Genomic DNA, 144,179 nt, shown 5'->3' with positions numbered 1-144,179 from the left:
AAATTAAGCGGATTGCAGGAAACCGCTGGATGCTGGCGGCTCGAGACCGTTATACTTGGAGGTCCGTGCAAAAGGCCTATACAGTGTATATCAGCAGTGGCTGATAATAATGAATGTTATACGTACGTGAATCCGATCGCCCATTCAAAGCTATCCATTAGGCTCCAAACGCTGTAAGATCTCACGTCAGAGCCTTCGTCCATGGCGTCCAACATGGCGGACAAGTACTCTGTTAAGTAAGTAATGCGCACGTCGTCGTCCAAGCCGCCGTGGGTCGGAAAACCATTTTCAGTGATGAAAACAGGTGGGTTTCCGTACTCCTCCCTTATATTTGTTAACAACTTGTAAAACCCCCATGGCACAAACTGCAATGACGAGTCACACGGATATATTTTATACCTACTAAGATATAACTACTTTAAAAAGCAATGGCAAATGTGTTAAGGGGATAATGTATTAGAAAGTGTTTAAAATCCGTTTAAAACGTTCGCTTATTGGCTAGAGTGACGTAACAATCCACGTTAACAAGTTTAGTATAGCCGGGGATATGCATTTGTGCACCACTATTGATGAGAAAAAATACACATAATCGACCAATAGCGGTCGATCGTAAATATAGCTTTCTCTATCATCCCATCGTAATCGAAAGAGAGCGACATTTTCGGTTCCATCATTGTTTTAACTTTAAAGGTAGGCGTCCACAGTTCCGTATTGTACTCGAAAAAAAAAAAAAAAAACATGTATGTATCGGACGCATCGCATCAAACGGATTTTTTAAATTAACGGTAGAAAAAATCCGTTCGATGCGATCCCTATACGATTCGGATCTGTGGACTCATGCCATCACACTAATCACACTAATATTATAAAGGCGAAAGTTTGTGTGTAAGTGTGTAAGTATGTTTGTTCCTCTTTTACGCTGCGGCTACTGAAGCGATTTGGCTGAAATTTGGAATGGAAATAGATTTTACTCTGTATTAACTCATAGGCTACTTTTCATCCCGGAAATATTCATGGTTCCCGCGAGATTTGTAAAGAACTGAATTCCACGCGAACGAAGTCGCGAGAGTCCGCTAGTAATTGTATATTTTTTTCTTCACGAGATATTATGAATATTATTTAAATGGGTACAAACCACGATAAAACGACGAAATTTTCAATGTCGATATTTCGACCCAGTTGCGTAGATGTCGAAATATCGACATTAAAAATTTCGTCGTTTTATATACGACGTAGTGTCGTGGTCACGACGCGACTGAAGTTGCGAGATGCGAAGTTGACATCAGCTGTTAGGGGCAGAATCGATCTACCCTCTTTCTAGTTCTTTTTTTCAACAAACTCGCGTTTTCGGCTGTTTAGGCAAACCACACTCACGACATTGCTTTTGTTATTAGGCGTTTCGCGGCGCCCTCTTGGTTTGCACAATTCTACCATCGACATTAAAAATCGACATTAAGAATCTCGTCGTTTTAAAATCTCGTGGTATGGTACCCGTTTAAATAATATTCATAATTAAAATCCACGAAATAAGTTTAAAATCACGAGATGTTATGTCATTGACGCATATACTAGGCAGCATATACATATTATTTATTACCCTACCTTCATATATTCTGAATCGCCAAGGTTCCACTCTTGTAACAAGGTGTAAAACACCGATAGGTCATCATGGAATGAAGGAGATTCATAGTATCCATTAACAGAATCATTTCTATTAACATAATAGCTAAAATAATGATTCAATCCGAAAATGTCTGAACTTCCACGAATGAATTCAATTTCGTCTTGTGTGAATTTAGGCAGTCTAGATCTGATGTACCCTTGTTCGTCGCTCTTTGCTTGTATTCGTCTTTTCATCGCCGGTGGAAAGTCTCCAGTTTTTGAAAATATTGGGTGAGTATATTGCTTCCACTGAAACCAAGATATATAATACATAATGCCACATATTTTAAGCTGACACCAAATACAAGTTTATTATAGGGGGATGATGACTATGTTTCAATGTATTGATTTTTATGAGACATTCGCGTAAATAAGGTTTTCTGAGCGGTACAGGTGAGTACACGAGTAAACAGATGGTATGATATTTCTCTGGTACAAATGATGAATTCCGACTAAGTGTTAATGTACGCTTTTGTTACAGTGTTAAAGATGATTAAAAATAAATGTCGAAATACCTAGTGCCGTACTAAAGTAGTGGTACCGGAAGTCAGTACAAATTTTTAATTCGACGACAGTTGCAGACTCAATATATTACTGTACGGCATTTGTGTAATTCCTTTTGACAAAATCCTTTCATCATTTGTACCTGAGAAATTCCGTTTACTCGTGTACTCACCTGCACCGCTCAGAAAAGACGGGTCAGAGATATTTTATATAGTAACAGACTTCTAAGCGTTATTCACGTTGGTTCATTTCACAGGTAAATTTTGTTCAAAGGCTTGTAGTCTATAATATCTATTCGGTTTTCTACATACCTCAAATTGATTTGCTTCATCGGCAGCTTCGGCGTCACTTTCTGTCAATGGTTCATACCAATGAGCGCTAAACGAAATAAATATTTTTCCATTTTGCTCTGGTCTAAAAGCTTGGTCGTATATGTGATAAGCGGTCGCGTGTGCTAAAAGCAAATTTTTAGCACAGATATATTCAGGTACTCCCTCGATATTCAATGCAGGAGCTAAGGCCCCGTTTCCGTACGAATAATGGCACACCTGATGCGGTTCGTTTATAGTGATCCAATATTTGACTCGATCTCCAAATAATTTGAACACTGTTCGTGCATAATCTGCATACCATTCTACAATTAAAGGGTTCGCCCACCCGCCGAGTTCTTGAAGTTTCTGGGGCAAGTCCCAATGGAACACTGTGACCACGGGTTGGATGTTGTACTGAAGTAATTCATTTATCAAGTTGTTGTAATATGCTACTCCGGCTTCGTTTATTTTGTCTGGGAAACTGCTGGGCAGTATTCTTGTCCACGAGAGAGAGAACCTGTAGATGTCAACACCAAGCTCTCTTAGCATCTCCACATCTCTTTTGTATAAGTAGTATGAGTTGTCAGCGATGTCCCCGGTCGAGGAGTCTTTAATCATGTATGGCTTCGTATGAGTCAAGTGATCCCAAATGTTTTCAGTTTTTCCTATGGATGGTTAAAAGAAACATCTTACTAATATTATAAAGGCGAAAGTTTGTGTGTAAGTGTGAAAGTGTGTAAGTATGTTTGTCCCTCTTTTACGCTGCGGCTACTGAAGCGATTTGGCTGAAATTTGTAATGAAAATAAATTTTACTTTGGACTATTGAACCGCTGAAATTTGGTATTGACATATACTATATCGTGGATTAACACATAGGCTACTTTTTATCCCGGAAAAATCCATGGTTGTCCATCCGTGGGATTTGTGAAAAACTTTTTATAATATTAGTAGGATGTCGATGATGATGTTAATAATGATATATTACCGTCAGCATCCCAAGCTCCTTCTATTTGATAGGATGCTGAAGCGGTCCCAAAAGTAAATCCATCGGGAAATTGTCGCACCTGACATTGAGGTTCAATATTGACTTGTGAAATTGAAACTTTGAAACAAAAACTGTAACAAACCAAAAAAATTATAAATATTTTTCAAATATAATTGACTGAATTTATAATTTTTACTTACGTCATAAGCACTAAACGAAATAATGGCATTTTGTTTGATTTTTATTATTCAAATTGAATTTTAGTAAAGTAGGTTTTGTGCATTGGTGTAATTGTATATGGATGTAGAATGCAGAATGTGGAAAACATCTTGCTGTGCTGTTATATTTCCGTTCTCCTGATTACAAAGCGACCGTAACTTTGTTCATAACATAAAACACCTTTTCGCTCAATTTACATATGAGCGTTGAAAATTTGCAAAGGTTTAACCCGTGACCATCGATATAAATTGTTAGATGGCCCCCTCCATGGTACTAAAGAACGCACAATTTTATGCCATTACCTAAAGACGTGCACGCACATCTTAGCACGTAACAAGCGCATGCTGTGAGTGGACGTGGACTTGAAAAAATATTTCCTTCCCTTAATTAGAGCCTCAATAGCTCAACGGTAAGAGCGGTCGGACTCATCACCGATTGGTGGTTCGATCCCCGCCCGTTGGTCTATTGTCGTACCTACTCCTAGCACAGTCTTTCCCGACTAGTTGGAGGGTAATGGGAATATTGGTCATATTTAAATTTAAAAGATATGGCAAATATTCTTTTTATAAAAAAAATAAAATTATGCCTTCGTGTTCATTTTGGAAGTGTAAAAACACAAGCCACAACATGAATAAAGAGAAATGTGTTACGAGTGATGACGTACTCAATGTGCGAAACCAATGACAATTCCGCGACGCTTTAAGGCCCATCTAACGATTTACGATCGATGCCCGTGACTGCATCTAATGTTTATGTATATTTAGAAATCAAATAAATGGTAACAGCTCGGAAAATTGGAATCAAATGTTGTTTTTGATAAGGGTTTGATTTTTATCGAGGAAATCGTCGTGAATCATGATCATCAGGCGCTGTAGGGTATTGAGTGTTCATAATTCGATTTGATTGTTTACAATTTTGAATTCAGCAAAGCAAGCAGATTACTATTCAGCATGTTTTATATTATTAAATCCATATACTTACCGTAAGCCGTCCTGGTTATTATCATTAACATCTGATAGTGTTTGTTGAAGGATCTATTAGTACCAATGATAATTTAATACTATAGATCGGTTACGTCCCTGCAAATGCATATTCATTGTTGTACCGTATCTAGATAATTATATGAGAAGCCGTAGTTTGTATCACGCTGTATGAATTTCCTTTTCCTTGCGACGGCTTACCTTCATCTAGATTCCATCCTTCGCCACTGGTATATACAGTTCTTACACTTCCTGAACATACAACTCGCCATTGTAGACGATATTTAGGTATTATTTGTTTAAATAACGTTCGTTGTTTACCACAACTAACATTGAGTTGACTATAAATTTCCTCTTTTGAGCGCCTCATTTTTCATGCGCTATGCATATTTGGCTGGTGGGAGGCTTCGGCCGTGGCTAGTTACCACCCTACCGGCAAAGACGTACCACCAAGCGATTTAGCGTTCCGGTACGATGCCGTGTAGAAACCGAAAGGGGTGTGGATTTTCATCCTCCTCCTTACAAGTTAGCCCGCTTCCATCTAAGACTACATCATCACTTACCATCAGGTGAGATTGTAGTCAAGGACTAACTTGTAAACAATAATAAAAAAAATTGTAACAGTATTTAGTATCATTGATCAGTAAAATGCCGCATGACTCAGTCTTCCGCTGTACCTGACAAAATAGGTAGTTACCGCCTTCCTACTGGATTTTTTCTTTCTAGAAAAATTTCTCAATTACTTTTTCAATTACCCAGCTAGAATACCTCTGGCTTGGCTTATTGAGCCCTGCTTTTCAATCAATTAAACTTAATTGATTAAGTGAAGCCATGAATGCGGGCTTTGGTCGTGAGTACTAGGTTCCGCCACAGAATACGTAATAGTATAGACCCGTCAAGTAACTTGAACCAATTAACAACAGTTGTCTGCACAGGTATACAATGAGCCATTTTCCTTTAAAGGTGTTTCTAAAATCCGCTAGGTACAGCGCTGGGGGAGGTACAAATAGATGTAATGATCGTGAAATTATAGTAAGCGACACTTTTATTATATTTGTTATCCTAAGTGTCAATTTTAGTATAAGTAACATTTCGTCGTCATCAACCCATATTCGGCTCACTGCTGAGCTCGAGTCTCCTCTCAGAATGAGAGGGATAAGGCCAATAGTCCACCACGCTGGCCCAATGCGGATTGGCAGGCTTCACACACGCAGAGAATTAAGATAATTCTCTAGTATGCAGGTTTCCTCACGATGTTTTCCTTCACCGATTGAGACACGTGATATTTAATTTCTTAAAATGCACACAACTGAAAAGTTGGAAGTGCATGCCCCGGTCCGGATTCGAACCCACACCCTCCGGAATCGGAGGCAGAGGTCATATCCACTGGGCTATCGCGGCTCTCAAGTAACATTTACAAAGAGTAAAATTTTATAATTAGTATTACTGCCGATAAATTTTTAATGTAACCGACATTAACATCTTTTTTACTTGAAGGATTTTATATTTTTTAACGCAAGCAGTTAAAAAATATAAAATCCTTAGAAATTAAATTAGTTCAAATGGGATTAGTCAGTACGAAAATGGCGTGTTATGTTTCAAATATTTTAAAAACTGTTCACAAAAACTAAAGAAATAAGATAGAGTATTTTTTTATTGGTGATTATTGATTATTATATTAATTTAGGTAATTGTTGTTAGTGTTGAATTTAGAAATACAAATTACAAAAAAGTTTGTATATGCGGATGTCAAGAGAGGCGTGACGTTGGGGTTTTTATGGGTTTCGCCGACTTCACCACGCTGCTTGTAAAGACTCATTATGTATGATCTTTATTCTGTGGCTAAAATCTGCAATTATCATTATTTATCGTAAGCAAAAAAAACGGGTAAATGTAATAAAATTCCTTGAAGTAAGAGCAAAATGTTGCAATAAAATTGTCACCCCGGTCAAATAATAATTACCAAAATCCAAATTCAACGTAAATACCACAAAAAAATCTGTATAATTTCGTTGTTGTCGGTTACCATAGTATGTGGTATAGCGGTTACGATCGATTTGTTTATCTCCATGGACAACAACGTCAAACGTAATAAAACGTATAAAATTGTAATTGAATTTACGGAAGATTATGTTGATAGGTGATTTTAATAAAAAAATCAATACATCTGTCCCCTCCCCCCCGCGTGTTGCCCCTAGCGGATTTTTTAATACCTTTAGAGGAAAATGGCTCATTGGGTATTTGAATTATCTTTGAATATATTGATTTTCAATTAATTCATTCGGGAAATTTAATTACATGAAAAACAAACATTCTTGAGATATTTGTTAAGTAAATCAGATTCGAAAATTTAATAAAAAATCAAACATTTTTAAATAGGTCAAATAAACATATATAAATGAAATAAATACATATTGTATAGACAAAAACCTTATTATTTTAGATTCCTTTCATTCGCCGCTGGATGCTGGCGAATCGAGCGTCTATTTCTTGAATTATGTACACTCAATACCTCACTGCGCCTGGTCTATTTATATATATATACACTAGATGAAAACCCGGTTTCGCTCGGGTGAAATGTGACTCCATAATACACACATAGATAGGTATATTTCTGTAGTTATCAGTTCTCAAGGAATATTTAAAGACAAAGCAAGGCATAGATTTTTAAAGCACGTTAGTTGTGTTTAGTAAATATAAAGTACTTTAAAAATAAACTAACTTTAAGGTTTATTTTCTGTCAACCTCTCTGTTTTGAGCATCCAATATCTGTACGTACGAAAGTGTTACTTTTGAAGATAAAAAAATATAATTTTGAAAATATGTCGAAATAGTAGATTGTTATACAAGGGACTAAAAAGACCCATTATATACGAGGTATTTTTAGGGCCCGAGACGTAAGACGAGGGCCGCCTAAATAGAAACCGAGTTTATAATGGGTCTTTTTAGTCCCTTGTATAACAATCTACTATAGAAAATAAAATAGTTTAGTTCAATATTCAATGATTTATTTTTATTGAAAATTAAATGTACAAAGTCTACAATTTTTGATATTAAGGGGGATGCTTTTACCCGGTAACGTATGGTCACAACCGTACTTTTTATAATTTTCCGGACAATAAACGCAAAATAAAAAAATTAGCAAATTTGGCCAAGCCGTTCGAGCGTCCAATGCGTGAAAAATATTTAAACTTTTTTTGATTCCCCCCAACGCTTACAGAAAGACGTTTCGTTTTACAGAGTTACAGCCCTTCGTAACGCACAGTTAGTTTTTAAAATGAATGGTGCCACGTGTTGAGTCATGGGTGCTAAGCTAGTATGAAACGGAACGTTTATAAAATACCTCAGACTAATTACATAGGGACCCGTATCGCTAGACGTTACCCTTTAGTCAAAGATCAAGAAATAATCAACCATCTAACGCGTTTATAAAAACTGTTTCTATAGAATCGATGTTTTATAGTTGTAATTGTAATCGTTTTTGTCGTGTAAAAAACTCAATAAAAATGCCAGTTTGTGTAATTAAATGGCATAAAAAATGGTCTTTAACTTCTAGTTTAATAAAAGATGAAGTTTCATTTTTAAGTATTTCTAAATTAATCATATTAAACCACACTAATCACACTAATATTATAAAGGCGAAAGTTTCTGTGTAAGTGTGAAAGTGTGTAAGTATGTTTGTTCCTCTTTTTAGCTGCGGCTACTGAAGCGATTTGGCTGAAATTTGGAATGGAAATGGATTTTACTCTGGATTAACACATATTCCCGTGGGATTTGTGAAAAACTGAATTCCACGCGGACGAGGTCGCGGGCATCCGCTATTTTGTAATAAAAACAATATCTAAAAAAATATTCTTAAGCCGGAACAGCAAAATATCGATCAAGTAATCGAATATTCTGTGTAACAAATCTAAGCAATGTGTTTTTTAATCTGTGTAAAAATTACTCGCGTGTGTATTGCGAATCAAATTTATAGTGTAAGGGCACAATATATTTATTGGTGTTAAATAATTTCCATGTGTGAGTTCACCACGTCTCCCTCAAAAATGAACAGAAAATTTTGTTGGTGAATATGGGCGCTATAGGTCTACCTATATGTAATTGGTCTAAGTTAAATACTCAAGACGTCATCGTCGTTATCAACCCATATACGGCTCACTGCTGAGCTCGAGTCTCCTCTCAGAATGAGAGGGGTTAGGCCACTAGTCCACCACGCTGGCCCAATGCGGATTGGCAGACTTCACACACGCAGAGAATTAAGAAATTCTCTGGCGTGCAGATTTCCTCACGATGTTTTCCTTTACCGTTTGAGACACGTGATATTTAATTTTTTAAAATGCACACAACTGAAAAGTTGGAGGTGCATGCCCCGGACCGGATTCGAACCCACACCCTCCGGAATTGGAGGAAGAGGTCATATCCACTGGGCTATCACGTCGTGGCCCACTGGGCTATCACGTCGTGGCCCACTGGGCTATCACGTCGTGGCCCACTGGGCTATCACGTCGTGGCAGTCAGCGAAATATTATGGAAACTGCAATTTGAGTGTCAGCGCTATTAGAATTATTTAACAAAATCTATACTAATATAATAAAGCTGAAGAGTTTGTTTGTTTGTTTGTTTGTTTGTTTGATTGAACGCGCTAATCTCAGGAACTACTGGTCCGATTTAAAAAATTCTTTCAGTGTTAGATAGCCCATTTATCGAGGAAGGCTATAGGGTATATATTATCCCGATATTCCCACGGGAACGGGAACCACGCGGGTGAAACCGCGCGGCATCAGCTAGTACTCGATAATCCGATTGTCGATTCGAAATCTTTATTTATTCATGTTTTATGATTCAGGTAAATTTTCGATCGAGTCTACTGTAATCCTTGATGAAATTATTAATATAGAAAATGTAGGGCACTTCAAGAGCCTGTTAATTTAATTTTTGTTTAAAATGCTAGTTTAATTTACGGAGCCCTACTACTCGTGGCTGGACTCGCACTTGGTCGTTTTCCCTTTGTCAATTTTTTCCATTTTTCAGCTTACCACTTGTTAAGTTAAATTAAATTAATAATTAATTTAATATTATCAATTTTCCTTTTCCGTGCCACAGAGTCAATGTGCCGAGCCTGCAAAGCGCGAGTAATGTCCAGTTGAAGGAAACCAGTACGGATTCATCAGTGACGGGCGGCGGCGGTGGTGGTGGCGGTGGCTGGCGGTGAGTACTATAATTTTTGAATACTCTAAGACCCGGCATAAGAAATATATACCCTCATCTTAATATATAAATGCGAAAGGTCATTCATTACGAAATCTCGAAAAGCGCTTGACGTACAGTTAACGCCAAAATATGGCTTATTGATAGTGCGGTCGAGGCCTATATTATGATAGTTCGGACTTTACCTAATTATCAATTTATTATCTGTGACCATTACTTGTTTGTATAACTTATTTATATTGTCTATGACAAATCTGTATATATAGACTAAAATTAAAATTAACGAACACTCCGCTGCAAAATTCAAAATAGTCGTTTTTCTTCTCACCTTTTGTGATCCTGCAAATATTAAAAGAGATCCTGTAGTCAGGATCTCATTGTGTAGATTCCCATAATTTACATGTATAAAGATGACATTTGGCAGGGAGGTAGTACATAGTACGTATCCGTTAAGAACGGATTTCGCGATAGGGCCGGAAGTTTCGCAAGTTTGTATGAAATTAATTTTTTATGCCACAAACTTGAAATTTGGCAGAGAGCAGGTTTATAGTTGGACGTCCGTTACGAACGAATTTTGCGACAGCAAATTTGACTGAAAGTCTTGCATTTTTTATGCTACAAACTTGAAATTTAGCTGGGATATAGTTAACAGTTAACTTTTGCTATGAATAGATTTTGTGACAGGGCAGAATTAAGGAGGTTTAAAGGCTCTCGCAAATTTACGGACTCCTTTTTAAGTAGCGGGCGTCCGCTAGACTGTTATATATTAGTTACTAGCGAAAGCCTGCAACTTCGGACGTATGAGATTTTGTTTTTCACAAATCCCACGGGAACCATGTATTTATCGGAATATTTTGTGTTGCTTCATAGCCTCCTCTATCTAACAGTGACAGTCCCGTTTAAATCGGCTCTATCATCAGATCGATTTCAAACCTTCATGAAAATGAAGTGGTTTAAAAAAATCTTAATGGAAAGTTTAGGAACACACTAGGCACCTATGTAATTTTTGAAAATTCCCCTCGATTTCTCCAGGGTCCCATCATTAGATCCTGACATGATAACTATAGGACCAAATGGGGAGAAATCATATAGCCTTTAAAAAAAGAACTTTTCGAATCGGTCCAGGCGTCTTCGACTAATCGATGTACATACATAAAAATAATAAAAAAAATATATACCGATCAACTTGAGAACCTCTTCCTTTTTGAAGTCGGTTAAAAAGGAACAAAAATGCGGTGGAGGAACGGTGAATCCCCGTTATTAAAACACGAACACGTGCAAGTTGGAAAAACAATGAAAAATATCTGCGAAAATATCAATAGAGACCTATTGCGAAAAATAAAGCGTGAAGGGGGAAACAAAGGCTTCATTCGAGCAGCCTTAAAGCACCGCGAAACGTGATTGTTTCACAACGGGGAGCTTAAACAATAAACAAGTCGTAGCTTACATAAGCAAAGTACCAACAAGTATGTACGATAATAATTGTTTATGCAATTTTGTTTGAAACACTGTCCGAGAAAATGTTAAAGTTGCATATTTCTTGTATGCAAGGGTAAGGTCACAGTCATCTTTTCGTCTGAAATTCCTCAGTGCCTGAAGACAGTGCGTGTTTCCATTGATGACCTACGGATCCGAAACTGGGTCGCTAACTATGGGCGTTATTAGAGGGCTCAAAGTCACTCAGCGGGCGATGGACCGAGCTATGCTTGGAGTTTCTCGAATTTGCGATTCTATGTAAAAATGTCATCCGTTGCCTACTGGTGGATATCACACAGTAACATTGCACTTTTCTTGATTAATTGCTTCTTAAGAACTGTGAGCGCTGCCAGACGTACCGATTTTGGCGGGACGTCCCGATTTTTTTTATCAAAATTATATGTCCCGCTTTTCGAGAATAGTTCGACCGTGTGATTTCTGTTTATTTATTTATTTTTACACGCTATATAATTTTTATTCAGAAGACGAATAACAATCAACAATTTAACGATATTAGCAAAAAAGTCTGGCTACGTAACCTGTTATTTTGCTGGTAGAGGGCTTAACTCAGACGTAATACTTTAACGTAATCCTAATCTTTGCGAAAGAAATATTTATTCATAATCATACCTACCTGAGAGCCGTGATAGCCCAATAGATATGACCTCTGCCTCCGATTCCGGAGGGTGTGGGTTCGTATTCGGTCCGGGGCATGCACCTCCAACTTTTTAGTTGTGTGCATTTTAAGAAATTAGATATCACGTGTCTCAAACGGTGAAGGAAAACATCGTGAGGAAACCTGCACACCAGAGAATTTCTTAATTCTCTGCGTGTGTGAAGTCTGCCAATTTCCGCATTGGGCCAACGTGGTGGACTTTTGGCCTAACCCCTCTCATTCTGAGAGGAGACTCGAGCTCAGCAGTGAGCCGTATATGGGTTGATAACGACAATACCTACCTACTTCTCAAACATTTGTGTATATTACAATAATGAATAACGAGATATAAGGATTTTTAAAAGTTTACTCGATAGGAATCGGCCTGTGTAGAATCTTATTTTTTTATTTTTTTTATTCTTTACTAGTTAGCCCTTGACCACAATCTCACCTGATGGTAAGATGATCTATCTAAGATGGTAGCAGGCTAACTTGTTAGGAGTAGGAAGACAATTCACACCCCTTTCGGTTTCTACACGGCATGGTACCGGAAGGCTAAATCGCTTGGGGGTACGTCTTTGCCGGTAGGGTGGTAACTAGCCACGGCCGAAGCCAGCCAGCCTGACCTAGACCAATTAAGAAAACCTCAATTGGCCCAGCCGGGGATCGAACCCAGGACCTCCGACTTGACCCCCGCGTTTACCACTGCGCCAGGGAGACCGACATCTTCGTCGCCGCTGAGTGACTAATCGCTTGTCCGTGAACTTAAACCATAAAAGTATTTTTAATGGCTTCATTCTCGTACCTTCTGGAGCTTTCTATATTCTGAGTGACCCTGTTAGGATCTATTTTATTTAAGGCATGTTGTCCTTTATGTGGACAACGGAGCCTTTTTGGATTTGTATCTTGTTTTATCATGTCGAAGTTCTAGCGGTAGTTTTTGTTTTTGTTTTTAAGGGGTTCCGAATTCTAAGTATGACGGCGTTGACAGCCTTTGTGTTTGTAACAAAACGCCGCTGCGCGCGGGTCTTTTATGATTTTCGACAGAGGAAGTGTTGGCACATCTCTTTTAATCGATACGCCGATAGCCTGATATTTTGAATACGAAGAAAGCCCGTGTGGTGTGGGTTGTATCCGGTCCGGGCATGCACCTCCAACTTTTCAGTTGTTTGCATATTAAGAAATTAAATAAAACGTGTCTCAAACGGTGAAGGAAAACATCGTGAGGAAACCTGCATAGAGATTTTTTTTAATTCTCTGCGTGTGTTAAGTCTGCCAATCCGCATTGGGCCAGCGTGGTCGGCCTAACCCCTCTCATTCTGAGAAGAGAATCGAGCTCAGCAGTGAAACGAATGTGGGTTGATAACGACGATGTAGTACATTAAAAATGTGAAATATAATAAAATCTTGAAAAATATTTTCTTGTACTTTGAGTGTACTAATTTTACAAAAATATAAATCTCTCCTCTTCATAATATTATTGTAGATAAATCCCCTGCTTTAAATCTTCGCTATAAGAATATTATCGTTTAAGTGGGAAGCTTCGATCGTCTTACTAAGAAGCTTTCGTTTGCCTGTTTGCTACTGGAGTCTGTAATCCTTTACAAGGGGCGATACTTGAAAAGGTTTCTCAGTTTAATAGACTACAAGCCCTTGAACAAAAATTACCTGCGAAATGACCCAACGTGAATAACGCTTAGAAGGCTGTGTACTATATCAGAAAATAACTCTGAACACTATGCTGTCATTTCTGAGCGGTACAGGTGAGTACGCGAGTGAATGGAATTTCTCAGGTACAAATGGTGAATTACGACTAATTATAATTGTACGGCTTTGTTATAGTGTTAAAGTGTCGTACTAAAATGGTGGTGCCGGAAGTCAGAAGAAACTTTTAATTCTCGACAAGTGCAGAAGCAAAATAGGTCATTTATTACTGTACGGCATTTGTGCAATTCGTTTTGTACACATATACAGATACTTTACCCGAAAACGCAGGATTTTTCCAACGCAGGAGTCGAAATATAAGGGTCGCAAGTCTTACTCTTCACTCGCGTACTCACCTGTACCGCTCAGAAATGACGGCATGGTGCTCAGAGTTATTTTCTGATATAGTAACAGCCTTCTAAGCGTTATTCGCGTTGGGTCATTTCACATGTAATTTTTGTTCAAGGGCTTGTAGTCTATAAAGTCATCGGAAGCTATTTCTCGGTGTTTCTCAGAAGCTAACTTCAGTTGAAGCCTTTTTGATATTATTAGTACAGACATTTCATATTGCAACTTGCGAGTGTTACAATAATCTTTTGTTATAATTTTTTCTAACGAAAACCGTATTATATTTTAACATAATTGTAGCTACAGAAAATAATGAACTAAGGTTCGAGGATTTGGAATAAAACACCTGGTGACTCGTATAAGACTTTATTGCACTCCTTAATCCCAGTATCAATACAATCGTAGCCGAATTCGCAATGGTTCACTTGTATCGCTCGTGTCACTTGATGTTCACTTCAATTCTCGTAGTAAACTGCCCCGAGCGTTTTTTTTTTTTTCCTGTTGAGTAAATGCCGTTTAGCTCCATGTGGAACCACTACGACGTCACCGGTAGGGGGGTGGGCCAGCGCGGAAGCATCGCCTGTGCACGAAGGCTGAAATAAAAACAGAGGACGGAACGGCTCTCCAAGGGCGTCTCCTATGAGACTCGGGCCTCGGCTTAGAGGGCCATTCGGGAGGGTTTAACCGTGACCTGAGTGAATCAGTCCGGACGCCCCCGAGATCGTGGGTTAGAAAACCCACGTCCGGGTGACGTTAGATATCGGGGACCTCGTCTTCGCCGGCGAAGACGCTGTGTAGCTTGTGATTGTGTTGCCTGGGGAGCATTGTCAGTTGTCATGTCATCGTCAGGATCGTAAAGGACGTTTTTGGGACGTCTCTGCTTGGAGTTAGCGTTAAGGTTGGGAGTATAGTTGCAAGCCTCAACCACTAGTGGGTTGGGATGGATGGCAGCTCTTTCAAAATAGTTTTGAGAGAGCTGTTTCATGTGATTAGCTATTGAAGGTAGTTCTAAGTCTCTATGGAGGTCGTTATTTCGTACAAACCACGGCGCGCCCGTGATTTGCCGTAGGAATCGATTTTGTAGAGTTTGAAGCGGCTTAAGGGTCGCTTTGGGACGGTGGGCGAACACTACACTAGCGTATGTTATGATCGGACGGACCCCGAGCGTCCGATTTGTCGTGTATTTATACCCGCCGAACGATTTCCAGATAATTCTGGGACCGCCTACATGCGTGTTGTTTATTCCACGGAGTTCACCAAATCATAACAATAACAATAGATATGCGATCACAAGATCTCGACGTGTAAACAACTTGAAGAGGCGAACGATTATGAACCCTATGTCTGTAGTAATAGGGTTCTCCGTAACAATAAGATAATCCTGATGTTTTTTTTATGAGATTTGACCTTGAATAACTTGAGGTAGACACGAAATTTTATGAGACTTTCGAGATAACTTATGGAATACTAAAATTAAGGTAAATAATACGATTTGAACAGTTTATTAGCTTTCATTCCGAGGTTTACCTATTAATTCCCTTTTTAACTTTTTAGCTGACACCCTGCATTTGTTGTATTGCATTGCAGTTGAATTGCGATGATATCAAATCAAATTTAATTTCATAGTTTTTCAAGTATCAGTTAAATATAATAATATTATAGTTCGTGTTATATAATCCAATAAACATTTTTAAAACATGCAAGTGGAAGGACATAAGAGGAGAGGAAGGCCAAAGAAGAGATGGTTGGATTGTGTGAAAGAGGACATGTGTGTAAAAGGAGTGGATGATGAGTTGACGAGTAATAGAGACGAATGGAAAAGATTGACGTATTTTTTCGCCCCACTTAAGTGGAATAAGGGTAAGGTGATGATGAAGAAACATTTTTAAAATATCTTCAATGTACAGAATTTATTTGACCTGTTTCAGTTTTATTAGCGACTTCGTCCCGTCCACGTGGAATTAATTTTTTGCAAGTCTCGCAAAAAATCATGGATTACGAACTTTCACATTTATAATATTGAGCTTTAATTGAGGATTAATGTTGAGCTTTTCTTCTAAAATGTTTATGGAAAAATTTTCACCCTCCGGATTGTTACACCCTGCTTGTGTAGGGTTGCTAACCATTCTGTAATAAAGAGTATTGTACTATATTTTCGGTCTGCGTACTTATATACTGTTGAAAAAATACGTAGTTTACAAAAAATACTATATTTCGACAGATGCAAGGCTTCGAGCCCATCCGATCTTGTCTATCGTAGGTACTGAATTACAAACATTAAACAAGCAAATTAAAATAAAAATCGCAATTGACACACTTATTCAAGACAAACAAATCTTCGAAAATGTAACATGAGTACCTAGTAAATTAATATTGTTTTTTTTTATTTTTTTTTTAATTTATGTTGATTTTTTGCTTATTTCATAAAATACTATATATTTTTCAAGTGTACTATATTTTTTATAGCTAAATCTGAAAAATACTACATTTTTCTGAAAATATGTTGGCAACCCTACCTGCTTGTGCCGTGACTCGGAGAGCACGTTATTCGTTAACCGTTACACGGGTCCGAAGGCTTAGGGTTCATTTACACGAGCGGCAACTCTACTGACGACCGCAGTCGACTGCAGTCGGCGACGTCTCGGCGGCAGCCAACAGCAGTCGACTGCAGTCGGCGACAGCCAACGGCAGGCGACTGCAGTCGGCGACAGCCAACGGCAGGCGACTGCAGTCGTCGGTAGCAGCTGCCGCTCGTGTAAATGAACCGTAAGCCGTCAATCCCGGTCATTATCACTTTTTTTTTTATTCTTTACAAGTTAGCCCTTGACTGCAATCTCATCTGATAGTAAGTGATGATGTAATCTAAGATGGAAGCGGGCTAACTTGTTAGGAGGACTATGAAAATCCAGACTCCTTTCGGTTTCTACACGACATCGTACCGGAACGCTAAATCGCTTGGCGGTACGTCTTTGTCGGATATGTTTTAAAGAACATCTTACTACATCTGATAGATCCCTAAGCCCGTCAACGCTTATAGAAGCAGCGTGGTGGGTCTAAGTCCCATATCTCCTGTCCTATTAGAAGAGTTACAAACTTTCAGATTGTATAAATAAATTATGTATTACATCTTCACTGGGCGATCTTTCTCCAAATTTCACTCTTAAACTTTTCAAAACTTTCGAACGTCTGCGTTTGCTGAATCGCCTCAAAATTATGTCCTAAAAAGATATTTCTTTCATATTTTCTTTAAAACATATCCATTTTATACTTAATACTAGCTGACGGCGCGCGGTTTTACCCGCGTGATTCCCGTTCCCGTAGGAATATGGGGATAATATATAGCCTATAGCCTTCCTCGATAAATGGGCTATCTAACACAGAAAGAATTTTTCAAATCGGACCAGTATCCCTGAGATTAGCGCGTTCAATCAAACAAACAAACAAACTCTTCAGCTTTATTATATTAGTATAAATAAAGACCTTCCCGTGGCGTTATTATAAAAGCAAAATGAAAAAAGAAGCAAAACGCAAAAGGGCAATTTCTGAATGGCGTATTTTATATTGTTTTTCGGAGTATTGTTAGACACGGACAGTCTCGTTTCATGTTGCAACTAGTATATAGTCTTTCTACATTCAAAAGACTTCTTAGTATGTACTCGTAGTAGTAATGTCAGCCACTGACGATCAAGTAATCTCACATGCCTGCAACGCTAACGGCTTGACGTCCGATAAAACTGATAGTGTTGGTCACGATCGGCATGATGTCATGCACATCGCGACCGCACCAACACATGATCAATTTTATAGGCAAAGTGATCAGAAGGTAGCACATACAATGTTATTTTTCACTTTTTAGTTTAGTGGAAACATTTATGTGATTTTGAAGTCAGTTAAATTTTTTTTTTAATTTTTTTACGCATTGAGAATGAAATTTGACACTGTTAAATTATATTTGTATCCGCTCCGAACATCAGAATAACGATCTATTAAAATATTTAAAGAAGAAAATGTATGTATGGAAATCATTTACATATTTTAGTAAATGAAAACTGAATCTTTTATGCATCGCCAATAAATTTATTTTTACTCTATTTGTATTAAAAGGCTATTATTTAGTTATTGTATTAATTAAATGTCACAAGGACCGACCAAGAATGCAAAATTAAAGTCCCAAGTTCAGAAGAAGTATGTTGTTATATTACATTACAGAAGCGGCCGGCAAGAGAGGCATTGATGGACAAACGTGTAATGTGGGCCGAGGCGAAGCCGAGGCACAGATACGTAAATCCATCAAAGCCTAGTTGCGGTCAAGGCTTGTATAGTACTTTTAAACTACTTACTAGTACGTTTAAACTACTCGTAAGTAGTATTCAGAACTTTTATTTGAAAATACAATTATTTGAAAATAAAATTCATAAAATTTAATGTGGATTTTCCGGGAAATATGTTACCTTACCTTACCTTACCTTATCAGCCGATAGACGTCCACTGCTGGACATAAGGCCTCTTGCATGGGCCTTTTTTTTTTTATTCTTTACAAGTTAGCCCTTGACTGCAATCTCACCTGATGGTAAGTGATGATGCAATCTAAGATGGAAACGGGCTAACTTGTTAGGAGGAGGATGAAACTACTTTCGGTTTCTACACGACATCGTACCGGTACGCTAAATCGCTTGGCGGTACGTCTTTATCGGTAGGGTGGTAACTAGCCAAGGCCGAAGCCTCCCACCAGACAGACCTGGACTAATTAAGAAAATCTTAATCTGCCCAGCCGGGAATCGAACCCAGGGTCTCCGTCTAGTAAATCCACCGGGTATACCACTGCGCCACGGAGGTCGTCAAATACCTACAAGCATAACGGTCTCGAGCCGCCAGCATCCAGCGGCTCCTACTTGCAACCCGCTTGATATCCTCGGGAAATATGTTGGTTTGAGATAATTCTAATGAGATTGAAGTTTGTTGTATACTAGTGTCTTAGGTAGGTAGGTTCTTTGACAGGAATTCGATGGTCGAGATAATATGCTTTTGTTAATTTTACGTGTAATACTATTTTAAAACCAGTGACGAAGTTGATGAACATGTAATAACGCGTTTAACAATAGGATTTTACGCGCCAAAGAATTTTTTTTCACTAAACAGCTCTCTATGTGCAAGCGAGTTCGAAATTTAAATTAAACCTTTGACAACTTTTCTCTTTGATCGCCGTGTTGCGGAGTTGAATCGTTCCATTTTTAAATTACACGACAGATATGATTTTGCATGTTTGAGAAAAATACATTTGAATCACTTTGTGCCAGATTTTAACTATTCCTATATAGGTACCTACCTATATAGGAATAGTTACCTACCTACCTATATAGGTACTAATAAGCTTTTGGACTAATAATACTCGTATATCTATGATAACAACAAGGCAAGTTAAATTAAAACTTGTAATAATAATACCACCGGTTGGTTAGGTACTGTTTCCCGCAGCGGGAGGTTAGATTTTTTTTATAATTTTTAAGTGTTTTTTATATTTACATTGTTAAAAATTAAAAAGACAAATATGTAACAGAGAAAAAAAATTGCAGTAGGTATTATTTTATTAACAACTAGCGGATCCCGCAAATCGATAAAGTAGTCTATGTTCTGCTCCAAGGTGCACGGAGGTCCTGGGTTTGATCCTCGGCTGGGCAGATTGAGATTTTCTTAATTGGTCCAGGTCTGGCTGGTGAGAGGCTCCGGTCGTGGCTAGTTACCCTACTGGCAAAGACGTACCGCCAAGCGATTTAGCGCTCCGGTACGATGTCGTGTAGAAACCGAAAGGAGTGTGGATTTGCATCTTCCTCCTAACAAGTTAGCCCGCTATCATCTTAGAGTGCGTCATCACTTACGATCAGGTGAGATTGTAGTCAAACTTGTAAAGAATAAAAGCTCTATACCAAATTTCGTACAAATTGGTTCAGCGGTTTAGCCGTGAAAAGGTAACAGACCGACAGAGTTACTTTCGCATTATAATGTTAGTATAGATGTATAAAATGTAGGACCGGTATATCGTACGAGCCGCGAGAACGATTAACTGCACCGGCGCTCTTGAAAGCCCGAGCACGTGAATACGCGGCGTCTCTTTGAGCCACTGTCAAGAGCGAGGCAACAAGTTTGTATAGAGTTGTTTGCCAATCTACACGTGTTCACCCCGGTGTTAAGTATTCGCAGATGTGAGAGCTCGGCCGGTAATGTGTATATACGTTGAACGCCCTTTTCCGCTGCTCCCCGGTAACGTGTGTAGCATCGCGATTCACGAATCGCCACCCCACAGGGAGGGGAACTCTTTTGTCATCTTCCAACTGAATTTAATTTGAAAGCTATTAGGGCCGTTGCGGTGCGTTGTCTGATTTCTCTTGTGCCCATTGTGACGGGTGCCCTTATCTAACGGTTTAACGTATTCGGCATCTTTGGGCGCTTTTGGTATTGGCATCTATCGTCTGGAGCTTGTTTAAATGTCTAACGCTCTCACGTTCGTTTCGCGAGGGGAGCCGGCTGTTACTATTTTTGTTTGGCTGCAGTGCAGCCGCTGCGGTATTAGAAATTCAAAACGATGTAGCGAGCGCGCCCCGTATCCGCTTGTACCGGATGTTATGTATCGGCCCCGTATCGGTTTGTACTGGGATGTTAGCACGGTTGAGCTAGCCAAGGTCAGTTATGCTTGGGATAGGTGGTGTCAAAGAAGCGATGCTAATGAGGCTTAAAGGGGTCGAGATTTTGGTTTTTCGTTTGGAGATCGGCGCTTGTGTTTTTTTTTTTAATTTATTTATTTTATTTATTTATAACAACATAGAAATATTTGTAACAACATAGAAAACAGATTGTAGCCAATTACAAGTTTTCACAAATAAATTTTACATATTAGCAAGCTCGCAAGGAAAACATACTTCAATAAAACATAATCCAATATAAAAAAAAGGAGATAATGATAATAATAACAGAGATAAAATAATAGAAAAGGCGAAAGAGAAAACTAAAACAACAAAACTAAATTGATAAGTAAACAAGCTAGCTTAATTAATGTTACTGGAAATCGTCTCTGTTTTTGCGAAGTTATTTAGCGGACGTTCTAAGTGGCGGATTTACAAATTTGCCGCCAGTGGGCTATTGGATTTTTCCAGCATGAACTCTGAAATTTTACCTATAGGTATCCTAGTTTGCAATAAATAAAATTACAAGTTTTAATATTTGTGTCAATAAAATTACAAGTTTTAATATTTTAGTAGGACTTTACAGGGCGTACGGGATTAAAATATTAGAATTATGGTTACATTTTTTTATTTCCTTAGAACAGAAAGTTTTTTGTGTCAAATTTGCCGCCCTATTTATTAGGCTACAGCTTACTTAGCCTACTGGTAAATCCACCACTGGTTCTATCTTGTTCGAGGAGAGGAGAATCGTCCATAGTAATAAACCGACTATCGGTTTGGTGGACGACAGTAATGATATTGGTATCAATTTTTTTTGATCGTCATATACATATATGAACGCAGCTACGAAGTTGACGATTCTGTATTCCAGCACAGCCACGCTGGAATACAGAATCGTCAACTACGTGTTGCCGGCACGGTAATGATAAAACTGCACAAAATGTGCAGTTATTTTGTGCAATTTTATCGAAAGTGTGTACGAAAATTTGCGCTTGGTTTTTTTACACTCTGTACGTCGCCAGAGGCGTGCACATGGTGTTAACTAGGGTACACTATAGGTACAAATTGTACAAAATGATAAATTCTTCAAATCAGGTACTAGGTATTGCGTTTATGCATCTATTAAGTGCACGCCAGTCCGTTTGTGAAGTTTTACAGTTGCCGCGTGGACCGGGCACAGCTAAGGAGACTAATGAAAGTACTAGATGCGAGTAGTAGTGAATAGGATGGGCGTTACGGTATTGCAGCGTAGTCGTAGTAAAACGCCATGATGTGGCTCGTATCGAGTATGAAAGACCGCGGAGGGGGTGGAGGCTACGGCGCGGCGCGGGGCGCGGGGGCGGCGGGCGAGCTTCTTGCGACCACGTGGCCCGATCGATTCGAGAACGCTGCACCCAGGGTTGCCAACCGTACTGTAATAGTAAAAGATCATTATTCGCGGGGGATATGTTGTCTAAATGTGTCGCAGAAACCGTGAATATGGAATGGTGTTTTAAATGGGATTATAAGGGATACGTTCTTGGGTGAAAAAATAAAAAACAAATATATCAAGAAAAAACAATTAATTGAAGTTATTATCTTCAGTCTTGGACAATGGTTTGAAGAATTTTGAAATTTTATCTTGCTTGACATTTTTTAAATGCTTCTATTCAGAGTGATTTTAAGCAGTGGCATTCTTAAACCATCCATTCGCAGTTTCGGCAGTCAGATCCGCGAATAACGAAATATTTAGCCGCGAATATAGGAATTGGGTTGCAATTCTTTAATCCGCGAATTGTGAAAACGTGAATAAAGGAAGCGTGAATAAGGAGCTTTACTGTATACTATATTTCGGTTCTATGCACTATATCATCATCATCATTATCAATAACATTACATCCCATATTCGGCTCACTGCTGAGCACGAGTCTCCTCTCAGAATGAGAGGGGTTAGGCCAATAGTCCACCACACTGGCCACTTGCAGAGAATTACTAAAATTCTCTGGTATGCAGGTTTCCTCACGATGGATTTTTCCTTCACTGTTTGAGACACGTGATATTTAATTTCTTACAATGCACACAACTGAAAAGTTGGAAGTGCATGTCCTGGACCGGATTCGAACGCACGTCCTCAAAATCGGAGGCAACGGTCATACTGAGATATCCACCGGGCTATCACGGCTCATTCTGAGAGGAGATTCGAGCTCGAGCGAGGGTTGATAATGATAAAAAATACTGTTTTAACAAAAAAATCTTTAATTTTAGGTTCAACTTTGTGAACATGTGTTTTGGATAGATGGATGCAATAGCGTCTAGCGTACCCGACCTTGTCTATCTTATCGAGTTTCAAACTTTTAACGAACGATTTACAAGAAAGTTAACTTTTGGTTTTCAATAATTTAAAACTGAAATTAATGCAAATCACACTAATATTATGACGGCAAAAGTTTGTGTGTGTGTAATTGTATGTTTGTTCCTCTTTTACGCTTCGGCTACTGAAGCGATTTGGCTGAAATTTGGAAAGGAAATAGATTTTACTCTAGATTAACACATTGGCTACTTTTCATCCCGGAAAAATCCACGGTTCCCGCGGGATTTGTGAAAAACTGAAGTCATGGGCGTCCGGCGAAGTATTACATAAAAAAATCTTGAAAATGCAATAAGTGCAACTAGATATACTTTTTATACAAATAAACTTCGTTTTTTCGACTATTCTGTAAAATACTATATTTTTTTAAGCCTACGTACTATTTTTTTAACACTAGTTATGAAAAATATTATATTTTTCTAAAGGAATGTTGGCAACCCTAGCTGCACCTTTCTCTCCCACCCTAATATGCAACCCACCACCCTGAGTCGACAACACCGAACTGCGCTCTGCTTGAAAATTCTATTAGATTTCAATTTGTGGAAAATTTATCCTGCATCTTGGTACTACTAGCTACCACTGGCCGGGTCACGGAAAAATCGTCTCGACTTCGTTTATGAATTTTACCTTGTAAGCAAAGTAACAAGCTTGATCTATTAGCACAAATATTAAAAAAATATATATACATATATATTTGCAATCCTCTAACCAAGCTTGTTAGTTTGATGTGTTGTGACACGATGTAGTTATAAAAAGCTTTTTTAAATTTTCCATCTTCCCCCTAAAAGTGACCTCCATATTCAAAAATTTCAAAATTTAAAATTTTCCTATAAAGCCTAACTTTCCTGATTTTTTTTTTAATTTTAGATACCTACAGTAGTTTCGGAGGAAAAGGGCATGGTCATTTATCGTCTATTTGTTTTATATTTTGAAAGCCATTTTTTTTTTAATTCCAAAAAAATATTTTTGAAATCCTCTTTCATTTGATGTGCCACACAATGAGGTTTGTAATAGTTTTTTTTTCAACTTTCCACCTTTTCCCCCATTAGTGCCCCATAAGTGCCATATTCAAATTATACCTATTCACGATACATCCCTATATTTGGGTCCAAAGAATTGACATGAGTACCAAATTTCAACTGGATTGGTGGCAGTACATTAGGAGAAAACAGACAGACATTAAAATGTGCGCGAGTGATATTATAAGGGTTTCGTTTTTGTACTAGGTACGTTCGGAACCCTAAAAAAATCAAATTCTTATCAATCCTACTTACCTTAACTACTTCCGCGTTGCTAATTTGTTAGAATTTTATTATTGGACGTGTAGAATGAGACACAAGTACTACACACACTATATATTATTATTTAATTAATAATAATATATAGTGTGTGTGTGTGTAATTTATTGCACTACCTACTTATACCAACGATTTTATACCTATCTATATCTAGGTAGTAGCTAATTTATAAAGGACCACGGCTCTACCGTGACCATTTAGGTATGTCCTATTGATTTCGCTTTTTCGATCTGAAATACAATACCAACGATTTTATATCTATAGATATAAGCTAATTTATAAATTACCACGGCTCTACCGTGACCATATTTTGTCCTATTCATTTCGCTTTTTCGATCTGAAATACATATGTTCTTGTTTCGTCCTTTTTAGACCCCTTTTTACGTAGTCCTGGTCACAGTTTTTAAACATTGTTATTTATCAATCAGAAACAACTTTAAGGTCGCCATTGACGGTCAATTATTCTCACGTTTCTGAAAAGCGAACGGCAGTACCCACGCGGCATACTATAGAAGTCATGTTCGCAGTGACCCACACACGATCAATTATAGTCGTGGGTGCTATAGAAACGTGAGAATAATTGACCGTTTGTGGCTAGCACAACACAAATAAACTGTCTCGGCAAACTTACTAAATACCTACCCTTTGCAAATAAGCGTTAAAAATTTGTAAATAACGAAACGATTACGCAAATCGTCCACTCGAATTATGCTAACCAGTGTGATAGAATGATCACATCGATCGTCGTAAAAGCGGGGGCACAAGATGCGTTGCGGCTGCGGTGCGGCGCCGGAGCGGTGTCGCTGCGTAGTATAGAAATATCTGTGGTATGTCACACGATGCGCTCCGGCGCCGCACCGGACTTGCAACCACCGAGACGAGGCGGGGAGGGGTGAATGCGTTGCGACGTCGGAGCGGCACCGCTAAGTTGCTTATGCGTTCATCTTTACAAGGATTTACAAACTGTCCAACGCTGCTACGACGCCGCTAAAACATAACACACGATGCGTTGCGGCGCCGCACCGCTCGTGTGCCCGCTGGTACGGTGAAATCTTTGCGATGCGGCGCCGCAACGCATCGTGTGTTCCGCTCTCAGGGTGCGTGTACACCGCGTCGCACTTCCACCGCACTCGCACCGCACCCGCAACGCACTCGCACCGCTCCCGATGCCGCAATTTTTTGACGTCAAATTCTAAGCACAGTTACACAGCATTATCGAGCATAGTGTGCTATACATACGTCTGTTTTGTCACATTCACTCCCACACATCGGCCACCGGCCACAACCACAAAACGCAAAACAGTAGCAAGAATAAAATCGAACAAGTTAAAATTTCCCATTAAAATAGAATAATCACTTTTTCATACGCAGAGAATTAAGAAAATTCTCTGAGACACGTGTCATGTTACATATTATATTTTTTTAAATGCACATATTTGAAAACTTGGAAGATGCGTGTCTTGCATCGGATTCAAACCGACACCTTCCGAATCCAAGGCAGAGGTCACATCCACTAGCCGAGTAGTTATGATAGCCCTGGACCGGGGACGGGCATTCCCTTTTAGACATTATAGCAATATACCCACTAATACAAAGTGGTGCCAGGAATACGACCTTAAATTAACACACAATCGCTAACAGTCAATCAAAAAACGATTAGGTGATTAAATTAATTATTGTATAATAAATAAAAAAACTAAATTTTCAAACAAAATAAATTCGGAAATAAACTAAAAAATTCACAACATCCTTTATAATAATATAAAACTAACCTCAAGTGACCTATAGGTAAAAGCGGCAACATCGCGTCTCCTAGTTTTTGGTTATTTGGCGGTCCGTTTGTAGTGCGTAAAGTTCTTTCATGCACTCGTAGGTACTTATCTACATAAGAATAATCGCGTCGCGCCGGCGGGGGGGAGCGCCAAAATGTATTTTGTACGCCGCACGAGACGAGTAGATATTGTTGTTAAATGTTACTAATCAAAACTCACACATTTTAAACATGATAGGTATAGGTAGGTACTCGTACGTATTTACAGTACTTAGCTTAAATTTTTAAATGCTGGAAATGTCCACCATTGATTAAAATACACATGTTACAACGTCGCGAGATATCGGTATACTCAGTAGCAGTATTACCGAAACGTGGCATTATGTTTCAATACCAAAACACACTTCACAATAAAAAAAACTACACAAATCACAAGAAATGTTTGATTTGTATAAAACAATGCGCAAGGGCAGCAACTGGCTATCACACACTGAGTCACTATTCAAAAGACGCCGCCCGCGCCGGGAACCAAATCTAGCAAAAACACTAAATGTATTTCTATCCTATTCCCACTTAGTAAATCTTCCAAACACCTACAGTTAGCTAAAAACAAATGATATTGAATGAAAGCCCTTATAGGCCAGGATCCGGTGAATATTTTAACAGTTGATGACTGTCAAGTTAATTTTCCGTGAGTAGCTTCGTCTTGATGAGGCGCCCAACTTGTAAATTTTCGAAAATTATTTATTTTGGTAGCTAACAGTGTTACTAGATAACATAAATGTCTGAGCATAGGAACGAAATAACTGACCACCCTATTTGTAAGACAATATGGCTGATAAGTTGTATAACTATTAATTTATACAACTTTTCAGCCATATTGTCCTACAAATTCAATGTTATTTATGCCTCATCAAGACTCTAAGCTACTCACATAAAATTAACTTGGTAGTGATCAACTGTAAAAATGTTCCCCGGATCCTGGACTATTAGTGTCCAATTGACAACGTCGCAATTTTCGTTTGTTTACATTAAAAATAGGTACAAAATTTGTGGTGCCGAATAATTATTGTAGGTAAGTATGGTAAAGATAATAAGAATTTTTATTCTTATGTACATTAGGTCTAAATTTCAATAGGATTTTTGTTTTTTGTAAGTTACCAATATTTTTTAAAACGCACATTTTAAATTGTTATTTTGGTTTATCAAGGTGAATGACCTAGTGAATTTTCGTGAGGTATTTGTAATACATTTACAGCGTGTTCAAAAATTGTTTAAGTGAAAAAATTATCCTGTGGCTAAACCACTGCATAGAAATTAATAAAAATTGGCGTGCAGACTACTTACACGATACCCCATATGTGGTTGAAATTAAGGTCGTAATCGTTTCACCACTTTGTATAGTGTTAAGTATTATAAAAACGGCTGGGTTTTGAACTGCACTATACGATTGTGTACTTAGTTCTAGATAAGTAAGTTTGTAAAATGGTGGTAAACAAAAAAATAAACCTTGGCTGAGTTTGTTGTGGGCTCTTCTCGAACCGTGGCGTATTTGGAACCCTTGTAACTTTATCTTTGATTTTAAGTTTTCGACTTTAATCGCTTGTAAACTAAGCCTAGTTGAAATAAATTTAATTTTGAATTTATAACTAAACGTATGCTTAGTTCCGTGCGCGATAGTCGCTGTGTAAACGGTGCTTAGAATTTGCTCGTCATAAAATTGCGTCATAAAAGACGGAGCGGGTGCGGTGCGGCGCCGGTGCGATTTTTGTCTGTGTACACGAATTGCGGTGCGAATGCGGTGTGGGTACGGCGTCGTGTACACGCAGCTAACGCTTTTCCTCGCAACGGGAAATTTTAAATCACCGTGATGCAATAAAGTGCTCAATGAGCCATTTTCCTCTAAAGGTTTAAAAACCGCTAGGGACAATTTTGTCTGCAATTTCTTGAATTTTTTTAGGTACTTCGTCCTCCGTAAATTCAATTATAATTAAATACGTTTTGACGTTGCTGTCATGGAGATTTCAAAACAAATCGACCGCTTACGTAAAACTTTTGTAAAAATTTTACAGGAAAAGGTTTTTGTGGTATTTACGTTTACGTATTGTGTGGTATTACGCTACGTTTTTTAATTCAAGAAATGATGGATGAAATTTGTTTTATTGATGCTGTGATGTGACGGAGTATTTTGAGCATATTTCGAACCTTCTTCAATATCATCATCATTAACAACCCATATTTGGCTCACTGTTGAGCACGAGTCTCCTCTCAGAATGAGAGAGGTTAGGCCTTAGTCCACCACGCTGGCCCAATGCGGATTGGCAGACTTCACACACGTAGAGAATTTACAAAATCTCAGGTATGCAGGTGTCCTCACGAAGATTTTCCTTCATAGTGATATTTAATTTCTCAAAATGCTCATAACTGAAACGTTGGAGGTGCATGCCCTGGGCCGGATTCGAAACTACGCCCTCCGAATCGAAGGCAGAGTTCATATCCACTGGGCTATCACGTCTCTTCTTCAATATATCCGACCAATATTATAAAGGCGAAAGTTTGTGTGTGTGTATGTTTCTTACTCTCTCACACTGCACACCATTCCAATTTTTACCCAAATTAACATTTGGGTAAAAATTGGAATGGATAGATTCAGGATTAATACATGGGTTTTATCCTGGAAAAATCTTTTGTTCCCGCGGGATTTCTGAAAACCCGAATTTCACGCGAACGTAGTCGCTGCCATCCTCTAGTGCATAATTAAAATTGAAGCGTCTGTGATTTTATAGCCGTTTTATCAAGTGCTTATTCATTTATATCACTATAATAAAACACAAAAAAAAAAACATTTTTTTTTATTATTTGTCTGTCTGTGTTTAGTATTATTTGTCCTGGCCTGTCATTGTTCTTTTATTTCTTGGAACAGTTGATTTTAAGGCAAAATTGTAGGTATAGTTTTTTCTAATGTTTTTAATTGAAAATGAAATATTGAATAGATAAAACTGCGCAGTTAGCTAACTTATATCTAATCCTTATTTGCTTCAATGCACCAACGTCCTCGTTATTAGTTCAACGGAAATGTACCTATGTGCTGTATACGTGTAAATGTTCGATTTTCTTCGCTTTCTTTGAAAAACTTTAAAAACTTTGCATACTTAACTACATACTTACTCATCGACAAGAATTTATAAGTATTGCAGTTTGTTATTACTTAGTCGGAGCTGCTTTTCTCAAGTTTCATTTTATTTACCGTGCAATCTTTAAGAACTCGTCTCAGGTAGAAATTATTGTGATGCAGGAAAAATTTTCCACGATAAGATATTTACTGAGGAAAATTTTTCTTGTGTCACTGTGTTTGTTTGTCGTGACAGTGTACTTACATATACAAATTGTTGTAATTATATAGGCACCTTAGATTACAGAAAACTCCAGAAGGTGTGATCGCGTACAGGAATGAAGCCGTTGAAATTACTCTTTTGTTTTGGTGTAATTTTACGAACAAGCGATTTGTTACTTGTGTAAGCCGTGATGTGTGACATGCTATACCGGTCGGTGATAGGATGTGTTACTATTGCATGAAAAATGAGGCGTTCAAAGAGGAAAATTGTTGACTATAAATTTCCTCAACTCAATGTTAGTTGTGGTGAACAACGAACGTTATTTGAACAAGTAATACCTAAATATCGTCTACAATGTTGAGTTGTGTGTTCAGGAAGAGTAAAAAGTATTAGTCCATTGAAATGTTACTTTTTTTAGGCCTTACCTTGCGTTTTTTAGAGGATGCAATTTTATTTTTTTGTTGTGTAGGGGGGGGGGGTCAGTGTAGGTTTTTTGACCTAATACTAAAACTTTGTGGTGTAGTACGAGGTCCCATCGACCTCGTAACTCTTGAAGACGCTAGACGTACGGGGTCAATTGACCTCGTACCGCAGCGAACGTGTTAAAAAAAATAACACGTTAAATTGTAAACAATATGTTGCGGTTCACAATCTTTCAACAGTTTACAATCTAGATAGATTTACGGTATTTACAATATCACAGTGACATGTATATTAGGGAGGTGCACTACATAGTATTATGTGAAGCAATAATGCACCGGGTGATGCATTCAATCTCAGATGTTATGTACTTGTTAAACTTTTATAGCTTCCACGATTCGCGACAATGCAGGCGCGCCGCTGGGAGAGGGTAAGACGGGGTGGCGATTCGAGACCTACGCAGGTGGCCTAGGCATTTGCTATTAGTGCGTTACCTCCCCTTCGCGTGGTTATATACCTACACGTACCTCCTTTAGTGCGACGCTTTATTGCTGACTATATAAGCTGTATGGAGTGTGAATCTGATTCGCGTTGTAGCATATGAAGGTGCTGATCAGGGGCGTATCTGCCGCCGTATCAGCTGTATAGCCCCCGGACCCCTTACGTGTGAAAGCAAAAATTAGTAAAATTTAATTTACAATCTCACTCAATCTGGTGCTGCTACCCGGAAAAAACGTAAAAAATCTGTTTCCACTTCAGAAATTACAATAGTAATAAAATGGCCAATCTTCATCTGGCATGTCGGGCCACGCGCAGTGTATGGTTCCGTAGATTAAGTTAGCTCTTTAATCACTTATGTAATGCACAAAAATACCGATAACGATACCCCACATAGACTATAAAAAATTCATCCTCACTTTGCATGTAGGGAAGGAATTTTAGTTTTTATTACTTTATAGACGTAAATAATATACATACCCTTACCAAGTCTTATCTTTCTAGTTTTTACAGACTCTGAATTATCGTACTGACAACTATCTTTTTAATTAACAACGGAATTAGTAGGTATGCAATTTTCGATTTTCAATTACATTTTTTAAGTTGGTTGACTATTACTCTTTAAATAGCAATAGCTAATTAGTCGTTATAGTTTTCCTACTTTCTAAAATTTTATCCCGTATCCTTAAACAACCGTTTAGCCGCTAGAGGGTGGGGAGGGGGGCACTTGACTCTAACAAAAATTAGCTCTTAAAAGCTTAGCTTTTTTTTTACAACAAAAAAACAAAATCTAAATATATTGGTAAAAGACCCCTCACAATTTTCAAAGACCTATCCAAAACTATGAAATAAAAAAAATTCATCTCCACTTTACGTGTAGGGGAGGTAGTTACCCTAAAAAAAAAATTTTTTAATTTACATGTTCATGCTAATTTACAGCTTTCTAACAGTAAAAGTCGCGGGCGGACTGACGGACATGACGAAACTATAAGGGTTCCTTGTGGACTACGGAACCCTAAACACGGGTTTCTCGGGTTAAGCGAGGGTCCAATTCAATGTTGGAAACCTCCTACATAATAGTCACTGTCATATTTATTTTAAGCGAGTGTTTTTGTTTCTTAGTGAGAAGTCTTCGCCCTTAATTGGGCCCCCAACCCCTCCAAGGCACGCTACGCCACTGGTGCTGAAAGACTTGAGCATTCACTTGTAACAGAACATCGGGCATTCGCCGTTTTTTATTTGTCGAACTGAACAACGAGCCGTGTCAAGCAATAGAGCTAAATATTGCTACGAACATCTTGAGAATTCAAGCGATGTTTCCATTCCAAGCAAATCTGCTCGCTAGAATGCTCGCTTAAAATGTTCTCATATTTTTCTGTGATGCAACATTCGCATGAATGGTCTTTACAAGTGAATGCTCAAGCCTTAATAGTACAAGAGTCGAATCTATTCTGGTAAGTACGCTTAAGCTAAGAGTACCTACCCTAAACCGCGTTTGTGTCTATAAAATAAAGGTTCGTTTCGCTTATTACCCTTCCTCAAATATACAAGTTATCGCGCCATATCCCATTGGATAGTATGGCCAATATTTTAAAGGTCATGCATGTCCCTTTGGGCAAATGGGCCTTTATTATTTATAATTTATAAGCAGGTCGATAGATTTTTTTACGGATAGAAGACACAAATTTCTGAAAATAATTCTCAGAATTTTTGGAACCCGCATTAATTAGATAAATATTTTTTCTGTTTCGTACCCTTGTCTACAAATTAGACATAGACAATACAGTGAAAGTGTTCAGACACTTATTTTTATTGGGTGTCAAAAACACCCAATAAAAATAAGTGGAATTGAATTCATATCCGGTGTAAGCGGTCAATGCCATGTAATATTGTGAAATGTCATTATGACACAAGTTAAAAAGAAACATTAAATCGTAGACAGCGAAGCATGAAACAAAACAATTCCATAAATTGCTTTAAAAAGCCTTAAACTAACGTGACTACGCGAAGATCACTGAAAATCTGCCAGAGTGTGTGAGTTACGAGCATGTTGCCATGATAAAAAGTCTTAAATAATGTTGTCAGCTAACGAAAAAATTTCATTTTATATAATTAATTTAAAAAAATGCGGGTTCCTGATTTTTTTTAATGTAGGTAATTTGGGTATAATATTGGAGAAGGAGAACTGGAAAGCGATATATATAAAAAATAAAACGAGATCGAAGAGAAAGATAAAAGGGCCAGAGTAGGGTGAGGGCTGGTATTTTGCTAGCGGCTCGAGACCGTTTTGTTTGGAAGTCCATGCAAGAGGCCCATTGCAGCAGTGGACGTCCATCGGCTGATAATGGTGAGGGTAAGCGTGGCGGGTAGTCAGAGAAGTTGGTGGTAAGCCACTACCTTGAACGCACTGCGAAATTTTGGCGAATAGAATTCCGGGAGGAATGCTCATGGGGTTGAGGAATATCATGACGATCCTCATAAAAAAAGCATCATTAATCATTGCTCACGGTCCGGTCGCGATCCTAACACATACGGCTAAAGTTGTCAGTCTACGTGTAATACCTACTGAAGAATCGAACGTCCAAGAGATGCTCAAGACCGAATTATAATCGAATAGTTTGTCGGTAATCGGACCCCACGTGATAGCCGATAGGACAATGCTAAGTTACCAGACGATAACATATAAACTGACCTAAGCGAAATCATGATATTTGAAACAGGATCCCAGTGGGATAATGCTAAGTCTGAAAGACTACATCTATGAATAAACCTACCTAAAGGGATAGTGCTAAGTCTGAAGGTAGCACTTAGGGATATAATATTACCTACACGTGTACTAAAGAGCCGTGATAGCCCAGTGGATAAGACCTCTGCCTCCGATTCCAGAAGGTGTGGGTTTTCGAATCTCACCTCCAACTTTTCAGTTGTGTGCAATTAAATATCACTTGTTTCTAACGGTGAAGGAATAACATCGTGAGGAAACCTGCATACCAGAGAATTTTCTCAATTCTCTGCGTGTGTGATGTCTGCCAATCCGCATTGGGCCAGCCTGGTGGACTATTGGCCTAACCCCTCTCATTCTAAGAGGAAACTCGAGCTCAGCAGTGAGCCGAATGTGGGTTAATAATGATGATGACACGTGTATTAGTTTTGAATGGTTGCAATCGGAATTACAATAGACAACTAACTGAATAATAAAATATTACAATAGGTGACCTTTTTTATCTCTGAGAGTTATATTTTCAAAGTTGCACAAAGACGTATCTACGTAGGTTGATGTACTAACACGGGAAATCGCTATATTCAGATACATACATACATAATTATTTATGATGTGCGTTTATGTCATGTCTAAATATCTGGTACGGAGATCGTGCATAATGTTTAGGGGGCTCACAAGCGTGGCGTAAATTTAACTATCAACGAACAAACTTTAGTTGCTATCTTGGGCGTCCAATATTTTCACCAGTCAGCAGGGTTGTTATGTAGCTTGGCTGTACCATTCAAATAATCAGTCACTACATCGTTTTTCCATCGTATTTTCGTTTTTGCAATCATCTAACATTGTGTTTTCAACGAAATGACACAATAATCGTAATTTTACGTAAAGTAACATTAGTCTAGCAGTGGTAGTAGCAGGTAGTGACGTTATTTTAATGAAAAACTGATATTTTACATTATTTTGTTGAAATATCTAGACGAAAATCGATGTAGTGACTCATTGTTTGAATAGTATACACTGAGATACATAATAAGATGTTGAGTAGTGCCGATATAGATTTGCTTTTGCGGTCGTCGTTTTGATAGTAGTAAAAGTTTTGCGATAGAATTTAATTTAAAATTGAATAGAGTTCATCCGTGGATGAACTAACCCCATGTTTCAATTTCCGACATAAACTAGGTCATTTTGCGTCTGATTGTTTCGACAGTCAGGACAGCGATGTTGAGGCATTTATTACCGAATATAGCTTTGCGTCGTTCCAATAGAAGAAGAGAACTTTATACGGTCGTCCGGGGAAGTACCTACTGGTCGTTATCAACCCATATTCAGCTCACTGCTGAGAGGGGTTAGGCCAATAGTCCACCACGCTGACCCAATGCGGATTGGCAGACTTCACACACGCAGAGAATTAAGAAAATTCTCTGGTATGTAGGTTTCCTCTCGATGTTTTCCTTCGCCGTTTGATACACGTAATATTTCATTTTTAAAATGCACACAACTAAAAAGTTGGAGGTGCATGCCCCGGACCGGATTTGAACCCACACCCTCCAGAATCGGAATCAGAGGTCGTATCCATTGGGCTATCACGGCACCTAGTACCTATAAACGCGATGTATTTTTTCCACAATGGAAGGGCCAATGGGTGGTCAGTTGGTCAAATCAAAAATCATTTCTTTCATATCGGCTTAATATACACATCAACACGTTCGAGGTCAATTAACCCCGTATCACACCACAAAAAGTTTTAGTACGAGGTCAAAAAAACCTCGTATTGTATTGGTAAAGTACTGAAAAATCAGTGCCGTAAGGATCGTATTAAAACGTCAAGTTTGTCTATTTGTAAAGACTCTACCACCAGCTCGGAAGGCAGGTTCTGCTAAGAAGAATCTACAAGAATCTCAAATAGTTGTACTTTAAAAAAAAAATCATCCGGTTTCACTCAATGGTTAATACTTTCGCTGCGGCACTGATTTTTCTGCACTTTCCTCTGGTGCGTACTGCATACGAGGTTCTTTGAACTCATACTAAATAAAACTTTATGTAGTACGGTACGAGGTCTATCGACCTGGTAACTTTTGAACACGCCAGACATACGAGGTCAATTGACCTCGTACCGAAGCGAACGTGTTAACCGAGTGGTCCACACGCCGTGCGAACTCAGCCCGCGGGCGCGTAATTCCGCAGTTGATGTACAAGTAGGATCTACATCCTACGCCACACAAAATATAAATAAGTAAAGTGAACTTTGAGTAGTACTTGATTAGGTTGACTTTGCTTTGAAGAAAATTGGGGCTGAAAATCTCAATTCATGTTTATGGAGGTTAGTGTTTAATCCCTTTACTCATAATAATTAGATGTCAGGGGAGCACTCAGTACGAACCTGTATTGGAGAACGAATTTTTAAACGGCTAAACCGATTTTCATCAAACATGTCTAAGAACACTCGCACGTACATCACCTGTCACACAAAACAAACTAAATTTAAATCGCTGAACCCGTTCGGGAGCTATGGTGCTACAGACAGACCGACAGACAGACACGTCAAACTTATAACACCCCTCTTTTTGCATCGGGGGTTAAAAATACTGTCCATAAGTCTACTAAGCAAAATTTATTGGGTCACGAAAATTATAAGCAAGAAATCGTTCGATCCTGAAAACTGTGGCAGACAATAATAATCCTCTCCTACTCCCAAATTTATAATTTATACTAATATTATAATGCTGAAGGATTTGTTTGTTTGTTTGTTTGCTTAAACGCGCTAATCTAAGGAACTACAGGTCGATTTGAAAAATTCTTTTATTGTTAGATAGCCCATTTATCGAGGAAGGAAATTTACTTTTGAGTTTCTTGCCGGTTTCTTTTCAGCAGAATCTGCCTTCCGAACCTGTGGTAGAATGTTTACAAATAGTCAACTGACGTATCAAAAGTGCTTGTATACTGAGCCTACTTGAAATAAATGAATTATTGATTTTTAATTTTTTTGAAGGCTATATAGGCTATATAGGAGGATATAGGAGGATAACTCCTATTCCTACAAGAACGGGAACCACGCAGATGAAACCGCGCGGCGTCAGCTAGTAATTTATATTTTCCGAGAAAGGTAAAAGTAAGAAATAAAAGCAGTTCCTTATTTCACTACAATTGGCGATTGAACAAAGGTCCACGGGGCATTGAGTTTACTTAACCGATGAGCTATCACGAGTAGGTATAACTTGAATCAATGTTTATTTTATTACGAAATCATAACGTTACCTTTATTACTAGCCGCCGTCCACCCTCAATTTCGTCACCCTCTTACATTTGCCGCTCTGGGCATTTGCCCTGTTTCCCCCACATGTAGGGGGTTGTTTTTCGTTGTATTCTTTTAACACCGGAGTGAAATTGCGAAATGTCTTTGAAGGTTGTCCAGAGAGTTTGCCCAATTTAAACGTGATCACGTGTTAGTCGAGGGTAAGTAAATACTGGTAACACGAGAAGCATATAAAACAAGCCAATGTAAAGTGCCCCATTGATAAAAGCGAGTTGTTATGGAGCTGTGCGCGGGATGTATCGGGTTACCCATCAATATAAACAAAGACTGCAGACATAGAGCGCCAGTTAGGGAATTTCGCAATCGCGGCGCCTGGCAACCGCTGTAAGGGCGGGGGCACACGATGCGTTGCGGCGCCGCATCGCATAGATTGCAACCGTATCAGCGGGCGCACAAACGGTGCGGCGCCGCAACGTTTTTATGTCGCAGCGGCGCCGTAGCAGCGTTGGACAGTCTGTTAATAAAGTAATCTTGTGACGCACAGACAACTGAGCGGTGCCGCTCAGTCGCAACGCATTCACTCCTCCCCGCCGCGTCTCGGTGGTTGCAAGTCCGGTGCTCTAAGATATTTCTACGCATCGTGTGCCCGCGTCCTAATAGACTACAAACCGTTGAACAAAAATTACATGTGAAATGAACCAAAATGAATAACGTTTAGAAGGCTGTTACTATATCAGAAAATAACTCTGAACACTATGCCGTCATTTCTGAGCGGTACAGGTGAGTTCGCGAGTGAAGAGTAAGGCTTGCGACTCTTATTTTCCTGAGCTAGAAAAATGTTCGGCGTTTATGGGTAAAGTATCTGTATATGTGTACAAAACGAATTGCACAAATGCCGTACAGTAATAAATGACCTATTTTGCTTCTGCAAAAGTTTTTTCAAATTTTGTTGACAGACGTTTGTTCTGACTTCCGGCACCACCATTTTAGTACGGCACTAGGATTTTCGACATTTATTTTACAATTATAATTAGTCGTAATTTATCATTTGTACCTGAGAAATTCCATTCACTCGCGTACTCACCAGTGGTACCGCTCAGAAATGACGGCATAGTGTTCAGAGTTATTTTCTGATATAGTAACAGCCTTCTAAGCGTTATTCACGTTGGTTAGTCTATAAGAGCGGTGTCACTGCGTCGTCTTACATAGAATGGCATGGCATGTCACATGGCAATCTGTGGCATGTCACACGATGCACTCCGACGCCGCAACAGATGCGTCACAAAAATTTACAAACTGTCCAACGCTGCTACGCCGCCACTGCGATTTATAACGTTGCGGCGCCGCACCCCTCGTGAGCCCGCTGATATGGTAAAATCATTGCGATGCGGCGCAACGTATCGTGTGTCTTCAGCCTTAGGGGCTCTAGCGATCGACTCGTGTCTCGCCCAATTCCACTAACCCATTTTAGTTCAGCTTTTTGTTTTATTTTACCCATGTTGTTAGGGTTATTACAAACCAACTAGCTATGTCTAGGTTTTTACGACCTTCGTGGCGCAGTCAACGATATTTTATACTAGAGATAGGGCACTCTAGAAAACTGTGGCGGACAAATGTGCATAATTGTCTTAATTTCATTTAATCGCTTATTTAACAACGAAAGCTGTTATTTAAACATATAATATCTAAATAGTCGAGGTCGAGTTGAGTTGTGTGTTTAGGAAATGAAACAACTTTACATACATACATACATACATACATAAATAATGTAAGTAAACACAAAATTGTGCATGTGTGCGCGTCGAATCACTTTTTGCGAACACGTAACATATCTATTCTATAGTATATAACTATCATTGGGAGCAGTGGTATGCGCGGTAGATTTACAAGACAGAGGTCCTGGTTTCGATCCTCAGCTAGGCTAATTGAGATTTTCTTAATGAGTCCAGGTCTGGCTGGTGGCTGGTTGCCACCTTACCGGCAAAGATGTACCGCCAAGCGATTTAGCGTTTCAGTACGATATCGTGTACAATCCGAAAGGGATTGTGTAGATTTTCTTCCTCTTCCTAACAAATTACCCGCTTCCATCAATATTCCATCTTAGAAGATTACAGTCAATGGCTTACTTGTAAATAATAAAATAAAAGATCGAGAGGGCCCTTAGACAAACCTCTCATCGGTACCGTTTTTAATAGAGATTTAAGAAAAATTTAATTTCACGTGGACGAATTCGTGACTCGTGAGGGGGTGAGGGAGTTAGAAATTGTATTGTATGATGCAATAGGGTAGTTGACTCACATCAATACAACTTTAACATAAACAATATTAATTTCGTGTATTAGTACATGGAATAAGGGTCCGAAATGTATCGATATTAATTAATATGAGTTGAGAATTTCTTAAAAAACTTAATTTAAAAATCATGTATAATAGGTACATATTTTTTTTCAAATTTTTCTAACGTCAAAAACGCTTTTTTTATAAAAATATACAAAAAATTTTGTACATTTTTCTCAAACCCTCCGCTTAGTAAAAGATTTGTCATAATGACGTCATGAAACAGTTGAAATACTGGCAGACAGGCGTTTTGGCTCGTATTGTCAAAAACATATAATATTTTAAAAACTAAAATTTTCATGTTATCATTTCTCAGATAAATATAAACGGTAATTAACTATTTAAGACCATTTAAAAAAGTGTCAACTAGCCTATTATACTGTTCGTTAAAGATGTGTGCATTTGCGATTATGATTAAATTAAATGAGTTTTTTCGAAAATTGCTAACTTTAGCCCTCGATTTATATTAAGCCTTTGTTAATGTTAACGCAACACGTGTTGCCGGGTCGGGTCGGATGGTCTTCTCTTTATCAATGCGTCAGCCGCAGCGCTCACGTCAAAGTGCCGACATGGCCAGAAGGGTTAATTTGTGACTTTGTGTACGTACCGGCTACCATTCAAATAGTCAAGTCAATACATCGTTTTAATCGTATTTTCGTAATAGGTTTTTTTTTTAAATATTCTTTACAAGTTAGCCCTTGACTACAATATCACCTATTGATAAGTGATGATGCAGTCTAAGATGGAAGCGGGCTAACTTGTTAGGAGGAGGATAAAAATCCACACCCCTTTCGGTTTCTACACGACATAGTACCGGAACGCTAACGTAAGTTAGTTTTCTACTTGTAAATTTCCGGAAAACCTCAAAAATATGAAATTTTTGAATATAAAGGTCATTTCGGAGGGGCAAGGAAAAATGACGGATACCAATTATAGATATGGTAACTTCGTTAGTTGCGTAGAACGTACTGAGTAGGGAAGATATTGATTTCACTCTGTATTTTTAATATTATGTAGCAACTAGCTGACGCCGCGCGGTTTCACCCGCGAAGTTCCCGTTTCCTTAGGAATACGGGGATAATATATAGCCTATAGCCTTCTTTAATAAATGGGCTATTTAACACTGAAAGTATTTTTCAAATCGGACCAGAAGTTCCTGAGATTAGCGCGTTCAACCATAAAACAAACTCTTCAGCTTTGTAATATTAGTATAGATAATTTTAAATGAGTAAACTTTTTAATATTAGAAAATAACTCTACTATGATTTATTAACATTTCAACTAGGGATACACAGAAGTATGTTACTTAAGAGCGCGCAGCGTGTGGGTACGATATGGATAAAATTCGAAGCGCAATCGAGACGCCCAATTATGACTTTCACGTGAGTGAAAAGCACGGAGCGATTGACGCGCGACGCAAATTTTATGACGTGAGCGCCAAAACCATTTGTACCTAATTGCAAGTAAATTAAACAACATAACGAAAAACAAAATGGCCATGTTCAAGATATATACCTAATTTTCCATACAAAACAAAAATTTAAGAAAATAAGTTTGCTTTTCCTGAGATTGAAAGCAAAATGTGAGCAAAACATGTATTTTTCAAAAACTATCGATGAAGTTTTACAAATTGTGTATTTTGTATAGTCATAACGAAGCTAACACTTTGAAATATCATTTACTCAAATATCAGGCTTCCAACTTTTCCAGAATCTGAGATCCAGAACCATTTGTAACCACCAAGTTACATATTGCACACTCTTAACTTAGTTTTATTTAAAATCAGGACACGTGTGAGCCGCCAGGTAAGCTGACCTTGCCTTTAAAAATGGATGTCTTACCCACACTAAGGTCTATGCGATCAAAGATTTTATAGTATTATACACGTTACTAGCTCGTCACGAACAAAGTTTGCTAATTGTCTTAATTTAATCGTCGCATACTACAAAACGAAACAAATAATAATTAAATATTGTCTACAATGTCGAGCAGTGTGTTTAGGAAGTGTTAAAACTATACCTACATACCTATACAGGAAAAGCTCATTATTCGCGGGGTATACGTTCTTGGGTGACAAAATAAAAAAAAAAAACAAATATACATTTATAAAGAAAAAACAATTGATTGAAGTTAACTATTCAATATATATATCTTCGGTCTTTGACAATGGTTTGAAGAATTTTATTCTTGCTTGACATTTTTTAAAAGCTCTGTTCAGAATGATTTTAAGCAGTGGTATTCTTCTTAAGCTATTCATTCGCGAATTCGGCAATAAGTATTTGCCAGTTAAAGTTTAAATTTGCAGATTTCATCGTCAGCTTCGTCAGTCAGATCCGCGAATAACGAAATATTTAGCCACGAATGTAGGAGTTGGGACGCAATCTTTTAATCCGCGAATAGTGAAAATGTAATAAAGCGTGAATAAGGAACTTTTACGGTATATTATACACTAGCTCACGCCGCGCGGTTTCACCCGCGTGGTTCCCGTCCCCGTAAGAATACATGGATAATATAGTCTATAGCCTTCCTCGATAAATGGGCTATCTAACACTGAAAGAATTTTTCAAATCGGACCAGTGGTCCCAGAGATTAGCGCGTTCAATCAATCAAACAAACAAACAAACAAACAAACAAACAAACTCTTCAGCTTTATTATATTAGTATAGATAGTACAGATAAGAATGTAATTGTTGTAAGTAAACTCAAACTGTATTTGTGCGCTCAGTGGAGTAGCTAAATTCGGATCAATTTTTGCCGTGATTTGTAAGCACGTAACATCTATCTATGTATGCGATGGACGAAGCCTTTATCTTCCAACTTCTATGACGCTGCATCAAAAGTTTTGAAAGTGATATTTCTTTTACATTTTTTTGGTAATCTATATATACTAATATTATAAAGCTGAAGAGTTTGTTTGTTTGTTTGATTGAACGCGCTCATCTCAGGAACTACTGGTCCGATTTGAAAAATTATTTCAGTGTTAGATAGCCCATTTATCGAGAAAGGCTATAGGATATATCGCCGTATTCCTACGACAACGAGAACCACGCGAGTGAAACCGCGCGGCGTCAGCTAGTTCATTATATAAATGTATGTATAGACGACATTTTTTCATCTATACATACTAATTTTTTATGTATATAGGTGGCTTGTGAGCAGAGGCGTGCACTGGGTTTTTAACTAGGGTATGCACATTGGGTACAAAATGGAAAATTCCACCCGCAATACGAATGTTCGTAACGAGTAGGTACTCAAGGAAGGCAAGACATTTTTGCATTTAGTAGCAAGACATTTATGACGACGATAGATATCTAGTTCCTAATTAGTTAGTAGCTGGTACTTCGACACCGGCCTCCCCTATTGATCTCCATTTTTCTTTGTCCCTCGCCATTATCATCCATTCGGGACCGGCGACCTCCTTAAAATCATTTAATTCGATGCAGTAAACTGACGTATGGTAATGTCACTTTCAAAAATAATTATGTACTTAAATTAGTAGTGATGACTTAATAAATTTAATAATTTACAAACGAACTATTACTGATACTAGCGTAAACCTATTAAGTTATAATTCTACAAGTAAAATATAATTAAACAATTTAATCACAACAAAAACAAGACACGAAAAAACTACCTACCTAGTTGGATTTCTTTTAAATAAAATAGAAAAATCTAGAGAGATAAGTAATTAGCAGTAAAAGCCATTTTGTGTTGATTATTTTTTGCCGTTAGACTTCATTCTTTCAGTCTGAGTGCACTAATGTTTCGATTCCTCTTTAATGGTTGTTAAAAGGTTGAGTTTGTTGTCAAGTTTTCTTTAGTTGTTTACATTTGTTTTTTCATCATCTCCTTACCCTTATCCCATTTAAGTGGGGTCGGAAAAATGTCAATCTTTTTTATTCGTCTCTATTACTCGTCAACTCATCATCCACTCCTTTTACACACATGTCCTCTTTCACACAATCCAACCATCTCTTCTTTGGCCTTCCTCTCCTCTGATGTCCTTCCACTTGCACATTCAACATTTTTCTAGTAATATGACTTTCCTCTCTACGGCATTTTTCTGTCACTGGCGCCACCTTCAGACTTCCTCTTATATACTCATTCCTTATTTTATCTATTCTTGTCACACCACACATCCATCTCAACATACGCATTTCGTTCACATGCATTCGTTTACTATATCCATCCCTTTAACCGCCCTTTGTGTCCATTTGTTTTTTATTGTAAATAATTATTGAGTATTATTGGTTTTATTTCTACTTTTCCTCAACAATCTGGTTTAACTTAATTTTTCATAGAAACAGTGTGTGTAATGCTCAAAAATTTTTTTTTTTTTTTAAATTAAAGATTTATTCATTAAGTTTAGTACCATCACTATTTTTTATACTACAATAACCTGCAACATTTGAACTGTCAATTAACTGCATTATAAGGCCGAGTATAGACCTCTGTATTTTAAGTACAATTTTAAAAAAAAACCCAGTACCAATATGAAATCTTTCGTAGCATTTTAATCATGGTGAATCGATATGATGTTATCGTTGTACTATCGACTTATCTGCTCGTGATGACCCGGATTCGATGATAGTGGCAACTGGTTCTGTAAATATATGTATAGATTCTGTAACTATACTTATTATAATCAAACGAACGAACTAGGGTTCGAGGATTTGAAATTAAACACCTGGTGACTCGTATAAGACTATATTCCACTCCTTAATCCAAGTATCAATACACACTTTAAAACGTAGGCAATTCGTAGTCCAAAAATCGTAGCCGAGTTCAGTATTGTTCACTTGTATCGCTTGTGTCACTTAATGAACTAGAAGTAGGGATGGCGATCTGAGATCGATTAATCGAAGAATCGATTTTTCGAGCCAAGAAAAACGATATGTAGTACTGAATCGGTATTTCACCCTTGAAAATCGACATACAATATTTTCCATTTTTTTGTTATTAAAAACTCATAAGAAGGCTCAGAGTCACACAGCGGGCGATGGAACGAGCTATGTTAGGAATTATCTTTGCGTGATCGAATCAGAAATGAGGAGATCCGCAGAAGAACCAAAGTCACCGACATAGCTCAACGAATTGCGAAGCTGAAGTGGCAATGTGCGGGGCACATAGTTCGAAGAGCCGATGGACGTTGGGGTCCCAAAGTGCTGAGATGGCGACCCCGCACTAGTAAGCGCGGTGTTGGCCGACCCCAACCATATGGACTGACGACTTCAAGCGAGTCGCAGGGATTCGCTGGATGCAGGTGGCTCAGTATCGTGATGTTTGGAAGTCCTTACAAAAGTCCTATGTCCTGCAGTGGACGTCCATTGGCTGATATGATGATGATGATGATGATTAAAAACTATATATACTTAAATATACAATGAAAATAAATACAAAATTGTGCATGTGTAATGTGTATGCTCAGTGCAGTAGCTAAATTCGGATCACTTTAGCGGTGATTTTGTAGGCACATAAGCATTACATATCTATAGTGTAAAATATCGTTGGTGCATTAGGCAACAGGGCGCGGCTTTAAACAGCTTAAGCGCGCCCTGTTAACGATGAATTTAATGTTTGTTTTTTTTCGATAATACCTTTAAGAATATTATCTTCATAATATTTCAGCCAATTATCACTAAGCCCTGATTAATTAGATCCTTCCGTTCCTCAGGAAAATCCAATCCCTCCTCCATCTTGGATCGCAGGTTGTTCGCAAAATATTGCGATAATTCTTTTGTTGAAAAAGAAATTCATCCAATTAGGACGGATTTCTTTTATATTTTATTTATCTTTCTTTTCGTAGCAAAACTAAATGGGTAGTACGGTCTAAGAAATACCGGCATTGGAAAAATATACCCTCATTTGTTATTTATTAGAGACTAGGGGACGCCCACGACTTCGTCCGCCCTTAGACCTCCATCCATTAATCCAGCCTCCGTGGCGCAGTGGTCTGCGCGGTGGATTTACAAGACGCAGGTCCTGGGTTCGATCCCCGGCTGGGCCGATTGAGGTTTTCTTAATTGGTCTAGGTATGGCTGGTAGGAGGCTTCGGCCGTGGCTGGTTACCACCCTACCGACAAAGACGTACCGCCAAGCGATTTAGCGTTCCGGTACGATGCCGTGTAGAAACCGAAAGAGGTATGGATTGTGTCCTTACTCCTAACAAGTTAGCCCGCTACCATCTTAGATTACATCATCACTTACCATCAGGTGAGTTTTGGTCAAGGGCTAACTTGTAAAGAATAAAAGAAATAAAAAAAAAAATTAACTAACTTCTCACGTTTCCCCAACATTTCCCTTCACTGCTCTGGATTCCTATTGATCGTAGCGTTATGAAAAGTAGTAACCTGCCCAGGAGTATGAAGAATAATTGACCAAGTTTCATTAAAATCCGTCGAGTAGTTTTTGTTTATATAACGAACATACAGTCAGACACAAATATTTTACTGATTGCATTTTTCACATCAGTATCGATCACTAATCACCCCTTGATAGTTCTTTCAGAAATATATTTCATATACAAAATGGACCTCTCTACAGATTTATTATGAGTATAGATAAGAAATAAGTGATAGATAATATTCAAGTGACAGTGATTGCAAATAGGTTGCCTAATAAAGAATCCGTGAACCAGATCAAAGGCAACTTATTAAGCCGAGGCGTACTAAAGTGGCTAAACGTCTTAAATTTCATTAAGTCGCATATTAAATAATGAAAGTTATTTAAATAAGTAATACCTAAATATTGTCTATAATGTCGAGATGGGTGTTCAGCCAGTGTAAGAACTATATCATCATCATCATCATCATCCTCCTGTCCGGTCCTGGGTTCGATCCCCAGCTGGGAAGATTGAGATTTTCTTAATTTGTCCAGGTCTGGCTGGTGGGAGGCTTCGGCCGTGGCTAAAAAAATATACCTATACTGCTACTTAACTTCAGTCTCCAGAAATGAAAAAACTTGCACGTATGATTTATATAAATAATAGTTAATACACAAATTTTTTTACAATTCGCGACTTCGTCCGCGTGGAATTTAGTTTTTCACAAATCCCTCGGGATCCATGAATTTTTCCGGGATAAAAAGTAGCTTATGTGTTAACCCATGATATAATATATCTCAATAACAAATTCCAGCTAATTCGGTTAAGTAGTCGAGGCGTGAAAGAGTAACAAACATTCATAATCTAAAATCATCAGTTTTTGCAAATCTCGGGAAACAATGGATTATTTCGGGATAATAAGTAGCCTATGTGTCAATCCAGAGTAAAATCTATTTCCATTCCAAATTTTAGCCAAATCGCTTCAGTAATAGCGGCGTTAAAGAGTACCTAACAAACATCCATACAGACTTACTCGTTTATAATATTAGTAGGATTATCCAAAATATGCCGATGACAACAATGAGTCCAGTTAAACGTATCTCTACTGTGACCACCCTACCGGCAAAGACGTACCGCCAAGCGATTTAGCGTTCCGGTACGACGCCGTGTAGAAACCGAAAGGGGTGCGGATTTTCATCCTCCTCCTAACAAGTTAACCCGCTTCCATCTAAGACTGCATCATCACACTTACCATCAGGTGAGATTGTAGTCAAGGGCTAACTTGTAAAGAATAAAAAAAAAAAAAACGCTGGCCGCTGATTTAGCTGTTAGCTAAGAGCTATAAGATATTGTGACGTAGCCACGTGCATAAGCGGCGTTGCCAGGCGACGCGCGGGCGGCGTGAGAATGCCGCGCCCCGACGCCCGCGCGTCCCGCCCGCACCAAGCGCCGGGCTACTCGCGACGACAAGACTCAGAACGAGTCCGCAGCCCGCGCTGAGTGTACTTGTCCGTGTACAGTGTCCGTCTGAACTACGCGCGTATCGGTCACGTCAGGTGTTCGAGACAGTGCACGTCAACGCGAACGCTTCGAGATGGACGAATTCGGCATGATGTCCCAGGGTTCGAGCACCTCGAGTATCTACGAGGATACCAGGTTTGTGTAATGCGCTCGACTTCCCGCTATATCCCGCTTTCCCTTTGCAATGCATTGAGTAAACGCTTCGGCGAATTGAATCCGTCCTCGTGCAATGTTGTTTCTTTATTGTCACCATTTCCTTGATGTTTTCATGATCATTATCTTGTCCATGTTGGTTAAACTTTTTTTTTTAATTTCATAAAATAATACACACTCCATAAAATCATGCTTGGATAAATGTGACTACTTACTGACTTCCCATTAGTTTTCTGTGTAATTCTACTTGTGTTGATGCTGGTTTCTTTTAATAAAATATCAGTATATATTTATATGCATTTATGTATGTTATGTTTATTATATTTATATGAAAACTAGTTGGTTACTTACTACTTGCCCAAGTTGCTCTGCTCGTTTCTCCTACATCGTTTTTTCTACATAGACAACGTTTTTGTGTACAACATATTATTATACCTACTTATTTATTATTAGGTTTGCGAACTTTAAATTATGTCTATACTAATTTTCGCGTGAAAATTAGTTTTTTTACAATTCCCACGGTAACCATAGTATAAAAATTAGCAGCTCCAAGCTCTAATTTATCTCTGTACTAAATTTCATCCAAATCGGTTCATGGTGTAGGTGTTGAAAGGTAACAGATAGACAGACTTGCTTTCGCATTTATTATAAGACTAGCGGACGCGCGCGGCTTCGTCCGCCCTTAGACCTCTTTAATCTAGCCTTTACAGTAAGTAGTATCGCTGTAAAAATGGAGTAACTTCTCCCGTTTTCCCACATTTCTCTTCACTACTCTGCTCTAATTGATCATCGCGTGACGAAAAGTATACTATAACCTGTCCAGGAGTATGAAGAATAATTGTACCAAGTTTCGTTTAAATCCGTCGAGTAGTTTTTGTTTCTATACAGATACCGAACATACAGACAGACAGACAAACAAAATTTTAACTGATTGAATATTTTTGGCATCAGTATCGATCACTAATCACCCTACCGCACCCTACTCCTACTCACCTCTACCCCTAACCTACTCCTACCCTAACTCTACAAAACCCCTCCCCCCTCCCCTCCCCCACCCCTCACCTCCCCCTCCCCCACCCCTTGCCAACCCCTCCCCCACCCCTTGCCAACCCCTCCCTCACCCCTGCCACACCCCACCCACACCCCTCCCCTACCGCAACCCTATCCCTACACCTACCCCTACCATACCCTACTGCAACCCTACCCTATCCTACCCCTACCATACCCTACCGCTACCCTACCCTACCCCTACCCTACTCCTATCATACCCATACCCTATTTCTACTATACCCCTAATCTACCACGAGATAGAAGCTTAAAAATGTAGTAACTTCTCCCGTTTTCCCAACATTTCCCTTCACTACTCTGCTCCTATTGATCGTAGCGTGGTGAAAAGTATACTGTAACCTGCCCATTAGTATGAAGAATAATTGTACCAAGTTTCGTTTAAATCCGTCGAGTACCTAGTTTTTGTTTTTATTCAGATACCGAATATACAGACAGACAGACAAACGAAAATTTTACTGATTGTATTTTTGTCACCAGTATCTATTACTAATCACCCCCTGTACCCTACCGTACCCTACTCCTAACCTACTCCTACTCTACCCCTACCCCTAACCTACTGCTACCCGAACTCTACAAAACCCCTCCCCCCCTCCCCCTCCTCAACCCATACCCCACCCCTCGCCAATCCCTCCCCCAGTCCTCGCCAACCCCTCCCCCACACCTCCCACACCTCTCCCACACCCCTCGCTTACCCCTCCCCTACCCTATCCATACCCATACCCTACTTCTAACCCTGCACCCTATCGTACCCTACTCCTACTCTACCCCTACCCCTAACCTACTCCTACCCTACCCCTCCCCTACTCCTCCCCTACCGCAACCCCACCCCTACCCCTACCCTAACCCTACCATACCCATACCCTATGACGGACAACCAAACAGACTGACAACAAAAAACTTTACTGTTTGCATTTTTGGCATCAGTATCGATCACTAATCACCCCCTGTAACCTACCCTACCCTACTCCTAACCTACTCCTACTCTACCCCTACCCTATCTACCTACTCCTACCCTAACTCTACAAAGCTTCTACCCTGCCCTACCCTACCATATCCTACCCCTACGCACCCCTTCCCCTTCCCCTTCCCTACCCCTACCCTTCCTACCATACCCCTACCCTACTCCAACCATACACCTACCCTACCATGCGACGGAAGCTTAAAAATGTAGTAACTTCTACCGTTTTCCCAACATTTCTCTTCACTGCTCTGCTCCTATTGATCGTAGCGTGATAAAGAGTATATTATATATAACCTGTCCAGGAGTATGAAGAATAATTGTACCAAGTTTTGTTAAAATCCGTCGAGTAGTTTTTGTTTCTATAACGAACATACAGACAGACAGACAAAAATTTTACTGATTGCATTTTTGGCATCAGTATCGATCACTAATCACCCCTTGATAGTTATTTTGGAAATATATTTCTTGTACAGAATTGACCTCTCTACAGATTTATTAGAAGTATAGATTAGTATGAATTATTTGGACTAAACTTCTGAAATCTGAACGTATCTATTATAAAGAGGTAAAGTTTGAAGTTGTGCGGGTAATTCTCTATATCTAGGTATTTATTTCTCCGATTTTTAAAATTCTTTTACCAAAAAAACCACGTATTGTCTAGTCCAGGAAAAATAAATCTGAGATTAATCATTCGAATGGAGGGAAAAATACAAGCTCATTCGACGCGAACTAAAATTCCGAGAAAGGCGTATTTAATTTTTTTGCAATCTAAAATTGTAGGTTTCAAATTACCTAACTAGCAGTCAAGCTTTGCTTTGATCTATTCTCTACCCCTATCCTATCCTACCCCTACTCAACCCATATCCTACTCCTACCCTAAGTATCTTATGTCCAACTCCTTGTACTAAGCTACCTCCCCACCAATTTTCAGTCAAATTGTTTCAGCCGTTCTTGAGTTTAGCGGTGACAATTCAAAAAGTTAAATAATAGGTATTTAAATTTAAAGTTAAATGAGGTAGTCTTGAATATGAAGTATAAAATTAAAAATATTTCGTTATTCGCGGATCTGACTGACGAAACTGATGTAAAATCTTCAAATTTAAACTTTAACTGCCAAATACCTATTGCCGAAATTGCGAATGGATGGTTTAAGAATGTCACTGCTTAAAATCACTCTGAATAGAAGCTTTTAAAAAATGTCAAGCAAGAAAAAATTTAAAAATTCTTCAAACTATTGTCTAAGACTGAAGATAATAGTTAATCAATAACTTCAATTAATTGTTTTTTCTTTATGTATTTGTTATTTATTTTGTCACCCAAGAAAGTATCCCTTATAATCCCATATAAAATACCATTCCATATTCACGGTTTCTGTATTCGCGGCAGATTTAGAGAATAATGAGCTTTTACTGTAACTGTAAAGTGGAGGCGCATGCCCTGGATTCGAACCTGCCTCCCTATCCTCCTTTGTCGAAAGCAATGCCATATACACTATGCTATCACGGCTCTACTAACCAGTTTTATGCAAAAGCTAAATAACTCAAACAAACGACTAGAAACTCAATTAATGAATTTTAAGGGAGTTAAGGAAAAATTAAAAAAAATATCCTGTGATACCCTACACGGAGCAAGCTTTGATGCACAGTGTACACAATTAGGGTTGTCAAACTTCATTCCACACGTTTAAATATGAGGGTTCCGTTTATGTACTACGTACGCTTGGAACCCTGAAAATCTGAACTATCACCCTATATTATCTTATCATTATTTTTAACTGCTTACTAAACTATTTAGAGCCAGATCTTTCTCATTTAGGAGGATATGGAGGGGATGGATGATTAGATACACCACGATGCTCAAATGCTTGTTGACGGGCGGTTGATTAAGTCTCAACTGTACCTTATTTAACTTTAAATAAGTTTTACTTCTTGTGTGAAGGTGGAAGCTGATCCAATGGCCTCCAAGCCCCTTTATGCGACTTCTACCAAGCGACTTTTCTATAAGCTTGCGTTTAATAATATCTTTGAACTTATTGAGAGACATGCCCGTGGTTCTATGTGCTAATGGTAGTGATGGAGACTCCTCTCAACTCGTGCCGCTACTGAGAATTTCTTGGACAAAAGAAATTTTAATAATATTTCATAACTTTGACCCAGGACTCGAGTTGAGTTCGAGTAGTACAAACTACTTACGGTAGTATTATGAAATATTGATTTTTTATTGCACTGTAATATTAGGTTTCAATGAACCCAAAATGATTCTCATGATCCATATCATTCCTCTGCACTCTTTACACCCTTCTGGTCTGCAGCTTTGAAACCTATACCTACCATCTAATGCCACTCTCCGTCTAAACTCCATAATTGTCAATTGTACTCTATGGTATAGTCGTAAGCAAGGCAAGTTCGTAGATAACACTCCTATGATATGCGGGCGACAGGGGGAAAGATTGCGCGGGTGTGAAATCGTGCGTGCGAGAAAGTGACGTGCATCAGTCGTGGGTTTTTCATTCATCGCTACACGCCCCAACATTCTTAAAATTAGATATTGTCTTGTAACAGAACAATTAATATGAAAATATTATATATTTTTTGGCAACCCTGTGTACAGGGAAGACTTTTTGCTCCCTTGCCGAAGTTACGAACGCGCCCCTCAAAGCGTGTGTCTCCCATGCAATATGCTTTTTGTCCAAATTTGTAATAATTCTGAGAGATATTAAAGGAATACCCGATTTTAATATTTCCATCTAAAGTTAATCTAAAGTTACAATTTAATTCAAAATCTACTCGACTGATATTAAGACTTTTGTTACCAATATAAAGCTATGTCTTTACCTGGTTACTTTGGCTAAATTTTATTACCGTATTTCCAAGAGAATGAATAATATGCGGAGCGTTTGCTAGTAGGTCTGTATCTATACCAATGACTCTCCTCCTCCTTGCGTCGTATTTCTCATTTGAAAGCTTGCTTCTTAACGATGTCGCGCCATGTGGCTCGGCTTTAATCGCCTAGCAGAGCCTTGTGTACCTTGGTGTCGAATGGGGCGGATTTGGTCTGACCAACGCACCGGGCTACGTCTTCGAGGTCTCTTTCCTTCCTCTTTGCCAGTGATCACTAGTTTATGTAATAATGGCTCTGTTGCGGCTCTTAAGTGCGGAAAAGACCCAGGAAAGAAGAAGAAGAAGAAGAAGAGTGGCTCTGTTCATTATATTCTGGGTATAGTACGGAGATCGTTAGTCCAATGGTTAGCTAACATTTCGCCCCCTGGGTCCCTCGGGCTATGTACGAGTAATATTGAATTTTTTTGTCCATCATAAAAAAATTATTCAAAATTAATTTATTTCCAGTAGGCTCAGTTTACAAGCACTTTTGAAAGGTCGGTTGACTATTTGTAAAGATTCTACCACCGCCCACCGGTTAGGAAGTCTGGTTCTGCTGAGAAGAACCAGCAAGAAACTTAACATTTGCTCTTGAAAAAGAAAAATATATTAGCTCTACATATTTAGGAAGTCGTTGATTTAACACCCCCGTGCCTCGGAGAAGACGTGGAGCCGCCTTCGAACTTCTGATAGTTTTTGATATAGAGTCAAACATTATGTCAGCCACTGAAGATCAAGTAAGCTCACAAGCCTGCAGCGCTAACTGCTTGACAGCTCATGCACATAGCGACCAACACACGATCAGTTTTATCGGCTGTCAAACAGTTGCAAGCAGCGCTGCAGACATGTGAGCTTTCTTGATCGTCAGTGGCTGACATTATGATGACCTTAGATCCGTCGACCCGCATTGCAATTGGATCTCCCCTCTAACCTCTGCAACAGAATAGAGATGAATGTTAAATATTGACTTGCGACTTTTTGAAATGAAGATGGAGTTTTACGATTATTTTGTTAGGCTTTGCAGTTTGGGTACCACTATTGAAAGAATAGTATCAACAGATTTCTCTTTTGTATTTTTTCCTTAACCCATGTCATCATCATCATCATTATCAACCCATATTCGGCTCACTGCTGAGCTCAAATCTCCTCTCAGAATGAGAGGGGTTAGGTCAATAGTCCACCATTCTTGCCCAATGCGGATTGGCAGACTTCGCACACGCTGAGAATTGAGAAAATTCTCTGGTATAAAGGTTTCCTCACGATGTTTTTGCTTCACCGTTTGTAACACGTGATATTTAAATTCTTAAAATGCACACAACTGAAAAGATGGAGAAAAGGAAAATGCGGTGTCTGTCTTCAATTTTATCGAGATTAACGAGCAGAAACAGAAATGCTTTACTAAAGTTATAATATGTGTTTATGATTAAGGGCGTTACTGACAGGCGGGCTTGAGGGCACTGAAGTGGCAAACTTGCTCAAGTCATATAGTAATATAGTAATATTATATAGTAATATAGTATACTGACCTAAATGCTTTGCGGGTTTGTGGTAATAACAATTCGTAGAAATACCAAAACAATTTAAAATTAACACATTATTATTAAACATAAACGTTTACTTGTCGAGTTTACAAGGTTGTATATTACATTAAGTAGGTATTCTACAGTTTTATTTTTGGTATATGTATATTTCGTTTTTATTAATTAACTTCGGAAGGGTGGCGAATTAAATTCATTCATTCAACGTATATTGCATATCAATTACGTAGAATCTGCCGTGAGTTAGTAGTAAAAGACAATCTTTCCCAAAACGCCTTGTGCCCTGAGTAACCATGGTCTTAACCCATACCTACTCCATATATTGTCTATCATACTTACTTACTATTCGGATATCCGCAGAAGAACCAATGTCATAGACATAGCTCAGCGAGTCGCGAAATTGAAGTGGCAATGTACAGAGTGTATATTCGTAGTAGGGGTAGTAATAGGGGGGTCCCAAGCTACTACTGGAATGGCGACCCCGCACGGGAAAGCGCTGTGTTGGTCGACCACTAGGTGGATCGAGGACATCAAGCGAGTAGCAGGGAGCCGCTGGATGCTGGCGGCTCGAGGTCACGATGTTTGGAACTCTATACAAGACGCCTATGTTCAGCAGTGGACGTCCATCATCATCATCATCATATCGTTTATCGTAGGTACCTACGATAAGAGCTTGGACTAAACTTTTATATGACGGAAGTCTGTCAGTGACAGGCTTTTTGAGAATTGACTGATGGATGTGACGACGTTGATTAAAAATTGGTAAATTTTTCCGTTCGTCAAAGGATGTTGTTTTTTATTGGTTTGTGGCCATGTTATGATGTCGAGTCCACGACGCAAGTGTGTTCTTTGTGGGTTCTTTTTCACATGCAAAAAAGTTTGTCGGAAGTTTCCCCCCTAGAGCCGTAACGTGTAGACAAAAACCCTCGTCGCTCACGCTTCGATCGGGCGGAAATGAATGCGTTTTTGACAGGCCCCGTGTGTAGGTGTACACTTTTTTTGTTCTCTGATTTTCTAATCTCGAGCTGCACATTGGAATGGACGGGGAACCCCTCGTAAATTCAATTACAAGTTATAACGAGGTTTTATTTTGAAGGGTGTTGCTAAAGTATAAGTTTTTAATGAACATGCACGATGTAAATGTGCGCAAATCTTATCTTGCATTACTTGATATTTTTCTTTTACATCTATCGATCAGCGGCGAAGAGTCCAACAAGCCGATTCCCGCCGGGTTACTGTTTCCGTACAAATTCATACATATTCGTCATTGTAATGAATATAATACAAAATAATACAATTTTTTATTGTTTCTTTTTCAACGGAACTGAAGGATCAAGAAGAGAAATCACAACAAAAGCAAGCTTTTAGGTTGTTATTAAACATTTTTTAATTCCTAAATGATATTATCAACATTCAATATCTTTATCGATTTATTCTTACAATAAATATTACCTATTAGAACATTCATCGCTGGAGTCAGTCGACATTGTAAGAAAAAGTATATATTTGGATAGCGTTTGTTCGGATACCGAATTGATAGCGATAGTCGACATAAGGTTCTCGTCTCAGATACCCCAAAAGGGTTTACTTTGGATATAGTTTTTAGCCGCTCACTTCGTAAAATCGTTCAGAATCTGTCATAATATTACTTACGATTTTAATAAAACCACCAAATCCCCGATACCAAAAATACAGCGAGGTCTGTGTGTGTTTGTAGGTAAGTTTTGCATTCAGATACAAATTCTAAGGCAATTGTTCCTATTGTACGATAATATGTAGTAATAGAGACAGAATTGAACAACTTGAACCAAGATCTGCGGCTGGATCATGCCCCATATAGGTACATAGATCTGGCAATTGTTCGTTCGTACACTCGTGGCGTGTTACTTGATAAAGGATACCTACATAATACTAAAAATAGTCCCGTATGTAGTTCGTAGATGAAGTTCTTTTATTGAAATTTTGCGATCAGATAAAAATTCAAAGTGATTTTCGTATTGTATTTGAAGGTTGCATAATAATGTAGATTGAACGGAATAGATGGCTGGCTCGTGTTACTTGAATATGTCCTAGATCTGTGAATTGTAAATTAACCATTTGAATAATATCGGCGTATTGTTACTTATCATTGTCAGGCTGGAGGCTGTCGTTCCCGGGTCGCCAGTGTCGTTATTTGTCATCCTATGGTTAACATTATCTCAATGCCATACTTCGTCTAGGGGATCTGGTGTCATTTGTCAAGCGACGAAAGACGAGGCTAACAATTCAATTCGATATTTTTTGATTTATTTATGAACATGTGTAACTTGTTACTCTGTAGTCCGATATTGATATTTTTTTTTTAATTAGAAAGAGCATATTTCGAATTAGGTTCCATATGAATTTGGAAAAAAACATCCCACCCTAAGGGTAGGAAAACAGGGGTTGATTGATTGTATACCCATAAGTAAAACCACGCATGACTTTTTATAGTGTAGTCCTGTTTTCAAAATATTTTTTTTTGTGAATATTACTTCAAAATTAGATGTATTAGTTTGAAAAAAAAGTTTCTACCCTAAAGGTGGGAAAATAGGGGTGATAATTATATTCATAAAGCCATACATATTATGCGGCTTATGCGTTGTAATAGCAAACCAAACTGATGGTTGATGCTTTCAGACTGTCTTCCTGGTACATGTTTTTATTTTATTAATTTCTATATGTACACACATACGAATAAAAAAAATCCTTTAATCAAGAAATCGTTTATTTTGCTTCGCTGCACTGCAGGGGTATTGATTACCAGTATACAAGAATATTTTTCTCGGTAAATAATTTTCTTGATGTGAATCCATCAAAGCAAGAATTTTCCTTTTCTGGTTTGATTTTGAATATAATTCATATGAATTTAATATCCGCTGAGTTTATATGAATTTAATATGTAGGTACAGGGTAAGCTTATAAATTTTCTAATAAATTATTTTCAATTCTAAGAATTTTCCTCCTCTGCTTCGATTCTGAATATAGTTCACAAGAAATGAATATTATAGGATAAATTTTATAAGGGTATTAGATTATTATAAAATTCACTGAATTGTCGATGTAATATCGTTGATGCAGAAATGAATTTCAACGGAAAATTTAATCTCTTATTGAATATATTTATCCGACTGAAGCTTATGGTACGAGATGCGTTATTAGAAATATATACCCTCATATACTTACATTTATTTGTGTATACTCGTAGCATTAGGGATCAGGAATGAAGAATCGAAATCTGTCCAGGGGACTTCAACTACGTATGGATGTAGACCTGCGCCAAGCCTGGCAGTTCTATGGTAAAAAGGTGAAGAGGGAATTAAATCGAAAAACTCCTGAGCGCACTTTCTGAATTATATCCCGTACAACACCAACAGACAGGCAACTTTTCGCGCGATGTTCCAATGATTGCAATTTTGCACTAGTTAACGCCTCGTTACTGATGAGCCTTCTTCTAGTTTAGTAACTAGTAGTATCTAGTAACTGTTAATGCGAAGCTTGACTAGGGTCCCCTAATTCATATAACTCAGGGATTTTTAAAGTGGGGTAGGGCTTCGCCATTCGACGGCAGGGGGTTTCGCGATAAGATTTATGTAATGTTGGCTTTTTGACTGATACTGAGTAAGAGTTAAGGTTAAAATTGTCCAAAATTACTCCTAACATTGAATCCATTTGCAACAAGAAACAAGCACAACCATTTCTTTTGGTACTTTATGTATTACTGAGAAGAAAATAAAGTTTTTATTTGAATAAAAGTCAAATAAAAACCTTATTGTCTTCAACAGTCTATTATTTGTTTTTTTTTTTTTTTGGGGGGGGGGGGGGGGGTTCCATTAGTTGGTAAGGGGTTCGCTGTCACTTGGAAAATTAGATAGGGGTTCATGGAGCCGAAATTTTGAGAAACCCTGATATAACTGAACCTAACCGAACTAGAAGGACACTACCTGCAGCAGTGTGTCGGCTTGTTGCCAGAATTTGCCTCTGGAGAATAATTTGTATCGCCTCGGCGCATCACTCTGTCGCAGTATCGTTCAGTGCGGTTTCACCTTGAATGAATGAATGAAATATACTAGCAGACGCCCGCGACTTCGAAATTTAGTTTTTCTTTTTCACAAATCCCTCGGGAACCATGGACTTTTCCGAAATAAAAAGAAACTTATATGGTAAACCAGAGTAATATCTATTTCCATTCCAAATTTCAACGAAATCGGTTTAGTAGTTTCGGCGTTTAAGAGTAACAAACATCCATACAAACTTGGCGTTTATAATATTAGTAGGACGAATAATTAAAAGAGTAACTCTAAAAATGAAGGACTACAAACTTTCAACCCCTATTTCACCTCCTTCTATTTTTATTTTAGGGTCAAAAAGTATCCTATGTTTTGCTCCTAGGTCCCGTTTACGATCATACCAAAATTTATCTTGATCGGTTCAGCCGTTTAGCCGTAAAAGGTAACAGACAGACAGACTTACTTTCGCATTTATAATATTAATTAGTATAGATTGTACACCAAAAAGAATAATAACAAGCAAGAAATTAACTTAAACTAATGTTACCTAATGTACACCTTTATGGTAGACGTCTACAGATCCGCTTAATTGTCGGACGCGTCGCATCAAACGGATCGTAGTATTTTTTTGTATAGAAAGTCGTACAAGTGCGTGCACTGTTCCTCATCGTACGGATCGCACGAATCTATCGTAAATTTAAATAAAAAAAAAGATTAAATAGATACATACATAGACTATCAAATTCATTACCCTTCCTTTTGGCTTCGCCGTAGTGAAAACTTTTTAATGGCAGGCGTCCACAGATCCGCATCATACGTAAATGATAAATTTTACAATGTTAAGTGGACGCACTTGTATGATTTACTATACAAAGTATACTAAAAACCGTTTGATGCGATGCGCCCGATCCGATACGTACGATGCGCAACTGTGGACGCCTGCCTTTATACGTGTCCTCTACAGCGAAAACTTACCGCATAGGCTACTGTTTTATTCAGGCCTATTCTATTAGGCTAAGTATACCTTTACTTAAAAGTAAACTCTCTGCTATTAAACATTTTCCTATCTCTATTCATAATTTCTCTCGTGTTTCTCAAAAGGCGGTATTTTATTGTTGATTACGATTCAGCTCAGTAGCTTGTAATTCATAACTCCAAGTTTGCATCTCAAAGAGCAAAGTCTTTCCTTTCTTTTCCTCTTATTCAAGTTAAAATTTATAGAAGTCCTTTCTTAGTGAGCGCTCTACATTGCGATCGATGTAACTACTTCGTTATCAACCCATATTCGGCTCACTGCTAGCTCGAGTCTCCTCTCAGTATGAGAGGGTTTAGGCCAATAGTCCACCACGATGGCCCAATGCGCATTGGCAAATTTCACAAGAATTAAAAAAAATCTCTGGTATGAACGTTTCCTCACGATGTTTTCCTTCACCGTTTGAGACACGTGATATTTAATTTCTTAAAATGCACACAGCTGAAACATTTATAGGTGCATGCCCCGGACCGGATTCAAATCCACACCCTCCGGAATCGGAGGCAGAGGTCATATCCAATAGGCTATCACGGCGCAGTAACTACATATTACAAGTAATTCATGGATATGTATAGTATTTCAGAGACTCGTAACGAGTGTTGAATCAATTGGTCAATATTTCTCTGATATATGACAATTTTTAATGGCTCTGATAAATACAACTCGTGCGGATTAACTTGACACTTGGCTCGGACAATGTTTGTACTGTGCAACAGTACAGTGGGCACAATTTTACAAGGCAACCTATTGTCAATAGACACATGAAACCACGGGCATGTCTCACAATAAGTTCAAAGTTTTTATTAAACGTAAGCTTATAGAAAAGTCGTATTATAGTGTCAATGATTACGTAAAAGACAAAATTGCTTGGAAATGAAATGTATTACATGACAGGCTACTTATATACCTATTGTTAAATGGTGATAAACTAAAAACGGATAAACCTGGCTGAGTTTGATGTGGGCTCTTCTCGGATCAAAGCGCGTAACTATATTTTTAAGTTTTCGAATAATTATTATCACCATTATCTTAAGTTTAATATTAGTACCTGACGTTTCGAAAGAGCTTGTGAACTAAGCCTATTTGAAATAAATGAATTTTGACTTTGACTTTGACAATGTGAATTTTTCTATCATTTATTCATTTATCACAAATAAATAACAGATAAGGGTATTTAATGAATATTGTATTACTGAGATAGAAAGGAAAATTTCGACACCTGCGCGTGTTACCTTTGTTTATTACATGTACCGTGCAAATCTGAACTAACGAAGATAATTAATTGATTTCCGGTTGCTCGTACATTGCTGTAATTCGCTTGAGTGACGCAGTTTCCGCTTTTCTCGATACCGTCACAAAAGCTCGTGTGTTTCTACATTCTGTAGTTTTCCATCCCAGATATTTATTTATTTACTTTATAGGTAGTTTGGTGATATTGTAAGAGCCGTGATAGCCCAGTGGATACGACCTCTGCCTCCGATTCTGGAGGGTGTGGGTTCGAATCCAGTCCGTGGTATGCACCTTCAACTTTTCAGTTGTGTGCATTTTAATAAATTAAATATCACGTGTCTCTAACGATGAAGGAAAAACATCGTGAGGAAACCTGCATACCAAAGAATTTTCATAATTCTCTGCGTATGTGAAGTCTGCCAATCCGCATTGGGCCAGCGTGGCGGACTATTGGCCTAACCCCTCTCATTCTGAGAGGAGACTCGAGCTCAGCAGTGAGCCGATTATGGGTTGATCAAATCAAAACCAAAATATTGGCGAGGTGGCGCAGATGCTTCTTTCTGGCAAAATCCTTGCTCGATAGAATTGTTCGTGTATTTTTGACGGCCTCCGTCGCGCAGTGGTATGCGCGGTGGATTTACAAGACGGAGGTCCTAGGTTCGATCTCCGGCTGGGCAGATTGAGATTTTCTTAATTGGTCCAGGTCTGGCTGGTGGGAGGCTTCGGCCGTGGCTAGTTACCACTCTACCGCAAAGACGTACCGCCAAGCGATTTAGCGTTCCCTTATGATGCTGTGTAGAAACCGAAAGGGGTGTGGATTTTCATCCTCCTCCTAACAAGTTAACCCGCTTCCATCTAAGTTTGTATCATCACTTACCATCAGGTGAGATTGTAGTCAAGGGCTATCTTGTAAAGAATTAAAAAAAATCTGTGATGTAAAATTGGCACGAATGCTTATTACAAGTGAATGCTCAAGTCCAAGGAATTTTCCATTTTGTACAATTTGTAAGACAACGCCTACCAACAATTTTATAATAGAGAGTAGCTAAATTCATATCACTTTTTGCGGTGATTTCGTAAGCGCGTAGCACGTCTATAGTATAAAATGTCGTTGATGCCTACCCTATTTAAAAACATTGTGCACGCCTCTGAATGGGATAAGGTTTCTAGTCTACCGGTGTGTATATTCTGGTGATAAAGCTCTGGAACTATTTGAGCTCGTACCCCCATCACCATTTTACTATAGCATTGCAAGACATGGGGTTTCATTCTTTGTCATTGACATTTTTGTGAAGCCCGAGAATTTTTCATTTTTATTCTTTACAAGTTAGCCCTTGACTACAATCTCACCTGATGGTAGGTGATGATGCAATCTTGGATGTAAGCGGGCTAACTTGTTAGGAGTAGGGTAAAAATCCACACCTCTTTCGGTTTCTACACGTCATTGTACATCTTTGCCGGTAGGGTGGTAATTAGCCACGGCCGAAGCCTCCCACCAGTCAGACCTGGATCAATTAAGAAAACCTTTAATTTGCCCAGCCGGGGATCGAACCCAGAACCACCGTCTTGTAAATCCACCGCGCATACCACTGCGCCACGGGTCGCCAAAACATATATAAAGTTACATGTCATCATTATTTTAAAAGCCCACTACCAGAGCCAGGCCAATGCGTGTTGATGCCATCTTAAGGTCCGTTTATATCTACAGACGCAGTGCGTCACAGACAAGTAGCGTGGCAGACACCCACAGACACCGTCTATTCACACTGCCCAGCAAGCAGAGAGACACTTGAAGTCCTTTACATAAAAGAAGTCCAACAGACGCGGCGCTAATGTCTTAATGGCGCTCATTATCATTTGGTAATGGCGGTCTTATTGTCATTTGTGTAAGGCGCTGTCAATTTTAATTCAGGTTTCATAATTAGGACTCTACAGACATGAACCGCACAGACAAAATATTCTTTCCGCGATTACTGACCGGGCGCGGCCGTGTCTGTCAACGTCTGCGCGGCTGCGTTACGATAGATATAGAAGAATATTATTTTGTCTGCCACGGCACGTGTCTGGCACGCTAAATGTCTGTCGATATAAACGGACCTACATGTACCTATCCAGTAAAAAAAATGTACTAACTGATCCTTCCATCCGCGCACAACTAGACGTCCCAAACACTACACAAAAATAACATAAAGCGTCTATGATCAAGCACTATAGTTGCAAAACTAACTCAATGGCCGACAAAGTTTCAGCTTTTATAAAATACGAAAGTTTGGCCATTTTCAGACTATCGTTCAATAAAGTCATTGATACACTACGAGTATTTTAACTTTCCGATAGTTACTTAGCACTAAGTGGGAAGATATTGATTTCACTGCGTTTATTTTTTCGAAAATTGAGATTCTATTGAATCTTGAATGTCTCTAGAAAGCTAAACACTCACCATTCAATAAATTCACATGCTTTCAGCGTTAACGGCTTGAAGTCCGATAAAACTGATCCTTCCAACCTTGGAGCAGCGTGGTGGGTCTAAGTTGCACATTTCATATTAGAACGGAACGTTTTGACATGATCGTGTAAGCTCACCTGAAGTGTGATCAAATATATATGTATATGTTCCATATCCCATCTTTGAAAGAAGTCTTTAGTAGGCTGTTCAAATAGTTAGTAGGTATCCGCTAAGAAGGGAATTGGAGACAGGGACGGATTAAAGAGGTCTGAATGCGGACGTAGTCGTAAATGTAGCTCGAGCTACCGCAGCTAATAATGATGCGTAAAACGGAGCGTTTTGACTAGTACGTGTGAACGCACCTTAAAGGCAGGCCGGCGCATTAAACGGATTTTTAACTTTAAGGTACAATTTCTTTCTTCTTTCTTTATAGTCCAACGGTGCGGGTACCGAACCACCATCCTCGGTGACTAATCCAACCGCTTTTACTGTTGAGCTATTGAGGCTTAAATTAAATTGTGCGATCCGTAAGATGCGGCTCAGTGGACACACTTCTATGCAAATAATATTAAGATCCGTTTGATGCGTTGCGTCCGACACGTAGGATGATCTGTGGACGCCCACCATAAGTGTGATGAAATGCGGCGGTGGCAACGACCTTTGGCGGCGAGCGCTCCCGGGCGCAAAGTGACGCGCGCACAGCTGCGCGGGGCCCGGCCGGCGTCGCATCCACGCCCTCGTCTCCGACACCCATTCAGCATCGATTGACAACTACCACGAGCCGTACGACTACGCTGTCTGCGTGATATACAGCTGTGTTAGCTCGAGCTACGTATACTAGCGCTCGCCCGTGACTTCGGCAGCTCTCAGACCTCTTTGAAGACAGGCTTATGAAGATCTGTAGACGGGTCTAAACACTCCTTCTCACTGTCCGTCCATAAGACGTCTAGCAAGAAGCTTTTGCTTGGCTGTTACAATAACAGAACATAACTTCGCTTGCACACATGCACGCTTTTCGCGTCCGACACCCATTGAGCATCGATTGACAACGCTGTCTACGTGATATACAGCTGTGTTAGCTCAAGCTACATATACTAGCGCTCGCCCGTGACTTCGGCCGCTCTCAGACCTCTTTAAAGACAGGCTATGTTGGTTAATGAGGATCTTTAGACGGATCTAAACGTTCCATCTCACTATCCGTCTAAAGAAGCTTTTGTTTGGCTGTTGCAATAACAGAACATAACTTCGCCAGGCCGGTGTCACATTTGAGCATCGATTGACAACTACCACGAGCCATACAACTACGCTGTCTACATGATATACAGCTGTGTTAGCTCGAGCTACATATACTAGCGCTCGCCCGTGGCTTTGGTCGCTCACAGACCTCTGAAGACAGGCTTTGTTGACTAATGAGTAAAACGGTTCTTCTCATAGATTATCCTTTAATAATAAACAGCCAAATGAAAGCGTCTAGCAAGAAGCTTTCGCTTGGCTTTTACATTCGCACGAGAGTTTTCTTTAACTGACGTTAAAAAAAGCACTAAAATACAACAAATGCATTCATAAGTATATTATGTTCACACGACAGCGTTTTTAAAACACGACGCTTTTTTTCGAGCAGCGTTGCAATTTCAATTTTGGGCGTTGGAAATGGACCTTCATTTATTTTCATACTAAGTATATTTGAACACTTTTTTAACGTCCGTTGAAAAAACTCTCGTGCGAATGGGGACTTAATTAAAGGGCATAGTTTAATTTAGGTACAGAACGTAGGCGTACAGCCTCTCATCGGATTACATTTCGTACCTGTTGAACCTAGGGTTGTCATAAAAGGGGAAAAATACGTGGTAGGGTTGCCATGTACATGTGCATTATAGTATTTAATACAAAAGAAGACTATATAACGCATTTGTTATTTATTTATATAAAACTGAATTTCTGTGCAGGCCCAGCCTGAGCCTTGTTCAAAACTAGAATCCCTTGATATATGCTTTTTTTTGAAAATTTTCTAAAGCCACCTAACTCCATAATAGGCTATTTGACACTATTTTTTTTTAAATGGTCTTAAATAGTTCATTATATCGTTTGATAGATTGATAGTTTTATTCTTCAAATTTTTTGAGACGTGATTACATGAAAATTTTAGTTTTTAAATGCTATTTTGACAATACTAGCCAAAACGCCTGTCGGTCATAATGACTAATAATATGAGAAATTATATTCCCAGCCAAGGGAAACTTCAAGGGTCCCTAGCGAAGGGTTGCCAAGAAGCCAAGTGTTTGGCAAATGGGGATATCATTTCTAATATTATGCCGAGGAAAACATGAAAAAATTATTCTTTATACTTAGACGGTTGAGGATCTTAATCCTTAAAACCTGCTACGTCCCAAAGCCACCACGGTCCAAGATCCATACTTGGCTACCGTACTTACCTTAATGTTGGATCAGCTGCTGTATGGACCTCTACCTCCGATTCCGGAGGGTGTGAGTTCGAATCCGGTCCGGGGCATGCACCTCCAACTTTTCAGTTGTGTGCATTTTAAGAAATTAAATATCACGTGCCTCAAACGGTGAAGGAAAAACATCACATTTTCTGCGTGTGTGAAGTCTGCCAATCCGCATTGGGACAGCGAGGTGGACTATTGGCCTAAGCCCTCTCATTCTGAGAGGAGACTCGAGCTCAGCAGTGAACCGAATATGGGTTGATAACGACGACGATGATTTATTTTAAAGGAGCAACTGTTGAGTTTCTTGCCGGTTTCTTCTCAGCAGAACCTGCCTTGCGAACCGGTGGTAGAATCATTACAAATAGTCAACTGACGTGTCAAAAGTGCTTGTAAACTGAGCCTACTTAAAATAAATGATTTTTTAATTTTACGTTTAAAATGACTAAGGTCTGGCGTTCACAGGCTCTCCGTCTATCACAGCAGGTAATATAAACGTGTAACACTTCCGTGTGCAAAATATTGTTTGACGGTTGACGTCATGTGTCACTGAAATTATCATACCATAACTATGTATGGGTTTTGTGACTTCAAAATCAACTTTGCAGATATAACGGAAATCTAAGAGACTAAAGGTGAAACCGCACTATAGCGACACTGAAGCGCTATTCTGTAATTATGTTTCTATAACTCGACAGCAATGATTTTGTACTATAGATATGTCACTAACGCGTCGAAAGCTAGCTAGTCTTAGCTTCATTAAGTCGCATAGTAAACAACGAAAGTTATTTAAACAAATAATACCTAAATATTGTCTTCAATGTCCAGGAAGTGTAAAAACTATATACTTATACATAAATATTTAATGCGTGCGTATATATTATAGGATATGCGAGTTATCAAGGAAATCTTTTAGTATTATTGTGCGCTCAGTGTAGTAGCTAAATTCGAATCACTTTACGGTGAATTTTTGTAGGCTCGTAACATATCTATACTATAAAATAACGTTGCTCGTTGTGCAAGTTTCGAATTTGTTCACACTCATGCTTACGCAAGCAAAACTTTTGTACACCTTGAGTTACATTATTGGAGTTTCAGGAAGGATCCCTAATTCTTTGAAAATATAATATAGTCTATAGCCTTCCTCGATAAATGGGCTATCTATCACTGAAAGTATTTTTCAAATCGGACCAGTAGTTCCTGAGAATAGCGCGTTCAACAAACTCTTCAGCTTTATAATATCAGTATAGATGTGAGTTATCAAGAAAATCGTTCAGTATAAATTTCAATAGTAAATCTAGACACCTATGTATGTATGTAGCATACAAGACTGGACACGTACAAGTAAAAATGGGACGCCAGGGTACGGGTACCTAATTGATTGATGCATACGACTGCATTGATTTTCAAGTTGCGTCTAGGTACAAGGAAAAAGTGGGTTATGGATGACTTCGTGTTTCGGCTGAAGTTCTGATTAGATGATAGAGTTGTTGTGAACTTTTACCGTTTTCAAACATCTACTTCTTATTTCTTGTTTACACATTTGAGCCGTGATAGCCCAGTGGATATGACCTCTGCCTCCGATTTCGGTGGGTGTGGGTTCGAATCCGACCCGGGGTATGCACCTCCAACTTTTCAGTTGTGTGCATTTTAAGAAATTAAATATCGCGTGTCTCAATCGGTGAAGGAAAACATCAGAGAATTTCTTAATTCTCTGTGTGTGAAGTCTGCCAATCCGCTTTGGGCCAGCGTGGTGGACTATTGGCCCAACCCCTCTCATTCTGAGAGGAGACTCGAGCTCAGCAGTGAGCCGTATATGGGTTGATAACGACGAGTTCTTGTTTACCCTTGCCTAGAGCTAAAAATGCTGAAATCCGTTTATTTTACGACATAATTATAATGCTTGATTTCAGACATTATATAAAATAGTTGTATATTGGAAAACTAAAAATAATAATATCTAAAGTTGCGATTTTTAAATCTATATGTATAGTAATATTATAAAGCTGAAGTGTTTGTTTGGTTGGTTGAAAGCGGTTAATTCGGAAACTATTGGTTGAATTTAAATAGTATTTTTTTAATTGGATAATCCCATTTAACGGTAGGCTATGGGCTATATAACATCGCGCTACGTCAAATAGGAGCAGAATTTCAAGATTGTAGGGTAAAATAGGGAAAAATTATTACCTTATTTTGAAACTTCTGCTTTTATGTTACACAAAAATCATATATGACGGAACTACCCCTTTAAATACATTGTCTATCATTTAAGGTTGACTTTTATCGAGAGATTCGACGCGTTCGAAATCGCCCGGGTTCATATTTGCGGCTAAAAATTACGTTATTTTCGGAACTGTACAGCCAAAAATGACGTAAAATCTGCAAAAGAGTCCATTCCGTAGTCTCTATTAAATAGAGTAAGATCCCAGAGCGATCCGACACAGATGAAACCAAAAAACACTAGTCTTTGGTTATGTTAACCAAAATCTAGAGAGCCTAAACCGAAGTTGGATACAGATAAAATAATTATTAATTAATTACATCCCTGTCGAAGATTTAATTTATTCAAACTATCTATGAATTAACTTCTCAAATGTACGACTCTGTGCAATCGATCAAATGTACGACTTTGTGATTCTCAGTGGCGTGCACTTCATAGATGCAAAAATGCACTACCTACCCACCCTGAAGAAGGAATATTCCATTTTGTACAATTTGTACCAATTGTGCATAGCCTAGTTAAAATCCTTGTGCACGCCCCTGGTGGTTCTCTGTCTACACTCCGTGACTTGAGTGATATCAGCGCCGACATATTCAATTTTTTACACGGATTCCATTCCACGTAGGTGAATTCGCGGGCGTCTGCTAGTGTTAATATAAAATGTATTGAAAATACATTAATAGATTAGGTTTTATAGGTGCGGCCCTTGCTGCGTTTCGTCGATTGCGTCACATAGCACTGTGTAGGGAGCCCATTTTATCGGTATATGATAGGGTTGGCACTATAATCTAAAAAACCTTCCCGATTTCTAACCGGCACTATAAAAATCCGAATTCGATTCTCCTTTCGGAAAGAATGGCGTGAATTACTTTGAATTATGCAGGGTTACCAGGGTGGGATTCTACTTATGTATTTAAATTTTCAAGTAATGTGTGTAATTTTTTTATTAAGTAAATATGAAAGTACATTCATAATTTTTTAAAGAAATTTTTGTTAAATTTTAGTCTTGAAATTTTTGACACAAAAGTACTATATTTTCAAGACTAAAATTGACAGGACAGACAGACAGACAGGGCCACCCTAAGAAATAATCCTAGATACGCCAATTCCTCTGCCTTTGATTCGGAGGGCGTAGGTTCAAATCCTTATCATCCATTTTTGATACAAAAATACTATATTTTCAAAACTAAAATTGACAGGAATGACAGACAGACAGGCTCACCGTAGGAAATAATCCTTGATACGCCAATTCCTCTGCCTTGGATTCGAAAGGCGTAGGTTCAAATCCGGTCCGGGGCACCTTTAACTTTTCAGTTATGAGTATTTTAACCAATTAAATATAATATGTTTCAAACAATGAAGTAAAATCAACGTGAGGAAACCTGCATTCCTGAGAATTTTCGTAAATCTCTAAGTGTGTGAAGTCTGCCAATACGCATTGGGTCAGTCTGGTGAACTATTAGCCTACCCTTTCATTTTGATAATATAAGTATAGATTTAAGATTATAATTTTCCCACCGAAGAAAGGTACAGCTTGTGCGGATTAATCTGGCTCGAGTGATGTTTGTTATGTGTTTGTTTGGATATTATGTTTGCTAGTCAGGTGTCTAATTAATTTGCACGGGTTATACCCATATACCCATCCAAAGAATAAATATCCATGTGGCAGCCCTACGTCTGACGTCTGCCAATGCATATTTACACTCGCATTTATAATCTACGAAGTATCGACCAGAGCAAACATGACGACGAACTTTGTCGCATACGATCGACTTTAGGTAGTCACAAATTGATATATCTATCATCTATACATACTCGTACTATTATGTATACATAAAACAAGTCGTCCGCCGAAACTTCGTGATAAACTCAAATGACATTCAATTTCAAAGTCAAAGTTAAAATTCATTTATTTCAAATAGGCTTAGTTCACAAGCTCTTTCGAAACGTCAGGTAATAATATTAAACTTAAGTTAATGGTGATAATAATCATTGGAGAACATAAAATTAAAGTTACGACATTCATTAGATAGGTTCTATAGGTTTTTCACTAACAGATGGTAGCAGTAGGTAGTAGTGGTTCTTGAGGAAGGCTTTATAATTTATCAAGGTTATATGTGAGTAATAGCCGTGATATGACCTCTGCCTCCGATTTCGGATGGTCGGATTCGGCGGATTCGAATCCGGTCCGGGGCATATGCACCTCAAAAATGCACACAACTGAAAAGTTGTGTGCATTTCAAGAAATTAAATATCACGTGTTTCAAACGGTAAAGGAAAACATCGTGAGGTAACCTGCATACCAGGGAATGAATGAAATCCATATTCGGCTCACTGTCCATCCATACCCATAGTCCACCTCACTGGAATCCGAATGCGGATTGGCAGACTTCACACACGCAGATAATTAAAAAATTCTCTGGTATGCAGGTCCTCCGGGATCGGAGGCAGAGGTCATATCCAGTGAGCTATCACGGCTTCACTTGATATTATACTATAATCATATTACGCGAGGCAGTGGGAGTTGACGTTATAAAATTACATATTACTTAGTAAAAATCTATGATAGCAACATACCTATGCTGGGAACAGCTCTAGCTACTGATAAATGAAATGAATACCAAACAGTAGCCACTGTACAATGTATTTCTCAGAAAATTATTCAACCACTCGGTAAAATAACTGCAAACGTTAAACTTTAGCTCATAATAATATTATGAGTATCTGCTAACGTTTAAGTTCTCTTGAGAATTCTGGAAGTCGTATTGCAAACGGCACCGCCTAGACGTAATACCTACTCGTCTCATGGAGTAGGCGCCTTGCCTTTATGCATGTACAGACTATTCTATAGGAGGATTTAACAACTGCGAGTAGTACTTAGTAGTTCTTGAGACTTGAGAACTTTCAATGGAACGCTACAATGGAAAATACCTCTGACGGTACTTTAAATTTTACAATAAATATTACAGTTGTAACTTGTATTCAACAAATATCTCAGTTATATTGTAGGTAGGTATTAGGTTGCCTCAAAAACTCTTTATTAATTTCAAAATTATTAATCTGTATTTCAATAATTTATCTATATCGATATTCAATTATAAAAATGAATGTATGAAGAAAATTCTCAGGTATGTGCAGGTTTCCTCACAATGTTTTTCCTTCACCGTTTGAGACACGTGATATTTAATTTCTTAAAATGCACATAACTGAAATGTTGGAGGTGCATGCCCTGGACCGGATTCGAACCTACGCCCTCCGAATCGAACGCAAAGGTCATATCCACTATGCTATCACGTCTCTCCTCCATACAAAGCATCGTTACAGAATACCCCTCCAGCAGGGTTATTATGTAACTCGGTGTACCATTCAATTAAGTAATCTGTCACTACATCGTTTTTCATCGTATTTTCGTTTTTGAAACCATCTAACATTGTGTTTTCGACGAAATGACACAATTGTCGTCATTTTACATAAAATAACATTATTAACGTAGTGATAGTGGCAGATTGTAACGTTATTTTAACGAAAAACTGATAGATACAAAAAAACATTAGCACTTATTGTAAGATACTGCAGTCAAGTTTATTTCGTTGAAATAACTATTTTAAATCATCACAAAAACGAAAATACGATGAAATACGATGTAGACTGCTTACTTGAATGGTACTTGCACCGAGATACATAATAACCCTGCAAGACTCCATACTAGGAGCTTGTGATCCCAAGCCTTTTCGGCAAACCACTTCAACAAGGCAGTTAAATAAATAATAATAAATAAATAAATATACTTAAACAATACACATCACTAACTAGCCCCAAAGTAAGCATACAGAGTAGCTTGTGTTATGGGTGCTAAGATAGTTGATATTATAATATTAATATACAAATATATACTACATATAAATACTTATATAATGTATAAATACACACAGACACTGGAAAACACCCATGCTCATCACACAAATATTTACCAGTTGTGGGAATCGAACCCACGGCCGTGGATGCAGAAAGCAGGGTCACTACCCACTGCGCCAGTTGCTAATTAATTAATATTATATTACCTAAATGACTTCATTATGATAATATGATTTATTTGAGGTGAACCACAGCTACCCTCCCCCTTTCGTCCCACATGTCAAACGAAAATGTCAATATTTCACATTTGCGGCTTCGAATCATAAAGAAAAAATATCGGTTTGCTCAAATTGACTTGATAATAATATAGTTTATTCGTTATTAGGTTTCAATGAAGATATTGGGTACCCTCCCCCTTAGATTCAACCAGTCCGCTCCTCCACATGCAATTAACCACATGTCAAACAAAAATGTAAATTTTTCACATTTGTGGCTTTGAATCATGAAGAAAAAATAGCGGTTTGCTCAAATTGACTTGATAATATTATAGTTAAATCGTTGTTTATTTATTTTTTATTTATACTTTATGTGTACACCACAACATAAGAAAACACGAATAACAAGAAAGAAAAAAGTATAGCACAGAAGTAGGATACAAAAGGCGGCCTTAATGCTAATGATTTCTTCCAGGCATGGCAGGCAAGGCAACCTTGGGTTTAGGAAAATGGAAAACACGAGAGTGCAGGCTGTACAAATAAAACAAAATACATACATTCAAATAATTACACACTAATACATAAATCAGGTTACATAGAAAAATTAATAAAAATAGTATAACTTAATAAATTAATATATACTAAAGTATGCCATTACAGTAAATGTATACATACTTAAAAAGTTACTAAAGAAGATAATGTAATTTGACAGCTTTTTTAAATACAACCAGTGATTTTGATTGTCGAATCGTTAGGTTTCAATGAAGATATTATGCATATGCAATATTATACATGCATATGATATATATGTGAAATTAAATTGCTTGAAACGGAATTAAAAAAAATACTTCTTTCATATTTATAACACTGCTCAATAGAAAATATTGTTTCATTCAAGTCTTATTCCATAAGCTATCAAAAGGATCAAATCAAATCTTTCTAAAGGATTAATCTTTTGACTTTTCATTTTATTCGCCGTAATTTGTTCAGCAGACTCGAAAAGTGCGAGAAATCTGGAGCTTACAGGAACCGATGCGGCGTAGCGGTGTTTGTTTGCATCAATATTAATATTGACATTACTGTCTTTGAAATAAAGTTTAAAATTAAATAACAACCACGCTCCCGTCACCTCTCAGGGATTAGTCATCGTGTCAAATAACTACCGACTTTATTACAACAATAGCAAAGTCAATAATACTTTGTCAGTCTGTTCGGTAAACAGAATGCTGTTTTGCAGATTCTGGTCAGGTGAACGCTGGCCCTAAGGGATGTAAATCTCTTTTAGCGATGTAAAATAAAGAATATTTATTTACTAAGTTTAGTTAATGGGCTAAGACGAGCATGCGATATTTTTTTTCATAGGTACCTTCTTCATTTTATGAAGGATGTGTCATCCTATGATTCTACCATAGATAAACTAAATACGGTAGTCAATTATGGAGTGTGGGTCGACTTTGGTGGCTTGAATTATAGCAAAAAGAGTTAAAATATACAAATTGTAACTGTAAATATTTTTATCATGGTCATATACCATTTTAAAATTCTCACGATGAGCTGAACACTACAGTAGGGGTATCAAATCAAACATGATTAGATACCCTTATTGTAGTGTTCGATTTTTTTTACCTCGAGTCTACTCGAGCCTCAGTCGTCGTTTAGCTTTTTTTTTTAATTTCACCTATGAAACTTGGGTTATCGCGACGAATCTGACGATATACCATCCGGCTGCAATTTACTATGCAAACTATTTGCAATATGTCAATGTGAATATTTTCTATGATTTATTTTTCATCCCAAATAAATAACAGATGAGGGTATATATTTCTTATGCTGGTTCTCGGACTATAAGCAAAATACGAAGTCAAGCGTCTTTCGAGGAATTCTGATTCCCGCGCATTCTTCCAGTAGTGGAATGTAGTTGAACCTGCGAATGGGAATGTTGCGCCATCTGTGGAATCTTCGAGTGCAAAGGGTGCCTCGCAGACTCTATAGCCTGAAGGTGATGACGCGAACATTCTCAAGTATTCTCGCGAATTCGGGTCATAACACACGCGATGAGGTGACATTGACTATTCTATTTTATTCTGTTCCGTTGCAATGGATTAGGATTCAAATTCATTCGAAGTAAAGTGAACTTTAAACTGTAGAGACTGGTCTACTTTACTTTGAACAAAATTGAGGTTTAAATGTTTATCCGTGTTTATGAATATGACCAGTTTCTCGACGCTTCCTCTTCCCTACAGCGATAAGAGTGTAGCTTCTTAGACTATTTATAGACCGAGAGCCTGCGGTAGCTGCGACGCTTTATACTTGAAACCTGCTACCTTTCAAAGCTACCACGGTCGTAACTCCATAATTGATAGTAGACTCAAATCTCAATATATTTGATACTAGCGTACGCTCACGACTTCGTCCGCCCTTAGACCTCTTTAATCCAGCCCTTACAGTTGTATCGCTGTGAAAATGTAGTAACTCCGTTTTCCCAACATTTCAGACGTATGTAAAAAGTACCCTATATCCTACTCCAAGATCCCATATATCATTGATCTGTTCAGCGCTTTACTCATGAAAACGGAACAGACAGACAAACTTGCTTTTATTATATTAGTATAGATTTACAAATGATTACGGGGCTTTGTCGACGGACCGTCGATGGCCCGATGTTACAGCTTGCATTATTACAGTTTTATACGACGTATATGCAATGATGTTAAATACTATTAGATGTGTTACTAGGTCATGAAAAATGAGGCGCTCAAAAGAGAAAATTTTCTCATCTCAATGTTCGTTGTGGTTAACAAAGAATGTTATTATATACGAATATCGTCTACAATGTCGAGTTGTGTGTTCAGGAAGTGTAAGAACTAATAATAATAATTGCCTTTATTCAGATCAGAACTTAGCCTAATAACAATATTTCAACGCAAACTTAATATTTAAAACTTATTCTTACATATTATATAGTTCGTATTTGCTTATTCTAGTATTTGTAGTTTGTTTAATTTTTGATGATCCGGTTGCCAATCGGCAAAGGCCTCCTCCATCCGTTTCCATTCAGATCTATCGTGAGCCACTCTATTCCATGTTACTCCAGCTACTTCCCTGATGTCGTCATCCCATAAATAACTATCTATACATAAACTAGCGGACGCCCGCGACTTCGTCCGCGTGAAACTCGATGTAAACTTTCAACTACCTCTACCCTACCCCTATCCCTACCTACGTTACGTTGAAATTTTTCTGAATTTTCTTTGCTATAAACCTCACGGAACCCAAGACCTTTCCAACGAATGCAAAACCGTGGAAATAGGTTCGCGCGTTCTGGAGTTATAGCGTCAGGAAGGAAAACCCGACTTATTTTTATATAGTAGAATATCTTGGATCTCTATCTATAGTAGGTATCCTATTAGTATAGGATACCTACTAGTAGTAGAGGATACATAGTAGATAACTAATGGTATTATAGACAAAATTGTGCATGTGTGCGCTCAGTTTTGTAGTCTATTGTTCTGATCACTTTTTGCGGTGATTTTTTAGAGACCGATCTATAGTATAAAATTATCATTGCGTATATGTGTATCGACGACTCGGCTAAGCGTTGTATGGTCGTATGGGCATCAGCTTCGGCGATAATGTCCCATCTGTCGCGTTCGACACCCGCCTCAACCTGTTGTGGCTACCGACATGTTCATGATAATTAAAACCGTCTCACGTGGCGTCGCAATACAGTGTCTTTGTGTTCTTCAGTATGTATGTATTTTTGACGGCCTCCGTAGCGCAATGGTATGCGCGGTGGATTTTAAAACGGAGGTCCGGGGTTCGATCCCCGGCTGGGCAGTTTGAGATTTTCTTAATTTGTCCAGGTCTGGCTGGTGGGAGGCTTCAGCCGTGGCTAGTTACCACCCTACCGGCAAAGACGTACCGCCAAGCGATTTAGCGTTCCGGTACGATGCCGTGTAGAAACCGACAGGGGTGTCATTTTCATCCTCCTCATAACAAGTTAGCCCGCTTCCATCTTAGACTGCATCATCACTTACCATCAGGTGAGATTGTAGTCAAGGGCTAACTTGTAAAGAATAAAAAAAAAAAAAAAATGTCTTGCTTGTGCCATTATTGCACTCACGCTCTATAGTCTTTATGAACGTATTTATTCGGCTTGCGTTTAACTTAATTTAGGGTACCTTTTGTTTTTGCCGTCCATACAAAGTTTTGCCCAGTACTGACCACGCTGGGCATGCGGGTTGGTCAGCGCAGTGCTAGATTACTCGCGCCGGTGTCGCTGCTGCCCGACACCGGCCTGAGGCATTTCGTAATCTAGCCTGTGGGAATGGATATACCGCCATTCGTCAGTCGCCAGAGCCTCGTCGGTCCATCTGCAGGATGCACCACGAGCAGGTGAGGTTGGCAGTTGGGGAGACTGACTGGTACTAGCCTCCCCCTTACACCCTCTTACACTCGCTGGATGCAGGCGGCTCAGTATCGTGATGTTTGGAAGTCCCTACAAAAGGCCTATGTCCTGCAGTGGACGTCCATCGGCTGATATGATGATGATGATGATGAGGGTGCCTTTGAATGTATCATCATAGAGAACAATGTGACTGCTGTGATGGCTCTATAAACGAGCACATATCTGCGTATTTATTCGCAACCTTTTCCGTACTGATTTCGGCACAGGTAGTTAATTTATACTAATGTTATAAAGGGGTGATTTATTATTATAATTATACTAGCGGACGCCCGCGACTTCGCGTGCAATTTAGTTTTTCACAAATCCCTCGGGAACCATGGACTTTTCCGGGATAAAAAGTAGCCTATGTGTTAATCCATGCTTTATTATATCTCAATACCAAATTTCAGCTAATTCGGTTCAGTAGTCGAGGCGTGATTGAGTAACAAACATTCATATCATTAAAATCATTAGTTTTCGTAAATTTCGGGAAACCATGGATTTTTTCAAGATAAAAAGTAGCCTATATGTTAATCCAGAGTAAATTCTATTTCTATTCCAAATTTCCGCCAAATCGCTTCAGTAGTAGCGGCGTTAAAGTGTAACAAACATTCAAACAAACATCCAAACATCCATACAAACTTTCGCGTTTATAATATTAGTAGGATGACTTTTAAAAGAGCAACTGTAAAGTTTTTAGTCGGCTCTTCTTAATAGAAGCCTCCCGAACCGGTGGTAGAGTCTTTGCAAATAGTCAACTGACGTTTCAAAAGTGCTTGTAAACTGAGCCTCATCATCATCATCATCATATCAGCCGATGGACGTCCACTGCAGGACATAGGCCTTTTGTAGGGACTTCCAAACATCACGATACTGAGCCGCCTGCATCCAGCGAATCCCTGCGACTCGCTTGATGTCGTCAGTCCACCTGGTGGGGGGTCGGCCAACACTGCGCTTACTAGTGCGGGGTCGCCATTCCAGCACTTTGGGACCCCAACGTCCATCGGCTCTTCGAACTATGTGCCCCGCCCATTGCCACTTCAGCTTCGCAACTCGTTCGCAACTGAGCCTACTTGAAATAAATGATATTGATATTGATTTTGTAGATGTGTATTTATGAGTGTCATAGATTGTTCATGTGGACATACGGGGTTAAATAAGTATAATGACTTAACCCCGTATAAAGGAAAATATAATTATGTTTAACAAACCTGAATCAAAATAAATACTTAAAAATATATTAATTGATTATGAAACACTGCTAAAACTCACGTGATATAATCTCGGAGTATGCCCGACTAGTTTCGAACCCATACGGGGCCCTTAGTCATGAGCTGGTTTTTGCAACGCGGCACGATCCGAACTGCGAAGCAAATAAAAATATATATTAAATATTAAATTAAAAATATATGATTGAAATGTTAAAAATTCTCCACAAAGATCTGATTGTGTCTACAATGTTCAATTGTGAAGTCACACAATTGGAAAATTCTCCTGAGGATTATCCTGTTTCAGAATGAAACGTACGTACAGGGTTTTTGGTCGGGTCTAGATGCTGTTTACATTTATATAAAGCGACTTCGTCTGCGTGTGAACCCTTGATTAGCATAAAAGAGGTTATCGTACAAACTGTGTTATATACAAACTGAAAAAATTAATAAATAAATAAAAACCTACTGTCGCCTGTCGCAGGCATTTATTTAGAACATTTCATCATCATCAACAGCCAATGGACGTCCACAGCTGGACAGAGGCCTCTTGCATGGACTTCCAAACAAAACGGTCGCAAGCCGCGAGCATCCAGCGGCTCCTGCAACCCGCTTGTCTTCGGTCCACCTAGTGGGGGCTCGACCAACACTGCGCTTTCCGGTGTGGGGTCGCCATACCTTTGAACCCCAACGTCCATCGATTCTTCGTACTATGTGGCCTGCCTATTGCCACTTCAGCTTCGCGACTCGCTGAGCTATGTCAGTGACTTTGGCTCTTCTGCGGATCTCCTCATTTCTTTTCTCATTTCGATCGCGCAGAGAAACCTCCAAGCATAGCTCGCTCCTTCGACCGCTGAGTGACTTTGAGCCTTTTCATGAGGGCACAGTTAGTTAGGTTAGTGAGCAAACCTGCATACCAGTAATTTTTCTTAATTCTCTGCGTGTGTGAAGTCTGCCCATCCGCGTTGGGCCAGCGTGGTGGACTATTAGCCTAACCCCTCTCATTCTGAGATGGGAATCCGGTCGGGACACGCACCTCTAACTTTTGTGTGCATTTTAAGAAATTTAATATAACGTGTCTCAAACGGTGAAGGAAAACATCGTGAGGAAACCTGCATACCAGAGAATTTTCTTAATAATTCTCTGCGTGTGTAAAGTCTGCCAATATTCGGCCAGCGTGGTGGACTATTGGCCTAATCCCTCTGAATAAATTAAGGTTGGAGGTGCATGCCTAGGAACGTACACACTCTGAATCGAAGGCAGAGGTCATATCCATTGGGCTTTAAGCATTTTAAGAAATTAAATATCACGAGTCTGAAACGGTGAAGGGGGAAAACATCGTGAGGAAACCTGCATACCTGAGAATCGCATCCACTATGTCTATCACGGTATGAAATGAAAACAATATAAAATCGCGAAGTGACCTCAATTTGTGAATCATAAAACACTCAATTGACTGAAAGCGAACAAGAGCGGCTGGAGTGAAGTCATTCACGATTGAAGGAGGCGAACGCTTTTTGGCACGTGGATAGCACGCGTCGTGCCCCTCGCGTCTCGCAATTTCACTCGCTGCACTTTCACATCTCTGAAACCCCCTTGGCCCTTTGTTGTGTGAACTTAAATTAATACATTGCACAAAGACGCGTTGTGCCCTTTGGTACTGGCCACGGCCACGCGCACCGTACGGGAATTTATTCCTTTACAAATTCTCACTTTGACTGGTCGTTGTTTATTTTCAGTTTATGCGCGAAATCAATTTGTAAGGTAGGTAGGTACGTAGTGTTGTGCACATCTTCAATAGGACTGGTTGGAGTCCCGCAAAACGATTGCCCGACGTTTTATTGCGTGAAGCTACTTTCTTTCTTCCATTCTTTCGTTCTTTCTTTCTTTCTTTTTCGTTTGGGGACGCACGCAAAAGTACGACTTTTGTGTTGTGCTTGTGCGGCCGAGGGTCGTCTTTAATACAGATTGAATGAGATCGCGATTTGTGTCGGGCGTTGTCAACTTTTAACGGGGTCTCAGATGTTTGTATTTGTACCAGTGGCGAAGATTCCAAGCAGACCGATTCCCGCCGGGTTGCCTTTTAAAAATCCATACATATTCATTGTTTTAATGAATATAAATATATATGGATATATGAGAAACTGCAGTTTGTATGAATTTCCTTTCCTTTGGGACGGCTTACTTCGATCTAAATTCTATCCTTCGTCACTGATATTTACATAGTTATCTAATACTACCCGACGCCCCGCGACTTCACACGCGCAGTTCACGTTCCCGTGAGAATAATGGAATAAAATATACTGACACTCTATTAAAGTGGCTTTCTAGTGGTAAAAGAATTTTCAAAATCCGTTCTGGAGATCCAGAACTTTATTTACCTCTTTATAATACTCGTATTAGATAACTCTGGCTGCTTTATTATACTAGCAAATGCCCGTGACTTTGTGACCCTTTAGACCTCCTTAATCCGGCCCTGTCGCAAAAGCCAAATCGTAGCGGACATTGACTTTAAACTACCTCCTTGCCTAATTTAAATTTACTACATCAAGCTGTTTTGGATATTTCGTGATGAACCTTTCGATTTTATACATTTACTTATTGTTTATTTAATTATTTATAATTTTCATTTATTTACTTATTTGAGTTTATAGTTTACATTTTATCGTCTTGAACAATTTGTATGCTCCTTTATGTGTTACGAGTAGGTAGATAACACTATTAGTACACTAATAACACTACTAATGTACTTAATCTCGTTAATAGGGTAGTTGACTCATATCAATATTAATTTCGTGTAGTACATGGATTAACACGTTCGCTGCGGAACGAGGTCAATTGACCTCGTAAAGGTTACGAAGTCGATACACCTCGTTCCGCACCACAGAAAGTTTTAGTACGAGGTCAAAAAACCTCGTTCCGCACCAGGGGAAAGTACAGAAAATTCAGTGCCGCAGCGAACGTGTTAAGGGTCCGAATGGTTAAAGATTTCATAGGAAATTTAATTAAAAAATTATGGAATTAATAAAAACGCTGTCGTCCATTTTGTGATGTTACGATATTACATGATGTCACTAAAGGAATAAACATAACTAATTACTAACTAATAATTTTGTCAAACACTCTATTTGGTTATGGTTTTGGCGTTACGTCATGAAACAGTTAAAATATAGACCATCATGGCCGACAGCGTTATGGCTTGTATTGTAAAAAAAAATTCATTCTACTAGATTCTAGAACGCTATTTAACAATTCAAGATCTTTAAAAAAAAGTGTCAACTAGCCTATTGTCATCATCATCACCATCACTATCACACTATCATCTTGATGTATAAGTTGCATGTTCTATATAGTTGTTGTGAACTATTCGTTAGACTACAATTTCCGGCCACGTTCCTTGGCAAACAAAGCAATACTGTGCCAGTGTATTTGTTAGTGGAGGCGAACTACTGGCACCGATGTCTCGCGCTTGTGTGAGCGCTTGCAGTGGCAGGTTCAGGGATTAATTGAAGTAAGTATCTGTGGTCTAGACGTTTCACATCCTCTGGGCGTTCGTTGACTCCGGTGGGCCCCTCTCAGCTGACGCAGCCGCGTCATCAACTGACGAGTGACGACCGGAAGCTGGGCACGCGTCTGACAAGGTACTATGACTATGTAGTGACTCACCGACTCACTTTAGACGAATAATGTACCGTATAAAGTCAGGATAGTAGTCTACGGATATTTATAGACAATGGACATGATTGTATGCCCACCGTCTGTCTACAAAATTTCTGCCGCTAGGCTGCTTGCACACCATCAATATGTATACCTACTGTCAGAGTTTGTTGTGGGCTCTTCTCGTAACTCGACTTTAATTTTCAGTCACCATTATCGTATAATATTACCTGACGTTTCGAAAGTGTTTGTACACTGATAGACTAGGAGCCCTTGGAAAAAATAAATTTACCTGTGAAATGAGCAAACTTGAATAACGCGTGTATATACTGTTACTATATCAGAGAATAACTCTGAGCACTGTGCTGTCATTTCTGAGCGGTACAGGTGAGTACGTGAGTGAATGGAACATCTCAGGTTCAGAGAAACTAATTATTATTGTACGGCTTTGTTATAGTGTTAAAGATGATTAAAAATAAATGTCGAAAAACCTAGTGCCGTACTAAATTGGTGGTACCGGCATAAGAAATTAGTGCAAAATTTTAATTCGCCTATAATTGTAGAAACAATATAGGTAATTTATTATTTATTGTACGGCACTTTTGTAATTCCTTTTGTACACATATACACGGACACGTTTCCCGTAAACGCCGTTGCAGCGTAGGGGTCGAAAGCCAAGGATTACAACCCTTACACCCATATGATATAAGGTCATTGTAAAATGTACGGTATTTTCAAAATATTATGTAACCCGGACAATAATATATACTAATTATGCTGTCCAAAGTAAGTATTTGTGTAAATAAATAATTATCGAAATGTACCGCTTAAAAATGACGGCTCAGAGTTATTTTCTGATATACCTTCGAAGCTATTTTCACGTTGGTTCATTTCACAAGTTAATTTTGTCCATGGGCTTGTAGTCTATAAGCCTAATTGAAATAAATGAATTTTGACTTTGAGGTTGTAAGGGATATATTTAATACTACGAGTACGAGTAGGTTCGACATTAATTAAATTCTTATATGCATTCTTACTTGATTTAGTATCCTATTTATTTATACACGAGTAAAATAGCGAAAGTTCTCTCTTCACGAAATATATAAAAAAACTGCTTGACGTACAATGTTAAAATTTGGCAGGGAGGTAGTTTATAGGTAGTTAGACGTCCGCTAAGAACGAATTTTGCGTGAGGGCCGGAGTTCTAAGGGTGGTTAAATCACGAGTTGGTGTTGCCGGTGATGACCTACGGATCCGAGATTTGGTCGCTGACTATGGGCCTTATTAGAAGGCTCAAAGTCACTCAGCGGGCGACGGAGCGAGCTATGCTTGGAGTTTCTTTGCGTGATCGAATCAGGAATGAGGAGATCCACAGACGAACTTAAGTCTCTGACATAGCTCAGCGAGTCGCGAAGCTGAAGTGGCAATGGGCAGGCCACATAGTTCGAAGAGAATTTATTAAAGAAAGGAAATATTGAAAAAAATATACCTCGGTGTCGGAACGACTTATGACTTCAAGTTACCTTAATCAGGCACAGGAGGTAATCTCTGGTTTTGAGATGTTACGGAGCTTCGACTCGGACTCCTTGAAATCGGAACTTCCCATTATTGTTACACTTTCGGTTCCGACTTTGGCTCCCGGCACTTTTTAATCGGAGGTGGATAGCGGTGGCGGGTTCATACATCGCACCTTTATAATTATAGAGACCTAATGCAAAAAATCAAGTTTTTAGAAAACAGCGAATTAAAGATTCGTATGTCACGACATTTTAAAGGAAATAGATCGCAATGCGGCATTGATGATGATTTCAAGACCACCATGATTTAGAGACCTAAATAACTACCTACGCATACCTTCTTTTACGGGGAAAATACGCCTATGTTTTATTAACAGACGATGGGTATGTTTGTTGTAAGTATTCTATGACTAAAAGTCAAAATCTGAAAATTTTCGATTGTAAGGATTGCGACATGTTGCGCAGGGTATCCCTCGACTCAATTGTTTTTTCAAACCGTGTAGTTTTTGACAAATTTTTAGTAAAGTAAGTAAACTAAATGAGTACAATAAGGAAAAACGTATTAGTATTAGTGATGATTGTGGTGGAAAGTAAATGAGAATACAAACTGCTGCCACTTTAATCAATTGAACGCCAATATTTTTCGAGTCCACAAGGGTTGGTCGCGAGGGAACGACTTTTTTAGTGGCGCTGGTCACTACGAACAATCTACGGACTCGATAAGAAATAGATTGGACGGAGAAAAGCATTTAATATAATATAGTAATTAATTTTCTACTTTGGGATTCAATTAATTTAATTTCTTGTTTATTTGGAAACATGCCAATTTGTGTTATTTATAATTAAAAAAATAACATAAAAAAAAATTTCATTGAATAATGTTTTATTGGTCCTTGAATAAAAAATCTCTCTCCTGCCACTACTTTTGACCATATGCATCCGACTCTGGTTCAAGCTGCGATAAACAAATTTCAAAACTCGGTTCCGATAAAATTACCTCCCTTACATCCCTTGCAGTGCTATTCTGTAACTACGAATATGTATTGCATAAAGCCGGATTTACATTTGTCTGATGTGTCGTGTACTCGTGTCGTGACATGTCACAACACGACATGTCAGACAAATATAAATCCGGCTTATCTCGCAAGTGCGAGTTTCGAAATCGCCTCTATCTTTCTCAGTCTAACACGAAACTCGCACTTGCGAGTTATAAAAACATAGTTACAGAATAGCGCTAACTGCTCTGGATGTACTGAAACGATTATGAAAATTCTTTTACCAATAGAAAGCCACGTTATTTGTGAGTGTCTGCTATATTTTATCCCCGTATTTCCACGGGAATGGGAACTACGCGGGTGAAACCGAAGGGCGTCTACTTGTTTGAGTAAATGTGAATGCGATGGCTTGGACTTGGACTCTCTTATCAGCGTTTATCAGACATTTGACATCGTTGCCCTAATTTGTTTGTTGTTTGCTGTCGTTTGTACTATTTGGATTTGTTTCGAAGTCAGCTTTGCCCCGTGGTTTCACCCGCATAATATATATCGCTTTTCGTGATATTTGACTTTACTTGATAGCCCAGTGGGTATGACCTCTGCCTCCGATTTATTTTTTCGAATTCTGTCCGGGGCATGCACCTCCAACTTTTCAGTAATGTGTATTTTAAAAAATTAAATATCACCTGCCTCAAACGGTGAAGGAAAAACATTTTCTTAATTTGTCGTGTGTGAAATCCGCATTGGGCCAGCGTGATGGATTGGCCTAACCCCTCATTCTGAGAGAAGACTCGTGCTCTGCAGTGAGCCGGATTTTGATGATGATGATGTTGCATTTCTGTGTGTGACAGGGCATCAGTGATGGAAGTTCATCCTTTTCTAATAGGTTTTGGTTTATTTTCTCTTTTTGCGGTGATTTCGTAGGGACGTAATATTTTTTTTTTTTATTCTTTACATGTTAGCCCTTGACTACAATCTTACCTGATGGTAAGTGATGATGGAATCTAAGATGGAATCGGGCTAACTTGTTAGGAGAAGGATGAAATCCACACCCCTTTCGGTTTCTATACGACGTCGCACCGGAACGCTCAATCGCTTGTACGTAATATCTAATAGTATAAAATCATTGGCTAAACCAGACTGTTGCTGTACAATGTCTATGTGACTATGTTTTGTGCAATGTATGTACTCCTTCTTATTCTGTAAAACCATAAATGATTCTGCTAGTGTCTAATAGTTTGCGTACATTAATTAGATATTATGAACTTTATAATTAAAACACGCTTCTGATTATTCAAATTCAAAACTGACGTGGGTACGTCTGTGCTACGTGTAACTAAATGTAACTTTGTCTCTACAAAACTAGTGTTAACCAGAAACGGGGTTAATTAGTATCTCCTTGTGGGTAGCTCATTCGGGACCTGAAATTTCAATTAAAATATCATTAGAAAATGCTGTACAGTTCTGAGTTTTAGTTTTGTTTGATGTACAGTAAAACTACAGGTCTGTAGATAAATAATAGGGTAGTTGACTCATATCAAATTTAATATACATTACATTCATACGTTATCAACCCTCATACGGCTCACTGCTGAGCTCGAGTCGCCTCTCAGAATGGGAGGGGTTAGACCAATAGTCCACCACGGTGGCCCAATGCGGATTGGCAGACTTCACACACGCAGAGAATTAGGAAATTCTCTGGTATGCAGGTTTCCTCACGATGTTTTCCTTCACCGTTTGAGACACGTGATATTTAATTTCTTAAAATGCACACAACTGAAAAGTTGGAGGTGCACTCCCCAGACCGGATTCGAACCCACACCCTCCGGAATCGGAGGCAGAGGTCATATCCACTGGGCTATCACGTGTCTCCAAATTTAATATAAACAATATTAATTTCGCATAGTAGGTACGTACATGGAATGAGGGTCTGACATAATCGATATTCGATATTAATTAATAAAAGTTAAGGATTTCTTACAAAAAATAATTTAAATATCATGTATTTTTTTTAATTTTCCAAACGTCAATAACGCTGACGTCCATTTTGTGACGTCATAATGTTATGTAACTAAACGTCTAACTTGTTAAACTAATATTTTGTCGAAACGCTTCGTTTTTAAGGGATTTGTTATAGTGACGTCATAAAACAGTTGAAATTTATGGCCGAAAGGCGTTTTGACTCGTATTGTCAAAAACATATTTAAAAACTAAAATGTCTTTTGAATTGCTTGGATTTGTATCTGTTGGCCATTGATTATTCACCATTTTGGTCTTTATTATGAACCTATTAAAGTAAACACAAATCAATTACAAAGTGTCATTTACCTACTGTACACAAGAAGGCACTGGATGACATTTGTTACATAGAATCTCAATTTCGTATAATATTAATTTCAAACTAGTAAGTACTTATTACATGGATTAAGAATCCGAAATATATATATATATTAATTCATATTTAAATTAAAAATGTTTTGTATTAATGTCTTCAATCTAGTAGAGCGCTAATGAACAATCTAAGACCCTTTTACAAAAAATGTCAATATCATATTAAAATGCCAACTGACGCCAGTTGGCTTCAGTCGATTTACATTTTTGCGGGTTTTCTTTAATATTCTAGAGTTGACATAGTTGAAATGAATGAATAAAATCGCCGGTCAAAATGTCTTGATGATGTACGAAGGCGGGGGTTGAAATCGCGACGGCGCAGCAGAGCGGCGCGCCATTGGCCGTCGCGTGCTGAGTGCATCGCCACTATGCAAGTGCCCTGTTGCACTCCGCCCATCGAAGCTCCGGTCACAACTGTCGGCTAGATGGATAGATTAATTTATTGCACCTATTCTGCACCTAACACACTGGCATGACTAGACCGCGCGGTTTGTTTGTCGCCTTTACTCATAGATTAATTAGAAAATGAAGATGCATCGCACTCAAATTCACGAACAAAATTGTCTGTCGTTTTTTGAGGGGGACGAGGTAAAGTCGCACATCGAAAATATTTAACGCCATTAAAAATATTCTATGTCCATACACTACACACAACTATAAATTTGACTCGCAATTTTTACACAGATTAACAAACACATTGCTTAATTATCCACAGATTAAATACATAGAATATTCGATTACTGATCCATGTTTGGCTGTTTCGTCAAAAGAATTGATTCTTATTATAAATTGTTTTTATTACAAATTTGATAAAACAAAGGTTTAAAATTTAAATACTTTCAAATGAAACGTTACTCCATCTTTTACTAAACTACAAGGTTTTGGCCGTTTTTTATGCCTTTTAACTACACAAACTGGCATTTTTAGAAATAATGATGCATTGAATATTGAGCTAGCTACATGCGTTCGTTCGAATCACATCTTAATCTAGATGGGTAGGTGATGGATAGATTAATTTATTGCACCTATTCTGCACCTAACACACTGGTATGACTAGACCGTGCGGTTTATTTTTCGCCTTTATTTCACTCACTCCTCTATCGATGGCGTAACGATTCCGTTTACCGAGTACGATTCCGATTCACGACGACGTACGACTTCAGATTCGGTGCGGAATTTGAGGTAGGTAATTTCTAAATGCTGCTAACTTTCTTATGCATATACACTACTGCGAATACACCACTATCACGCCGATAAAACGATAGTGATGCATTGAATATTGAGCTAGCTACATGCGTTCGTTCGAGTCACACCTTAATCTAGATGGGTACCTACTACTTACTATTATTTTATTGTTCTCTGCTTCCAAATCTGAAAAATTCAATCAAAAATATTCAGTTTTCAGTAAACTTGCATCCCTAGTGTATAATATTAGCGGACGTCCGCGTTACGTAGTGTTCATTTCTTTCGTTATTTCATTATGTATCTATACTAATATTATAAAGCTGAAGAGTTTGTTTGTTTGTTTGTGAAATTCTTTTAGTGTTAGATAGTCCATTTATCGAGGAAGGCTTTAGGCTATATATTATCCCCGTATTCCACCATGGGATGGCACCACGCGGCGTCAGCTATTTTCATATAAAAGCAAAATCGCTCGCCCATCGAAGCTCTGTCACACTGGTGGACTACACCGCGCGTTTGCTCGTCGCATTTCTTAGGAATAACATCTTTTTGATTTCTCCGTTTTCAATTATACAATACTAGGAGACCGAATTTTTGCGCGTAGAATTCCAGTTTTCGAAGTGATAAATTTTTATAGGAGGAAAACCGCTTCGTAACATAACGCGTTACGCCGCCACTCTGTCTGGAGTTTTAGGGTTTAAGGTTAAAGTTATTACGTCTGTCCCAATATGCACGCGTTTTTTTATAGAAAGATTTTCTTAAAAAAACATGACAGTCGCCTGTATGACGTTCATAATACGTAGGTCGTAGGTACTATTATCGTGAATCGCGGCAAACTTTCAAGAGTGACCCACACCATCCTACATGAAACGAACTGTAGTAGTAAATTGATAGCACAAAGTCTTTTTTTAAAGTCTAAAGGAATGTCAAAACAGCAGAAATGCGTTATTAGAGTAGATACCCTTTTTATAGTGGTAGCGGGCGAGGGTGCAACCATTCACAGATATGATAATTTACAAATTACAAACATGTTTCTGCTTTCCTGACGCTCCTTCAGTTTTATACACAAAGGTGACTTTCAAAAGTAGAGAATATCTACAAATCTGGCACTAGTCCAATTTCCAGTTCACCTCCTTTCGCTTTCCTATTAAGGATTCTGTCTTTGAAGTATGTGAGGCATCGCTCGAATAACCGTTTAAATTCGTCAAAATGTCTAACAGCTGACCGGTACACCGCGAGGGAAGCTGTTAGCTTCGCAAAAACTGGTTCCACGCCCCGTGAGCTAGTTGCAGGTAGCAAAGCGTTCTGCACACAGAAAACGTTAGAATGCGGCATCCGCTGGCAATGGCGGACCCCTTGACAATTATGTTTTAATACCCATTCTTGTTGCAACGGCAATGTTTTCACGTACAATATGCTATTCCCCTGCAGGTAAAGGGTTAGTTTGATGTTATGGTCAGATTGTGACTGATAGAGATCGGTATGACAAACCCGTATATCGGCTCTTTGATTTCGTTATTATTATGAATTGAATGCGACTGTACCTTTCCTGTTGTAACGGTGTGATATTCGCAGGCGATTATTCTGATTTCAGATTTTGTATATGCACAAAATGTCTTTTCTTCTTTGAGGGTTAGTTGATTGAGTAATTTTTAACACATTTTTTCATTGAGTGTTGTGTTGTGTGTCGTATGTGGGATTGTAAGTTTAGAAACCTCGGCTATACAATGATTTATTTGGATCATGCGGGTGTGTGAAACCCTTTCTAAAGGGTTCTTTCTTGCTTGATTCATCGTTATCAACAGATGGACGTTCACTGGACATCTAGGGCTCTTTTAAGGGCTTTCAAACATCATGGTCTCGATCCACATGCAATACAGTGGCTTTCTGTCGCCGGCTAGGTCTATCATAAAGCCTATGTCCTTCAGCGGACGTCTATCGACTGATGTGATGGCGATGATGATGATGATGATAATTCTTGCCACACAGAGGAGCAATTGCACCAGCCTCTTGGACACTTTAGATAGTACGAGTTAATTTTTAGGATACCTATTTCTTAATATATAAAATATTGAATATATGCACACAATTATACATTGTTATTGAATCGTATGTACACATATTATATACTTCGTCTTCGTCCGCGTGGAATTTAGTTTTTCACAAATCCCTCGGGAATCCATGGTTTTATTCGGGATAAAAAGTACCCTATGTGTTAATCCAGACTATAATTTCTATACTTCAAATTTCAGGTGATTCGGTTTAGTAGCCGAGGCGTGAAAGAGTAACAAACATTCATACCATCAAAATCATCAGTTCTTCGCAAATCCATTGATTTTTCCGGGATAAAAAGTAGCCTATGTGTTAATCCAGTGTACCTAAAATCTATTTTAATTCCAAATTCGCTTTAGTAGTAGCGTTAAAGAGTAAAAACATCCAAACAAACATACATCTATACAAACTTTCGCGTTTATGATATTAGTAGATTTTATAAGTCTTCTCCGCGTTCCTCTTTTTTCTATCCGCGACTTACTCGTACTTACTGAAACTGAGAGAATTTCATGCGGTATTTACCAATACATATTTTTTTGTATTCTCTACAAGTTAGTTTTTTTGTATTCTCCTTTGACTACAATCACACTGATGGTAAGTGATGATGTAATCTAAGATGGAAGCGGGTTAACTTGTTAGGAGGATGATGAAAATCCACACTCCTTTCGGTTTCTACACGACATCGTAACGGAACGCTAAATCGCTTGGCGGTACGTCTTTGTCGGTAGGGTGGTAACTAGCCACGGCCGAAGCCTCCCACCAGCCAGACCTGGACCAATTAAGAAAACCTCAATCGGCTCAGCCGGGGATCGAACCCAGGACCTCCGTCATGTAAATCCACCGCGCATACCACTGCGCCACGGAGGTCGTCAAACCGATAGATAGTGATTCATGGGGTTTTAGGTCTGTCTATAAGTCAAGGTTAGCCTCCTGGGAACTTTCGCCTAAAACAGTGAAGTGTATGCAGTTAAAGCGCACTTTTTACCCCTATACTTAATAATAATTGCATCAATCAGTTGCTTGACATTTTAATGACTTTATTATTATAAATAATACGCTCATTATAAGATAGCCTGTGTGTAATTACCAACAGAAGCGTAATAAATAAATGTTGTTTACAACAATATTGGGGAGATGTGCGTAAAAGTAGTGATGTTGTAATGGAGGCCAATGACCTAGGGTTGCGCTTGCCTTTTTTTTATATATAAAATTGGTAATATTATGTAACAGTTTAATGATTTAATAAAACTCTTTATTTTTATTTTACCAACTACTTAAAATCAATCCAACATTTCACACAAAAATTATTACAAGTACAACGTATCCAGTTAATAATAAATTTAAAATGGATGACGTGAGACAAATTAGAGAAAATTTGCACTAGCTCGGCGATAAGTAATAAATTCGCTACGCTGTATTGTTGTTGGTCGATTGAAGGTTTGTACTTTGGACCCTTTTTACCTGCTAGCGTCCCCAAAAACTGGATGATTCAAACTCCATTGGTACATTGGGCCCATCAATTTATTTACCTATGGAAGGAATATGGGCTGCTAAACTTTCATCTTAAACAGGCTCTCTACCTTGCGAAAAAAAAATCTATACACCTAGAGTCCTAGCCTAGATAATGAAAAATAAGTCTCTTAAAAAGTTTGACAGATAGGTACGTACCTGTCTTTAATTGAGATTATTAATATCAAGGTGCCACCGGTTCTTAATGCCGAGGCAGTGTTTGCTGTTATAACCGAATATTTATTGCATTTATAATTTTATAATAAAACATCGTATTATTAATGACAATAGGGCAGTGAGCTAGGTATAGGTATAGACCCAATGTTCCAATTTCAACTAAGCAGAACAAATTATTTTTATCTTAAAATAATATAAAATTAAAGGATTAAAACCCAAAATAAAAAAGTTTTTTTTAATTAATTAAAATATTTTTTTTTCATTACCTGACAATATTAATTAAGAATATTTATTATGGCAACATGCTTGTAACTCACACCCTGACAGATTGTCAGTGATCTTCGCGTAGTAGCATTTGTCTATGGCGTTTTTATAGCAATTTAAGTTTTTTTTTGTTTAATGCTTCTCTGTCTAAGATTTAATGTTTTATTTTTAACTTGACAATGTTTTATTGACATTTGACAATATTACATGACATTGACAGCTTACACCTGATGTGAATTAAATTTAGTGGATTGTCTATGTTTAATTTGTAGACGAGGAAGCAAATCAAAAAAAAAATTTAATAATTAATGCGGGTTGCATAAATTCTGAAAATTATTTTCTCAACAGCAATTTGTATTTTCTATCCATAAAAAATACTATCGACCTGCTTATAAATTATAAATAATAAGGCCCATTTTGGGACATGTCCTGTATAGTTCAAATATGTTTCACAAATTTGCTTGACAAACTTGACTTTCTCATCAAAGAATGTTGGACAACTATCAAAAGTTTTTTTGACAAAATGTTGAGGCGCCGGTTAGAAAACATTTATAAAAATAGACGGCAGCCCTAGGCGTCGCGTACTCGTCGCAGTGTTGACTGGTCGGCGCGCGGCGCGCGGTGCGAAGTGCGATGAATGGCGCGTGACGCAAGACGCAACGTGCCGGCCGATGCAAGCACTACACTACGCGCCGCTTCAACCGCACTCACTCTGTTGCTCTCGCACTCTGCGCTCGAACGCCCGAACGGTACACTATGGCCACCACTTGCGCTAATAAAATATTTAATTCAAAAACAAAAGGCAAAACACTGGGCATACACTCTACTTTTGAATTGAATGTTAGAGTCAGTTCGCCGAAAGCAAATTGAGTCGGGAACACGGGAGACTGCTCTCTCGATGTTTATTGTGTTTGACGAAATTGGTGCAGTGTCTTTTGCGTCTTGCGTGGCACGGACAGTGAAAGTAGCTTCTGCCTTTCCATATGGGCCATTTGAAGGGCGTTTTCTCCACAGTGGCGTCAGCGCCCCGAACGTTTGTAGTATTTCTACTAAAGTGAAGCGGGACACGAGGCCGGTCGAAGTAGGCGGTATCGGGCGACCGCCCTCTGTAGGCCCCGGACGGGCGCCGTGGAAAAGGCATTGGTGCGGGGCGCCGCCACACGGACCCACTAACGAATATACTTCACGAACTTCTATCGTTTTAGTGGTTGGAATGTAACGTTTGAACAGTTGTCGATAAAAATAATGACATCTAACATTAACAGTCAGCATATATTAGCACTGTAAAGAATCAAACCAAACGTTTGATTCTTAACCAGACAATATAAATTTATGTGCAAGAAAATATGAATTATTGAACATGTATTGATTATAAAATTTCAAGGTTCTCTACTGTTCAAGGAAAAAGAGGTAGAGAAATTTGAATCGGTCTCGTTTGTCTATGGCTTCATTGGCGCTTGGAAGGCAGAAGTTGCTAAAAACGTGCGTAAAGAAAATGGCTATTTAAAAAATAAGATAAATGATCTTATTTTTTGTCTAATACGAGATACAAGCATCATCTTTGTCTTAAAAATCTCATTGCCCGTAATAAATGCATTTTAAATAAAACTTACCTACATTTAATTATTTTATGGAGGACCAAAACTGGCTGTTTTCGTGAAAAAATATACCACAAGTTACAACACAAAACAAACACAAAAGATTTTTGTCTTTCTGGACATGGTAAGCAGCTATTGCTAGGAAAATATTATGTCCGTTTCTATGAAATGTATTGTTACGGGATTTTTTTGTACAGGAACTTCTATTGTCGTGCAAAAACTACACAGTTACAAAGATAATTGACACTACAGTTCTATAGCTGTAACTTTGAAATATTTCACAAAGAGATAGATCTTCCTTTATCATTAAAAGTAAAGCACTTTTTTGCCATCTAAGTTTTGTTTTGAAATAAGTTATTTTTCCCAAAAAAACTGTGGAGTTCTGGTGGAGTGAATAATATCTATAATATAACAAGCGTGTAGAAATCGAATGGCTGTACTTTTCATCTATACAAATATTATAACAAACAAGAGTTTGTTTGCATGTTGATATAAAGGCGAAATCTACAAGTCTGACTGTAAAAACGCTTTCTCTATATTATATTTAGACTCTTTAAGGAGTGGCATAGGTCACTTCAAAGAGCGACGGGGGATTTATGGGGAAACGTAAGATATCTGTTCTTTAAAATTCGAAATAATTAGCGGGCAGAAGTTGCGTGCGTCTGCTAGTGAATTAGAAGTCCTTTCTATGAAAAGCAGTTCGATGTAAAAAGATTAGTTTTGTGCAGATTAATTTAAAAGCATAGAATAAATAAAATAAAGCAATTAAATCGATACCAGCGCTTCACTAGTCACTAGGAGTGTTGCGCTCCCCGCGGGCCTCGTTTTTCTGCCACGCCCAACGCCGAATTCTCCAACAAAATACACAAAATGGATGCACGGAGAATCGAGTCGGTTCGGCGTCGCCAGTACCTAGTCCGCGCGGAGGGCCGGGGCCGGAGCGGTTTGGTCTCAGTCGCGTCACATCAGTCAGTCGAGTAACAACCTCGCCAGTCGCCAGCTTGCGAACCGTACGCACGGCGCACACGTGTCCTCGCGCCCGACCCTTATTCCTCTTCCACGCCGCCGCGCCGCACTCCGCGCGAACGTCGCGATCGCTTCGGCTCTCTGGTGCCGAACCGACCGGTGCGCCTCGCTCGCTTTCTACCTATTATGTAATACGAAAATAAACACCGCGCCTTTAACAGCGAGCACGTGTGCGCACCGGCTGCTGTACTCCGCCGTCCACATTCGATAGCCGACTCATCGACCTTTCTTTGCCATCATAATATCCATCAAGCCGTTTTCTCGCGGCTGCAACAGAAAGTTTTACCTCATTCTCGTGACTCCCGTCGATCAATAATCTGTTCGGTTTCATAATTAACTTTATCGGAGGTGTTGTGTTTGTGGGATTGTTTAAAAATTGAAGTGTAAAATGTCTAATTCCATGGAGCAACAGTTTGGGGAGCTCAGTCTGTCACAGGAGGACCACGATCAAATTTTTGAACAGGAGGACCATCAAGATCAAAGGTTTGTTTTGCATCTATCCGAATTTCTTTTTCAGCTCGAAAATCTTTAGTTTATAATTTTGACATTATCAGTTAAAGCGTCAATTTTTCTTCAATTGAGCTGTATGAAGTAGCTTGGTATATTGATCTCTTCTAATAGAATAAATATCAGTAAACCTATCCAGTCATTTTACAAAACTTTATTGCTCATCTTTAACTGAGAAGTTATCGAAATAAGCAGGCATCTCCTCGTACATTTTAGTGCTATGATTGAATTTTCATTGATACTACACTACTGGTATAAACGACAATATAATTAATCATGTACTTTTTACATAATTTATTGTTATCTATACTTTCGATAAATAATAATTGGGCACAGCACATCACTCTCCTCCCATAAAGTAAAGTAGAGCCGTAGGTCCGCAAGCAAGGGGCAATGAGTGCGAGCGAGCGCGCGATAGCGCTGCGTTGGCGTTATTAACCGAAATCAATTCGAATTTCGAATTAAATTATTTAGGGTGTACCTACAATAATCATGATTTTTTATCTATTCGTGAAAAATTCAAATTATGCTAAACAAACATAAGTTTCTCAATTTTCTATTAAACCCAAATGGATTACCTACTACAATTTCATGGTCTACGCCAACCAAAGCGTCTCTTGGGCCAATGGCAAGACGCCGGTTCGAGGAACATTCTTGCAAGTGATAACGGAGCGCAGGACCAAAAGTTGACATGCGCAGTGAAGCCGTAGTTTCAGATTTTATAACTGGGTGGGATATAATTTAGCTTTTCTACACGTAGATCATTTTACGTGAAATGTTGATATAATTTTGGTTTTAATTTATATTTGATTTGACTCAAAAGTTCTTAAGGATTACTGCCTTGTTTTCTGATTTTATTGATATTAGGGGGTAATAATTAGAATAAGGTCGCCTCGACCGAGGGGTTTTGGGGAGGGGGAGGGGGAGGGGGGAAGGTGGGGGACCTCCCTACGTTATTTATTTACCGCTGAAAGTAGTAGTTTTTTTTTATGATTTTTTTAAATTTACGAATTTTTTAGGTTAAGTACGTATATTTTTAGGTCAAACCTCACTGGTATAATCACGGTTCACTCACAATCATCTTATGCATCACTTGTAACAAGATAATTCACTTTTTTTTTACAAGAAAACTAAAAAAAACTTAATAGTATTGTAAATTATTAATTAATATTGTAAAAATTAATGACAGTTATCAGCTGTGTCAACCATAGACCAAGTTTTTTATGACTGACACAGACTACGGCTCTGGGTTCCAGATTTTTGACATAGAATAGCAAATTTGTCACAGATTAACAAATACTACTAATAAATTCGAAATTATTGCCAAAATTAATGGATGGATAGATATCACCTTTTTGTACTGATAATGCCAAATTTCTTCTGTGCCAAAGTTTTAGTAATGGCAGAAAGCATTTTTAAGTGGCTACGCCAGAAGACTCGCTTCGTCGCCCCTTCATTCAGCTTCACCTATTCGGACCTTAGTTTCGCTACAGAGGTCGCCGGCTCGCTTCGCTCGCCACCTCCCCCTTTCGCTCAACTAGGCCTCATAGGTTTGCTTCATTCAGGACCTCCTTCGCGAGCTTCTGGCTTCGCGCTTTACAAAAACACTCTAGGGGTAGGGCAGACAAGACTGCTTGGAGTCGGGGTGCCCAAATTTTGAATTTTTCAAGTAATTATCTAACACTATTTCATTATCTGTGGTTATTCTAGGTTTACTGTCATGCATCTGTGGCTAAAAACACGTTTGTTAGGTTAGTCTGTGACATTATTGTTTTTGTCAAATGAAAATTGACAAAAATATTAATTGTATTTAATTATTTATGTTTTTTTGGGATTTCTTGTTAAAAATGTGTATTATCTTGTGTTGTGAGTTATGCTTGTGATAATTGTGAGTGAAAAAATATAAAACCAGTGACTTTAGACCATGAAATCTGGCCAAAATATACGCACGTAACCTAAAACTTTTTTAACAAAAAAAAAAAAACTATCAGTCTCAGCGGGTAAAATCATGTTGTAGAGGTATTATTAGACTCCACAATATCCTCTGATATCATCATCTTATTTTTAGGAAGGCGACCTTATTCTAATGCCAACCCATATTAGGTTCTATCTGTATCTACGGTTTGGCAATTGGCATTTTTTTTCCTTGTAGCTGTTACTTTACAGTATAACATAGATTCTTTAATTTTACGTAGGTTTTATTAAGTTCTACATAATGTCAGCCACTGACGATCAAGTAAGCTGCCTTGCCTGCAGCGCCAACGGCTTGACATCCGATAAATCGTATGTTGGTCAGTTTTATCTGATCGTGTCTGGCTGACATTAGCATTTAAAAATTAATTATATTAGTAGGTACATCATAGATTAATTTAAATATCCCAGGGATGAGCAACGGAATATTACCTTGCATTACTATATCAGAGTACAGTAATGCAAGGCAATCATTAATTTTATTTTTATAAAAGTGTAAAATGATAATGGCACTTAGTTCAAAAATAAGTATTTGGACCCACATTCACGCCTAGGTACTTGAGTTTTATCTCTTACAAGTACACATGTTTGCCTTGGCAAGCAAAGTTCACACGTGTATATTGCCTCGTGTAAGGGGTAGCGTACTTACCTACTGCCTAATGTTATAACCTCAGGTATGACCGGTTTGTGTTATAACACGGTCGATTTAACTGCACCTGGAGAGGATGACGTCACTACAACGCTCTTTTACTGTATTGGCGGCGGGGCGAGAGCGGGGGGTGAACAGCGCCGCGCGGGAGGGGCGGGGCACATTCCAGAGAGGTGCAGTTAACTCCGTCGTATAATACTTGGTCACTTGGAGATCTTTAAGTTGCGTATCATAGTCAATGGTTTTTTAATACTATCTACCTATCTAATATTTTAAACGCAAAAGAAATGGATGGTAGCAGTTTACGTTTGTTACTTAATAAGAAATCTTTATACATATAAAGATTACGACTACCTGTAGCGCTATTCTGTAACGATGTCTTTAGAACTCTACACTGTGAGACGTATTTGGCCACTTCGCATTTCTCTTCGGGATGGCTCTGTAACAAACATTGTTTTGTATAACTTGCAAGTGGGAATTTTTAATTCACTTCAATCTTCCTCTTTTTATAGAAGTAGAAAGATTTAGACGAGAGATTCGAGGTGTTTTGAAATCCGCACTTGTGAGTTATACAAAACATCTATAGGGCAGGCTTGCTGGTCCAGCCTAGGGTTGCCAACCGTGCTATAATATATAGTATTGTACAATATTTTGGGCCTGCGTACTGTATACTGTTAAAGACATATAAAGTACGCAAAAATACTATATTTTCAACACTGAAATCTAACTAATAAATCATTATTTTTGAAACTTTACAAACATTACAAAGTTTTCGACAGATGCAATCGCGTATTTCAGAGTTGCGTACTTTAAGCAAACGATATAAAACGAGCTTTTGATTTTCAATATTTAAAAAAATCATGAGAAATAGCATTTTATTTTAGACAAAAAAATCTCCTGAAAAATGTAACAAATCCAAACAAATTAAGTATAGAAGTTGTTTTTAAAAATAACGTTATAAAGTATAGTAAAGTACAGTACTATATTTTCTTGAAGCGTACTATTTTTTTATAGCTAAATCTGAACAATAATATCTTTTTCCTCAAAAAATGTTGGCAACCCTAGTTCTGCCTTCGAACGCCATCAGCCGATGCTTCTGCGCTCGCCCCTGGTGACGCCGCTGAGGTCCCACTATGGGACAAAAATGTCATTATTGTATCGTATCTCTGAATGCCTAACACGATATATTGGAAACGGATTTGAAACTCACAAACATCGTTATAGAGTATCACTAAGGGTCGGGAATGGCTCATCTCTATACTCTTACACGGAAAGTACAGTGACAGCTAACTACTACTAAGTTTATATTTTTGTAACTTGAAATTTTATGTACACAGAGTATTATTGATTAATCTGTGATTTTATAGAAGTAATCTGTAAAGTGAGGTTATAAGGGGCTGGTTCGCTTGAAAATTCTTTTACCATTAGAATGTCACGTTATTTAAAGATTTAAAGGTATTTCAAAGTTATATTTTATCCCCGTATTCCGACGGGAATATGAAAACGCAGGGCAATTTGCTAGTACGCTATAATTTACGATTTCACTTAATGTTATACAAAACAAGTCCAAAATTACCGGGCCTCCCCTGATAGATAAGAGGATATTATGTAGTTCAAACCCATTACGTTGCTCCAGTACGGGGTTGGCGGGCTTAACAAGTTATATACACAGAAACTATGAATGGGTATGTGGGGGTGGTGAAAAATACATTTGTACCGAAAGAATAAATAAATAATTAAAATTTTGATTTTATTTTGATTAAAGTTTATGTAATGTGTTCTTTCTAATAGTCTTGTGGTTAGAAGGCAAACTTCAGAATTAGGCCATTTACCCACTTTGCGTCCATAAAATCTAATTAGCGTCCCACGCTGGACCACTTGGCGTCCACAAGCACGGTAAAGGAATAAAGGTGATATTTTTATGATAATGTTAAGAGATTGGATTTTTAAAAATTTATTAAAGAAAATTTCTAAATCAACATACCTATAAATATTTATAAATCACCTAAAACGCGTATTTTATCTATTTTTCCAAACTCTTAAAACATTGTCTGCCATTTCGTGATGTCATAATATATTAGTAAACATATACACGCCAAAGTTAAAGGTGTCCGATTTTTTGCTTTAAACCAAATCTAAATGCTTTTGCTGCGATCTCTAGTTGACAATTACTAAATTTACACTTTTGGTGAAAATATAAGGCGAAAACTAGTAAACAAAACTTGCTTGACATAACAGCACTGATTTGAGAATAGACCATAATGGCGGACAGTGTTTTCGGTGTTTACTCAAAAGTTCATTTTAATTTTAATTTGGCAGTATTTGCGTCCATTTAAGAAATTAAATATCATGTGTCTCAAGCGGTGAAGGAAAACATCGTGAGGAATCCTGCATACCAAAGAATTTTCTAAATTCTCTGCGTGTGAGAAGTCTGCCAATCTGTTCAAATCAATCAATCAAAGTTTGGCCAATGCCTAACCCCCTCTCATTCTGAGAGGAGACCGAGCTCAGCATTGAGGCGAATATGGGGTGATAACGAAAAAAAAGCTAGCCATATACGGTTCGAGACCAACACAAGATGACTTTTACCGGACGTCATGCCAGCAGCGCTATAGGCATGTTATTATATCGGACCGTGGGTAGCTAGCATTATATGAAAGTGTTACTTTAAGTTAAAAGTCTTCCACTTAAGTCGCGGGTATCTGCTAGTATTTAAATAAATCCACTAGTGTTTTTCAGATACCATGGGTATGGTGACAGTTCGTTTCACTCCTGAAAGTTTGCCGCAATTCGCGATAATAGTACGTATTGTGAACGTCATAAGCCAACAGTCACCGTACCCATGTTATCCGAAAACACTAACATGTTTTATTATACCCTGCAGTATTCGTTTCAATGCAAAAGTGTCGGTACCACGTTGTTGTTATTCATAGTCGTACCTATACGCCTATACATTATACCACTTGAGCCGGTAGAACAGGTCACCGGTCAACAAAGGTCTCTGTATAATGTAAAATGCATCCCCAACAAAACAAATTTGAAAACTAAAGCCAAATTCAATATGAAAATTGCCGATATAATCCATCAAAATCTTGATAATTCTACTTTAATAATTAAATCATCACTTTATCAAAGTTTGCAACGTTTTACGACATTTTTAATTTGTCCGCAACAGGGACAAGCCAAGATCGGTCATATAGTCTTGAAGTTTACGATATTTCATGAAAACTTATGATTTGTTTGTTTGTTAAACTTGTTGGTAACAAAAAAATAATATCGAAAAAAAAAATAATAGAGCTTTAAATGTTACTCGCCGTTTTGGTACACCGGCGAACATTTTGCTCTAGAAGTGTGATATAAAAATGGATTTTTCTTCAAGAAACATACTTTTATTGAGCCAATTAAGTTACCAGATCCATAATTATACATCATATTATCATCTCCATCTACTTTTATACGGGGCTATACCTCTGGGTTCCCTGGGCCGACGTTGTATGGGCCGGTGACAATGATAATTTTATACTATAAATCGGTTACGTACCTACAAAATCAGCGCAAAAAGTGATCCGAATACTACTGGCTACAAAACTGAGCGCACACATGCACTATTTTGTCTTTAATTCCATCATTTATTTATGTGTATACATAGTTTTTATATTTCCTGAACACACAACTTGACTTAGTAGACGATATTTAGGCATTATTTGTTTAAATAACGCTTGTTGTTGACCAAAACTAACATTGAGATGTGAAAATTTCCTCTTTTGATCGCCACTTTTGTCATGACACTAGTAACACATCTAACAGCCGGTTAATATCATTGACCGGTGGTCATTTTCCGCCAAATGGCTCAGGAATCGCACCGCAAAGGAGGTAGAAACATACACACAAATTTTCGTCTATAAAAGATCAGTGTGATGTCCGAGGATTGACGGCTAGCCGTGCTCTCCCAGAGGTCACCACCTAATTACTGCTACGCAAAATTACCTGAAATAGCTCTGCCTCGAACCCCGGACCTCGGTGATCCGTTGCCACAATAGGCATTTCACTGCGCGAGACAGTAAATGGATATATCGTTCGAATTAGTCACGTAATTGTATTATCTGGTAATGTCATACACACACACATCTGTCTTTATCGCATTGTTTACGTAATAAGGAATGTGTAATGAGGTACAAGTAGGTATTACGATTTACGAGTAAATTCATTGAAGCCAAAATTTAAAAATTTGTATGCCTACGATATTTTTTAAGCCCATTCTTAAAGTGCTAATTGTTTCAGACAGTTGATGTCGTCGCTATTAAATTCCTCCTAAGATTCTGTGTTTAGATTGTAGTTTTGAAACATGAGGCCCTTAGGTTTGATGTAGAACTATGCAATATTGCTCTTTTTTTCTCATGAAATTTTCAGTAGCAGCTCAAACGTTGATAATACCCGTCATATAATCAACCTTTTATCATAAAATTTTACAGGAGCTCTCTTTGTGGGTACGTAAATTGAAATAATATATTAGGGAAATAAATAACATAAATTGAAACTATTTTTAATTAATCATCTAATCCATCTGGTGAGATCGTAGTCGAGCGCGAGCTTATTTTTTGAAAAAAAAAAAAAAAAATCTACAAATTTAATTTTAATTCAGAGAAAATTGTATGTATATTTAAATATACCGACGAATACCTCATTGTCGATTTTCTTAAATAACTTGGTAAATATTAATTTTATCTATTAAAATTTTCTTGCCACCAGCCACTGTACCATGTGGGAATCATTTGATAGTAAAGGTCAAAACTCATTATTACGCCTCGGACACGTAATGGAAACGTCTTATTCGTAGTTCGTCGTTCGGATGCCCGCAACTTCGCGAGAAAATCGGTGTGAACATTAATTGTACACATAATGGAAACGTATCGCTTCCGGACAGCTTACCGCGTGCCTTCACCTCGCCGATCGCTTGCTGGCATCTTCCCTACGCCGCAACTTGTCCTGTACTTCTCCTATGCTACCCTAACACAGAATCGGAGACCTGATTGGGGAGTAGTAGGAATTTAGAATTTTTTAGAAGAGTCAAGCTTTTCTACTTTGCCTCAAATACCTACTCGAAAATGTCCATAATCTCTCGAACATTCAAGTGATGTAGACACGTTGTTGGTGAGCGGCAGGCGAGGTAACCGCGCGTGGTATTGGTAGCCACACACAAACTGATGTTGGTCGCGATGCTCATGACATCATGCCGATCGCGACCAATACGATCAGTTCTATTGGATATCAAGCCGTTAGCGCTGCAGGCATGTGAGTTTATTGTACAGTGCATCGTTTCCCAACCTGTGGTCCATAGACGATAGACAGTAGGTATGTGTAGGGGGGTCCGCGGTGTCATCTCTGGACCACACATAAATGCTAATGTGTAATCGCTACGCTTACTGCACTGATTTGAGATTACAACTTATTAGCAACATCAACCCAAACATCACTGATAAAGTTGCAAAAAGCAACTCCAACCTTTATATTATTTTTTTTGATATTTTTCATAATAAACAGTTTTAAGTATCTATTTTGATCTGTAATAACTAAAATAAATACCTAATCGAAATTTTTTTGCTGTTTATATTATTTAGGGGGTCCGTGAAAACTGTGCTTGATTTCCTAGGGGTCTGTGGCTAAAAATGGTTAGGAAACGCTTGTATAGTGAGTGGCTAGCATGAGACGTAATAATGAGTTTAGAGCTTAAAAAAGTCTTAAGTCTGCTAGTTAAATTTAAGTTTAAAATAATTGTATAGTCTGGCTTTAATATTGCTTCTCTTCAAAATAATAGCATGCAGGCAGGATGTACATGTATGTACGCGTACCTATATGATAAGTACATGTGAATGAGTAGCAAGTCGCTGGCGGGCGCATGGCTGCACCTGTCGGCAGGTGGTGTGAAGCACGCGCCGCCTCGCAGCCCGCCTCCGCCAGATTGCACTCGGCCTTTTTATACCGACAATAACTTCGATGGGATTTGAGTCGATAACGCATTTATCGCAAGAAATATCAATTCTGGGAAGACTTCCCTTCCGCTCGAGACTGGTGGCGTTGCGTTTTCGTTTCGTTGTTTAATACTAGCGGACGATCGCGACTTTGTCCATCTTTACAGCTTAATCCGGCCCTGTCGCAAAATCCGTTCTTAGCGGGACGTCTAAACTACCTCCGCCAAAGGAGATAGTAATGGCGGATAGATGACGTTTACAATGCATTAATCGATTTAACGTTTGCTGTCAACTGTCATCGCGCTATCTTGATTTAACTCAAAAACTCGGGATTTTATTTTATTTATTTGTTTTTATTTAGTTAGATTTATTATTTATTTATTTATTTGTTTTTATTTAGTTATATTGATTCATTATAAAATCTTTGTATTTTTTAAATTTTAATGATACGGGGTACAAGAGTGGACCTGAAATGGGTTATCTCCTTTTATCGTTCCACGTTAAATGGATTCAATATTTCGCGATGAGTCGTCTTTCGCTCTTGTATTTATTAGCAGAAGCCCCGCGATTACGTCCGTGTGAAATTCAATTTTTCTTACAAATTCCGCGGAAACCATTTATTTTTCCAGAATAAAAGAAATCCATACTTTTTTATACTAATATTATAAAGTTTGTTTGGTTGAACGTGCTAATCTCAGGAACTACTAGTCCGATTTAAAAAATTCTTTCAGTGCTAGATAGCCCGTTTATCGAGGAAGGCTATAGGCGTAGGAATACGGGGATAATATATAGCCTATAGCCTTACTCGATAAATGGACTAAATAACACTGAAAGAATTTTTCAAATCGGACCAGTAGTTCCTGAGATTAGCGGGTTCAAACAAACAAACTCTTCAGCTTTATAATTATAATATTAGTATAGATTATCTCTATCTATTGGTAAAAACCGCATGAAAAATGTTCAGTAATTCTTTATCGGCGAACAAGACAGACTTTATAATTATAATACTAGCGGGTACCCGCGACTTCGTCCGCGTAGAAATCGAATGTTAACTTTCAAGCCCTATTTCACCACTTTAGGGGTTGAATTTTAAAAAACATTCATTATACTTCGTATTTTTTTATAATTTATGAACAAAATTTTAAAAACTGTAACTCTAAAAATAAAGGACTTTCAATACAAACTTTCAACCCTTATTTCACCTTTTTTTTATTTTCGCAATAAAAAGTATTCTATAAACTTCCCCGTATTATATTTTTAAACCGTGCCAAGTTTTATTTCAATTCATTCAGTAGTTACAGCTTGATGCCCGGTCAACAAAATCACGTACAGACAGACAGACAATCGAAAAAACCATTTTTGGCAGTATCTATTATACATATAATGAATGCCCTCCAACAAAAATTTTCATAAAATCTTCAATGTACAGAATTTGACCTGTTACAGTTTTATTGTAAGTATAGATGTATTGACGGATTATTCCTTATACTGGTTCTTGAAATAAAATGAAGCGTCCGTTTTAAAATGCTAAGCGGATCAAGTATCAACCTTTTAACACTTCAGAGGAATCTGTCTGCCTGCATTCGACTTGCCTTTGTGCACTTTGTAATATTTTATAACGTATTTATTTCTTTTTTTAAAGAAAGAAAGTAAGTGAAAAAATTGTTTACTTATTTTAAAATTGTGCCCCACATAATCACCGGGTGCGTTTCCACCAGAGATGTGCTCTACGTTGCTAATGTTGCTATGGATGCGGTTGATATCCACCAATCACATTCATTGGGGCACATGAAAAAATATCTCGTGAATCCGTTTCCACCAGTACCACCAAGCACTTTTAGGATACTTTTCCACCAGAGATGTAAGACGCTACGTTGCTATGGATGCGTTTGATATCCATTCACACTCATTGGGGCACATAGTGCACTAGTGGAAATGGATTCAACTAAGATATGTTTTTTATACGAAAGGACGCGTGCTGTGGATGCCCGCTATGGGCTTTGCTATGCTACTATTGATACATCACCAACACCAAGCTATGTAGCTGTGCGAGGAAGATTCGCAGCTCGAGCTACGAGTACGCGATGTAACGATAGTAAGGAAGCGGCGAGCCAATCACGACGGCCCATAGCACGCAGCCTTCCATATAAAAAACATATCCTGTTGAATCTGTTTCCAACAGTGCTAAGCTATGTGCACCAATGAATGTGGTTGGTGGATATCAAACGCATCCATAGCAACGTAGCGTAGCACATCTCTGGTGGAAAAGCACCCTAAGTGTGCTTGGTGGTACTGGTGGAAACGGATTCACTGAGATATGTTTTTTATATGAAAGGATGCGTACTATGGGCCGTCGCGAGTGGGAGCTATGTGCAGAGCAGAGTACCTACAGTATGCCCGCGTTTTTACTTTGCGGCGACACATCTTCCTCACACAGCTACATAGCTTTAGTAATAGTGGAAACGGCCACATATTTTCGTAGCGTAGATTTCACATCTTTGCAGCATCTCTGGTGGAAAAGCACCCTTAATGTGGTGACTAAAAGGATCATTAATTTAGCTATCAAATTGCTTTTGGTTAGGTCGCTACTTTAACCCACGGAACCCAATACTGCGTGATGCCCGACTTGCGTTTGGCGGTTTTTGCATTCGTTGAGTATATTTTGGCCCGTTATTCCAAATACGTACGATTTTTTTTATATTGTTTAATAACTAAACTATATGTATATTATAAAGATATAAGATTTTACTTTTGGTTTGATAGTTACGAATTGGTTCTTAAAAAACTATAGCTTGGCAAGATTACACCCGCGCAGTCTTTCCCCCCGTCGCCCACATATTATGGGAGTGTCATCAACGAACTTGCCAGAGTATTTGAAATTCTTTGACATTATCTATAGCTATAATATATAACGTAGCAGCGAGAAACATAGGATGTAATTTATACCCGTATTCCCACGGGAATGGCACCTACGAGGGTGAAACCTGAGGGGTCTGCTAAGTAGGTTTATTAAGATTGCAAGTACCTACCTAGATACCTACTCAAATCTTTCACACGCGTGTTTTATCATTCCAGGTAGTGGGTAGGTAGATATATTCCTATCAAGGGAGAAACATAATATGGTTATTCAGCATTCGTTAGAGATAAATTGTTTTTATGCTTATGGGTTGCAAATATCTATGTTAGTCAATGCCCAGCACCTCACATACATATAGGGTTGCCAACATTATTTGAGAGAAATATATATATATTTTTAAGATTTATCTATAAAAAAAGATACGTACGTTCAAAGAAAACATAGTACTATTTCATGGAATCGCCGAAAAAAATACATTGATTAAGATAACTATATTTATTTGCTTTGTTTTGCCAACAAACCAAAAGCTAATTTTATTGTAATTATGTATTTCGAAACTCGATAATATAGACACGTTTGGATACGCTAGACGCTATTCACCTGTCGAAAAGTTATGTTCATAGTTTTAAAATGACAGGTTCGTTTGTTAGATTTCATTGATGAATGAATAGTATTTTTGCGAACTATATATACCTATTACTTCAACAGTATAATATAGTACACAGACCCAAAATATAGTACAATACTATATATTTATAGTACAGTTGGCAACCCTGCATAAGACCTAATCCATACCGCTATACTTTTATAATAATATTTTAAGAGGAAAGTTTTAACTGTTTGTTGCATGTTTGCATTGAATACACTCCGAAATTACTAAAAATTTTTTCTTTATTGAGAAACAACACTATTATTTCCGGGCGCTTATAGCCTATAGGCTATATTTTATCCCAGTAAAAGTGAATAGAAAGGAACTAAATCGCTTAGTGTTTAAAATAATATATTATTATGAATTACGAGCAATATGTGGCAGACATTTGGTTGAATTACTCAGCGACTCGTAATTATGTCCTATTAATTAAAACGCCGGTATCCAATTAAATCCCTGAAATATACCAGAAGCCAAAATGAAGCGAAAACACTGATTGGAACGTTCAAAAAGATAGGGATAAAGAGTTATTTAAAATTGTGTATACATACATATTAAAAATAGCCGTGAGCCGTGATAACCCAGTGGATACGACCTCTGCCTCCGATTCTGGAGGGCGTGGGTTTGAATACGGTCCGTGGCATGCACCTCCCATATTTTCAGTTGTGTGCATTTTGAGAAATTAAATCTCAATTAAGTCTCAATCGGTGAAGGTAAACATCGTGAGGAAACCTACATACCAGAGAATTTTCTTAATTATCTGCGTGTGTGAAGTCTGCCAATCCGCATTGGGCCAGCGTAGTGGACTATTGGCCTGATTCTGAGAGGAGATTCGAGCTCAGCAGTGAGCCGAATATGGGTTGATGACGACGACGACGACATATTAAAAGTATGCTAATATTAAAGAAATTTTGTAACAGTAACACCATTCTTCGACCATTACTTTCGGAGCTACAGGGCTTTAAAGTGAGGGGATCACGCCACGAATCTGCCACGGATCCCTAAAAAAACGCCCCATACAAAATGGCACGAATTAATGACGTCGTTGATCATAATGATCGTTAGATTTGTATGGGCGTTCAAACAAAATTACAAAAATCTTTATTTGTGCGTTTATGTTTATTGTCCATATATCTTGAAAAATGTCACGTTTATTGTAAGGAAGCCAAAAATTCATGAATTTTCATCTAATTCCAATAAAAGATTTTTAATAGATTTTGAAAATTTTTAATCTTATTTAGTTTGTAAACATCCAGATAATCTTTGATTTTTATACGTATTAATTAGTTAATATTGACCTTATTTACCAGACTGTCTCATAAAATCAATATTTTCAAACCTAATAACTAACCAGTTGTGCCAAATAGGTATGGCATAGATGTATCGGGCACTGCATAGTGTTATGGGGTTGTGAGGCACAATTTTCGAAATTGTCTTCTTCCTTTCTAGTCATCATCCCTATTCATTACTAGGTAGATCGGTTATTAATCTCCGATTGTTTTTCATTGATTATCCTAACGTTTGGTTAAGATAACCTTGAGTTTTGATGGAAAACGCTGCCTTATCTTTATAAAAATTCTTTTACAAATAGAAAACCACTATTTGTCAGTGTCAAAGGCTATATCTTAGCCTAGCAATTCCCATGGGAACGGAAACTAACTAGGCATGCGGGTGAAACCTCGAGGCGTCTACTAGTGTGATTTTACGTGTATTTATTTACGTTTCTGTAGTAAATATGGATACCATAGTGCGTTTGTCAGCGAGTTGTAGTTTGTCCTTGAAAGTTGCAGAGTAGACGTAGAGTAATAAATAATTATAGTGAATGGGGTGAATGGATTGTGAGTTTTTATCAGGTAGTTGGCGGGAGAGGTGCGGGTCGCGGGCGCCGGGGTCAGGCGTTTTGCATTGCACGGCCATTGTGACGTCCCGTCCCGCGCCCCTGCCGCGCCCGCGCCCGCCGCATGCCGCACGGCGACCGACGAAACTTCAGTTCAGTCTATCGGCAGCGCTCGCGCTGGTGTCAGTTTTTTAGCATAGCGCATCGTCGCGTAGCGCTTTAACCCCGCCTCCCCCCCTTCAAATCACTCCAACTCCTGTTTCGCACACTAATCCGAAAGTTTAATCAATTCTTACAACCGATAATTAATTACAAACTGGCGGTTTTGTCGAGTACACCGTGTCGTTGCCTTTAAGTATCGTCGGCGACGCCAATTGCACATGGACACAATGACGAAGTACCGCAGGTATGTGCATTTCATGTAACCGAATCGGCTGGGTTGTTGTGATATTTCAGACGTAGGTGTATTGTTTACAGTTTGTTTTGTTTAGAATTTCGATTTGCCGGTCATTGTTGCGGTTGGAAACGGTACAACGGTGGGAGAATAGAGTTAGTTTGGGTGCATGTAATGTGAGCACGTGGTTCATCAAGTAAGATGGCGGCCGGCTTGCCGGTTGCCGTGACTCACTGCGTCGAGCGACTAGCAGCGGCTCACTGATAAACTTTACTCCATTATACGGGCATTGAAACGACATCACTCACAATTGAATAATACCATTAATTATACCATGTTTGAACCATACGAGTACACGCTTTGCGGACTCCATTTTGTTTCGTGGTTGCAGTATGATTTGTACACGTTTTTCATCTTGTTTCTTTAGTTTTTTTTTTCTACATTCAATTTATTATTATTAAACATAGTCAGGTGGGCTATGGTATGTGGTTTGTTATTGAGAGCGAAAGTAAAAAAATGCTTGTTTGACAAAACTATTCTTTAATCACTCACCTGTTATATGAAAATTCGTCCATAGGTTTCGTTATCGTTTATTTTTGTCAAATTTAATTGAATTTACTATTTTATATTATAATATACTTTCTTTAAAAAGACGCGAGTATATTTAAGTGGGCGGATAATTGTGGCTCTGAATATATATATCATAAATATATATATTTTGTATACTGTTTATTAGAAGACGCCCCGCAGTTTCACTATCAATCCGCGTAGTTTTCTTTCCCGTACGAATACAGGGATAAAGTGTAGCCTATGATACTAGCAAATAATGTGGCTATCTATTGGCAATAGAATTTTCAAAATCAGTTCATTAGATCCGCCCTTAGATCTCTTTAATCTAGCCCTTACAGTAGTGTCGCTGTAATTGCCGATTTCCCAACATTTCCCTTCACTGCTTTGCACTTATTGATCGTAGCGTGATGAAAAGGTAGGTATAACCTGCCCAGGAGTATGAAGAATAATTGTACCAAGTTTCTTAAAATACGTCGATTAGTTTTTGTTTCAATAACGAACATACAGACAGACAGACAAAAATTTTACTAATTGCATTTTTGGCATCAGTATCACTAATCACCATCCCTTGATAGGTAGTTATGTTGGAAATATATTTCATGTACAGAATTGACCTCTCTACAGATTTATCATAAGTATAGATTATCACATCTATAATATAAGAATGAATCATTTAATGAAGCGCGAATCTCCAGAACGGCTGAACCGATTTTGTTTAATCTTTTTTTAGAATATTCATTGAAGTACGACGATGGTTTTTACGGAGAGAAAATTAAAAAAAAGGGTAGGTTAGATGTAGGCTAGGCGTAGCAAAGGTCAAAGGTATACACTAGGTCCGCTGAGTATTAGCAATAGGTACCTACCTATATAGATTACAAAGCTGTAAAGAAATGTTTTGCACGTGCACGTCTTTTTGAACTAAAGGCTAGATAAAATAATAGCAGACGCCCCGCAATTTAAACCCCGTTCCCGTAGAAATATGGGGATATAATATAGCCTATTTCCATTATAGTCTAGGAACAAGTCAGAAATATATACCCCCTGGTATCTGGTATTTATTAGTGCTATGAAATAAATGGTAAAATCAAAATTCATTTATTTCAATTGGGCTTAGTTTACAAGCACTTTTGAAAGGTCAAGTTATGACACAATTTAATTTATATTAATGGTGGTAATTATAGTCAAATTTGAAAATTAAAGTTACGAGGGTTCCAAACGCACGATAGATATTTTTTAATGACACATTACAAATACATTTTTCATACAAATTCTAGGAAACCATGAACTAGATCAATGACAACCTAATACAGTTAAATTAATTAAGATTAAAATAAGCTTTTGATATATTAGACGACTAAATACCTGATGAGGGTATATAATAGCTAATGGCAATTACATTACATATAGTCCATTTATTAATTCCTTAGAATTGTGACATTTCTATTACCGATTCCGGTGTTACTATGTAAAGCAAAAAAAGGTTGGTCACAACTGAAATTTCAACCAGAAATAGAAATGTCAGAATTCTACCGAATTAATAAACAGACTGTTTATATCTGGTAAACCACACATTTGCAGTGTAAAAAAGCATGCAATCTTTACTTTTTAAATTTTTTTTGGGTATATTGTTTTAACTACGATTGTACGATTTTTTGGTTAACCAATGAGGGAAGGGAGATTAAATAAATAAAAAAAAAATTATGCATTTAATACTATTCGGCCGCAATTTAACTACAACCACGTGCAAAGTGTCAATGTGAATATTTTCTATCATCTATTTCTTATCCCAATTAAATAACAGATGAGGGTATATATTTCTTATGCCGGATCTCGTACTATTATGAATAATGTAACATTTTAATGGTGCAAGAATTTTCATATTTTATAATATTACTATAGAAAAAAACTTCAGGTCAGATTTTGTGTGTGGAAATCGGTTAGCACGTTGAACTCTAGACAGCAGTTTGAGTATTCGGTCACTAATGCTAGTCACCCACGGTCCAATATACCCACATGACTGCAGCGCTGCAAACTTGACGTTGAAATTGGTCGTGTCTGGCGTAAGGAGCGTACTCGTATCTGTTACTCGCTGCAAGCAGGTTTGCAACTTTGTAATGAGTTGATTGGAGCGGGAGGTGACGTTGCGTCCTTTCGCGCAGTAAGGCTTAGGTAGCGATATTGGTTGTTCTGTCCGTACAAAGTTTTTGTCCAATGGTGGCCAAGTTGTGCAAGATGCGTTTGTCAGCGCTGGGCTAAATTTTTCGCGCCATTGTCTTGCCATTTACAAATCTAGCCAATAGGGTAGTTGACTCGTATCATATTTAATATAAACAATTTTAATTTCGTGTTAAAACCGTCGTCGTTAAAAACCCTTTACTCGATGTACTACACGAAATTAAAATTGATAATATTAAATTTAATATGAGTCAAATACCCTTTTGGCTATTTAATATCGATTTATTTCGGAAAATATATCGGTAATAAGTAATACAAGTCAAGGATTTCTTGTAAAACTTAATTTAAAAATCATATTTTTTTAAATTTTCCGAACGTCAAGAACGCTGTCGCCATTTGGCGCCGTTACAATGTAACTTGATGTAAACTAAACGTCAAACTAATCGTTAACTAATATTTTTTTTTGCCAGACGCTCCGATTGTGAAGGATTTGTTAAAGTGACGTCATGAAACAGTTGAAATATGGTTCATATTTCAACTGTTTCATGACCAACAAATCACATCACATGACATCTGTAAATCATGGCCAACAGGCGTTTTGGATTTAGGTTAGGCTTAGGTTTTATCTGTGTAAAAAAAGTTGTATCGTTGACTTGACCGTGTGTGGCTGGCGTAATGATAAAACTTTTGCTTATATATATAGTAGCGAAGAGAACTGTATTTTTGACGTGAATTACATATGACTTGATTACTTTGAACTTAGCAAAGGCCCATTGAATTTTTATACTAATAAGGTACAGTTGTATTTGATCGGTCTGACATTAAAAACGAATCAATGAATACGTTATAGGCAATATGGACTGAGAGCCTGCGGGGATAGCCAGACCTTACCTCAGAAAGTAATCGGCTTGTGCTCCTACCATAGATAGGTGCGGTACCTAATAGGGTAGTTGACTCATATCAAATTATAAACAATATTAATTCCTTATAGTACATTTAACAAGGGGTCCGAAATATATCGATACTAGCGGACGCGCCCGCCCCCGACTTCGTCCGCCCGTAGACCTCCTTAAACCGGCCCTGTCGCAAAATCCGTTCTTAGCGGATACCCCACTAAACAATAATCTACTTCCCTGTCAAATTTCATCTTTGTACATTAAGTGGTTTTCGAGATTTTGTGATGAATGACCTTTCGATATATTAAGATTAATTAATAATACGAGTAGTTAAGGATTTCATTTAAAAATTATGTAATTTATAAATTTTTCTAAACGTCAAGAACGCTGTCGTCCATTTTGTTACGTCACAACGTTACTTGATGTACTAAAGGAATGAACGTCAAAAATTTTTTTTTCAATCTAGTAGAACGCTAATGAATAATTTAGCCTCAATAGCTCAACGGTAAGAGCGGTTGAACTCATCACCGAGGGGTGGTGGTTCAATCCTCACCCCGTTTGTCGTAACCACACCTAGCAGTTTATCCCGACTAGTTGAAGGAGAATGGGAATATTATTAAATATATGGCAAATATTCTTTTATAAAAAAAAAATAAGACCCTTATAAAAGTGTCAACTAGCCTATTGGCATCGTACTTGCCATGTAGAGGAGCACGCTTTGACAAACTTTCTGTGTTCATATAATGAAGTATGTCTGACTATGCAGGCTAACATCTAGTTGTAACACATACACGGTGCAGCTAATTTAACTTTGACCGAGCGGTTCCATGAATAATAGAACGAGTGTCACTGTTTGTTGCTGATGGTAGCTGCATTGAACAAATATTCTGTATATAATATTACTAGCCAACGCCGCGCGGTTTCACCTGCGTGGTTCTCGTTCCCGTAGGAATATCAGGATAATATATAGCATATAGCCTTCCTCGAACTATATAGCATATATCGAACACTGAAAGAATTTTTTAAATCGGACCAGTAGTTCCTGAGATTAGCGCGTTCAATCAATCAAACAAACAAACTCTTCAGCTTTATAATATTGGTATAGATATACCAACATATACCTACACACTAACTTTGGCCTTTATAATATTAGAGTGAAAAGCAAAGATTGACTGGATATTTGCAAAATAAATAAGATTTTTAAAAATTTCAAAATCTATTAAAAGCTTTTATCGTAATTAGATGAAAATTCATACTGTTTTTTAGTTTCCTCACATTAAATGTGACATTTTTTAATAAATGAACTATAAACATAAACGCACAAATAACAAAGATATTAGTAATTTTGTTTGAACGCCGCCCATACAAATCTAACGATCATTCTGTACCTACGACGTCATTAATTCGTAACATTTTGTATGTTGCGTTTTTCAGGGATCCGTGGCAGCGCCGCAAATCTGACCCTTTAAATCCCTGTAGTTTCGAAAGTAATGATCGCAGAATACCCTGTTACTTTTACAAAATTGCTTTACTATTAGCATACTCCTAATTTATATACAATTTAAAAAACTGGCATCATCACTTCCTTGTAAAGCAAGTCATACAAGTGCTTCCAATACCTACGATGCGGATCAGTGTAAGAGTCGGTGACGCCCTACGTTCGTAGATATCGTATACTCGAGTAAAAACATAATGACCGTGGTTCATGTGGTACATAGGGATACGTAGAAACTGGTTACTGGAACACGGTAAGGTATCCGCCCTTCGGTTAAGATCACTAGACTATAATAGCACACTATTGTAGAATTGACCCCTCACTACTATCCACCCTATGTATTCATATGTAATAAATAGGCTATGAATTTCATATTGTAATGCGCGTGTGCAATATTTACTTAACTAGACGTAATACTTACTCTCAATATTACCGGATTGGGTAACTATTTTTTTTATTCTGCCCTTATTAGGATATTACAGTTTTAAAATAGTAATGCAATGTTTATTTAAATAACTAATTTCACCTAAAAATAAAATCATTCAAGTGCAAGTCGGACTCGCCTATCGAGGGTTCAGTACAAATTCGAAATAGTTAATAAATCAAGCCGTCGTATCTTTCAATTAGGTTCATATCGCTGACTCTCCACCATATGGCTGTACCGATAGCCCAGGATCCGTGAGTGGCCTTCATCTTGAGACGGTCGGCTTTTATATTACGAATAATCTTGGTTCTGGTAGCTAACTGGGGGGTTACCAGGTAATGAAAAATTTTGAGCGTCGAAACGAGATTATGTACCATGCAGTGGTAAACTCCCCTCCTCCCAACGTGTATAAATATCGAGGTTATTAAAAGTTGTTAGCTGTTTTTTTACTGCTTAAATAATAGGTATACAACTTAATAGCCTCAATGTCCTAGAAGTTGCGTGGTACATCTCGTTCCGACGCTCAGAAATTTTCAGTGTCTGGTAACTCAGTTGGTTACCAGAATCAAGAATTTTCGTAAATTTAAGAGTAAAGCGTCTCATCCTAGATAAAGCTACTTACGGAAAATTAACTTGATAGTAATCAATTGTAAAAATGCTCCACGGATGCTTGGCTATTTGGGATATTCTACTAAACTAACATGAACTTGAAAAGTTTTTTTCATGAAATGTCTCTTTCAAAGACTGTTTTTTCTCTACCTTAAACTAATGAACATGGTCTTACTTTCACTTTTATAGTGTACTAGCAGATGCCTTACGGTTTCACCCGCGTTCATTTCCCGTGTAAATACGAGGATGATAAAGCTTATGCCCCTCACAAATAACGTGGCTTTCTATTAGTTAAAATAATTTCATAAATCAGTTCAGTAGATCCAGATATCCTCATATATTTTACCTCTATTTTACAGTAGGTATAGTTGGTTAGTACGGAATATATTATATGACGCAACATTGACTAATTTATCTCTATACATTATATGTACTTACATATATTTAACTGATAATGATAAGAACGTTTTCCTTACTACGATTCCTACCTATATAGATAAACGCGAGTATAAAATGTAGTGTGTGTAAAAGATAGCGCATATAGCCGAGGTGTAAGTGTAACTATCTGAGAGGCGCCCCACCGCGTGGTTGAGTAGGTAAATGCACTGGCGCGGGTCACGCACTGAGTACAAACTTTTGAGTGCAACGGACTACTATGGAGTACGGACTCGCTTGTGAATGGCAACCGGCGCAATCGTCGCGGCGGAGGGGTGAGGAAAGGGGGGTTAGGCGTGCGCCAACGGTGATGTCATCTCCGTTCCGCCATTTTGTATTGCGGGTGGCTAGCCGCTGCCGCCCGTCGTTGTCATATCAGTCACCAAACAGGCTTACACGATAAATGCCCTGCTCACTATAGTGGCAACGCTGTTGGAAACGGTTTGAGAAGAAAACTGGTTGAAAAGGCAGATTTTTTTACACAGCGTAGTTATCAATTATTGTCTCATACTGGCTGATAGTCTTTTTTTACCACTTTACAAAAACAAAATAAGACAATTTTTATTCTTAACGTTAGCTATTCACGATACAATAAGTTCGTGAGATTGCAGCGCTAACGGCAGGATATCCTGATCGTCTGTTGTCAGCGATCTGGACCATGTCATGTCCTGCCGTTTGCGCTGCAAACTCATGAACTTTTTGGATGGTCAGTGGCTGACATAAAACACCTACAACGCAAAGTAAAAATATCGATCAAGTTTTCGACGGTTCGCGTTATAACAATAATTTTCTCTTAATACTAGCATGTTTTGGGCGTTCTGGCCACATTAAATCTCCTTTCTATTGAATCTCTTTTCTATTTACCATGAGTAAAATGAAACTTCTATCAATCTTGAGCATAAGTTCTCAAACTTATTTATCTCTTGGATCAATGGCATTTAATTATGAGTAGACCTCCTGCTTAATTGATATTGCATTTGTGCACATTCATTAACTTGAAATGCATAACAGTATGGTGTAGAGCGAAAAACATTTTTTTTTTAATTTTATCAATTTGAAGTTTGTTAAATGAAAATTAAATTTAGTTTGTACGTATTCATTAAATTAAGAAACGTAATAAAAGATTACGTCAATGGATCGCTTGTGCGAGTAGGTCGTTGTCGATCCGGGGGGAGGGAGGGGGGAGGGTGTTAGATATACGACTTTAGGGTATCATTGGTTTAGCGAATGTCTGTTATGCTATACAATAAGTGATAGGTTGTGTCGCTTCTCGCAGCCGATCAAGGATTCTCATCAGTGGGCTCCCCCCGCATGCTCGCTTCGACACCATCGAGCCCCTGCTCTCACAGTACGGCAACGTGCAACATTGCGACAAAGCGAACTCGCGCGATGCCTCCACCCAAGCGGTGTACATCACATTCGAGTCCCCGGAGCAGGCGCAGCAGTGAGTATTGTCTCCACGTTTGCCGGCACCTTGCGGAACAAGCCTTGGAACTTTGGTCGGACGGAGGAGGCCTTGGTTTTTTTTTATACTGTCTTCTGCTTGACTCTCACACTCGCACGCTCTTTGATGCATTGCATGATGTATGACTTAATGTGGTGTCTATCTCTTGCCTTATCGCAATCTGTTGCTTTGTACATAATACGGTTTTTAGGATGCACTTGTGTACGCATGGAGTAACATTTACTACTGCAATGTGAGGTAACTGTTAAAGCGCTGTTTTTTTTTTTTTAATGACGGTCGCGCGACGGTCTATGAGCGCTTGTTGGAGACGCAGGGGTATGTGCAGAATGGAAAATTGTCTTCTGTGACCCTCGTCTGCCTTCGGCGAAAATTCCTAAACCGTCGCACGATCTACAGGGTTATTTGTATTGTTTTTGATGTGAAATAATGATTTTGCCATTGTTTTACTACGGTAATTTCGTATTACCTTCTGAATTAACACTGTTTAACAATTTTTTTATTAAATGCGTTGGTTCAATTTTTATTTTCAAATTGTAAGGAAGACTAATAACTGTTAGGTTTTGTATTTGATTTTTGATTTGAGACTGTCCTGTATGAAAGTCATCATTGACTCTCCAACAAGAAACGATTACAATTGTTTATAATATTATACAATTACTCACTGTAGTAACTAGATAAAAAATACTTCTTATAAAACGTTAAGAGAATTGCGTCGCGTTAAATTATCCCTCAAGTGTTTTAAGCATGCATAGTTGATTTTTTGACTTGTTTGTGTTTTCGTGGAGAGAATTAGTTAAATAACGATTGCTAGCTGACGACCGGCTTAGACTAACTTTAGTGGAAACTATTTAGCGAAAGGCAGTCCGTACATGGCTTTTACTGTTCGAGTTATTAGTAAACTATTGCTTGTTCACGCATTGAGTATCTTTTTCTAATTTATACTTATTTATAACATATGTTGAACTTGGAATCATTGATGTTGAATTAAAAAATAAATACCTTCATAGGGAATTTGGTTGTTATAGCTGTTAAATTTGGAAGCTTTGTTGTTTGAACCGTCATTTGCACGACAGTTTTTTAACGGACGTTCAAAAGCGTTAAAATAACGTTAAACAAACAGCATTTTCTTCGAGCAGTGTTTCAATTTTGGGCATTGGAAATAAATCTTCATTTAACTTCATACTATATTTGAACGCTTTTATAACGTCCTTTAAAAAATCTCTCGTGCGAATGAGGACTAACGCAATGCCACTTTATCCCAAATGTCATTACATGGGTTATGTTGTCGCCAGTTTACCGTAATCCATTTTCATTGATTAAAAATGTACATTTTCCATAAAAAACCAAAACTTAAGACATGAGAGTCACGACTTCGAGGCAGAAGCGTAAAGAGTTATATGTGAACAAGAAATAGTTTATAGTTCAGGGTTTAGGAATAAAATATTTATACATGACCAGACCATACTGCTAAGACTTTCTGTATGTGATGTTCATATTGAGTCAGACAAAATTATGAACATAGCATCTATGGTGCTAGAGTTTTTTCTTGCTTCTTCCAGATTTTGCTGCGTCCAATAACAATATATGAGGTTATTACTTGATTTTAAATATATTTTTTGTCTTGGCTTGATTTAACAACTGAGTAATCTTATAATATAAAAGAAATTACAATCTTAAAGCCGAATTTAAATAATTCTGGATTTCTTTTAAATCTTTTAAATATCCTTCTTTGTCATGTCTGTTAATTTTCAAGGGACATTATTGTTATCAGACGCATCAAAATCATCAGGAAGATCGCATGGATGGAAGACGCCTCACCATGTTCATAGTTTTGTTCGATTTCCCATGAACCACATACATTAGCATGAGCAGTGTGGTCATGAACAAATATTTTGTTCCTAAATCCCAAGGACGTTTGTGTTTGGTCATTTTCAAAAATTCGTGTTGCTCGGGAACCGACTACTCGTAAACATTATATGGATTAGTAGCTGACGATTGGTCTTTGTAATAATGATCGAAAATCCGGAATGATAGGCCACGAAACGGATTAGGTAATGTAAAATATTTTTATTTGTGTGTAACAGAGCCATCAATGGACTGAATGGTTGCGAGTTGGAAGGCGGCCGTATGAAGGTAGAGGCAGCTGATGGGATGGCACGCGGTGGGCGGCGCGGTCGGCCCGGCGGCGGCCGAGGCGGTGGCGGAGCCCCCGGCAGCGGCGCGCGTCCCACGGACTTCCCGCTGCGTCTGCTGGTGCAGAGCGACATGGTCGGCGCCATCATCGGCCGCCAGGGCAGCACCATCCGCCTCATCACGCAGCAGAGCCGCGCGCGCGTCGACGTGCACCGCAAGGACAACGTCGGCTCGCTGGAGAAGGCCATCACTATATACGGCAACCCGGATAACTGCACCAATGCCTGCAAAAGAATATTGGAAGTGATGCAACAGGAAGCCAACAATACTAACAAAGGGTAAGTGTTTCCCATAGATGTGGACATTATAATATTTTTTAGTAAACTAATTACGGGCTAAAGGAGATGGTCCAAAATTGTATGGAATCCAGGATCAGTCATTGTACCCTGGCGGAAATAAAAGAAAATAAATTTTTCAACTATTTTCGGTTATACAAATCTACGAATTTGCTTTAATTCTTTCGAAATAATATTAATTTTCTCCCAAGAAATGCAACACAGATAAGGGTAACAATGGCGGATTGATGACGTTATTCGTTTTGACGTTTGCTGTCAAACGTCATGTCATAGTTGCTTTATGGGCGCCATCTTGATATAACTCAAAAACTTGGGTTTTAATTTTATTTATTTATTTTTTTTAATAAAAAGACATTACATTTATTCACTAATTTAGATTTTAACAAATACCCTGTATTTTTTAAATTTTAATGATACGGGGTACAAGAGTGGACCTGAAATGGACCATCTCCTTTTAACACAGAAGGATTAATATTCTGTCTCTTTCTTTAGGGAAATCTGCCTCAAGATCCTGGCCCATAACAACTTGATTGGCAGAATCATTGGCAAGGGCGGCAATACCATTAAAAGAATTATGCAAGAGACAGACACGAAGATTACTGTTTCATCCATAAATGATATCAATAGCTTCAACTTGGAGCGTATCATCACTGTGAAGGGAACCATTGAAAACATGGCCAAAGCAGAGTCACAAATATCGGCCAAGCTGCGCCAGAGCTATGAAAACGATTTGCAGGTAACATACAATAATTTACTTATTTGTAATGGAAATATAAAATGCTGATCTAAAATTTTAACTGAGATCCTCTTAAATATTATGTTTATTTTATACAGGATGCTTGGGTGTATTTACCATAACTCTAGGGTTATATTCTATAAGGAAAATTAATAAAAAATGTCTAAGGAACATGTGTTCTAAAATGAATATTTCCGGAGTAAAAAATAGTTCTTTAGTAAATAGATCTTAAATTGTGTCCCTTGTATCACATCGTTATATCCTTATACCTAGCCAAACTTATTCATTGATAAATATCATGAAGGAGCTTACTAGCGAAGTGCGGAGTGCTGGTTGTTATAATATCTCGGCACTACGATTACGTGATGCAATGAATCTAAAGGCGTGTGTTACATGGAAATTCGGAATTATCCGAATTATTTTGTATGAAAACTTGAAAATAAAGTGTTTTTTTTTTAGTTATTCAGTATCCTCCTGCTATAGGCTCTTATGAGTGGACTTATCAACACTTTGAAGTTATGGGAAATACTCCCGAGCACCCTGTATAAGTTGGTTTTTATTAATTTTTTTATTGGTGTTGTTAAGGTGCTGGCTCCCCAGAGCATCATGTTCCCCGGCCTGCACCCCATGGCCATGATGTCGACTGGGCGCGGATTCTGCGGTGCACCGCCGCCATTCCCACCACCTATCTATGCGCCGCTGGCCGGCCAAGGTGGCGCTCAGCAGGGCGCTGGTGATTCCCAGGTACTTCATATCATTGACATTGCAGTTCACATCGAATAATTGCCGCTCTGAAGTTCGAGTAGGTACACATTGAATGGGACCTTGAAGCAAAACATAGAATACTTTTTGACACTAAAATGAAAATAGGAGGCGAAATAAGGGTTGAAAGTTTGTATGGAAAGACTTTCTTTTTTATAGTTACAGTTTTAAAAATTTGTTTATAAATCATAAAAAAAATATGAATTTATATGATTCAAGAATTTTTAAAATTCAACCTTCTCTAAAGTGGTGAAATAGAGGTTGAAAGTTAACATTGATTTCCACGCGAACGAAGTCGCGGGCATCCGCTACTTAATCGTAATCGCTAGTCGAAAGAGCGAACTTCAGATTGACGAACATGTTTGACGCAACTGTCAAATTAATTTAAAAGCTTGTGAATGTCAATTACAATATTCTTTATATTATTGCAGGAAACCACTTACCTATACATCCCAAATAACGCGGTCGGGGCTATCATTGGCACCAAGGGATCACACATCCGCAACATAATTCGATTCAGCAATGCTTCAGTGAAGATAGCTCCACTTGAGCAGGACAAGGTCGAGGGTGGCTCGGGCGTGGGCGTGGGCATGGGCGCGGGCGCCGGTGCCGCCGCCGCCGCCGCCAACGCAGCGGCCCAACAGGAACGCAAGGTTACCATTGTTGGTAGTCCTGAAGCTCAGTGGAAGGTGAGCTGATCATGATCATGATATATTAGATAGATCATGTATGTATTTTATAGTAATCATCATCATTATCCCACTGCTGAACTCGAGTCTCCTCTAAGAATGAGAGGGGTTAGGCCAATAGTCCACCACGCTGGCCCAATGTGGATTAGAGGACTTCACACACTCTGAGAATTAAGAAAATTCTCTGCTATACAGGTTAGGTATGTTTTTCCTTCACCATTTGAGACACGTGATATTTAATTTCTTTTAATAATTTATAAATTAATTGAAGACATTGAAGATTCAATCTTTTTAAAACTATAATTGCAGCTTTTTCTGATTGTTGTTTCATCAGTGATATTAGTGTGTAATAAGCGACTTTACCTGAATAGGCTTTTTGATAATCTTTACTTAATTATTTTTATTGCAACAATTTGAAGGAAATGGATAATTAGAGAGAATTGGTCATATATAAAAATCCGACTTTATAAATCGCGATGTTGAATTACGGATACGGTCAAAAATCTTTTAAAAGATACTAATATATTTACGAACGTACATAGGCGGAATCTAAAGGAATATTTTTTGGGACAGAGTGTAGCGTTTAACTACCCGCTAACGATTGTTCTTCGTTTTCCTCTCTTTTGTTTGTTAATTATTTTTGTTCTTAAATATTGTATCAAGTAAGTATCATGTAATAATAACCAGTGCACAGTAAAACCATCTGTGGTTAGGGTTAATGTGTTTTTTGTAGAATAATAAATAAAGAAATAATTGTCAATTTCAGGCGCAGTACTTGATCTACGAGAAGATGCGAGAGGAAGGGTTCATGTCTGGGTCGGACGACGTGCGACTGACGGTGGAGATCGTGGTGGCCTCGACGCAGGTCGGCCGCATCATCGGCAAGGGCGGGCAGAACGTCCGCGAGCTGCAGCGCGTGACCGGCTCTCTGATCAAGCTGCCCGAGCAGCCGCAGCCGCAGCCGGCCACCTCCTCGCACGACCACGAGACCACTGTCCACATTGTCGGACCGTTCTATAGCGTTCAGGTTTGTGTTCTCATTTATTTGTGCCCCCGCTGTTTTGACTGTTGTTTCTCTAGTTGCCAGTTTTTGTTGTCAATATGGTGTCTTATCAAATTTAATGTAAACAAATGTTTTTTGCGTTTTGTATGGGGTAAGAGTTCGAGGAATTTCTTATAAAACTTAATATAACAAGTATGTATTTAAAACAATTTTCCAAATGTCTACAACGGTGTTGTCCATTTTGTGATGTCACGATGTTACTTAAAGTCACTATAGTTGGCAAATTCGTTGATGACGCATACCATGGTATGCGGGCGACGGGGGGAAGGACTGTGCGGTTGTGAAATTGTGCGTGTGCGGAAGTGAGGTGCATCAGTCGTGGGTTTTTCAATGGGAGTGTTACGAACGAACTTGCCAAGCCATAGAGGATTAAATTTGAACTAATGTATGTCCAATTTTTTGCTTCACTGTCTTGTTATTATGGTTGTGTTTATGGGTTAGGTGACGTCATGACACATAAACTATTGACCATCATGGCTGATAGCGTTTTGCCTCTTTTGTCTCAAAAAAGTATATATTTTTTTAATCTAGTAGAACAATAATAATATAAATAAATAATTTAAGACAAATTTTTAAAAAAGAATCAACTAGCCTGTTTTATTTATATATTTGCATAAGTTTAGAGTTTACGCTTTTTCTGGACTGAAATTTTTTAGTCAATCCATTTTTAATTGACTTATAAAATACTTAGCTCTCTGGGAAGGTGAAATACTGGGGCCTTAGACCATAAAGACTTATTTAATGATAAATTAATAACTAACATTAATAATATCAATATTACTGACGTATGTGATGATATAATTATATTATTTATTTATTATACCCAAAACATTTGCATAGCGAATGACGTGAATAAGTGTTTACAGTTGGCATCAAGTACGCTAATCTGAAGTTGGCTTAATACTACCCTTGAAAGTAATCAGCGTACATACTGAGGAACTTAAGAACCTCTTCGTTTTTGAAGTCTTAAAAACAAAGTCAACCTCTTATAGTAAAAGGACGCAAAATAGAAAATACCTAAAGGCCTTTAAATAAAGTCTAATATTCAATAAAATCCCAAATTCAGAGGAAATTCAACCTTATGGATTCAGTTTTAAGGTTGAATTTGAAAATGCGACTATTTGAACTTGAGTGCCAAGAAGTTGTTTGGCACTCATTGAGCGGGGACGTTTTTTGGTCTCTGATTGTGCATCCACTTTTTAATAGGAGGTTGATGATCAAATATATAAAACTACATGCACAGGGCTGCCACCAGTAGCAAATTTCATTTGATGTGAACTGTACATACTTTATTACTATATATTTATGTATATTAATTCTAATGTCAGATTTTAACGAAATGTCACGGCTGGATGGGATGAATGAATGTTTTATGTATGTTATTATTGAAATGTACATGTGGTTACAAGTCCGGTATCAGACTATGGGCCCAGTGACGTCGTCGAGGAAGTGGCACTATATAAGATAAGTACTTCTATTTAATATTTAGTATAATATTATATAATAGTTGCTGGCGCGTTGCGAACTGGTTGATGAGCGTAAATTGGAGACTCGCGGCTTAGGGTTCATTTACACGAGTGGCAACTCTACAGTCGGCAGCAGCTGCTCCTCGTGTAAATGAGCACTTAGTGTGAATGGTGTGTATAGTAAATGGTGTGTAAATGTTGTAGCAGTCGCCCGAAGCGGGATGAACGTAGTGGGCACGCCAGCAGTCGCTCTGGAGTTGGCTCACTGAAATGACATTTGTGTCAACCGTCATGGCAGCACGTATTATCGTTTCCTTCATGACGAACCGGGTAAGTCTTCTGTATATTTATGATAACATGAAGCGAATGTATTTCTTTTTTTTTTAATTATAAATGTAATAATGTATTGTTAATGACTATTGTATTTGTATAATATAATCTCTGAGCTTACCTTACCTTTGTTTTATTTATATTATTCCTACAGGGTTGTAACTACATGTACATTGTTTGTATCGAAATTTTAATTATTATTAATATTGATGGTATGATTGTGTGAATGTTAGCTAATACTAATAATGATTGTAAGTGACTTGGTGTAATATAAAATATTATTGTCTTTTGCGAATTATTATGAATAACATTATAGTTCACAGATATACAATTTGTTTGTGATAAAATATTGTAAAAGTTTCTAAACCAGAGCCATGATTGTCTGTGAACTATAACATTATTGAAGGATTAATTCAGTAATTTGTACGAGATTGCACTCTTTATGTGACATTTACGAAACTAAAACCTTTTAGCAGAGTAACACACAGTAAAACCATAAGATGTGTATTTTAAAGGTAGCTTTCCAGACTGCGACCTGCGACCGCGCGACCAAGTGCTTAGTATGAATTTATATGGTGCGTCTCGATATAAATTTATACTAAGCAGTGGGTCGCACGTCACGGTCGCGGTCGCCTAGAACGGAAGGCTACCTTTATACTTTTTTGAATGTGTGCAATGCTGTATAAGTAAATACCCGCGAGCTGTATGTGTGTGGGAATAGCTAGTGATGTGTCACGTTGGTGGTTGCAGTCGGCACAGAGGCGCATCCGCGCCATGGTGGCGCAGGCCAGCGCGCCGGTGCGCCACCGCCGGGCCGCCCAACAGGCGCCGCCGCCCGCGCAGCAGTAGACGGCGCGCGCCGCTCCACCCGCCGCCACCGCTCCGCCGTCTACCACCGCCGAGTTAGGCTACCCGCTCCAGTCCTACCCCGCTACCCCGGCCTACCCTCGCAGCCTACCCTCGCAGTCTACCCTCGCCCAGCTCTGCCGTATCCGTAACTATTAATGCAAGCAGTAGTACGACTCGCTTGTCTACTTCTCTCTATGTGTCTTCTCATTTTCGTTGCACACATGCTTTATGTAGATGAGCTGACTCCAGCGGACGAAGCTATGGCTTACATAAATATGAACGCGACGTTATCTAAGCTATACCTTTGTCCCCGTCTTTATGCTGGACTGTCAGTTGTTTGTGTCAGTGTAATGTAGCGTCATACTCGTGCAAGTCGAACTGCAGCTTACATTAATGAGCGTCTGCAGTGCCCTGTGCGTGTGCAGCATCTAGCGCTTCTATTTGTTAGCACTCTAAGTTCAATGTTGTTGTTGACGTATTATATTAACATAGTAAATATTGAATTGTGAATTTTATTACTGGATTTAATGTTAATGAGTAATTGGATCTATATAATGAATCTTATATATATATTATTATACTATATTCATATACACATTATTTTTTAACGATAATACCAGTTATATGAATTGATATGAATTAGCCGGAATATATTTAATTGTTATTTTGTTTTCATACCATGTTATTATAAATCAGAGTTTTCACAAATCGCAATAGTTGACATTATGTTCTCTTATACATATACACATGTTAGTAGCAATAGGTTAGAATACAGCAACAATTATTATACAATCGAGATGAATCACATATTTTGTTTTGTTATAAAGTAATAGATTAATCTGTTAATGCATTTCAATGAATTTTGATATTATTCTGAAGGGTGTGTGGGTTAGGATCTCGGACTACGAAGGGAGAAACACGACATCGCTTTAGTCACGAGGCTCGAGAATATCGGATGCTTTGCAACTAGCATACATGAGTTTGACAGCACCTGCACACTGGCCGACCGGTCAACTGGTCGCCTGGCCAACTGGTCAACTGGTCGCCTGGCCGACTGGTCAACTGGTCGCCGGTGGACCGACAGTTCAGTCTGCGGGTAGCGTCTAGCTGTCTCACGGCGATGCACTCTGATTGATGAATTAGATATTTTTGCTGAAGTAGTCATTGTTGGACGGTATGGACTTAAAAGGTACGAGTTTAATTTGTAAGTGTCATTTGTTGATCGTTTTCTTTGTAGAATTGTCTTTGTTAGCTTTATAACTGTTTCCTGTATCGATGCGAGTGTGAGCGAACAGTTCCACGCTACGATGCGGTGTTATGCGAGTGTACGATTTGCGTTAATTGTGCCAAGTGAGATATTTAAGAGAGAATAAGATTAAGTGAATAATATCAAAATTGTGAAGCTTAAAAAATTATATTATATTTATGAAGGTGATAATATATGGAAGTTTGGCAAGAATGTTTCACTATCTTTTTTCGTTGTTCTATATGCGAGAATCTAAAACAAATGTGTGCCAGTAGGTATGAAATGTAGTAACTTTGCCCCGGGTACAATTAGTTTTGCCGAAAATGTTGTCTGTAAATGGAACTAATAGTAGATTATGTAGTGGGTGGGTATAATAGTTTTGAAAATAATTTTTTTTATACTTAAATAATATATAGCAAATTACGTGTAAATAGAAACTGACCTACATTTGACAAAAACAATCAAAATCAAGTGATTTTCTTATAATATAAGATGTTTATTCAAACCATAAATTGTTTTGCGACCAGACACAGAAAAGTATATACTCCACTGACGGACATGATCAACGAATTTACTGATTTTACCGTCTCATAGCCTCAAAAAATTTAATTCAATGTTATATTAACATTTTTTATTTGTAAATAAAAACTTTTAAAAACTGGATGAAATCATTTATGTTTCAAAAAATGACATATTGAACCATCTTACTTTAATACACCAAATAGCAATTTATTTTTACTGAATTCTTGTTGTTAAGGGTTTTACAAATCATTTTTTTTAGAATGTGGATACTTTCTATCTGTCTATTTACTTCTCTGTCTACGTTTTTGTGGCATTATTTATTTTGAATGAACTTGAAAACAGATCTCCACCGTACTCACACTTCCACATATTATTGTAAATTATCTCTCTTTTGGCATTCAATTTTCACCAAATGTACCGTCACTGAACGATTTGTTTGATTGCCTATTTTAATCAGTATTTTGCTAATGAACGTAAAACGTCTAACAAATGCAGATCCATTCCATGCAACTTTTGCTCTACCTTTCTGCATGTCTAATCTAGTTGCCAAACGCCATCTATATATATATAAATTAAACAATTTCATATAATATTATTTGTTTGTTTTAGTGTCTTGTGCGATTTATTTTGTTTTAACATGGGGGGCATGTATTATAGATCGAGCACTTGTCAAAATTATTATACCTTTTTTTTTTTTTTTTTGAACATGTGTGTTTGGTGTGTATAAAAAATATTTGATATATTATTATAGCTAGAGTGAGTTGGTGGCAAAAATAAGAGAAAGAGGTAAATGGGAACAGACAAATATCTTTCTAATTACATGTAAAGTTTTCTATGAGATATTTGATTTAGTTCTTCATAGTAATATTAATGTTTTGGGTGCCATTTTCCACTATATTAATATTAAAATAAAATGTATTATTATATAATACAATTATAACAAGAACACCTAAGATAATCACCACCACTCTTATAAAATTTAATGGCATTGATATACCGTCTGCAGGTTTATTTTGAAAATTGCCACCAGCTTACATAGCTGATATCTGAAAGGTATAAGTAAATTTTCCATTTGATGGTTTTAATTTTTATTTTTTCGTTTAATGATTTTATTATTATCTTTATTATTGGCCATGATTTCCTGCGCACGAGTCTTTGCAGTATTACTTATACGAACTGCAACTGTTTGCAAATGGTCCGGTATAGTATTTTTTTTTATAAGTATAATGAAAAAAAAAATATAATATCATTATACCTTTGCTTTTCGGAACAGGCTAATTATTATATCATTAAGTATTATTTAGCCCTAGTTCGTTACTTTAGTAAACAGATGGCCTGTCGTGTGTATTCGATATAAATAACATTAAAATAAGTACGTTAATAGTGTAAACATGTGAAATTTTAATAGTTTTTGCCAATTGTCTCTTAGCCGTTTAATTAGCATACAGTTCTGAAGTGTCAGCGGCTATTAATGTTTTTTTTTTTTTATGTCGGTCTTAATAAATAATAGTATCCCATACCCTCGAGCACTTACGAAGCCGTTCTAATATTTTATATTGAGTTTTAATGAAAAACGTTATTTAAATTTCATGTTTTTAATGTCCTAATTATTTTTAAATAGAAAAATTCTTCAGAGAACAATTATTACTGAAATAGTTTCCACAGCTAATTTATTTTAGTGACACCATTTATTTGGTTTCAAATGCAGGAACAAATATGTTATTTCCATACATATCTATTATATAGGTACAAATGCAAATTGGCCTAAGTAAGAATATAACTGAATTTCCACTATATTGTATTGCGTTAGCGGAATATGTTTCCGCCAATACATAACGATATAGAATAAATATCAGTCATATACCATAATATTTTTTTAATTACACAATAAAAAAAAATTGGTTTTTCCAGGTTTCAATTTGTATATAAATGTTGATGAGTATTCCTGTAATGACACTTACGTGGCTTTTTGGATGAAAGTTAATGCGATAATTAACTATCAAATTACTAACATTTAATGATCATTTTCATAATAACATTAGAAATAATATTAACACCACTTACTATTCTATTTACATTCAATTATTCTTTTTCCTATTGTTTTCATGTACTCTTCTCATGTACATGATTACATGGTCCTATAACCAGTAATTTCTTTATCTAAAACTTTTTAAATATGAATAAGGTACAATTATTGACAGGCTATTTTCTATTTGTCCTATATTAACTTAGGGTCTTATTTGTTCAGTATTTTTCAATGGGTTCTAACGTTTTCAAAATCAAAGTAAACAGCATATAAAATTTATAACGGTTATTGTAGTGCTTCACGGGTATGGAATAAATACATAATTGCAAAAAAAATCGCTTATTTTTGGTTGTGTGAAACCAATCTCTGCTTACTAAGACTCTTATTAACAGCCAGGATTTTCGTTGATAACTGGCCAACGGTCGCATTTAAATAAAGATTAATTATTATTAGTTTACTACTTTTGGATATACATGTGCTAATTTAGGCGTGTAACAATTCAGTTTAAAAATAAAATAAAAATAAAAATAGCGATATACTTAAGGAGAAAGTGCGAGCGTGTCGGCCGCTTGACCGCGAAAGGAGTAGGAGTGTACATATAGCATGTCGTTTATTCCTTCCATTGTAAGCAAGAGTATCGCAATGTGAACAGCATTACGATTTCCATGATGTGTTAGGAATCAGAAATGAATAGATTTAGTTGATTATTGTATCGTTGTGAAGTAGTGTTAAGTTGGGGGCAAGCGCGGGCGCACGCGGCCCGAGACTGAACTACATCGCTGCGTCGCCCGCTCTTGGTCATCTACGGCTTGACAAAAAAGTGTAGAAGCTGAACTAACTTTTTTTTTTACCATGCTACAACACTATTCCACTTGTCAGTTGTTAGTGTCTATGCTGTCAAAAGTGATTATTATGTCGCTAAAAGGGCTAGAACCCAAAGCCGTAAAGATCATTATTAAAAAAAAATCGGCTTTGAAGGTTATGTTGTTTTATGGTTACGGCTACGTATATTGTATCTTGTATTCGTGTTGCCGTGTTGGCGATAGTGGCGCCTTTATTAATTTCTACTCTTTTTTGCCAGGCTATACATATTGTCATTTCTCGCTGGTAATAAATTTATTGTCATTCTTGTTTCCATGGTTCTATACTGTTATATATACGATCACGTTTTAATGATATTGGTAAATGTGTGTAATCTACGTTTGTGATTGTCGGATTTAATTTGAATTTATGCGCATGAATGTATTTTGAAATCATTGATGTATTTGGTCAGGTTTTAAAAGTAAAAATAGTATTGAATTGAAAATTGAATTACCGAAAATGTATGATGTAATAAACACTAAGCACAGTCGAGTCTGTCGCACTGTATATAGCACTGTGACAAGTAAGAGATTCCAGAGGACACTATAGTATTGAGAAGCTGTTATTGTTGCTTCTCATCTTGACAGAAGTCCAATGTACAAGTTTAAAGTTAGTTATTTTTTTTTTTCATGTTTCTTCACACTCGATTCAGTGTACATTTTAAGATGTTTTAAAAGTCTATTGGGCTTTATGGCATGTTTTACCTAAATTTTGTTGTAAATGTTATATAAGAACCATTTTATAATTGGTATAAGTTCAGAAACTAATAACTACCTCAATATTACTAAATGAATATGATAATTATCTTTGTGCATGTTTTGGACACTGAATTTAAAATATTACAAAAAAAATCAATATTGTATAAGAATGCTATTATATAAACAATAATGGAAATTGTCAAATTTAGGTTTCTTAAATGTAATAAAAATTGATCAATATTTGTGTTTTATTTCATTTAATACTGACCACTACCTTATACATTTGTATCTACGAAAGATGGTTTGGCTATTGTTATTAGAGGAAAGGGAGCGTCGGTAAAGTAGAAGCATTTTTATAAATTACTTGTTAAGACTCTAATAACTAATAGATCCAGATGACTTCACGCGTTTCCTCACTCACTTAACGCTAGCCACTCTCCATCCGTTAAGTTCACCATTCACGTGCCTGCAGCGCTATAGCTGGGCAAGTTCGTAACACTCCGATGGTCTGCGCGGGCCGGGAGGGGTAGCGATGCGTCCGCGCAGTCCGTCGCCCGTATATCATGGGAGTGTCATCAACGAATTTGCCAAGCTATAAGGGCGCTTTTAGTGTCACGCGGATTTGCTCACGCACGCGGGATTGGACCGCATGCGTAAAATTTCACGCTGCGGATCATGCGCAGCATGAGTTTCAGTTTGCTACGGGCTGCGTAACGGTATAGACGTGTTCAAAAATGATCAATGTCAGAAGAATATCTATCGCTTACATACTTTACAAACGACGAAACAAGAAGACAAGAGTACATGTTGATCCCTTTCTTGAAAATAGGCTTCTTGCTGGGGCGTTTGTTACACACTTTGGAAAACTACAAAATAATGAACGTAAATTTAAAAATTACTTTCGAATGTCCATTCGTTCTTTTGATGAACTGTTGTGTAAAATTGAGAATAAGCTACAAAAACGCAGTTTACGAAGGATTACAATACAACCGATTGAGAGGCTCGCTATTACATTAAGGTAAGTTTTAAATTTTAAATATTTAATTTCCTGCTATGATTTAGTGGAAAGGGATTTGAACAGGTAGGATAAACGTACCAATCCCAAACCAGTAAAGGACTTTTTTGACTTCAAATTACTGTCATGTGTAAATTTACATGTGCAAAAAAAAATTTTGTCATGTACTCTGGTCAACTGCAAAAATGTTAAACAAAAATCAAATCAATGATTTTTTCGGTAGTTGACCATCGTGGTCAACTATTGAGACATCATACAACACATGTTCTAGTAATTATCCAGTCTAAATAAACGGTATAATAATGATTTTTTGTTTGAAATATCGTAAAGTAACGCGTCATTGGTTATTAATTGTTGAAATTTCATAAAATAAGATTATTTTACTCATAAAATGTCACCATTAACGTGGAATCATTCCTACCTTTCATCACACGCTACTTATTATAATATAGATAAAAGTTATAGGTTTGCACATGACAGTAATTTAAAGTCAAAAAAAGTCCTTAATTGGTTTGGGATTGGTACGTTCAACGTAGGTGGATACACAATCCTTTTTTTTATCTGATAAAGTACACATGGCCACAGATCAAGTTACCCAAAACCAGCATAAATGGAACTCGCGCCTTGCGTATTATCATACTTAGGTAACCCGTCGGAGTCCCGCTTATACTGGATTTGAGTAACTTGATCTGTGCCGTGTGTACAACCGCACTCATATGACTAAACATACAATTAATGAGAAACTGGAGAAAAAAAGTTAATCGTACTCATTTTAATAAAAAGAGTTTTATTCATAAATTAAAAAATCAAATTTTACATCATTCATTTCTTTGTAAATTTGTATCCTGAGCGTTGACATTTCTTTCGCCTGTAGACGATGTTGTTGCTGGGGTATAAATTACGTCATAAGACGTGATATTAAACAAGCCGCTTTCAGTCGAAATAAGAGTTTCATTGTCATTCACTGCAGCAGAACTAATAGCATTGTCGTTAAGACTCGAAGTATCCTGGATTATACTATTGGTTTGGTAATCTTGATTTATCGGTGACAAACTGTCAAGCTCAGTAAAAGCACTAGAACTTGTTGTAGGTATGGGACTGTAGTATGCAGGTTGTGTTTGACTTTCCATTTCCATAACTATATTTAACACTTTTGTTCTGAACATTAGTTTTTGATATCTAGTGAATCTTTTTAATGAAGGCTGCAGAGACTGAAAGAAAGCCAAATCCTCACTTTCTAGCTCCAGTTGATTAGACTTTAAGCATTCTAATAACTGTGCCTCAAATTCAGATGGTGCTTGCTTTTTAGATTTTACTTGTTTTTGTTTTGATGTTGGGTGAGAACTTTCTTGACGTGAAGTATCTGGTTGCGTGGACTCATTACGTGTTTCTAAATTACGTTGTGATGTTAGTTGAGAACTTTCTTGACGTGAAGTATCTGGTTGCGTGGACTCATTACGTGTTTCTAAATTACGTTGTGATGTTAGTTGAGAACTTTCTTGACGTGAAGTATCTGGTTGCGTGGACTCATTACGTGTTTCTAAATTACGTTGTGATGTTAGTTGAGAACTTTCTTGACGTGAAGTACCTGGTTGCGTGGACTCATTAGGTGTTTCTAAATTACTTTGTTCAGACATTTCTTCACAGAGTGACTCTTCTCCAGCAGTTTCCGTTGTACTGTCTAAGAAAGTCAAAATGTCATAGTAAGAATATTTCTTCTTCTTCTTACTCCCAGAGCCGGATGGCTGATTTTTTTCAGATATCTTGTCTTTATGGTAAGTGTCCCTTGCTGTTCGCCAGCGTTGTTGTATTTTCTTGTCTGAAATGACAAAATATAATAAGTAAGTGGCAAAAGTACACACAGTTTCAGATCAAGTTACCCAAAACCAGTACCAATAAACGGAACTTGCTAGGGCCTCGCCGGGCGGCGAGTCGTCTACGATAATAAACAACGCATGAGTCCTGTTTATACTGGTTTTGGGAAGCTTGATCTGTGGCCGTGTGTACAAATCTGATATTAGTTGGATATGATAACATTTTCGGCAAATCATAGAAATCTAACGTAGCTATAGTACTGTAGTTAAAACGAATTAAAAACTTCTAGCGCTAGCTACTTCCGTGCCCTTTCACGGGTATTTATTTTTCTTCTGAAGTAAAATTCGAGCGGTGCATGCTGTCTTATGTCTGATGTCAGCATTATTAATATATTATGTTATCATATTATTAATATATTGTTTTTGTTTTCAGATATTTGGCAACTGGTAATACATTCACTGATCTACACTATTCCTATATGATTGGAATTGCAACAATTAGCGAAATAGTAAGACAAGTTTGTTACATAATATGGATTGAACTAAAGTCTGAATGTATTCCACAGCTTAATGGGATCAAATGGAAAGAAATCGCAGAGGGATTTCTCACATATACAAATTTTCCTAATTGCTTGGGTGCTATTGATGGAAAACATATAAGAGTGATTCGGCCGCCGCACAGTGGATCACTATATTTTAATTATAAGAAATATTATTCTGTAGTGCTCCTCGCAATGTGTGATGCTGATTATAATTTTACATATATTAATGTCGGTACCAGTGGAAGCAACGCCGATTCAACCATCTTTAGAAGGAGTCAATTGTATACGAAACTGGAAAGTAACACGTTGGGTATCCCTGACCCGCAAGAGTTGCCTATTATTTGCCCCGAAGTAGCTTATCCATCTAGTGTAAGAGCAAAGTTGCCGTTCGTGATAGTGGGAGATGAGGCATTTGGTTTATCATCACATATGATGCGGCCTTATGCTCGTGATAATTTACCTTACAAAAAGAAAATATTTAATTACCGTCTGTCCAGAGCTAGAAGGTACATAGAATGCACTTTTGGAATTATGTCAAATAAATTTAGAATATTTCACAGATCCATGACTGTCAAGTTAGATCTAGCACAATCAATAGTCAAGACGGCATGTCTACTTCACAATTTCATAAGGAAACGGGATGGCTACATGGTCAGCCATACATTTGTCACAAATGGTTTTACGGGACCACTACCCAGGCAGCAGACTGAAAGTAGTAATACGTCGGCAAGTAATATCAGAGATATATTTGCAGATTACTTTATCAATGAAGGAAAAGTCTCCTGGCAACACCGATATATAATTAATTAACTAAACTCAAAAGGTTTTAGAAGGTTTTTGATGTTATTTGTGAATTAAATAATTATGCTTATATTAATAAAGTAATGATGCTTGTATAAATAAAATAATGAACCAAACACATACCCGCCACTTTTCTTTCCTCTTCGCTCAAATTTTCGTAGTTAGGTGCCAATTCCTTCAAAATATCTCTCCATGCAGCCTCCCTCGCGTCCCTGTTTTTGTATAATTCATTGCGTTTATCCCACAAAACGGGCCGCAGATGAACTTCAATGATTACTCGTTCTGTATCAATTTTCATTTCGGTAGTACAATACGGCGCGTGCGCCCCGCTCGACTCTAAAATGGGCACTGAAGTTGTAGGCAGCGCTTACGCATGCGGATACCCCGCACCGGGGTGACGCCCCGCACAGCGCCCCGCGTCCCGCGTGCGTTTATCACGCTTTACAATAGATACCTATATGAAATTGTTCTTTGCGGATGCTACGCATGCGGGCCAATCCCGCGTGCGTGAGCAAATCCGCGTGACACTAAAAGCGCCCTTAATCCAAACTGACGGCATGTAGATCGCCCTAATAGCCGGACAATTGGGTAGAAAGGACGCGAGACTTCTTTCTTTCAAAAGGACCGCTAGTCCTTTTCATGATAATCTACGCATAATGATAGCCATTGACGATCAAGTATACCCACGTTTCTGCAGCGCTGCCCTCAGGGAAGAACTTCATGTATGCGTCAAGTCGAGCCGTCATGCACGCAGCGATCAACACACGATCAGTTATAGCCGTGGGTATACTTGATCGACAATTTCTAGCAAGGGTGAAGCCAAATGAGCGTAATTTAGTGAGTTGTCAGCCGTGTAAATTCGGTCGCAGAAATTCGTGTGCAAGTCTGAACACAACATTTGTTGTGACGCCATGTCGCAGGAACTGGAGTTTTGTATGAACCCAAATGCAGCAGAAATTACGCTCGTTTGGCCTCACCCTAAATTTTACGGTAGATTCGGTTGATCCGTACGATGCGTATCAGTTGATGCACTTCGGAGGATCGAACCCAGGACCTCCGTTTTGTCAATCCACCGCGCATACCACTGCGCCACGGAGGCTCTGTATATAGTGATAAGTAATGTAAAAAGCTTAATATAAATTGTACAGCCAATAGTCTTTCACCAGTTTTACCGGTGTAGTAAGAACCACAGTCGGTTATTTTAGGATAGTCGCATACAAAATTAAAATCACTTAAAATATATTAAGTACATAATTGTTTATTAGTTTCACATTAAATATAAGTTCGGCATAATGCGTTGTGTGGGTTAGTGTAGCAAAATGCGTGGTTTTCGGGTAATGGAACCGGGTACCGGGTACTGTCACCAAGGTATACTTTAGTAGAAACACGCCACAGTATTGGGAATCGATTTTTAAAACCAGGTCTTGGTCCCAGTTCTTTGGCTAGCTCTGCAGCAACTTGCGCCAACTCAGGATGCCTTTCTTGCGTTGATGGTATGCTATTAGCTTTTGGTGCCTTTTTAGCTAACGACATAGGTTTCTTTATAGCTGGAAAAGAAATATTATACAGGTAGGTACACAGAGAAAAGTAAAATTTTGTGAAGTTGTAAGGGGATATCCTTGGATCTACAGTAACGATTTTGAAAATTCTTTTACCTATAGAAAGCCGCGTTATTTCTGACTGTCATAGGCTGTATTTTATCCTCGATTTTGAACAACCACTGAGCATGTGCTTAACGCTTTTCTTTAGAATTGTACCAGAGCAGATGACTGCCAAAAAAACCAAACGTATAGAATTTCAATAAAATTAACGGAAGATGCTGACCTACCTACCGGGAATTGACTACTATTTAAGAATCGAAGAATGCAAACAAAATGCTAGTATAGCACACTCAAAGTAAGTAAGTTTGTTTATAACCACACGACTGAGTATATAAAAATAAAATGATATAAAAAAAAAATTAAAAAAAAAAATTTAAATTTGAAAAATAGTAGCGCCATCTCTCAGGTTAGACTTGCTTTACTTCATAAGCTCCTGCTAGTTCGTAATTATGCCGTTAAAAACCAAGGCCTCAGCGCTGGGCTTACAAGTTTTGTGTCGTAGTTTATAAGTGTTACTACAGATGGCGCTTTTCGACAAAATTTTTTTAACACATGTTTTTACTACAGATGGCTCTTTTTAACTAAATTTTTTTAACACAACCATGTTTTAATAATTTTTCATAAAATTAATTGGAATTAAGGGTAGCATTAGGCATGAAAAACACAACAGACGTTAGGCGAAGACGCGAAGATTGTGAAGTACTTATACACAAGCGACGCCGCGCGCAGGCTTCCCGCTATAGGCGCCTACCTGCTTGAAGACCTATATTCTGTTCTCAGTACTGTATGTTTCACGCATAAACGCTTTGTTTTGTGGTGAACCCACCGGTGCTGCCACTAGCGGATTTTTTTTGTTTTTTTATTTCAGGAAAATGGCTAATTACCATGGCATTAAAACAGCGCCATCTACTCGCATATTGTTTTTTGAATCCTCCATTACGTGATATGTGGGTCTTCTCCGGCCCGTGTGATCGGGGCGGGGGTACGGACCTCGGCCTTGAGACTAATGATGAATGAATGAATCTATGGCCTTTTTTCACCTAAGGTTTAAAAAAAATCGTAAGGCTCATTCAAATTTCCAAAATTCATTGGTGGTTCTGTTCTTCAAAAAATGTGACAACACTTTGCTGAAGAATTGCAGTCCCATCTTACTGCTGAGCCATGTTTTCAAATTGTTCTCGAGAGTCATTACGAATCGTCTCGCTTGTAGGTTTAACGACTTTCAACCTCCCGAGCAAACCGGATTCCGAAAAGCCTTAGTACTATACACCACATCCATACGCTGCGGCAGATTAATACAGTAGACCCAAGAGCATAACCAGCCACTATGCTTAGCCTTTGTGGCTGGGCTGCATTTGGGAAACTCCGCGATATCTTTTCGTCCGAAATTCCTTAGTGCCTGAAGACAAAAGTCTTCGAACAGTGCGTGTTGGTTGTCAGTGATGACCTATGGTTCCGAGGCTTGGTTCAGAAAGCTTAGAGTCACACAGCGGGCGATGGAACGAGCTATGCTCGGAGTATCTTTGCGTGATCAAATCAGAAATGAGGAGATCCGCACAAGAACCGAAGTCATCGACATAGCTCAACGAGTCGCGAAGCTGAAGTGGCAATGGGCGGGGCACATAGTTCGAAGAGCCGATGGACGTTGGGGGTCCAAGGTGCTGGAATGGCGACCCCGCTCTATAAAGCGCAATGTTGGTAGACCCCCCATCAGCGAGTCGCAGTGATTCGCTGGATGCAGGCGGCTCAGTATCGTGATGTTTGGAAGTCCCTACAAAAGGCCTATGTCCTGCAGTGGATGTCCATCGACTGATATGATGATGATTCAAATTTCCATATTCAAATGTTATGTTTATGTTTTATTTGGACAAAGCAAGCCGTAACTCACTCGCCGACATAATATACTACGTTCACAGTTTTTCTGTAGCGTATTTGGTATCAGCATTGCACCCGTACGAAGCCGAGGCGGGTTGCTAGTTATAAGTATAAACCTTCCTCTTCAATCACTTTATCTATTAAAAAAAACGTTTCAGAATTCGTTGCGTAGTTATAATGATTTAAGCATACATAATCGGCACATAGTTCGAAGAGCCGATGGACGTTGGGGTCCCAAAGTGCTGGAATGGCGACCCGAGCACCCGAGTTATGTTTATGTTTTATTTGGACAAAGCAAGCCGTAACTCACTCACCGACATATACAATGTTCACAGTTTTTCTGTAGCGTATTAGCATTGCACCTGTGCGAAGCCGAGGCGGGGTGCTAGTTATACATATAAACCTTCCTCTTCAATCACTCTATCTATTAAAAAAAGCCTCATCAAAATTCGTTGCGTAGTTTTAAAGATTTAAGAACACATAGGGATATAGAGACAGAGTAAGCGACTTTGTTATACTACGTATATAGGGATTGACACTCACGTTTAGATGAAGATCCTCCATAGACGGTATCAATGTTGTCTAAGCTGGTAGTAGGATAAGTATGTTGTAATGACAATGATGATTGGGCATTCGCATGGCCATTGTCTGTTATCGCGTGTTTGTCAGAAGTTGCGTCAGAACTAAACTCTGTAATCATTTGGTTAGATCCAGTTGATGTTATCGTGCCTGGTTGGTGGGTTGCTTGCTTGGTTGGTTGGAATCTGGTGGTTGCCGAATTGCTCACACCCATACTACGTGACTCTTCGCTATACGACTTTTCTTTCTCAGTATTCGTGCTAATGGATGGTTCATTCGTACTTATGGAGGGTTTATTAGTACTAGTGGATGGTTTATTCGTGCTAATGGATGGTTTATTCGTGCTAATGGATGGATTGGTGACTGTTTCATGCGTGGTACTCGTGAATATGGTAGAGGCAAATGTTGTTTTCTGGGTGGACGCATTAATTGTTGTTTTCTTAAAGCCTGGCTGAGGTCCGAACATTTCGTCGTAATCGAAACGTCTCCCCCCTTTCATGCCAGGGTGCCAACCTGAAAGACAATTTGTTAGGTTATTTCTGTCACTATCACAAGTATAAATCTGTAGAGGTCAATTCTGTACATGAAATATATTTCCAACATAACTATCGGGGGTGATTAGTGATCGATACTAATTCTTCTAGGTATTACAATATCGTCCAAGCTCAATTTTGGAGAATGCATTGAGTCCACAGCAGAAACAGCTGGTAAACAGCTCGGTATCCTAAATAAGGTGAAGCGCTACTTCACGCCGGAACAGTTTCTTACTCTTTACCGAGCTCAGGTTCGTTCGTACCTAGAGTACTGCTCCCATTTATGGGATGTATCAGAAAAATACCAGCTTGCTGCTGCTGGATTCGGTGGATCGCCGAGCTAGAAGGCTCATCGGTAACGAGGCGCTAACTAATGCGAAATTGCAATAATTTTCGATCTAGTTCCCTCTTCACTTTTTTACCATAAAACTGCCAGGCATCGCAGAGGTCTGCATCCATACGTAGTTGATGTCCCCTGCACGCGTACGAAGCGTTTCGGTTCTTCGTTCCTGATCCGCACTGCGAAATTATGGAATGCCTTTCCAGCTTCCGTTTTTCCTACCAATTACAACATGGGTATATTCAAGTCAAAAGTGAATAGGCATCTTCTAGGCAAGCGCGTTCCACCATAGGCTGCATCATCGCTTACTGCCAAGCATGACTGCTGCCAAGCGCTAGCCTAAATAATGTAAAAAAAAAGGCAATCTTAACCTATGTAGGATGTTTCCAACTTTTGGGCCCACGTTTATGCAAGGAACTAATTGAGATTGTGGTTTACATTTTTCTAGTTTTTGCTTTCACACGTAAGGGGCCCCTGAAGTCCGAAGGCCCCGTATCATTGATGCAGATGATACGGCGGTTGCTACGCTCCTGGCCGGAACCACACGTTTGGAATTTACTGCAAACCTCGAAACTCTATGTTTAAAATAGCTTTGCATTCTGGAGATTCACGGAGATTTGCTTACCTGAATAATCTCCGTTGTCGTAGAATCTTCTAAATGGAGCGTCTGCATAAAAACAAAATAAAACATATAATAGTAATTTTTCTACAATATCAGCCCAATAACAATGAAAAAATTAGTACCCAGTGTAAGTATTTTGACGGCCGCCGTGCCTCCCACCAATTTTCAGCCAAATCGGTTAAGAAGTTCTTGAGTTGACTACGCATTTTTTTGGAATGGCCGAATTGAATAATTCAAAAGGTTGAAGCGGTCTTGAATGTAACATGTATTTTTTACCATTAAATAATCTATATTTTTTACCATAGTAATAGTAGCTAGAAGGGCGCCATCGATGTCGAAGTCTTAAGCCATCTGTAAACATTTTTTATTACATTTAAATTAACTTATTAAATAAACAAAGATATATCATAGAAAGACAGATTCATTTTAAAAATCATACACATAACAGAAAAAAAAACTAAATAAATGCTAAATCATGTCTAGTATACAGTAGCATCTTCTTTTTTAAGTGCCTCTTCATTAATAATATTAACTAGGTTAGATAGGTATTATACATGTAAGCCGTAAAATGGGGAATAACAGTTTGTAATGAGTCCTCAGAGTAGGTAGTACATGTGTGCAGGCATGTGCTTGTATTAAAATAGTAGTAGGTAGTGTACAAAAGGCTCTTCATTTAAGCTAGTGCGTACAAAAGCACAAAACCAGTCAGGTCTGGCCCCCCTCCTTAAAAGTAACTCGTAGATATCCAAAGCGCTGATTCTTATTCTTATTATTTTTCTTGGTGAAAATATAAAACTGGGTACTAACTGAGGGTGCGTCTGGCATTCCAAGGTTGGAAATACTTGTCTGTTGGAAATATAGTGGCACCTTTCTCCGGCGGACGAGTGCCTATAATACAAATATTATACATTACATCGTCAACATCATATCAGCCGATGGACGACCACTGCAGGATAAATGCCTTTTGTAGCGACTTCCACACATTACGATTCTGAGCCGCCTACAACCAGCCAATCCCTGCGACTCGCTTGATGTCGTCAGTCCACCTGGTGGGGGGTCGACCAACACTGCGTTTTCTAGTTCGGGGTCGCCATGCCTTGGGACCCCAACGACCATCGGCTCTTGAAACTATGTGCCTAGCCCATTGCCATTTCAGCTTTGCGACGCGCTGAGCTATGTCAGTGACTTTGGTTCGTCTGTGGATCTCCTCATTTCTGTTTCGATCACGCAGAGAAATTCCAAACATAGCTCGCTCCATCCCGGCCCATAGTCAGCGACCAAGTCTCAGATCCGTAGGTCATCACTGACAACACGCACTGTTCGAAGACTTTCGTCTTTAAGATGTCGCGGAGTTTCCCGAACGCTGCCCAGCCGAGGTGGATTCGGCGATTCACCTCTTTTTCGAAATTGGACCTACCTAACTGGACTGTGTGTCCTAGGTATACAATTTCGTCTACTATTTCGAGCGCAGAGTTCTCAACAATAATTGGAAGGAAAAGGAGCGGTACATGAACATGATCTTCGTCTTGCTCATGTTCATTTTTAGGCCCACATGTTGAGAAACTCTGCTGAGGTCGTTGAGCATGGTGCTAATGTCATCCAGAGTCTCTGCCTTAATGACAATATCGTCGGCAAATCGTAGTTGAGTGATGTACTCACCATTGATGTTGATGCCAAATCCATTAAAGTCTATAAGCTTAAAGACATCTTCCAATGCAGCGGTAAATAGCTTCGTGGAGATTACATCTCCCTGCCGCACTTCTCGCTGCAATTGGATTGGCCTCGTAGTCTGATCCTGTATACGGACTGACATAGTGGCGCTTTCATACAAACACTTCAACGCTTGGATGTACCTGTAGACGATCCGGCATCTCTGCAAAGACCTCAGCAGAGCTTCTGCCGAATCGAAACCTTTCTCATAGTCTACAAACACTAAGCAAAGTGGCTGGTTATTCTTCCGTATTCTGTATAACCTGCCGCAGCGTATGGATGTGGTATATGGTACTAAAGCCTGCTCGGAAACCAGCTTGTTCGGGAGGCTGAAAGTCGTCAAACCTGCGGGCGAGACGATACGTGCTGACTCTCGAGAACAACTTGTAGACATGACTCAACAACGATATGGGTCTGTAATTCTTCAGTAAGGTATTGTCAACTTTTATGAAGAACAGAACTACCACGCTTCTGTTTCATGCCTTGGGTATTATGCCCTCGTGAATGACGGAATTGAACAATCGCTGAAGGATCTCAAGTATCGGTTTTCCACCCTCTTTCAGGTTCTGCTGTGATTCCGTCATCACCTGGTGGCTTATTGTTCTTAAGTTGTCCGAGAGCCATACTAATCTCGTATAGGCTGACGTCCGGTATATCTTCGGTATAGTGTCAGGTCAATTTGGCTCTAGGATCTTCGTCCAAATTGTCAACAGGCTTTTTGGTATATATTATCAATATATAAGTTGTAGTTAGTAAATGAATAAAATGTACCAATGACTTAATAAATAAATTTTTCACTACTCTTGCTCAAAAACACTGTCATATTACCACTCCACAGCGGGGCTAAACAAGCATATTAGCCTCTAGGAACTAAAGTAATTTTGTTTTTTAATTCTTGTCTGTTACGAGTACTACCCAAGTAAAAGCCTACTATAAAACGGACGAGGATTTATTCGAAAATAGAATAATTATAGGTAAGGCCCCGATTGTTTTGAAAAATAAATAAAAAACTTTAAATTGGAATGAAATGCAGCGTTCTTGTCTGTGGAATGCGTTTATTTTTTTATTTAATTTTTATTGAGTTGCGAATAGACCGAGATTTGAACATATGGGACATCCTTTACGGTGTAAAACCTTTGCCTTTTTCTCATGTGAAAAAAATAAAATTAAAAAGCGAGAATTTAAAAAACAATTGGCGTGAATAATACACACTTGATTTTTTTCAGAGATTCATTGTAAATTTGAGACCGATATTGTAGAATAATATGTAAGTTATTACATATTTTTCAACAATAATTGTTATTGTTGTCTTCATCTAGTAAGAATGGTGATCTTAATTTGGAGATAGATGAAATTTTCAATATGTTACCATCAAAGTCGAGACGCATTTACTTAAATATTTACCTACGGTACCTACGAATACCTATGAAAAATTTAATAAGTGGAGAAAACAACAACGAATGGATTCACTTACGAAAGGAGTTTTTTAAACTATTATCTCCCACGTTTACCTCACATACTCATTATTCATCTTCACAGTAGTCGGAAATTATGTTACCGGGTAAAAGGATCTCCCTTAATATCCAAAATTGTAGACTTTGTACATTTAATTTTCAATTAAAATAAATCATTGAACATTGTACTAAACTATTTTATTTTCTCGCAATCGTAGTGAAAAGCAGAGTGTAACACGTGGGGCTAAACCCATTATAAACTCGGTTTCTATTTAGGCGGCCCTCGCCTTACGTCTCGGGCCCTAAAAATACCTTGTATATAATATGGTCTTTTTAGCCCCTTGTATAACAATCTACTATCTTGTTATATATTTCAAATCGCCAGAACGTAGATATTAGGTGTCACGTGAAAGTTCATAAAATATGCTTTAAGGGTTCTTGGATAATTGAAGGTCTGGAACTACATATAAAGCGTCCATCATGCGTATTTATATATTACGAGCATATGTTAAACATCGAAAGAAGTTTGTCTATTCAATTAATCATGTTCATTCATTATTAAACCATATTTGGCTCACTGCTGAGCATGAGTGCTGTCATTAGTAGGTTGATTAAATACCTTACTTTGGGAAAATGTCGTGCTAGCTGGATTTTCCGGAAAATCTGAGGAAACTTGTGACTGTTTCTCCGTGGTTGCAGGACAAGTTTGGTCATCAGTCGTGCGCAATGTAGTTTTTGCTTGAAGTTCATTATTCTCTCTGAGAACTCTGGCATATTCTGAATAATACAATGATAATTATAATTATTATTATACTAACAGATGCTACCTCGCTAAAATTCAAAATTCGTTTATTTCAAGTAGGTTAGTTTACAACAGGTTTGGAATCACTTTTTGACTTTCATCTTCACACAAGTACTTGACACGACCGGTGATAGATCAGGAGCAAGACCGACGGCTTTGCGTGCTCTCCGAGGCACGGGGGTGTACTAACACCGCCAACTTTCCAACTCCAGGTTGCTATTAAGATTTTACTTGTAAGCAAAATCCCAATAACCTATTTTTTTTTGTTGGCCTCACTCGGGATTCGAACCCTGGACCTCAATGTCCATACCTGAACCAGCTAACCACAAGACTAATGAGGCAGTAGTTTTATAATAAGCCTACTTGAAATATATTAATATAAATTGATTAATACCAGCCATGGTAAAGTGACCAAACATGCATAATTCAAATCAATTCAATTCAAATCAATTCAAATCAATTCAAATCAATTCAAATCAATTCAAATCAATTCAAATCAGTTCAATTCAATTCAATTCAATTCAAGTCAATTGAATTAAATTCAATTAAATTAAATTCAATTCAAATTATTCTAATATAAGGCTCACTATTTCAACGAACCCAACCTCGTGATCCGAAGGCTAACCACTGTACCACAGTAGCTACTACTGTGAAGTTAATGGTGTTACTAGATAAATACCTGATTTGAGTATGTCGACAAGCATCAGCGCTTGGTCTAATGTAATGCGTTCATCAGAATCTGTAGACCGGCTTACACTTGCTGACTCATACGTTCCTAGTACCTGAAGGATAGCGCACAAATACAATGGCCAGCTAGTAAAATAGCTTTTTCGTGCCTTTCCCATTTGGTTTTGCAGTACTGGAAATCATTTTTACAAGAGTGCATAAGTTGCCACTTTCTTTGAGGTTATAATAAAAAAAATTCAACCGACTTCCAATTTAAAAAAATAACTTTAACTAAAAAGCAAAAAATAACATCCTACCTATGTGCTACCTTCTGATCAGTTTGAAGGCGGTGCCAAGCCAGTGATGTTTTAATTAAATACGTTTAAACTACAAAATTTCTGTGGTTATTCCAGAAACAGCTTTAATTAAAACACGACACTGGCTTGGCACCGCCTTCAAACTGATCAGAAGGTAGCACATAGGTAGGATGTTATTTTTTGCTTTTTAGTTAAAGTTATTTTTTTAAATTGGAAGTCGG

General features: G+C 38.1%; 4 protein-coding genes across 10 annotated transcripts in view; 2 read left to right on the top strand and 2 right to left on the bottom strand.

Annotated features, from left to right (window-relative positions):
* LOC112056485 (myrosinase 1-like) overlaps positions 1-20,513 on the bottom strand; it is a 21,087-nt gene extending 574 nt beyond the window's left edge. Inside the window, exons 1-5 of the mRNA XM_052890803.1 lie at positions 20,338-20,513; positions 3,464-3,594; positions 2,478-3,142; positions 1,603-1,911; positions 127-365 (exon numbers count right to left, since the gene is read on the bottom strand). Of these exons, the coding sequence (XP_052746763.1) occupies positions 127-365; positions 1,603-1,911; positions 2,478-3,142; positions 3,464-3,594; positions 20,338-20,513 (1,520 nt within the window). The remainder of the gene's footprint in view (positions 1-126; positions 366-1,602; positions 1,912-2,477; positions 3,143-3,463; positions 3,595-20,337) is intronic.
* A 26,014-nt stretch (positions 20,514-46,527) lies between these two features.
* On the top strand, positions 46,528-129,527 carry LOC112046296 (insulin-like growth factor 2 mRNA-binding protein 1). Of its 7 annotated transcripts, XR_008252334.1 has the most exons (9): positions 92,546-93,131; positions 115,362-115,529; positions 117,635-118,021; positions 118,532-118,775; positions 119,361-119,519; positions 119,969-120,226; positions 120,993-121,253; positions 122,960-123,085; positions 123,836-129,527. XR_008252334.1 is itself a non-coding variant. In XM_052890922.1 (8 exons), the coding sequence occupies exons 1-8, from the start codon at positions 46,628-46,630 to the stop codon at positions 123,932-123,934; spliced, it is 1,638 nt and encodes a 545-aa protein (XP_052746882.1). In that variant the 5' UTR covers positions 46,528-46,627; the 3' UTR covers positions 123,935-129,527. The 7 variants fall into 7 exon arrangements, 6 of the variants coding, with proteins under 6 accessions (XP_052746882.1, XP_023938668.1, XP_023938667.1 ...); XM_052890922.1 differs by lacking the exons at positions 92,546-93,131; positions 122,960-123,085 and adding an exon at positions 46,528-46,689; XM_024082897.2 differs by lacking the exon at positions 122,960-123,085 and having other exon boundaries at positions 92,548-93,131.
* Positions 129,528-129,971: 444 nt separating this feature from the next.
* LOC128199762 (uncharacterized) lies at positions 129,972-133,579 on the top strand. The gene is made up of 2 exons (XM_052890919.1): positions 129,972-130,305; positions 132,550-133,579. Exons 1-2 carry the CDS (start codon positions 130,022-130,024, stop codon positions 133,466-133,468), a joined length of 1,203 nt encoding a protein of 400 aa, XP_052746879.1. The 5' UTR covers positions 129,972-130,021; the 3' UTR covers positions 133,469-133,579.
* LOC128199763 (uncharacterized) lies at positions 131,067-133,787 on the bottom strand. The gene is made up of 2 exons (XM_052890920.1): positions 133,583-133,787; positions 131,067-132,121 (listed from the first exon to the last, which is right to left on the bottom strand). Exons 1-2 carry the CDS (start codon positions 133,755-133,757, stop codon positions 131,121-131,123), a joined length of 1,176 nt encoding a protein of 391 aa, XP_052746880.1. The 5' UTR covers positions 133,758-133,787; the 3' UTR covers positions 131,067-131,120.
* Positions 133,788-144,179: the final 10,392 nt, after the last annotated feature.

This window comes from Bicyclus anynana, chromosome Z (assembly GCF_947172395.1).
Source record: "Bicyclus anynana chromosome Z, ilBicAnyn1.1, whole genome shotgun sequence".
In the NCBI taxonomy this organism is placed as follows: domain Eukaryota; kingdom Metazoa; phylum Arthropoda; class Insecta; order Lepidoptera; family Nymphalidae; genus Bicyclus; species Bicyclus anynana.
This window is presented reverse-complemented; position numbering and strand designations above follow the sequence as displayed.

Excerpts from the sequence above, each read along its gene's own strand:
- LOC112046296 (XM_024082897.2), top strand. The coding sequence starts at position 93,037 with ATGTCTAATTCCATGGAGCAACAGTTTGGGGAGCTCAGTCTGTCACAG. Across the intron at positions 93,132-115,361 it reads GAGGACCATCAAGATCAAAG|CCGATCAAGGATTCTCATCA; the intron begins GTTTGTTTTGCA and ends CGCTTCTCGCAG. Across the intron at positions 121,254-123,835 it reads GACCGTTCTATAGCGTTCAG|TCGGCACAGAGGCGCATCCG; the intron begins GTTTGTGTTCTC and ends TGGTGGTTGCAG.
- LOC128199762 (XM_052890919.1), top strand. The coding sequence starts at position 130,022 with ATGATCAATGTCAGAAGAATATCTATCGCTTACATACTTTACAAACGA. Across the intron at positions 130,306-132,549 it reads AGGCTCGCTATTACATTAAG|ATATTTGGCAACTGGTAATA; the intron begins GTAAGTTTTAAA and ends TTTTGTTTTCAG.
- LOC128199763 (XM_052890920.1), bottom strand. The coding sequence starts at position 133,757 with ATGAAAATTGATACAGAACGAGTAATCATTGAAGTTCATCTGCGGCCC. Across the intron at positions 132,122-133,582 it reads AGAGGAAAGAAAAGTGGCGG|ACAAGAAAATACAACAACGC; the intron begins GTATGTGTTTGG and ends TTGTCATTTCAG.